The 121,360-nt window shown below is 40.9% G+C and overlaps 3 protein-coding genes and 1 long non-coding RNA gene across 5 annotated transcripts; 3 read left to right on the forward strand and 1 right to left on the reverse strand.

Annotated features, from left to right (window-relative positions):
• Nucleotides 1-3,234: 3,234 nt before the first annotated feature.
• On the forward strand, nucleotides 3,235-32,909 carry SNCG (synuclein gamma). Of its 2 annotated transcripts, none has more exons than XM_089510610.1 (5): nucleotides 3,235-3,549; nucleotides 16,076-16,117; nucleotides 18,222-18,349; nucleotides 29,753-29,971; nucleotides 32,472-32,909. In XM_089510610.1, exons 1-5 carry the CDS (start codon nucleotides 3,429-3,431, stop codon nucleotides 32,490-32,492), a joined length of 531 nt encoding a protein of 176 aa, XP_089366736.1. In that variant the 5' UTR covers nucleotides 3,235-3,428; the 3' UTR covers nucleotides 32,493-32,909. The 2 variants fall into 2 exon arrangements, with proteins under 2 accessions (XP_089366736.1, XP_089366737.1); XM_089510611.1 differs by having other exon boundaries at nucleotides 3,239-3,549; nucleotides 29,753-29,845.
• An 8,359-nt stretch (nucleotides 32,910-41,268) lies between these two features.
• On the forward strand, nucleotides 41,269-48,897 carry ADIRF (adipogenesis regulatory factor). Its single transcript, XM_089507900.1, has 3 exons — nucleotides 41,269-41,587; nucleotides 45,263-45,325; nucleotides 47,887-48,897. The coding sequence occupies exons 1-3, from the start codon at nucleotides 41,527-41,529 to the stop codon at nucleotides 47,991-47,993; spliced, it is 231 nt and encodes a 76-aa protein (XP_089364026.1). The 5' UTR covers nucleotides 41,269-41,526; the 3' UTR covers nucleotides 47,994-48,897.
• Nucleotides 48,898-62,198: 13,301 nt separating this feature from the next.
• On the forward strand, nucleotides 62,199-64,415 carry LOC149318868 (uncharacterized). Its single transcript, XR_016280109.1, has 3 exons — nucleotides 62,199-62,424; nucleotides 63,792-63,854; nucleotides 64,155-64,415. It is a non-coding gene; the product is annotated as an uncharacterized LOC149318868 (long non-coding RNA).
• A 935-nt stretch (nucleotides 64,416-65,350) lies between these two features.
• Nucleotides 65,351-100,871, reverse strand: LOC149318869 (glutamate dehydrogenase 1, mitochondrial). The gene is made up of 13 exons (XM_089510613.1): nucleotides 100,354-100,871; nucleotides 82,887-82,967; nucleotides 81,584-81,639; nucleotides 79,879-79,942; nucleotides 78,174-78,268; nucleotides 74,506-74,685; nucleotides 73,905-74,042; nucleotides 72,725-72,862; nucleotides 72,539-72,619; nucleotides 71,618-71,741; nucleotides 70,712-70,803; nucleotides 70,131-70,193; nucleotides 65,351-66,719 (listed from the first exon to the last, which is right to left on the reverse strand). Exons 1-13 carry the CDS (start codon nucleotides 100,793-100,795, stop codon nucleotides 66,600-66,602), a joined length of 1,674 nt encoding a protein of 557 aa, XP_089366739.1. The 5' UTR covers nucleotides 100,796-100,871; the 3' UTR covers nucleotides 65,351-66,599.
• Between the last annotated feature and the right edge of the window lie 20,489 nt (nucleotides 100,872-121,360).

The raw sequence follows: 121,360 nt of genomic DNA on the forward strand, positions 1-121,360 counted from the left end.
AGTCGTTTGCTATATCTTTCCAGAAATCCAAATGAAAAATGATACACGGGTACAGATAATCCTTTCTTCAGGCTAAAATGTTCTGAGGTTCCAGCTCCTCCCTGCTGCTTTTATGAAGGGGCTGTGGAGGATAACATATTAATGGCTGATGGAGTGTTAACAGTGATGGATAACTCTCTGCTCCCTCCTTCGCTTATGACCTTAAGCAGGTTTGAAAGCAAAGGGAATTCTGCTGAGAGGCTTAGTTTGAAAGGAACTGGACTTTTTGCATAACTTAAGCCAATTCTTACACTTGGTTATGCTTATTTAAATAACAGTGATCTTTGCTTATGCATTAAGTATGTGCTCCCTCATGTACATACCCCAATGTTCATACTACTGTATATGCATACTATAATTTATGAAATGGCACTTCACACAGAGACCCTATTTGTGTGATTTTTTTTCTATTTAAAAGGTGGGAAATTTCTCCTAATTTGACTTTCACTTATACCCCTACATGTGTAGACTATCTACTTCATATATTATATAATGTTGGTGTCTCCAAGTGTGAATATTCATCACCATCATAGATTGGATGTAACATGTTTAAAAGAACAATGTTACCTGTACATTATGGGGAGGATGGGGGCATAAAAGTGTTTTTTCCTTGTGTGGCATTAGTAGGAGTGTGTGTGTGTGTCAGGAGTAACTTGTAATATTATTAGTAACAAAAATGGTATTTTATCTCTCGGTATTAGAAGCCAATGTAGCATAGTGGTTTGACTATGACTCTGGAGACTAGGGTTTGAATCTATGCTAGGCCATGGAGAACCACTGGGTGGCCTTGGGCAAGTTACACACTCTGCCTCAGAAAACCTTGTGATAAATTTGCCTTATGGACACCATAAGTTGCAAACAACTTGAAGGCACACAACAACAAACAACAACATACTCTGTTTCTGGACTCCAGGAGATTTGTCCTCTTTGATAAGCACTGTATTGAGTAAATAAAATATTGATCAGCTCTGTGACTAAAGCTGCCAGCAACCAGTTTATTGCTATTGACTAGATCTTAATTCACATAAAAGGGATTTTCCTATTCTTACATCCTGTTCTCTTAACCTCTGTTGGCATCTCAGAAAAGTAATTTGAGCTTTTCAGCATGATGTGCTATAGTGCGCAATTCTCACAGGTGTAGCTCTGACATCAACATTCGGGCTTACAGACAAAGTGATAGTTTGTGGATTCATGTCTGATGGCCAGTCCTAAATTCTTGCTATTAATGTAATGTCCAGAATCACAGGATGGTGGGTCTGTGGTGGTATGGCTGCTCCTCCTGCCATGTTGGACTTGTGTGCTACATCACTGTCTTCTCTGAACACAAACTATGTAGATATGGAAGGACAAATAGGCCCCTCCAGATATTTTTTGTGCTGCAGCTCCCATCATTCCTCACCATTAGTTCTTCTGTGTGGGATTCAGTCACTCATACTCATGCATGCATACTCTACTCTCTCTTAAATGTTGGAAAAGGTCCTTTTTTTCTGAGTACAACTTCCAGAATCGTCCAGGCAGCATGGTCCAGTGGCCACGCTTGCTGAGGAATTTTGGCAGTTGTACTCTGTCATCTCAGGAAATGCTTTGTTGAAATCACATATGGGGCACCAGAGCTCTCTGACAGAAAGAGATAAACATCTCACAAAACTACAAATCCCAGAATTCCATAGTATTGAGCCAGGGCAATTAAAATGGTGTCAAGCTGCTTTATTTTTCCAGTGCAGACAAGGCCTGATTCTTCCAAAAGATTAAGCTCTCTTGCTTTCCATCTTAAGCCTGCATTTCTAGATACAGTCACCTCTCCAAGTCCGCAGACTTAAAATCAGTGAAATTGACTATCCTGGAGGGGTGACCCACCATTGAGGTGAATGGGGTGCATTCCTGCAGTGTGCATTCTATGCTCACATGCAGGAGCATTCTCCATTCATTTCAATAGGGCTTGATTATCTACAAGTCTCCTAACTTGCAGAGGGGGGTCCAGAACAGATCCTCCGTGAGTTAGAAGGGGCAACTATATACCCTCCCCAAGCATCACTTCCCATTGAACTCAATGGAGGAGACATGGATAAGATATAAGCTGTTTCAAACTCATCCCTCTAGCCAATGGATAACCATTCCCCATTCATGTGGATGGTGGGAGATGTAGTCCAACACATTGGGAGAGCACTTGGTTATTAAAGGATATTCTACATGATGTGACAGAGGCAAAGCTATCTTATGCCTTGGTTAAGAGCAGTATTTGATTAATTTTTTAACTGAGAAGGGATGCAGACCTGTGTGGAATCTTATTCAGCGATCTGGAAGTTTTCCAAAGAAATCTCAGATAGGGTGGTCTTCGCACAGTGTATATTTTCACTGCAGACTGCATTGCCACAGGATGTTGTTATTATGGCTGCCCACACGACTTTGAAGGGGAATTGGATAAATTCATGGTAGGAAAGAGTCACCATGAGGGACTCAAACAGCAAGAACAGAGAAGCTAACTAAACATTGGGAAGAACTTCCTGAACAGGAGGGGGGGGCAGTTTGACAGTAGAATGAGACTACCTTGGATTTTCTCTGGGGATGGAGAGTGGTAGGGCCTCCTTCTTTGGTGGTTGATTGGCCATCTGTCAGGGTTGCTTTGATTGTGTATTCCTGCATGGCAGGGGGTTGGACGGGATGCCCTTGGGATCTCTTCCAACTCTATGATTCTGTGGGAAAGCTCTCCTCGTGCATGTGGGCCAGTGCGACTCCAAATTGGCACTAAGGCCCATCCTGCCCTTTAAAGGGGTTTTACTAAGCCATAACTCAAATTAAAATGTGACTGAATTATGAGATTATTTGCCATGTTCTGAACTCTCCCTGTCCCCCTGTTTGCTGCTCCTAACCACAGCTTAGGAATTTTTTGGTTTAATAAAAAAATATATAGTTCTGCGGATCAGGGCTACTAGATAGAGTCTCCTTCTCCTGTTGAAAACATCCACTGAGTGTCCTTAAGGAAGCATTGCAGCAGATCTTTCAGAGGCTTTGATCTAGATGTTTTCCAAAAAGCCTCTCACTTACCTGGGCATCCTCCTCCCCCCCTCTTTCCTTCTGTATTCCTCTAAAACCTTACCAGGCAAATCCATATCATTAATATTTCAGCCCTGGGCCCTGGCTGGCATTGGCTAGGCTGCAACGTAGCTCATCGATAAGAGCTGGCAAGGAGGGGGAATAGCCCACCAGAACCCTGCTTGCTTCTGGCAGAGGAAGGAGAGCTGGAGAGACGTCAGTGACAGAAAGTGAGCAGAGAAGGACTCTGCAGAGACCTGAGCCAGCCAGCTAGAGAGCATCTCTCTCTTTCTGAGAAGCCAGCTTGCTTGCCACACAGAATACTCCCCTGCAGGTACCACAAGAGCAAAGCCAGCATGGATGTCTTTAAGAAAGGCTTTTCCATCGCCAAAGAAGGTGTGGTGGCTGCTGCAGAAAAGACCAAGCAGGGAGTGACTGAAGCTGCGGAGAAGACCAAGGAAGGGGTGATGTATGTAGGTAGGTAAGAGAGCTCTCTTCCAAGGGGACATTGACAACTGCAGTACGCTGCTTTTAGCAAACCAATCCATGTTTGCTCTGTGACCTTGGGAGAAGGAGGTTCCTTTTCCATGTCAGAGGCATACACTTTGGAAAGGGACAAGTAAGGCTCTGGTCTGCCGTGTATGACAACTGGTTAAACTTTTTAAAAAAAGAAACAAAGAAAAGGAAGTGGTAATTCAGAAACAAAGTGCAAGATCTGATGTTGATTGTTTCTGTTCTTCCTTTCCCCTATTTTCCCCTCTCCTGTATCCATGCTTCATGATCCATGTATCAAAAGCCTAAAATACATTGCATTTATAGTTCCCGTGTCATATGAACTTCCCTGGGAATACGTCCCATTGAAGTTGGCAGAGCTTTTCTGAATAGACATCTATTACATCTCCTGCCCCGATCTCAAAGTTTGGGATGAGCTTTGCCCAATATTTCAGCTAGAGGGGGAGGAATAGAAAAAACATGCGGAAATTTGGGTGTTTCAAGGCTCATGACTGATAAAGTAATAATAATAATCTTCCCTTTCCCATCATATCGGCCCTCCCAAAGATCTTCAGTAAGAAAAAAAAAATCCAAAGATTGGGGTGTCAAATGTTCCTCTGAGTGTTGTTGTTGTTGTTTTTAAAAAAGCTTTTAAGTCTTTTCCCTTCTGTTGCTCATTACTCCTCTGCAAAAGCAGCAAAGGAGAGAACACTCCCTGACATGCATAACATCTTCATTGGATGACAACCAAGTATTGGATTCTATTTTAAGAAATGCTTAACGGAGTTCAGTTGTTGCTCCTTCCGAGAACACAGTTGAATCGGTTTCTATTTGCCATGCTCGAAAAATAGGGTAAATGCCCTTGAAGCTGAATATCAGACAGGGAAGCTATTATAAACATTACCACAATCTGAGACTAAAAGAATTGTATTTTATTTTATATTTTTAGTTGTTTACTAACTCTGTAGTTCCAACAGGGTTTATTTCATATAATACATGTTGGGGATGAGGCTGCTGGAAGGAGGGCTTGCAGTGGAGAAACAGTGAGTGATGAAAGGATTAAGCATCCCAAGCAATATTTCTCTATTCTGTAAACATAGTGTTGGTACTCTCTGGTTGTCATATCATAATCCATTCTTAAATGTGAGTTGAAGAAAAGAGGGAAATGGTGCAGTGGTGTCATCATCAATGGTAAATCAAAGGTACAACCATGGTGTGGTTGAACTTGAAACCAATGCCTTAGTACATCCCTTCTTAGTAGTGTGGTACCAGGTTGAAGTGTTTATCACATTGGCAGAAACTGCTTGCTTTTTTTACATCTGAAATTTTGCATCTCTGCCTACTTGCATCATTACAGATGGACTGAATCAATCAAGAGCCCTGAGTCTGCAAGATCTGAGCAGAGCTGTCATTCATAATAACAGTAACAACTAGCTTGCAATCCCTAATCTGAATGTGACCTTTTGCATTTAACCTGTACAGCAAAGTTGATATGCTGATTTGGGTGGTGTATTGTCAAGGCGGGGGGTTGTTTCTGTGTTTAATTTTGAAATAAACAATTGGAACTTTTCAGAAGAAAAATATGAGAAAGAGGAAGAAAAGTTTGAAGGGCTAGAAGAGATGCTGAAACTATGCTCGGATGTTTCAATAAAATCACTGCTGCTGTTATCATATGGGAGGTTATCAGACATTTTCCATTCACTCCTTTTTTATCCCCTGAACAGTAAGGCGTTTTTCTGATTATAGACACTAGAGGATGAATTTGTGTTCTTCCTGCTCAGCAATGGTGATTATGTCCCTCTAAATAAGATATAGCATTGAACCAGTAGCAGAGCATCTCTCCCCATGATTTGGCTGAAATGAATACAGGTAGAAAGATGTGGTTTCTGTGAGCATTTGTGCTGCAGGGCTCACCGTAGATTGTCTGTATCACTTTTCTGCTTAGCTGTGTGTTCACCTTTGGGTCACCATAAGTTGGAAATGATTTGAAGGCACTCAAGCGACAACAAATGTGTCTGGAAATGTTAACCCATATTCCTGTTCCTTCGTATATCTGTATGGCTGAAGGGTTCCTGCATCATTAATAAGTGCATAAAAGAAAGTGATGGTGGTGGTTTTTCAAAGCAGGGGCTCACTTCAGTTTTGCATAACAAGCTCCACTTACCAAAATCATCATATCTGCAGAACTCCCAAAAGCAAAGGCATCTTGACTGCCCCTTCTGCATTCCTCCATCCAACCTGTATGACTAAGACTCATTGCTTCCCACACCCCTGGCCCTTATATACTGCCCCTCCCAATCAGCCATTTGAAGCAAAGGCTTCAGCGTGTCTCACAGGAGGCTCAGCCCTTCCCATCAGTATCATTATGCAATAATAACAATGTTATGCATTCAGATCATGGACACCTTTTAGGGAAAGCCAGAGGAGCCTTGAGTTGTGTGCCACTAGCCACAAGGGTGATTGCTCTTAGCTCATTAAATCTCCCACTCGTGAAGGAGCCATGGTGCCCATAGGGTTTCTTGAGTAGTATCCTGCTGCTCAGTGAGTATACTGTGTAGTTCATAAGAAAAGGCAGACATGACAGGGCCATGGGGAACAGAGTGCATCTTCTAGTTTGGTGGTGTTTAATTGACCATATATCGTGACATGGATATGGTATGCTAACTCTACTATCCGGTTTACTGACTCTACATATATTGAGTGACCACTGTTTGCAATAAAATGGGTCCACATATTAGCTATGTGAGTTGATACCACAGATCCCTTTGGATACCCACCAACATTTCACAGGTGGAAAACTGGGGCATGTAGGAGTGTGGTTAAGATGGCAAACTGAGGAAGAACACACAAGGTAGGAGTAGCTGCAGTAGTTTGCTCTTGCCTGAGCCAACTGGGAAGGACACACTTCTGTGCTCTCCTCTCCCTCCTGCCGAGTTAATGGAACTCAAACCACATTTGCACTCAGAACTCAGTTTGCACCAATTTGAAGTGAGCTGATGACAAAGGGGGAAACTAGGAGGAATGAGAAACTGGAACATTTTAAAAGCATCTGAAAAAAATGGGACATCAGAGGCTTAACTGAGAATGTCCTTGTCACACTGGGACATTTGCAGGTATGCCTTTGTGTAAGAAAAAGTGTGATTATCTTGTCTAGATAATATTACTACATTTTTTTCAAGTTAGGGGATACAGACACTTCAGAAATAATATTGCTTCTTTCCAATAAAATAATGACTAAAAAAAAGATTTGAAGGTCAGCGAGGGCAAAAAACCCACACTCCCTGTCTCACACATATACACACACAGAGAGAAAGCAACCCCTGTTTAGACACTGTTATTCTGAGAGAAAAACAAATGGCAGCCATGGGATGAGTTGCAGCTGCCCTGAAGAAGCTCTTAAATCTCATTACACCGAGAGTTTTTCCTTTCCTCATAGCAAACTGGTCCTTTACCTAGAGTTATTTCAGACTTGGCACTCAATTATGCAACTAATTAGCAGCCCAATGTATCACTGCACTGATGGGATTTCTTGAATATCTCCCCAATGTTTTCCCCTTTGACTGTGAACAAGTTCAAGCTGCAGTACATTGATGAGTCACTGCAGAACTAGAGAGCGGCTGCTAGTTTGGTGAGGGCTACTGCAGGACAGTAGCAATCCTACATATCCAATTCAAGGGTGGTTAGGCTTCAGACGCCATCATATCAACATCGCTTTACCAGAATCTTTTTAAAAAGTACCTAACAGTGCCGAGTGCAAAAAGCACACATTTAAAATGAAAGAACAGGGTGCCTCTGAGCACATTCTGAATCCATTTTCAGTACCTGAGCTGACCTTTTACATTCTCGTAACCTTCCTTTGTTGTAATAGTCACATTTAGCTGGCAAAGTCCTTTTATTGTAGGAGTCAAAACCCTTTACCAGTCCATGACAAATTATTTGGAGTACCTTTTGCTCAGTCATGATCTAACTGGCACATTCTGATCCTAGAACACATGTTAAGCATGACAAGGTTTTTTCCCCTCCCTTACATGATTAGCATCAGTTTGACTGCACTGCAGCTCACATTTTGGTGTATGCTGCTGTTTCAGAGGCTGTGGCCCTTTTGTTGAGTCACTCAGGTAGACCTTTCCCACCAAATGATGTGTGATAACAAGTGGATAACTAGGGCTGCATCTACACTGCAGAACTAATGCTGTATGACACTGCTTTTACTGCCATGGCTCAACGTTGTGGAATTCCAGGATCTGTAGTTTTATGAGATATTTAGCTGCCTCTGTCAGAGAGCGCTGGTGCCACAACAAGATACAAATCCCAGGATTGCATAGGATGGTGCCCCAATACTTGAAGTGGTGTCAAACTGCATTAATCTTGCAGTGTGGCAGCAGCCTAGAAAGCAAGCAAGGACTTACAGCAATTTTCAGCAGGAAGAGTCCAGGAGCCCTTTGACACTACACAATTTTAGCATTATGATTCTACTTTAAATGTCATTGTTGCATCCTATGCAGTCCTAGGCTTTTATAGTTTGGTGTAGAGAAGCTTTCTGCCTGAGAATTCTAAGTACATCTGGATAAACTACACATCCCAGGATTGTATAGGATGTTGCCACAGCAACTAAAGTGGAAGCAGTGCTACAATTATGTGGTGTGAAAGGTAGTCAATATCTCCAATCAAAGCACAATGATGTTACTGCCATCATGAGACTTAATTAACTATCAGTGACAAATTAAGGAAGCAGTACTCCTAGTGGGTGCACAAAGGAACAAGACATGAAACCAATATGTGGTTTTACAGCAATTAAGAAGAACAGATCAAAAAAGCATAATGTGCACCATTGTCATATGATCTGCTGCATAGCACTCAAGAGCTGTCTTGCAAGTTCAGATCTTGGCACAGATTAGCTTTGGTGCAAATCAAGAGGGTGGCCATTCATACCTTGCTAAAAAAGGGAAGTGCATAACCCTCAAAGAGGATGAAAGGAACAGTGCCCTGTATACAGTTTGCATGTGGTGATTTATATGTTTATAAGACACAGGTTTAGAAACAATGGCTGCAGTTTTAAGGGAAATGCAGTACATTTCACCAGAGAAGGGAAGACTGTGACCAGATGACCTGTGTGCCAGCTACTCAGTTGGCTATCCTAGAACTTGCTATTGATAATCAGTTTTAAGGTCCCTGCTCTCCCATCTTATGAGTTTTTCTCTTTCAATTGGGCTTTGATTGGCTAGCCTTTTGGGAATGACCACCACAACATAGAAATATTACGTCTTTGGACTACAGTTCTAAGACTCCCCCAACTTTGAAGATGCAGTTTGAAGAAATAATGTTTCTGTCATGTGATGCCTACAAACAGAAGTCTGTTTCCCAATAACCTTTCAAACAAATGGAAATCAGGGAGTTAACCAGTGATTAACCCATGCAAACTGCACAATTGCAATTAAAAATTTTCACACTCATTTTGCTTAAAGAGCCATTATCCCAGGAAGAACCAGGCAATGAATAGCAACAAATCATTCATGGGATTTCCCAGTGAATGATTTGTTGTTGTTTATTGCCAGTTTATTCCCGGGTTGTGGTTGTACAAGTGGTTAAGATGCTGACTCCGTTGATTGCAAGATCGGCAGGTTGGCAGTTCAGGCCCAGGTGCCACATGATTGGGTGAGCTCCCACCACTAGTCCCAGCTTCTACCAACCTATAAGTTCAAAAGCATGCAAATACAAGTAGGTAAATAGGCACCACTCCGATGGGAAGGTAAACAGTGTTCTGTGCAATCATGCTGGCCACATGAACACAGAGTAGTCTCTGACAACGTTGACTCTTTGGCTTAGTAACGGAGATGAACACTGCCTCCTGAGGTCAGACTTGAAACCTTGTAAATGGGAAATACCTTTACCTAATTACACTTTAATGTCGATGTTATGTGAAAATCTTAATCACGATTGTGTGATTTACACTGGTTAATAGTTGGTTAAACTCCCGATTTTCCCCGTGTGATAAAGTTCAATGTTCTTCCTGCCAGAGGTTTAATCCTCTCTCTTCTGCCTGTCCTCTTCCCTATTTTGTCTACCTTGCTAGAGAGCAGAACTGATTGCTTGCAGATGATTCCTACCCTCCTTCCCTCACTCTGACCATTTTTGCTTTTTTTTCCTGTGCTTTTTGCCCTCCATACTCCCTGTTTCCCAGGAAAGGAAGTCAAGAACTGAACACAGCCCATGGACTGCAGTTCACCCATAGTTTTGTTGTTAATTGCTATCAAGTCAGCTTTGTCCTATGGCAACTCTATGAAAGAGAGATCTCCAAGACATCCTATCGTCAATAGCCCTGTTCAGGTCCTGAATATTCAGGGCTATGGCTTCCTTGATTGAGTCTATCCACCAGTAATATGGTCTTCCTTTTATCCTTCTGCCTCTTACTTTACCAAGCATTATAGTAATGAATCATGGCAAGTCATGACATGCCCAAAGTATGACAGTCTCATTTTTTTCACCTTGGTTTCTAGGGTAGTACAGGCTTGATTTGCATTTATTTGTCCTCTTGGCCACATGGTACAGTACTTGCAGAACACTCTTCCAGCACCACGTTTCAAATGACCTGATTCTTTTCTTGTAAGCTTTCTTCCCTGTCTGGTTTTCACAGCCATACATACTGTAGAAATTGGAATTGCAATGGCATGGATAATCCTGACTTTGGCATTCAATTATATATCTTTACACTTTAGGATCTTATCTAGTTCCTTCATAGTTGTCATCAGTACTTTAAGATCTTACCTCCAAAAGCCTACAGGTTCAAAAATGGCACAGGACGTGTGGCCTTTGGCTGTGGCTGCATTTCACCACCCAGCATCCTTTGTCTGTGGCTGTGCTGGCTAGGGCTGTGTGGCTGATGGAAACAGAAGTATGAACACACCTGAAGGACCACATAATCCCTAGCATTGGTTTGAAGAGGTAAAGTGGCCTCTTCAAACCAATGTGAGGTATCACTGAAGTGGTGTTTACTTGACCAGATGGTGACAGCAAGCAGTAGCAATGAGCACCAGGTAGCTTGGGGCTGCCATTTAAATGTCCCATTGTCAGGTCCAGACTACCTGTTTGGCAGAATGAAGGATGTCCTTCAGCAGCAGAGTATGAGGGGTGGTGGAAAGGTAATGCCCAGGCAGTTTCCCAAGCCATGGCTGACTCTGGGGAAGGAACCCCAAATATTGAGTGGGGGGAGCTGACTCTGTGGAAACAGGTGTCAACCACTCCTTTCAACTTGTGTCCACAAAGCACATTGTTCTCAAAGTGAGACTGTGGGTCACAGGTGGGTGCCAATATGTTGGAGTAGGACTGATAGGAACAACAGCAACTCAGTCTGGTGCCTCTCCAAAGTGATACTGCTTTGGGGGCATACTGGTGACATTAACCTGGCACATTGTTCACAGACCCACATGTCTAGTGCAGTAGCCCTTAGGGTAGGGGTCAGGTTGCAGCACAGGACTAAAGTCTGCTTGCTGCTTGAAGACTCTTCTGCAGATGCATAAGTAGCTACACTGATTCATGTGTGGTATTTTCCATTCCCACCCAGAATTTGATTTCCCAGTGGAAAAGGTACAAGCAAAGAAGAAAAGAGACGAGTGTGCTTTTCAATTGACAATAGAGATGGGGATGGGTTGAACTTGTGACCTTATACAGCCCTACTGACTACAGGCAGGAAGGTTGATTTGCTACGATCCACTCTGTTAGCAACAGCTGTCCTTTGCTGGCAGAGCTCTGTGTTGCCAGATCCAATTTCATGCCAGGCACAAGAGAAGCATAAAGTCTGACTCACTGGGTGTGGTCTCTAAAGAACATAGAAGAGAGCAGACACGCTTGGAATCGCATTACCAGAACCGCCTTCTCCTAGTTTTGCTTCTGCTGTTCTTTGGATGTGTTGAGCCTTTTAATGCAGACATTAATTGCAGGGGCCTATTCTTTACTATCAGAGCCAGCATGGTGTTGTGGTTTGAACGTTGGACTACACCTCTGGAGACTAGGATTTGGATTCCTTCTCTGCCATAGAAATCCATTGGGTGATCATGAGCAATCCACACACTCTCACCCTCAAAGGAAGACAAAGGCAAACCCCCTCTGAACAAAACTTGCCAAGAAAACCCCATGATATGGTTGCTGTAAATGGAAAATTACTTGAAAGCACACAAAAGCAATTCTTTACTCGATTTCAGTTAAATTTAATGGGATGATGTCTGTAAAGCTTCTGTATTTTTTTCCCTCCCTGCTTCTCTGTCTTTAACACCATTAGGTTGCCAGCTTTTTTCCTAACAGGACTCCTGTACATTTAAACACATATTATCATAAAAAGCTCCATTTGTAAGTGTTTTTCTCACAGTCCATCTGAGAGAAAACAAATCTTATTGTAGATTTAATGCTTTCCTAAATCATTTGCAACTGTATGCTGAGAGTTGGTATAAATGTAAAGAGCATGGTAAAAGTTTCTTATAACCCAGTGTTCAGCCAATACTTGTGTCTCCAGATTAGAGAGAAGCCTGCTAGAGTAACCTCAAGAAGATTTTTCTCTTTTAGCACATCTGAAAACATGTTACCAAACGTACACAATAAACCCTTTAAATGCACAGGAAAAGAAAAAAAAAGCTTCATCTGTTACAGGTTTGTTAAAAGAAGGCAGCAACAGAAAACAGCTTGTAATCCCCACAGCAGCCAGCAGAAGCTATCCCCAGTTGTGCTATTGTTTTCTGGAAAAGCATCTACAGTCACCCCTCCAAGTCCACAGACTTGAGATTCACGGACTTGAAAATCCACAGAGGCGTGACCACCATTAACCTTAATGGGGCGCACGCCTGTGGTGCACCCCCTTCATGCATGCGCCCCATTCAAGCCTATGGGGTTTGAATATGCACAAGATTTGGAACTCGCAGGGGGTCCGGAACGGATCTCCTGCTGGTTCCAAGAGGAGCAGGGCCAGTATCAAAGGATGGACACCCTATTTGTATTTTAAGAAGCTGCAACAGTTTAGAACAAATTAATTATGCCTCTCATCCTCCCTCATGCATTTCCTAAGACATGACATCAAATAATAATGCATGCAAATTACCTTGGTTGGCTCTTTAGTGCAGCTGCCACCTTTTTCACTGGCCCAATTCCTGACACACTAAAATTATTTAGCAGGGGATAGGTTTTTGCTGGCATGGTTTAAGAAAATTATCCCATGCTCAATTTCTGTCTAATGCCATGTGCTCGATTGCAGGGTTTCCCTGCCCTTCTGGTTAAAGTACAGGGAAATGGTGGGGACCATTTAGCAAAAGGCAAGCGTCATACAAAAGCAGAAACTATTTATAAAAAGGACCCTCGTTGGTTGCATAAACAGGTATAAGGAACTGAAGAACAGGTTTCTGTTTACACAGTAAGGCCTTCTGTTATTTTGGAGAATAACAGGAATGTGATTTAAGGCAAGCTGAATAATAGGGTATGACAGTTAATTACAGGCATTATATATCAGACTTCTGACTTAACTTGTATACTTAAGCAATGACTTTCTGCGTGGTTTGAACATGTGTGGTTGGTTCATGCATTGTTACAGGCATAGTAAAATGATCACTGTGGGCCTGAACAGACAGGCCAAAATAAAGCTGCTTCGGTCACTTTGGAGGTATGCTGTTTAAATAATGCATGAGTCCTAAGAGGTCAGAAGCCACGCCAAAGCCATGCTCCAGTCCTAAGGACTGCAGCATAGCTTTGGCACAGCTTCAGGCCTTTTAAGATGCATATGTCATTTAAACAGCATACCTCCAAAGTGACCCGAAGCAGCTTTATTTTGGCCTCTCTGTTTGTCTCCATACTTTTAAGCACTGTGAAATCCAGAGTCCTCCAGATGGTTTGGGGTGCATCTGCACTGTAGAAATAATGCAGTTTGACATCACTTGCAGTGCTGTAGCACCAGCCTATGGAATCTTGCAATTTATAGTTTTACAAAGTCTTTAAGCCTTCTCTGCCAAAGAATGCTGGTGTCTCACAAAATTACAAATCCCAGTATTCTGTAGGACAGAGCCATGGCAATTAAAGTGATTATCAAGCTGCATTATTTCTACAGTGTTGATGCACTCTCAGACTGCACAGATCATCAGTCTCAGGCCAATGGAGAAGGTCTGCACTGCACAAAACTCTGCTTATCTGCCCATGGTGTTAGTCAAGGATTTAATGTCCCGTGGTGGCAGCAGACTGTGTGTATGTGGTGTGCATGTCTCAGTTAGCCTGTGTTGACCTTTAAAACCTTCAAACAGAATCAAGTGATGTATTCTGCTTCACAATTCTCTTTTCAAGCAATCCAGCAAGACAAGCATAGACTTGATTGGGCTCTTTGTTATGCCTGCAGTTATTTTCTTTTACTTTCAGGTCTATAATAAGCAATGGGTGTGGAGTGTGTGATTCATTCTTCCTCTACAAACATATGACAATTTTTTTGGCAGTAGGGAGTTAAGGGTGAAATTCTGCTGAAAAATGGCTGGACATGAGATTTGGGACAGGTGCCTGAGAAGCAAAGAGTAAAGTCCTTTTATACATACCTACATTCAGTTGTTACCGTATATACTCAACTATAAGTCAACCTCATGTATAAGTCAAGGGTAGATTTGGGGGCCAAAATGATGGATTTTGATATGACCCATGGATAAGTCGTGGGTAAAACTTAGGGGCATGTAACAAAGGATGTAAAGAACAAAGCAAAGGAAAACCATGCCAAAGAACTATTCCAACAGGCATAACTGTTTGTGCTTATACGAAAGGTTGAATGCATGAGAGAGCAGAGCAAGGTTAATTCTTGCCTTTCACATGGCTCCTTCTTGCCTTGCCTGGTTCCTTTTCTAAAAAATAAGAGTTAAAGTACAGTACTTACATTTACGCATGGATGAGTTGACTCAGATTTTTTGGGGTCAATTTTTTAACCTAAATTTCTAGACTTATACATGAATATATATAGTATTTTTTAAACAAAAATTTAAAACAATCAGTATACCTTTTGCTTAAGTTATCTGTGGCTGGTGACACTGGCACTCCTGGGTGGAATACCTATGAGCCATTTACCAAGCAGCTGATATATATATGAAAAAAACCACCTGATAGGCCCCACTTTTAATCACACATTTAAATGAGAGTCAATCAAAATGTATAACATGCTTGTATACTGACCAAATCCATGGTGGAAAACCTCACCATTTGGCATGTTGCTCATCTCAAATAGCACATGGTGTAGAAGGTGTAAGCAGTATTGTTAACACAGAGAACTGGGATGAAACAAATTATCTTCTCTCCAGAGGAAAACAAATGCAAGAATTTAATAGTAAGAAAACCTTGCATGAGAAGCTACATGCCACTAGTGATGTTGTTTCCAGTGAAAGATTTATATACTATTAAATTATAGTATTCATTTTATTTTGGGCTTTATTTGTTGCATCACAGTTCTGTGTTAGGTTGGTTACTTTGTCTTAGTTTCTGTAGTGTGGCATGGCATTTTTCTTTTCTTGTATTTTAAAGGGCTGCTCTGTCACTTTTACAAAGTTTTAATTTGTGTATACATTTCAGCACTCTACCCATTTCAAAAGTGCACACACTCAAGACTTTATCACACCACTTTCGGTGTCCGACTTACCTCTTCTGAATTGGGCTCAAATTCAGAAGTTACGCTGATTGTATCACACAGACATTTCCCTCAAAATGGCTTCCTGTTTCCTCCAGTATTGAATTTGGGCCCCATAAGTCACTTCAGTGGCCATTTTTTCCAAATTGGAAGCTTCAGAATTGGAAAAATGGCTACCAAAGTGACTTACAGGGCTCAGATTCAACACTAGAGGCAATGGGAAGCTGTTTTGACGAAAATGTCAGTGCAATAAAATCAGCGTAACTTCCGAATTTGAGCTCAATTCGGAAGAGGTAAGTTGGGCTCTGGAGGTGGTGTGATAAAGTCCTTAGACACACATGCACACCCTATTTGTATGGCAGATCAGTTACATGTCTGATACAATGATTATTTTTTTAAAAACTGTTTAAAATATTTACATACCATCCTTTATTAACATCATTCTATGGCAATATTCAACTATTATGTTGCAATATAAATACAAAAATCCACAGCAAAAAAACAAGCCTCACCGTCTAAGTATGCAACTCAGCATATACACCATCAAACAGGTAGCTATTAACATAACTGCTGAGATCATGTTCTTTTTTTCTTCTATTGTCTTAGAGAAGGGAAACAATATAATCTAAAAAGCTATTCTGATATGTATGTTTTTGCATCTGTGTCTCTCTCCTTCTGTGTTTGATTTCGTCTTTGAATGGACTCTCAAACATGCCACTTGACTGAAGTGCCATCTTGTCATGGATTGAGGAAATATTTTTCTTGGTGACTCATCTCTGCTACAAGGTCATGGTACAGAGAATGTAAATTGATGGGAGGATGTTTTAAAAAGCAACAGTCAAGGATCTATGAAAAGAAGGCTGATAGACTTTTTCTTTCTTTTTACAGGGGCCAAAACCAAAGAGGGTGTAGTGCAGAGTGTCACTTCAGGTAAGAGAAGAATGAATTCTTGCACTGTGTATTAGTGAGTAAGTTCAACAGTATGCCTTGGGTTCACTTCCACAAGTAATAGCAGGTTCATCTTTCTCTGCCTGTAACAATATTAGTTTCTCTATGGCCCCATTCACACTAGCGTTTTTGTGCCGAGTAGATCCAGGGAGATTCGATGATGCAATACCGAATCAAAGTTCCCACTATGTTTACCCCGATCGAATCTCTCTGTGGCAATTTAACCCTGATGAAGTTCACATTACCATTTGTATTGCTTTAAAATAGTGCTGCCATTTTGCTCATTCTTGGGGTTTTTTACACTGTCATTCAAATGATGCACATCTATGTCACACTGTCTGACCAAACTCCCACCCCCACCCCCCATCAGCCTTGGAGGATGGCAATGGCAAGGCCCTCAGAACAACCCTTAGCAAAAAATACCTGGGATAGGTTAGCCTTGAGGAGAGTCACTCTCTCAGCCATATAATAATATAATATCTCAGCAATATAATATGTGTGCAAGAGTTTTAGTTTGCACCAACTTGTGTCTGTTGTGGTTTTATTTCTTGGGAAAGAAGAAGAAAACGACCCCTAACCCACAGCCCCAATGATAGTTTCTTTGCTCCTCCAATCCTTGTGTGGCCCAAACCATACTGTAACAGTTGCCATTTTTTTCCATTTTCCATCCTGCTCACTTGGGCTTTGTTCCCACTACGTTTAAATTGGGATCAGGATCCGGGTTACACAGGCATGGTTCCCATTGAATCTGATTTTAGAAATCGATTCAGAAAGGGGGGCATGCTTTTTTACCATTTTTGCCCATTTAACCCACGTCAAAAAGAGGCTGGGAAAACGGAGTGTTTTGCGGGCTGAATCGATTTATTTAGCAGTAAATCGATTCAGCCCAAGTGGGAACCAGGTGGATTTGAATTGGATTCAAATCTACCCTGGTTCCCACTGGCAGCCCAGCCTGGGGGGGGGGGGGGGCAGCTGGAATGGCGTGGCCTCTCCTGGCCCCAAAATCCCCAGCCCACCTTCCTTACCGGCTTCTTTGGCCGCTGACTGGCTTCCCTGCACCTTTTTTAAAATTTCCTGCAGCCAGGGAGGCTGAAAGGAGGTTGCAGAGAAGCCAGAAGCCTTGCATCCTCCTTCTCGGCTTTCTCCTGGCTTCTCTGTGAACTCCTTCCGGCCTCCCCAGCAGCGGGAAATTTTAAAAAAGGTGCAGGGAACCTGGTCAGCAGCCAAAGAAGCCGGTAAAGAGATGGGGCAATCGAGCTGCCCCCCGCCACTTGCCGATTCCTGAACCAATTCCTGAAACCAGCGCAAACATAATGGGAACTAGGTTTTTTCAGAACTGGTTTCAGGAATCGGTTTCAGGAATCGGTTCAGGAAATCGATTTTCCGGTAAGTGGGAATGGGGCCTCAGTCACTTTTGGAGTGGATTATTTTGCTGTTTTGGAATGTGCTCCACACAAAACAGCATCTGCTGCTCTAAAGCCTGGTAACCCTACCCCCCCCCCCCCAGCTTTCTAGATCTCTTGTGCCATTGAAAAACATACATCCACCCATTGACACACTAAATATTCCTAGGTAAAAATAATGTAATGCTGCTTTCTGCACCATAGCATCTGCCCCCTAATCTGGCCACCTCACTCTGCCTAATGGCCCTTCCTTGGAGACTGGAGTTCAAATTCTGTTTCAGCCATGAAAACCCACTGGGTGGCCTTGGGCAAGTCAGACTCTCTCAGCCTGAGAAGAACTTTCTGAACAATTCATGCCCCCCCTTCCCGCCATGATAGAATCACTTTAACATCACCATTAGTAAGAAATTATTCTTACCTCAACGAACACAACAATGAACATGCAAACATTTCTTGCCAGTTCAGGTGTATGGTGGTGGTGGTGGTGAGGGAGTGGATTACATAATTAAATGTTGCATCCATTTTTTTAAAGTCTGTGCACATGGATATCTGGTATGTCAGGAGGAAAAGTTATTTCTTGGCTTTATCCACACTATAATTTTGTGTGTACAGAACTCTATATAAGAAAAGCTTTCATCGTATGAGTCTTCACCTTCAGTTTATTTACTTAACTTTCTTTACAGTTGCTGAAAAGACCAAAGAACAGGCCAACCTTGTGGGTGAAAGTGTAGTGGCCAGTGTGAACACGGTGGCAAAACAGACTGTAGAAGGAGCAGAGACCATAGTAACCACAACTGGGGTTGTAAAACCGGTAAGTATGATCCTTCAATGATGCCGAATGTTTAGGCCAGTAAGGTACTTTAATAGAGCAAGCGTAGTGTGGTGGTTTGAGGTTTGGATTATGACTTTGGAGATCAGGGTTTGATTCCCTGCTTGGCCATGGAAACCGATTGGTAACCTTGGGTGAGTCACGCACACTCAGCACTAGAAAACCCCATGATAGTTTCGCCAGAGTCACCATACTTCAGGAATGGCTTGAAAGCACACTTCAACAAGCACATTATCTCCAAAACTATGTTAAAGTAGGTTGAACAACGTGACCCTCTATTCTCACCCATACACCTTAGTGCCTATGTGAGGGGGAGATATTTGCAGGGGGAAATTAGCAGACAGACTAGATGCTTAACACACATATCATTCAGTTTCTCCCACTAGGATGTTCTTGCACACATATCCATCAGGTCAACTTGGGTGCTTCTCATATGCGTTTACTGATCTCACTAGTGAGCTCCTAATAACTTTGCAGAGACTCCAACTCTCAGGAGTCCACACACACACACACACACACACACACACACCAGCAGCAGCAGCAGCAGCTTGAAAGTTCCACTGTCATAGCTCAGCTGTAGGGGACAAGTCACAACTCAGGTTGACATTTGGATATTTACAACTGTTGTGACGCTGCTTAATCTTTTCACCAATAAATTCCTTGTTGGTACGCCTGCAAGGGAAGTCAGCTCAAATCAAATAAAAGTTCAGAAAAATGTTCACAGAGTAGGTTAAAGACCTCCATTTTCACCCCACACATCTTAAGGGAAATGGTGTTTCTGGTTCTGTCACACTTTGGCCCGTTACAGATGGGCCTAATAGTAAGGACTGGGTCCATACTAGGGTTAGAAAGGGGCATCACTTCTTGACGCCCCTCACCCTAGTATGGACCCAGTCTGTACAAAATGGCGGCACCCTATGCACATGGGCACCGCCATTACAATGTCACGAACGTGCCGCCTCCAAACGAGGCAGCGCGGACGTAACGTCATTGCGCCGTGCAAGGGCGCATAGAGCGCCCTTTCTGCGGCACGAAAAGGAGCTCCGAAACAGAGCTCCTTTTGCGGTTTGCATCGCTGGCACAGCCTTTAGATGGCTGTGCCAGCAACGCAGAGAAGAAAGGGGCCAAGCGGCCCCTTTCTCCTCCTCCCCGCCACCGTCGGGTGTCCTTGGGGCTTGAAGCCCCAAGGACACCCCTTTCCAGGCCACAGGGAAGCGGCCTTTTGCCGCTTCCCCGCAGTCTGGAAAGCGGCGGATTGGGGCCTCGGAGACTGCCGTTCTGGCAGCTGAGGCCCCGATACAGCGGGGAAAGGGGCAGGTGCAGGCCGCCCCAAACGGGTGGTCTGTAACTCACCTCAATTTACTAAATGTATAGAATATCTTCCCCATGCATGAAACATTTATGTTCTTATAGAAACATTACACCTGTTCTTTACCTCCTGAATCCCCTTAATATGGAAAGAAGATTACCTGCACATGGTTATGTAATAGTTGCTGTTTGTATTAGATTTTCATTAAGAACATAGCACACATACAGTTGCACTTGTACTGCTGTTCCAGATTTTCTTCTCTTGCCAAGGTGTGTTTGTAGTTGAGTCACTGAAGAAGCCCATATAAAACATTATTCTATCCTAGAATGGTCTTTCACATATATGTAACCAGAAATGTTTTCATCTGACCAGTTAAGAATGTCAGTCCTTTATGAATGAGCAAATCTGCCAGTTTCACTTTCTCTCATATTCAGATTTTCTGGGTTTTGATTATTTTTAGCTGAAAATGAACTGAAACTAAAGTCCAGAACAAGCAGCAAACTAGACATATGTGGTTGATGTCGAGTATAGAACACCTGCATTCCTTCTCTACATTTCTCCAGAAATGTTGAACTACAAACAACATATAATGTGATAGAGAAATGTAAGAATATAAGGAAATTCTGAGCACCTAGCACTTTATTTTACTAGATATCACCTCAAAGACACAAGGTGCTGCCATACTGAAGAATTAATGATACAGCTTTAAGTATCATGGCTCCATCCTATGGAATCCTGGGATTTGTAGTATGTTGTGGCACCAAAGCACTCTGACAGAGAAAGCCAAGTATCTCACAAAAATACAAATCCTAGAATTCCATTGCATTGAGCCATGGCAGTTAAACCAGTGTCAAACTGCATTAATTCTGTAGGGTAGATGCAGCCACAGAGAGAAGACTCAGAGGTGCTGCCCTGGGGCAGCATTGTTTCCCTAGTAACATCTAATAATAATAATAATAATAATAATAATAATAATATTTATTTATACCCCGCTCCTCAGCCAAGGCTATTACAATGATATCCAAAATCCACAAAACAGTGACACATTTATCTGGCCAAACAAAATGCACAAAATACATGATGCAAGTTCCACTGTTTTCTTGATCAGGCAAAGGAGTTTAAAAAATCATACAAGAGGGGGGAAATGCTGATGTTAGTTACAGGCCTGGATTTTCTCAAGGTGTTTTTGTTGTTGTGTTGTTCTGTGGAGGGATATCTATGCAAGAAGGCCCCTCCTCCTTCTGGCCCTGTGGCAGTGGGAACAAAGCATTCCAACATCCAAGAGATAAAATCTGAATTACATTAGTAATAGAACAAGGTACTTCTTCTGAGATGCAAGACATCTCTGTCCTTTGCAAGGTCAGAGCCCTCTTTGTTAGGCAGAGAACACTGAAGCTCTCAAAATAAGTCTCCATACTTTTGCATTAGGAAAATTTTAGGTGCCAAATTAGCTGTTACTAGAAGCAGCAAATAATATCTGTTCTGAAGAAACTGACCCAAAACAGTCCATGAGGCATATAGAGCTTCGTCCTTCAACAGATAGACATGGATGTGGGGAGGTGGCTCATCTGCTGTAACTGGCTAATGGTAGAAGATAATGATAGGCTGGCCCTGTATGAACATAAATTGGGTGTCAATGGTCAAAAGATCTCTCTCTCCTTCCACCTTCAAGACTCCAAATACTGTTACATTGATATGATAGTACCCATAGTACCTACATGTCCTTTTTTCAAAAAAACAGACCATATGTTGGGCAAGGGTGGGTGCATGTGCATCAAAACAACATATTTTATTTTCCACTCTTGACGGAGTGCACTTCAGTGTTAAACAAGCCGACTTCAATGTTTTTGACTCAGAATAGAGATCAACTTTTCCATCTAGATGACACAGCACAAAGCTTGCTGCATTGCAGGCATTGACCACGTCACCTCCAGCTAATGCCCGCTAAATTTGTAAATGAGCCACAGACCTTAGATAAATTATCCAGGCAGCTAATGCTTTGCCTTGTTTTGTCATCTCCCTTCAGTTTCACTCAGATTTATTAAGGACCATGTTAAAGACCAGGACATCTCAGAAATGAAATATAAAGACACCATAGATGATTCATGTGCCATGAAATGCAATAAAATAATCAATAAGGTAGATTTGCTGTGTACCGGCCATCAGATAAAATTGGCTCAGATTTTTCTTGCAGCCAGAATATATGAAACTGCAACTCTGGTAATCCCCAAATCATTATGTCTTTGAGGATATAGGGATTGGTTCATAGTGGACTTGAGACCAACAAACAATGGCCCTAAACAGACATCACATCCACATAAGGAGAACAGCATAAGAGACAAAATGGCAAATCCTCCCAGTTTGTGAACCACAAATAAACAATGTTCAGAGGCTATTTCTTTTAAAACCACCGACAAACCATCTTCAAGCTGAATTCCCTTATTACTTATCTGGGAGTAAGCTCCACAGAACTCAGTGGTGCTTAATTCTGAGTAGACATGTGTTGAACTAGGACTCTAGGAGACCAGATTTTAAATTCCCACTCATCCTTGGAAACCCACTTGGGCAAGTCACACTCTCTCACCCTCAGATGTAAGGAATGCCAAACCTCATCTGAAGAAATCTTGCCAAGAAAATCTATGATGATAAATCAGGATTGACTTAAAGACACAAAACAGTTAAGAATTGCATGGTTAGTCTATTATTTTCCTATTCATGATTTGCCCAATTGCCAGTTTCACTGTGGTATATTGTAAGAGCTGTTCAGCAGTGGAACACACTCCCTCGGAGTGTGGCAGAGTGTCCTTCTTTAGAGGTCTTTAAACAGAGACTGGGTGACCATCTGTCGGAGATGCTTTGACTGTATTCCTTCATGGCAAGGGGATGGACTGGATGGTCCTTGTGGTCTCTTCCAATTCTGTGATTATGTGTGGATGTGTGGTGGGTGGATGTGTTTTAAAGTAAGCACTGATTATTTTCTAGGGGATCTAGTGGCTTAGCAGTTAAGACACTGACTCTGACAGTTGCAAGGTCAGCAGATTGGGAGTTCAAGACCCAAGTGCCATGTGATGGAGTGAGCTCCCATCCTTAGTCCCAGCTTCTGTCAAACTAGCAGTTCAAAAGCATGTAAAAGTGCAAGTAAATAAATAGGCACCACTTTTATGAAAAGATAACAGTATTCTATCCAGTCATGCTGGCTACATGACTACAGAGTTATCTTTGGACAACACTGGCTCTTTGGCTTAATAACAGAGATAAGCACCACCCCCTATAGTCGGATATGACTAGACAATCTTCTCAAAGGGGAAATCTTTACCTTTACTATTATCTTTACTGCTTATTTCCAGCAACTTTGGATGTCCTTAACACAGAGGTGGTAATCTGCAGCCCTCTAGAGGTTGCTGGACTGCACCACCCAACAGCTCATGCTAGCATTGCTAATGGTGAAGAATACTGGGAGCTGCATTACAGCAGCATCTGGAGGGCCTCATGATTTTCATCCCTGTTTGAACCAGTATTGCCATCCAGTATATCAATAAATTGTATGCAGTATATTGATACTGTACATATGGGTGGAGCTTGGGGAAAGGGTTTGAACAACAGCTCTCTGAATCTCCCAGTGAACATAGCTGCAAGTAACTTAGAATCATAGAATAATAGAGTTGGAAGAGACCACATCCAGTCCAACCCCCTGCCATGCAGGAAATCTCAATCAGCTTCTCCAACTTCTCTGTTAACTTCTTTATTAAAGGGATCTATTCAACTGGTGTTACTTAGCAGACAGAACATATATTATTCTACGTTTTATAAAACCTGTTATTTGCACTGGTACCTGGTGGCTTCCAGGTAACTAGGACACTGAATCTGATCTAAGCTTTAAATGGAACTTTACAAAGGTTCTGAGCCTTATCCCTAAAATAGGACAGCTAAGGATAGTCCAAATTCAGAGCTGAGAACTGCAGCATATACAGCAGGTAGAGTAAACTCTTCAGCAGTATAACAGTGTGACGTGTTAAAGTGCATTTGACGATGCAAGAACAAATGGAAAGCTCACCGTTTAATACAGACATAAGGTCTGCTGCCCTACCGTGTCCAGAATGTGTGTTTCTTGACAGGCCAGATTTGTCAGGGGGGAGGGGGAATCAACCAGAGAGAAAATTTAATCCAGGCTGACACTTCTTCATCCTGCAATTGTGTTGGCGCCTGCCATTCCGATTCAGAAAGAGAAGTTCTCAAGATGCTCGTTTCCTGCCTGTTTCAAAATAGATTGGTGAGTCAGAAACATGAAGTCATACATTTTAAGACACATGAGAAACAAACAGAAACAGATTATGAAGCTCACCACCCATAATCAGATACAAGCGTATAGGTTTCCTGAAGGCCAAACCAGACACACAGACATTTGCTTAAATCTTAAGCCTGTACATAGATCTGAGCATTTTTCCTCTGACAAGTGTACCTCTAATATCAGAATTTGTTTGGGGAAATGCTGCAAAAAAAGCTATAGACCACACAACAGCTCTTAACAAATATAACACAGAGACATATATTTTTTGGGGGGGATCATTGACAAGGCTGAGATGGGAAGGTTGTTTGCTCACACTTCCCCTACATGTTTCATGTGGATCCTCTCCCTCATTTTGAGGGAGCAACATAGGCTCAGAGTTTGAAGAAGTTACTATTCAGACTACAACTACCAGAATCTCCTCTCCGCATGGTCACTAACATTTGTAGTCCAAAGAAGTGATACCTCCAACTTTGCTGCAAACTTAGATGTACATAACTCACCCATGAGTCAAGTTTTTCTTATGGATCATCGATCTTACTTTGAAAAGCTTTAATCTGCATCCATATTCAGATTCTCTGAACATTCAAATTTGGAATTTGAAATAAATTTCTCTTAGAAACATCTATGACATTTTTCTCAGTGCACATGTTTTATTTTAAGACCCCCCCAATATTTTGAGTTATTGCTTCTTAGTAAGGTAGTTAATTCAACTTCATATTATTACCAACATGCACCCAAAAAACCCTCACCAAATGTATGCACAAAAATGGAAAATTCAAGAGGTATCACTTTGATCCTTGGGAGAGGCGGGAAATATAAATAAACTCTATTATTATTATTATTATTATTAAGACCCACCCGAGAATGAAGAATGGTTAATTAAATTAGCTGACATGATGGAGATGGACAGACTCACATATTGGCTCAAAAACAGATCCACAGAGAAAGTAGATAGAGATTGGAAACCAGTTTCACTATTTTGGAAGGGAAAATGACCAAGCTTAAGAGAAATTATTTGAAGAAAGATCAACATAAATGTTAAAGATATTTGACTATAAAGAATTCATATTACTCCATATAAACGTAGGTGATAAAGAGAGAGAAACCAACAAAACAGGGTAAGAACAAAGGTGAAAGTCATTAAAATAGAAAGAACAACAACATAATTGGTATAACATTTGGAAGGATTAGAGAAATACTTCCAAGACTAGATGGAAGTTGATATAAGCAACTCTTAACAAATATAACATACAGAGATATGTTGAGGGAAGGACAATCATTGACAATGGATTAAGAAGTAATTTTTTATACTTTCCCTCCTTGTTATTTAATGTTTGTTAATTTTTTTGGTATGTGTTTTGTTTTGTTGTACACACACACACACACACACACACACACACACACACCTGTTTGTGTTAATAAAAGTTATATACAAAAAAAATCTCGCCAAAAACCATTCAAGAATTTAACCCACAAATGTGTAAGGTGGAATATATGATACATGTGCAGTATTGGGTTACAGCTCTAAGTGTGGGCAAAGCTGTTACTGATGGCCTTTACTAAACGCAGAGTCATAACAATTGCCAGTAATGTTGTCATTTTATAGAAAGAACATGAAGTACAGGGGAGGAAATGGAGTGATAGTATTTCCTGATAATTTCATTTTTCATTTTTAAAAAGTGAGCTTTTAGCCCTTATGACTGCATTTGTGGTCTTTAAAATATATAGAATCCCATGGGGCAAAAGTCTATCCAAATATGATTTTCAGTGGTCACTCTGACTTTCCCTATGATTGTCAGAGGGAGAATAGATAGGAACATATATGCGCAAATATAGGAGAGTTGGTCCATTTTATAGGACATGTACACTTGCACACAGATGCATAAACATATTTTGTGTGAGTGTGTGTGTAGTTGATAAATATAACTGTAAATAACACAATACATATTGCTCCAGTGTTGGGCTTACCTACAAGCTAAATAAGCTACAGCCTGGGCTTTGAATTATGAGGCATCTTTTTAAATATTTGTTTAAAAAAATGTGAAGACATCAGTGAATAATGCTTCTGGGGATCCTAAATTTGACATTGCTTGGAAGCTCAGCATGTCTGAATCTGGATCTACACTGCCCTGTTACAGGGGAAACTGGCGATGGAACAGAGGACAAGGTGGAAATATTGGGAAATAGCTGCAAGCGAGGAAGAAGGAAACAGACACAATAGAAACATGTTTCCCTTATGAGTCAGGGATTTATATTCAAAACAATAAACATAGTGACTGACTGGTAGCTCAGGAAAAGGGAAATTTGGTGGACAAGAATACAACCATGTTTGCACACTCAAAACTGAAGCACAAGCCAGAATGGAGTTTGTTGTCAAAAATCCATCCATTTCCAAAATGTACAATGCAGTCCAGAGAGAAAAGGGGGAAATGGCACAGAAATTGTTTTTTTAAAAATGCATAAAAGAAGTGTACATTAAAAAAGGAATGTTTTTGAAAAATGCACAGAACTCTTTATTCATTGGACAGTTGCTTATGCATCGTATTTTTAACACACACACACACATATGTTCATGGATATTACAGGTTTCCCCTGTTACAGGGGAAACTAGTGATGGAGCAAAGGACAAGGTGAAAATATTGGGAAATAACTGCAGGGGAGGATGAAGGAAATAGATGTGTATTTGTATGCGAAAATATGATGGAATTGGGACAGAACAGATTTATCATTGCAGAACTGAAGACCTGAGCAAATTTGATAGAACTGCCAGTTCTTAGATGGATATATCTCTAGACATGATCAGCTTTTATGGCCAAAGCAAAGAGGGCATTTCACCCCCTATTTTAGCATAATTTCCCTACCAGCACCACCTGGATCACAGACCACTCTTCTTTATAGAGGTTATAGATACGGTGGATCCTAAAGCACTTTTAAAAAAAATAACATTGACAATTTGCAAATCAACATTCCCCCACTTCTTCCAGTAACAATTCATTCCCAATTAGCTCTTAGTACAATACAGTTCGTATTGTGTATGCAGAAACAAGTTTCCATTAAATTTTGTGTGACTTACTCTCAAGTCCCCCTGGAGCTTTGTACCATTAGGGTAAGTTTATACTTCCCATATATTCAGTTTGCAGAGTCCTTCTACAATACTTTAGAACACTGTGGTTATATTATGACCTGTTTTTGACCAAACTGAAGAAAGTGTCTATTGTTAAAAACCAACTTGTTCCTGTGCACATTAAAACTATTAATATGTGTCCAATTAGGAAAAAAGGAACGGGTGCCAAGCATGCTGCTGCCGTCCCAGAATGTTCTCCCATAATTGGTTCAAAGCCATCTTGATTTTCTTTTAAGGTTGCCAACTGACCATAGCCTGACCCCTAAAATGGCCTAGCCTACTGTTGAACCATTAACAGCAGATACTGAGGAATCAGATGGCAGAGCTCTTCACTTTGTTGACAGTGTCTGCAAACCAAGCTGGCTTGAAAAGTGGACAACCATCTTTTCTTTTTGTCACAGGGACATTGTACAAATTTGAACTGGCTTCCATAATAATACTGTTAATAAGCAGGAGTGGAATGATGGGAATGAAAGTTGGGTAGCCTTTAGAGATCTGGATCTACTGAAAATGTATCTTCAGCTCCCCTGCACCTCCACACACTCATATAGTTGGCTCTCCACATCCATGGATTCTTTATCCATGGATTCAAGCATCCACAGCTTGAAAATATTCAAAAAATATGTACATTTCTAAAAGCAAACCATTTTACTATCCATTGTATTTAATGGGACTTGTGCAGCCACAGATTTTGTTATGCACAGCAGATCCTGAAAGTAAACCCCAGTGGATTACCAAGGGGCCACATCAAAAACTATACATCAAAAATTAAAAATATAGGAAGATCGGGTATATCTTTCATGTAGAGACTAACTACAGAAGCCCATAAACATGCAGCATCCCTTCTCAGCTATTTGTACTGAGAGGTTTCCTGTCTCTTACCCTAAAGCTAGGATATAACCACCATGGCTACTAGCTCTGGGCTTTTCTAATCTAATCTCACCTAGTGTCCATCAGTGGTCCCTAGGGTTGATATCACCCGGTGCGGTAACTCATGGTGTCATCCTCCTCATTGACCTCCTCCCATTTCACACCATACTGAATCCTTAGTACTGCTTTTTTGCACTAAGGTTACTTGTACATTGTAATTCCCATATAGCACTGAATGTAATGCTAATAGTTGTGACATAAACAACTAGCAAAACTAAAATGATACCTTCAAATTACAATATGCACAACCTAAATGTATTTACATATACATAGTGAAGATTTGGTTAAAATGTGATGTTTTTAAATAAAATTTGAAAAGATTTTTTTAAAAAAATCAAAATTGGAAATTTGAAATCTTAAAAAATTCTGGGGCCTCTCCTTTCTCCTCCTCCTGCACCTTCACCGCCCTCTCACTATCTCTTAAATAATGTTAAAGGGAAGCAGATGAATGCCAAAGCCCATTTCTGCCAAAAGGTAGGTGCTTGAGGAGCAGTGGTGTCATCTACCTTTAAGATGTCATTTGGTGCGGTCTTGCACCCCTTAGTGACACCACTGATGTCCATCACTACATCTTGGGGTAGCCAATTCCACATTTTTATGACACACTATGTAAAGTACTTCCTCTTATCTGTTTTTAATCTCCTATCTTTGAGCTCCAGTCAGTAGTCATCATGAGCTCTTGCCTATAGTACAAGAGCAAACAACTTCAATAGCTTGAGGGGCTGCTCCATCCCCAGAACTCCAGAAAGTTTCCTCAGCTGACTTCCTTTTCACACATCCATGCCTTCCACACTCACAAACATTTTTTGCCATTTTGGTGTGTTTGTGCCTTCAAGTTGTCAATCCATTTATGGTGACCCCATAGGGTTTTCTTAGGGATGGAATACTCAGAGATATTTCCTTCCTCTCAAATATAGCCTACAGCACTTGATATTCCTTGGCAGTCCCCCATCCAAGTACTAACCAGGTCTCCTTCTGCTTAGCTACCAAGATCAGGCTGAATCTCATACATTCAGGGTTTTTATCATTTTTGTTACTCCTTGCAAAATGACCTTCTGTTTTGGGGGGCCTTTTTTCATGCCAAATGCTAGAATGTAGCATTGTAGAAAGAGAAAAACATCACAGTCTGCATTTTTTCCCATATCATGCCTCATTATGTTGTTGCTCCAAACCCCACAGATTAACCCCTTTCTTCTAACTTCTACCATATATAATCGACTATAAGTCTACCTCATGTATAAGTCACGGGCAAGTTTTGGAGCCAAAATTATGGATTTTGACATGACCTGTGTATAGGTCAAGTGTAAAATTTGGAGGCTCCTTCAGTGTGTGTAGTCGAGAGGCAAGCGAGAAGCAGCGATCAATAGGAGGCTTCAGTGTTTCAGCCTTCACTCCAGAGACAGTGAAGCATGAAGGTGAGAGAGGGACTGTTAAACAAGCAGCAATCAATCAATCACCAAGGATTCTATCTGCTTGGCCCAAGACAGAAAGAAACTGCATGGGGAAATCTGAAAGACCTGCTATCACATTAACATACTGACCCATAAATAAGTCAACCTAGGATTTGGAGGTCAATTTTTGGGCATACATTTTTAGACTTATAGACAAGTATATACAGTAACTTTTCTTTTTCAAGGATTTGCTCTAGTCACCTTGAACATCTGGGAGCCTCTAAGATAGATCTCTAGTATGCTTCACTCCTGTAAGGGCTTGCTTTCTGTATATGTTCTGCAGGAGGATTTACAGCACCCAGAGCAGCCTGAAGAGCCACCAGCTGCTGCCCCAGAAGAAGATGTCCCAGTGGAAGCCTCAGAAACCAGTCCAGAGGTAAAGCACAGTCACAGCCCAGCTAATCCCAGAATCCTTGGCTGGTCTGGGGTTTTTCTCGCCATCTATTGTTCTTTCCTTACTTTCTCTGTGCTGAGCTGGTTTCCATTTCTTTTCTGCATACAGGTGATTTCAGATCTTTTCTCTGCTTTTCTCTATGCCAAAATGCTATCATTTTATTTTTCTAGCTGCCCATTTTCACTCTGCATTTATCTAGGAACAGATAGTCATATATAAGCGAGTAAAAAATAGATTGAGAGTTTTGCTTCCCATGGTATACATATACTCTTTTCTCCCATCTCTGGGTTAAGTAAGTTTTACAGGTTTTTGAAATGGCAAAAAAGCCCTGCAAAAATTGTTTATTACAGGCAAAACTGGGAGAAATATTTGGCATACAATATTCATCTCCGAAACACAAACTAGCACCTTTTGTGTCTGAGTGTCAGTCATCAGGTTTTAGTGAACTCGTACTTACTGGAATATGTTTTATGATTTGTGAGTTGACTTTATATGGAATATTTTTCTAGACATAAACCTCATAATAAAGCATAACGTGTATATATGGGTACATTAACAAGAATCATATTGGTGCATTAAATCTGTTTTGCTTGCAATTGCTTTCTTCCCAGGATCATGCAGGGGCAGTAGGGAAGGCAGACAAACTTGCCATTGTCAAGAAACATAGTGGCAGGCTCTGAGCAGCCAGTTTTTCCAGGGCTTGGCTTCCAAGTGGGTCCTTGGAGCTAAGATGTTCTGGGAAGATTGGCTTGGAAAATCATCTGCCCTATGGCACAGGTCATTTTCCAAGCCACCCACCCATGCTAAAACAACCAAGCTTAAAAGTCCCACCCAATAGCCAGGCAAATTGATATACAGTATCAGCTGCTTAGAAAGGGCAGTCATCATCTCCTAATAATATCAGTGGCAAATTTGGTGTAATCTTTTGTCTTACTTCCTTTGAGGCACCGTGCCCAGGGATTTTCTTTTCATTGTACCACTGAGGACTGGCATAGTTCACCAACCGAATTCTAGTCTTAAATTTCAATGGTGATCATTTTGATATGTATTAATTTTATTATGTTTACTGTTTTGTTATTTTTACCATTTTAAAGCTTTAAACTTCAGTTATTTCAGAGAATAAATACAGAGCTGGTGTAGCTGGACAGCATGTTAAACCAGGAAACTGGGAAACTCTGGCCTATCAATTAGGAGCAGCATCCTGGTAAATGCTGCCCAATGACTCCTGCTAATGGTTTGTTTATCTCTCAATAAAGATGTAATAATCCATTTTTAGGTTTCCTTATCTGATTTGCTGGGAGAGAAACAGAGAGGGGAAGCTGCCCATGTTTGGGTACCACACTAAACAAAACATAGAGCTAGCTTTTGTTATTTGTTTAGCAGCTCTTAAACAACAAGCCAGGAATAATTCAATTGTATCTCTTAATTTATTAAGCTCCATTTTTAAAATACCAGAACAGATGCCAAAAGAAAGACATTTCCTGGAAGAAACGTCGATGATTTACATTTACAATTCAGTGCATTTTAGTTTAAAATATGACATAAGTTAGCTAGATTCTCTAGATTCAAACATTTTCCAGATGAAGAAGAACTAAAGCTGACAGGTCAAGATTAGAGGAATTGTCTTAATTTAACAGCAAAAGTGAAAATCCTAAGGAAAACTAGCCAATTCTGAAACTTTCCTACCATGGATGAAACAAAGATTTCAATGCAACCTTCAGAAGTTGGGGTATAGTTACAAGAAGGCATTGCCTCTGGATAAGAATTATTCCCTACTAAATAAAAAATTCCTTCAGCCCCCAAATTTGTAGCATTTCAGTAACTTAAAACTTCAGTTGAATGTTTAGAAATAAAGTTAGGCATTCACAGAAAAAGGGCAGGAAACAGGAGTTCTGGGTGTGAACAATTTTCAGTGTCTCACTCTTCAATGCCAGAAATTTGGAGATGGAAGCAAAAATTCATTGGGGGCACATTTCTTATTCAGAGGAGCGATATCCTCATCAATCCTCCTCTTGTTCTGTAGCTGTATTCCTATTCAGCACTTTCTGGGGCTGGTATATACAGTATGTTACTTCTAGCAGTATAGAAGCCTCTCTGATGTGGTTGCACCCACATTTCTGCTGATACTGTTTTAAGGAACTAGACTAGGATATTCTCAGAGCCATTCCAAATTTTCATTCTTCTGCAAAATAAATGTGTAGCTATTTCTCACCACTGCAGGAAATCCATGAGTTTTTTTCCTCCCAACCTCACTTATATTAGCATATAAGTTAGGGAGCATGCAACTAGAGAATCATTGCCATTTAAAATTTACAACACAGCTAAGATGAGCATGAAAATAACCACTTACAGTACTTGCATGTTCTTTATTATCAATATGCATGATTCCTGGAGAGAAGTGTCATTTAACACACTCATATATGCTTCTTATGGCCTGACTGCTTATTAAATTGAGACTCAGGGCCGTCAAAGGTCCCTTACAACTTTCTCAGCCTCTTCTGAAAATTTCAGCATGAATATGGAGAGCCTACTTATCCCTTGTTCTGGAGCTCCTTTTGTGGGACAAACAGGGAAGATTAACCTGTTCTCTTGTCTTTCTTCTTCCCAGGGTGAAAATGAAGGAAATTAACCCTCCTCGGGTCTTCTAGTATGAAAAAATTGGGAATCCAGGAGTAAATACAGAAATGTTAGCTGACACCAGAGCAGGGAAATCACTCATACCTTAGGCTAACCTCATTCAGCACTACAGTCTTTCACTTGCCTCATCCTAACATACCATAAGTGTCTGGCAGACTCTTGATCATATGTTTTAGGACAACTGTATGCAGCACAACTTGTGTCTCCCTTATGGTCTCCTTTGTGGCTTCCTTCTTTGCCCATCTTCAAGCCTTCAGAAGTGTGTGGCCTGATGGCTGTGTGATAGCATTAGCACAGTGTTGGTTGGAATGGCTGTTAATGTGTTTTTGCCCATTAGTGTCAGCACTTGAAATTGCTAGAAAAGGTGGACATATTTTTATTTCTAAAGAGACAAAATAAAACAACTTGTTTCAACTAATCCACTGTGTCCACGTTGTGTTTTTAAGGTCTGCGTTATATGTGACAGTGACTCATCAGTGTCTTCAAATATATGTGTGGGACCAACCTCACCTGGGGTGTTTATCACAGCTTAGAAAATGTGCTTTTTTATACTATAGAGACCCTAGAATCTGCTAGCCATCATGGTTTCAACTCTGGCAATTGCAGTTCCCTTCCCCTTCCCCACAAATGTATTTTCTAGGCTCTGGTGTTTTTCTTTTAATGACATTCACGTCTGGCTTGGGAGTCTATGTGACTGGAAATAGAACATATGACACTTCCCTATCATACTCTCCAACATTTTGCAGATGAAAACTGGGGCACATGTGGCCAAGCAACATCAGTCTGTGGTCAAGACAGCAAAAGTTATTAATGAGTAGGAATACACAAGCTAGGAGAGGTTGTACCAGTTTGCTTTTCCCTGAGCCTACAGAGAAGGGTAAGCTTCCACTTCCTCTCCTCTCTTTTCCCTCTGCTGAATTAATTGAACACAAACTACTTTTTCACTTTGAATTCAGTTCACATCAGTTGAAGTAAGCTAAGGACAAAGGGGGAAACTAGGAGAAGAGAAAAGCTGGATCATTTTAAAAGTAGCTGAAAAGTGGGACAATAGGGAATTAATTCCAACTGTCCTTGCCAAATCATTACAGTTGGAGGGTAAAACCATGTAAACCAGCTATCTATTTAGTCTATTCTGATTGGCCACAACATTTTGTGATTTCCAGCAAAGAAAAATCCATCTCTTCATTCTCTTTCAACCAGAGATGCCACTGATTGAACTTTAGTCCTTCTGCATGCACAACATGGGCTCCCACAAAACAACATTTTCCAAGAAGATTAAGGAGATTATCACACAACCATTTCTGCCTGAGCCAAATGGGATCAGGACGGAACAGGGAAGAACGGGTGATATCGCACACAAAATTGCTGCCGCCCAACCATCGCCCGTCCCACAGTGATGCTTCTCCCGGCAATTTTGGTGGTATAATCTCCTGAATTAACATTGAATACAAACTATAAAAACTTTGGGCAGGATTTGACATGAATGTTTTCCATTTGTAAAATCAGAAAGAAGACAACACCTTACTGGAGCTTCTTCCATGCCATTAAAATCTCCTCCTTGGGGATATCTTTCCAGAGCAAGTTTCAGGTGGTGGGATGGGTAGAGGAGGGAACAATTCTGCAGTTAAAAAAATCAGTTTTCAAAAAAGGAATTTAGGAAGGTATCATATCAAATCATATTTCAAAGCTGCTTGGTCAAGGTAGTCTTATATATTTTTTGTCATTCTTGTTCTCTTACTGTTGCTTAAAAAAAAAAAAACAGCCACCACCATCTAAACCAGGGGTGGGAATCACATATGTTTCTAGACTTTGTTGAAGCACAAGTCCCAGAATTCCTCACTATTGGCTATGCTGCATATGAATGCTTCCACTTTCAGATCAACAGCACCCTTGATTGGGAACTTTTTTTGAAAGATAGAAGATTCAATTCATTGGTTTTGCAACTACTTGCCTCACTGAGCTGCTGTTGGCCCAGTTGCCTGGCTTGCTGCTCGAGTAGTTGCAAGTAGTTGCAAAATCAATTAATCGCATCTTCTATCAATTTCTAAAAAACCATGCACCCATATATCACACCACAAACACAAAGGCAGCATTGGGGGGGAGGGTTAATGATAGATCTACCAAAAACTGAGGAGGGATGGTAAACATCCCTCTGCCATTTGTCCCTCCCCTCCAGAAAGATGCAATTGAGATCCATCATTTCCCAAAGAACTGGTGTCAGGAAAGACCAGGTTTTTTGCATTTGCCTCACTTCATCGCAACTGAAACCAATTACAGTATGATTGGAACCAGTTTCAAATCGGAACAATGGTCATATAAACCGATCAGCAGTTCGCTTTAAATCATAGTCGGAGCACAGCTTTGGAGACTCTGTTCTCTCCTCCTTTCTTCCCAAACCTTTTAGTGTAAAATTTACAGATGCATTGAATTAAATATTTAATTTACTTTAAAAAAAACTGTTCTATTTTGAATTATTTCCTTATAAAATGTTAAAAAAATGAACATACATGAATGTGTGGATGAAAATGCACACACTAAATAAAATATTTTTATTAATATACTACATTGAGTGTATGAGGGGTCCGTGACATCTGCAAGTTGATGTAAAGGGGGGGGGGGGGGCAAGGCTAAAAAGTACTGTCTTAGAGTACTCATGCAAGAGCTAGTAGGCTGCCACAGTTCAATTCTGATTAAAAGATAAATTTGGACATTTAAAAATTGAAACCTAGAAGGTGAACAGAATCATTACAGTGAGTGCTGCACTTGGAAGGAATTGTGGGTTTCATGTGCTTGAACCAGATGCAAACTTGCAGAAGGAGGAGTGCATTTGCAGAAAAAAGAAACTCTGAGTGATAATAAGTCAGCTGGTGAGTGAGGTGTTCTCATATTTTAGTAGTCCTCAAGTGTCTAGTGGAGGGATTTCCAGTAGCCTTCAGCAGTACATAGAACAGGGACGTAGCCGGGGGGGGGGGGGCGGTCTTGGAGTCCGGACCCCCCCTTCCATTAGAAAAATTAATGGTGTGTGCTGCTGCGCCGCCGCCGCACTCAAGCCCCATTATAATGGTGGCACTTAGTCTGGACCCCCCCTTCCTAAAATCCTAGCTACGTCCCTGCATAGAACCAGGAGAGGCAACCTGGTGCCCTACAGTTATGTTGAACTACAGCCTCAGCCAATGGTTGGGGTAGTGGATATTGTGGTTCAAAGCATCTGGAAGCCATTGGGTTGTCTTATCCTTACACAGAGTGCAAAATCCATACACCAGACTAGTCCATAACAGGTATAAATGTAGCATTCTGTCCTTCTCTTTCTAGCCCTAAATAAACAGAAACTTTTTCTTGGTAGACATTTCTGTTTGGTTTTTTTGTTTTTGTTTTTTGGAGGAAAGGGAAACGAAACCAGAAAACCAGCATAGATCTTTCAATGGTATTCACTTTTGATCCACTTAAAGCTGATTTGATGTGATTTGTATAGCAGCCTTCAAGTTAAAATAAAGGATTAAAATAAAACTAACAATCCAGAGCATGATGAGCAGAGTAGAATGAATCATACATTTCTCTCCCTTATATAACTTTAAAACAAACCTCCTGTTTTTAAATACACTTTCAGCTAGCTGTGTGTGCATGGTATATAACAATTAATCAAGAATTTATTATGGTTGTAAACCAGCATAAAAAAGAGAAAAAAGATTTTGCCATGAACTACATACAATCAAGTAGCATCAAATACAAATAAAAACACAATATAGTAACTACATAGAATTCACAAGTAAGTCACAACATTCTACCTAAAGCCAAAGTTTGTATATGATCCCATCAGCTTCACGTGGCTCACATGGCTATCTGGATACTTCGAAGAAAGATCTTTATTTACATTATCCACAGCTAATCTATCATCTGTCTGTGGGTCTGTCTATCACAAAAGCAGCATTGTGGGGCAAAGCAGACCAGCACAATATGATGGCTTTGGAGCGGTATGAGTGCATGGCATTAAAATGACTCATGCCCTAATACCACCCAAAGTTGGTATCATGCTGCCTGCCTGACCACCTGGTGGCCAGCATTGTGGGTGCTCCAGCAACACGGCATTTATATACTGCACACTGCAGGAGTGCTGAAAAGCCACGGTGACAGCGACTTTCTACTACTTCTGTTTGAGCCAGCACATAGCTGGATTGGGGGTTTGGCATGCGGCTGCCATGGCCCCAATCCGACGTTCAAAGGGGCAGCTTCAGTGCCGTGTGTGTCAGCCATAAACACTAATTGTGGGAAGTACTAAAGCACTAATTGTGTGGAGTTTAATGTGGAAAGGTGGAATATAAATGTAACAAGGAAATATGGAGACTGTGTGGCAACATAGAGGAAGACACCCTTCAAATTTTCTTGTCAAGGTTTGCAGATTTAGGGCCCGTACAGACAGGCCAAAATAATGCTGCTTTGGGTCACTTTGGAGGTATGTTGTTTAAATGACACGTGCATCTTAAGAGGACAAAAGCTGCATCAAAGCTGCGCTCCAGTCCTTAGGACTGGAGCGTTGCTTTAGCGTGGCTTCTGGCCTCTTAAGACACAGGCATCATTTAAACAGCATGCCTCCAAAGTGACCCAAAGCAGCTCCATTTTGTCCTGTCTGTACGGGCTCTTAGTTTCCTATATGCTGCCCTAGCATCTTTCCCTATGAGAATGACATCCACAGAACACATTATAGAGTCTGGAACACCATTTCAGTGCAAATCCAAGATTTTTGTGTGCAAAACCTACATTACTGTTTCATCATTTTGTGTCCCAAAAGTTATGTTTGTGGTTACAAGCTGCACTACCTGACATCAAAACTGATGTACATCCCTAATCCAGTCCCTAATTTATTTTGCAAATTTGGGACTTCCATGCCCAAAGTCAGCCTAGAACGGAGGTGGGCAAATGTGCTCCTCCAAGGTTGGGGAAAGAAAATAAAATCTAGGAGGAACAGGTTCTATTTTTGCCACATTTTCAAGCCCCCTCGGCTATAAATCCAGGAGAGGCTTTTTTACAAATAGGAAGCGAACAAGAAGTGACTGGACTTCTTCCAGTCACTTCTTATAGTTAAAAAGACAACTCTCCTGAATATTAAAAATGCCTTGATCTCTGCTAGAGTGTGTTTGAGGGCATGCGTTTAGTGGCAAAGAGGTTGCAATGGAGGTGTCATGGAAGCAGGCACTGGCCTTCAAGCTCTAGCCTCTCACAGTTGTCCACCTCCGACCTAGAATCACCCACCATAGAATGAAGTCCTTTTGTCTCTGTTGGTTGTGTTGGTTAAAACAGTGGATGAATCCACATCTTATACCTTCTGAGAGGTTAATGTGTTGCTTTGTGGGTATTATTTTTTTCAAAATTCCTCCCCCATTAACAGCTGGACTGTACTTGATGTTTGTTTGCCACCTTCAGGTGACTGTTTGCTCTCTTTGCTTTTTAAAAATCCAAGTCAAGTGACAAGCGATATTAATGGCCTGGCCATCATAGCATTAAATTGTGAGCAAAGCATGCCTCATTTACTAAAATACACTCGTTCAGCACTACGATGGCTAGAGTCAATAACACTACTGTCAGAAGACTGAGCAAGTATTTACATTGACTTGGACGAACCGCACATGACTGAATTAGAACCTGAACATAAATATCCAGTCACCATCATACCAGAAGTGGGAAAGTCCAGGGACACTATAAAAAGTGATACACACTGAGCACATTTCTCTCCTGATTGTCATACATGCATTTCTAATAAACTTTTTACACATTGGTCTAAATTCATCTTCCTAAACTACTTTTCTCCATATGAGTTGGACTACAGCTACCATTTTCTTCACATAGCATGATTATTGGTGTATGCTAATGAAAGAATGGGAGCCCAACACATCTGAACAGCACCATGTTGAATAACTTTTTAAGCTCAAGAAAACAGGTGTATTATTTTAGAGAGGTGAGGCAGGGGGGATACACTGTGTTGTGGGTTTTCCTCCCTGTCATACCCTTCTGGAGAAGTCTGGGGTATTTTCAACTAATGTAGTCTGTCATTTGGTTAACTTTTATTCTATTTTATTCAAGCATACATTTTAAAAAGAAACATTTTATACACACTCACCTTAACTTGCTACTGGAGATTTGCAGGGGTAAGTTCTCCAACAGTCCTCTTTTCATTATCAAAATAAAGCTGTGTTGGAGGGGCATCAGAATTGCTCATCTATCAAGGAGACTGCCTGTTGCGTCTCTACTTCCAAACACAGATTTGACCGTGGAAGTGGTATGCTCACTAATACAGTGAAATACAAGGCATAAGATACTTGATGCTCTTTCATACACTGTGAGTGAATTGTTCTGGGTTTTCCCTCACAAGGTCAACCTTCATTTCGCTGATGTTTGTCTGACTGCAGTACTAAAAGCCAGGGATAGCCAATGCATAGGGGTTAGGAGAGTTAGAGTGGGACACTCTGAATCTGAGCAGGACCAGCAGTATAAAGACAAAACAGGACCTACTGCTGGTGTTTTTGATGTCACAGAAACAAAAACCAGGCACTTTCTTTTATAAGAGTTCCAACATGCCTTGTTTTAAGTGAAAGGGGACATGGTTTTACAATTGAATTCAGCAGTGGGTTGCAAATTTCTGAGGGACCTCAACATCAGCATGAGACATGTGGGCTGCATGTTGCTAATGCCACTGTAGGCACTTAGCTGGGAGTAAACACTGTGAAACACAATAGGACGTGCTTCTGAGTAGACATATATAGCACTGCATTTTCCATGCAAAACCCTTCTCACTTCTTTTGTCCCAAATATGAATGTCCCCAAACTGTAAAGGTGTTAATACACCAGAATTTGCTGGGGAAGTTAAGAATGTTTCTAACTTTTAACATGCATGACTGCTCTCATCTTTTGCCCAAAAGAATACCACTGACCTTACCATTTTATACAGGAGATTATCAGATGGGGGAGAAAACTGGGAGTAAAAGGCATATTCCTTTTGCAAGGAATTGCAAGATCATGCTGAAGATTTTTAGACAACATTTCAGACACAGGACTTATCCTGTGAAGATTCAAGAATGCTCCAGCAGCAAACCATTCATGGGGAAGTCCCAGGAATGGTTTAGTTGCAGGAACATTGCTGGATCTTCACGGGATAAGTCCTGGATGAGCACAATGTGTCTGAAAATCTTCAGCATGATCTTGCAATTATGCTGTGAATATTCCTTTTACTCCCTCCCATCTGATACTCTCCATAGTCTCCTTGAAAGAAATGGATCCATGAAAAAGCATTAACTTTTTAAAAAAACTTTGGTTTCACATATCAGCCTATGACCTTACCTGACCTCACTGGTTTAATGGCTTTGCTTATTGGAAGCTCTCATATAATGGAAGCAAGCTCTATTTACCAAGCACTTTGTGTCTTTTCTAATTGAGATAAAGCAGGCCCACAGTAATGTTAGCTGCTCACTGTTCACATCCGCAGGGGCTTCCCTCACCTCTACCCAAAGAGGAAACACTGTATCACCATGGAATTAGCAGAGGAGAGAATGGATGTTGGGTAATCTTGCATAATCTAGGGATGACACAGGACTTGAAAGCAAGATAACAATCACCATTTTGATAATTATTGAAACAACAAATAAAAGGCTAGAATCCTATAACATTTATCAATAAGCCCCATTGAACTCAGTGGGGCTTACTTCTGAATGTTTATGTGTATGTGTGTGTAGGATTCTGCTGTAAGTAATAGGATTTTATCATTTCTTAACAGAACCAGTGTGATGTAGTAGTGTGTTGGATTAAGGCTCCAGAGACCACAGTTTGAATCTCACATGGAAACCCACTGTGTGATCTTGGACATGTTCCAACTTCCAGGTTTAGAGGAAGGCAATGGCAAACCTCATCTGAAGAAATCTTGCCAAGAAACCCCTGTGATAAGGTCTTTGCTTTTTAACATATTATTTATATGGCAGAAGGGGCTTTTAATGTGGCTGTATTTTTTACTGTATTTTAATTGTGTATTATATGGTTTTAACTTTATGTTCTTTAACCAAACTGTTGTTTAATTTTTTTTTAAAAAAATGTAAAGTACTTTTGAAATGTTACCGCTTTTTTTTAAGCTGCCTTGGATCCTGTACAAAGAGAAAAGAGGGGGGTCACCATAAATCAGAATGGACTTGAGAGCACATAAGCAAGAACCACTGCTGTCCAACAATGTCTGCAGGACCACCCTTTCCTCACCCCTGGCCTATAGATGCTCATTATCATAAAATAAAATAAATCCAAACATCCTAGTCAGTGACTAGAATAGCCCCCTGGTTGTTGTTGCAACTCCAGCAAATCCACATTGTTGTCTATGCTGGCCAGGGTTGATGACATTTGCAGTCCAACAATATCGAGAAGGCTGCATAATTCCAACCCTAGGACTAGAATGTTGGGTTATTTTCTTGTTGAGTTTTGAGTTGTCAATTGCTTTTGGTACATTGTGTGGGAACATTGCATACACAGTGAAGTGATAGTGTTGATGAACCTAGTAAGTATCCTAACAGAGCACAGAGCCTGCATATTTTGATGATGCAGTTTGAGGGCCTGATCTAGTGTGCTTCGACATGCTGATGGATCAGAATGGATTTTTTAAAAAATCTCTAAAACAAAACAAAAACAGGTTCATATATATATAACCAAAGGTGCATTTTGTTGCCCCAGGCTGGCATGCAAGGTGTTTGCTCAGTTATTTTCCATTCAAAAATTATCCAGAAATAATTTGATGTAGTGCCAGTGATGTAGAAAGGACATACTAACTGAAATACACCCTCTATCTGAGAAAGGTAAAAAATTGAAATGTCAGTGCACAAGCTTCAAATTCTGCCCATTAAGCTCCAAAAGTAAGCCATCTAGGTACTCCACCCATTGAAAATATTTGCCAGGTGTGCATCGGGAAAGGCCCTTGGCACATGTATAAAATCTAGCACAGAATGTGTAGAGAGTGCCCACTGACTTGACTGGCGTAAGGACCGAAGCTGTTGGAAGCAACCATGTCTAGCAAGGACGTTCAAGGCTTTGCTCAGCAAGCACAGCGCACAGTGCAGGATGCTGGTAAGAAACATTTCAGATATTTTCTCCTTTTGGTTTCACATTAAAAGTCCAGTTAAGAGTTTGTTTCTCAGGGCTTGTTGATACATTCATGAGTATCAGGCTTTTCTTGCTTTGTATCAGCTGAAGCTGCATAGGGTAGTTTTGTGAAATGGAATGTATACCTAAGAATATGAATTAGCCAAAGACATTATGCCATCGAGTCAAAGGACAGAATAGATCCCACCATTCCAGATTGCCTGCCTGCTGGACTAGCAGTTGATTCTTACTTTGATGTTGGCTGTAGCACAGGATCCTTCAGCACAACTGAGGGTAACACAGTAGCTGAAGGCCTGCAGAACAGATTATCTGGCACATATACTTCATCTTCTAATAATTTGGCACTGCTCTATAGTCTTTATCTGCCATCTGAGGCACCTCCTTCATTCATCTTAATGACAGAGTTCATCCCACAGATATATCCTGCAAGCTGAAAGTGAGCATGTCAGATGAAGACTATGTAGAGAACTCTCTCACAATGAGATTTTTATATACCAGGAGCCTTGGAAAAAAGAGTGGGAGAAATACAAGGATCGAAACTATCTCCCCATGCCAAGCCTACTGCATTCAGTTTATCCAAAGACAGTGTTGCTAGTATATATCAGTATAGAAAGGGATCTTGCAGCTTTCTTGAGACTGAATCGTCATCTACACTGCAGAAATAATGCAGTTTGACACCACTTTAACTGCCATGACTCACTGCTATGGTTTGTTGTTTTCTGGGGTACCAGAACTTCTAACAAAGAAGGCTAAATATCTAACAAAACGACAAATTCTAAAATTCTCTAGCATTAAGCCATGGCAGTTGAAGTGGTGTCAAACTGCATTATTTCTACAGTGCAGACAAGTCCTGGGAGAAAGAGTTTGCAGCAGTTTGTGTGTGAAAGAGTGTGTGTGCGTTGTGTATCTTCAGGTTGTTTCTGACTTATGCCTATCCTTAGGCAAGTCTATTATGGGGTTTTCTTGCAAGATTTGTCCAGAGGAGGTTTGCAATTGCCTTCCACTTAAGGCTGAGAGCATATTGCCTGCCCAAGATCACCCAGTGGGTTTCATCACTGAGTGGGGAATTGACAGCCTGGTCTCCAGGGTGACTGTCCAACACTCAAATCATTATGCCGTGCTGGCTCTCAGTCTGATGAAGCAGACTGAGGGGCTATACAGATGGGCGGCATGTTTGGAGGGAGCAAAAAGAAGCTGCCCCAAGCAGCTCCCTGGAAGCGGTTTCCTAAGCACTGCAGGGCGACGTTATGAGGCTCTTTCCATGCTGTGCTGTTTGGGCACTGCTCCAGAAGTGCATCATCATGGCATATGCTATTAGAAAGGTGCACGCTAAAATGGTGCCCAGGCGCTGGTGTAAGGGCTTTGAGCATGCAGATGTGCACAGGCCAGCACAAACTGCCGGTCTGTATAGCCCTTGAGTCCACAGTGTACACAGAGTCCCTGAGTCCATACTGACTTCACTGCCATAGAATGTGATGATGGACAACAGCTGAGATGGCTTTGAAAGGACTTCAGATGCATTCATAGATGACTGGGATTTCATTATTTAAAAGTAGAGTTGAGGGCCATCATGAGTAGAGGTAGCTTGCCACTGAATACCAGTTGCTGGGAAGCAACAGTGAAAGAGGACTGTTGTACTCATATCTTGCCCACCAATTTCTCAAGAGTCAGCTGGTTGGCCAGGATGGGACAGAATGCTGGACTAGATAGGCATTTGGTTATTAAGCTTTCCTCCTGTTTTTCTGGCAATCAAAGCAACTCGATTGCCAAGTGAAGATCCCGCCACCTATCTTGAGTGGTCTTGAGTTGGAATGGTCAAGATATAACAACAAAGGTTAGAAATGTCTTTTTTTTTTTCAGGACCACAGCTCCAAGAATTCCCTAGCCCTCACAACCAGTGGTCATGCTGGCTGGAGGGTCTGAGAGTTGTAGTCCTTTCCCAAGCCTTAAGAAGGCATTTATGTGGCCTATGGAGAAACAATATGGTTTCCTTTCCAGGAGCATGTTGAACTACCTCTTTTTCCAATCTGGCTCAAGCCCTCCCTCACTCTTATTTGGAACAGAGGCTGTCATGTAATCTGAATCCAAGAAACACTAGAATGCTCCAGGATTGTTTTCAGATGCTTAATAATGTGTCATGTGGAGAGTCTGTTTCAGTGTTACCATGTATTCATTAGGGCAGTGGGACGAAATAGCCATTGCTGTTGCTGGCTTAGATAGATCATGCTCTTTTCTGTAGAGAGGTTTAATCGAGAGTGGTCAGCGTGTGGCTGCTGAAATGCTGTAGTCAGTCCTTGCCAAACTAGCCACTGGTGGGGAATCTGGGGGGGGGGGGTAGTCTAGCAACATGGAAGACTACCCTTCAGTCTAGTGGCTCCGATGTCAGTGTGGGAATAAATCCACGTTTGGGTTTAGACTAAATTTTAAAGCAACTGAACTGATTTTGAGGATAGGGTTCAAAACCTTGGGAAATGGTTTTAAACTTCAGATTAAATTCAAAGTGGATTCACCACCCTGATGACCTCAGAGCCACCACCTACTACTGACAAACCATTTGCCTACCCTGGATTTTAATGATACTCTTTTGTGCTCACCCTAGTGCTCAAAAAGTCACTGCCTTTCCACCAGAAAAAGAGGGAGGGGGACATCTATCTTGAAAAACATTTCAATTCATATCCTTAAATGCCTCATCTATCTGTTAGGTTACCAAAACTCAGTCAGGTGCTATGATAAGAAAGATGCTATTTTTCATATTGTATGGACATACTCAGCACTCTCTCAAAGAACATCTTGTTAGTGTCAGTTGATGTGTGGCTGATAACATTATCATTTCAAACTACAATTTCCCCAGGTACTTTAAAATAATGGCCTGAGCATGTGACTCTACAATCTGATCATGACACTGCTCTGAATGATAGTGTGCCGTGGAGTTTATTGAGCCTTCTGGTGTCCCTGGTCACAGATAGCAGCCTGGATGCATCATGGGATTGAGATAACAAAGGGGTTTTCAGGTACTCATCAGCTCAGTTGAATACAAGGGACAGAGTGGAACCTCAATTGCTTTCTTATTCCAGATTAAATATACAGGACCCACTTCGTTGTGATCTGGCAGGGGAACCTTACATTTCCCCCCTGCAGTCAATCCTCCCCTTTAAATTCACTTCTCCTAATCTAGGAGAAGTGCACACTGTCTCTGGTATTACTGAGCTAAAAAGAGGGTGAACTTCCATTGACATAAATGGAAAGCTTTTTCTTGTATAGTCCACACATGGAGAGCAGTCAAACTCAGCCTGGACATGCATGTTTACTGTGGATTAAGAAAGAAAATTGGGCCCACATGCCCACTATGTATTTTAAGTAACATGCAGTTCAGCCAAGAAGTACCTGACAATCCTTTTGCTTTCCCAGCCTGAGTCCCATGCATTCAGTCAGCACAACCAGATGGTTCACCTAGCAAACCATCATTGACCACTGATGGATGATGTGATCAGCATAGTTACACTTGTTTTAAGCTTATCTGAGTCAGTTTGTACAGGCCTGATCTACTGTTTTCATATTACTTACATTGTCATACTGTATTTCTGATTTTCTGTGCCCATGTCTTAAGACTAACAAACCTTGTCTTTTTCCTGATTTCAGCAACCAACCTGGGAAAGGCTACCCAGCAAGGTGTGAACCAAGTTGCGGAGGCAGGTCAGAAAGGTATGAGAGAAATAAGATAAGGTTCACAGTAGACATGTGTAGTGAACAAGGCATGCTGTTTAAGTTCAATTAGGCAGAAATCAATCTCTGGTTGCCTCCCTGCCATTGCCTCCTCCAGATGTGTTGATCTACAAGCCCCATCATCTCCAACTAGTAACCTTTTTTTTAGAGGTTGTAGTCCAACACATCAGGTGGGTACTGGGTTGGGGAAAGCAAATCTAACAAAACAGTCTCTGCCTGTTTGATTTGTAATGTTTGCCCGTTGCTTGGTGTAGAAGAGATACTTGGGCAAGTCATGCCTCATGGGGAGAGCACATGAAAAATCTCAGATGGAGAATAAGACTGGCTGACAGCTGTGCCAGAAACCCCAGAGATACAGGAGATTATCACATGGGGAAAAGGACATGCTTCTCCCATCCTTGCCCTATCTTTATTATGTGACCACATGAAGAACTTTCATATGGTGTTGTGCTTATCTGGTCATTATCCCAACATTGAAGTGCAATTGACTGCAATTGCACAAAAAACCTTCTGGCGACATTATGCCGATCTCGTCATTGTCCCATCAGTGAGGTGGAATTGTCCCATTATCATAAATACTAATGACAGGATAATTCCACTTTGCTGACAGGATAACCACTGGATAAGCACGATGTGTATGATGTTCTTTCACGCGATTGTGATAAGAATGGGATAAGGACAAGAGAGTGATCTGGTTTGCTCCCATCCCCAAACCGTCCCCCGTCTGATAATCTCCACAGTCCCAATCAGACAGCTGGTCTAGATAGACCAATGAACTGGCTTAGCATGACAGCCTAGTGTATATTCTTGAACTGGTACAAATCAGAAAATGAGCAGCAGTCAAAAACCAAACAATCAAAATGCTATAAAGGAACACAACAGCAAAACATGGGAACTACATTGCAGAATTAAAAAATCATGATACACAATCCCCAGGCCACAAAAATACTGGCAGAACACTGACAAAACCCAAAATTACATATACAGATATGGAAAAGAGAAATATCCAAACAATACCAAAATATGTTCAGTATGTGGGATACATCATGCTGCCATGCTAAACTAACAAACTGTACTCAAAATCGATGATGTAGGCAGAGTAAACAGGACTTTTAGATAGTTTGTCTGTGTTCTGTCAGTGTTTTTTGTATTTATTTAGGGTTTCCAGGCTCTGAGCTTGAGCTATGACTCTACTCAGCAGCAACATTTTCCCCAGCAAAACTGAGCAACAAGAGACAGCTTTCCAGGGTTCTTATGCATAGCAGAATCTTCCTATGTTCCAGAGTTCCTTTATTCTTTTTTAGAACAATGTTGCTTAGGAAGACAACTAACAAAAAAAACCCTATGGTTAGGTTTTTTTGTGTGTGTGGTCATGATTACACTCAAAAGAAATGTAGCTGGCTGTCTTGGTAGGAACAGAAGAGAGGGCCTTCTTGGTGGCTTCTCTCTGGCTTTGGAACACCATCCTAGGGAGGCTAAGATGACTCCGTCATTGTTGTCCTTCTGTTGATGTTGCATGCCTTCAAGTCATTTCTGACTTATGGTGACCCTAAGGCAAACCTGTAATGGGTCTTTCTTGGCAGGAATTGTTCAGAAGAGGTCTGCCATTACCTTCCCCTGAGGCTGAGAAAGTGTGGGTTGCCCAAGATCACCCAGTGGGTTTCATGGCCAAGCTGGGAATCTGGTCACCAGAGTTGTAGTTCAGCTCTCAAACCATTACGCCATGCTGGCTCCCTATGTTTTGCCCATGTCCTTCCATAGGCAAGTTGAAACTATTCTGATCCAAAATGGTTTAATGAAATGATTGCAAGGGGTTTTAATAGTGTAAAAGTTTACTGGTTTTCATTTTTGATCTTTTTTAATGGATTTATTTTAAATGGTTTTAATTTTATAGATAGTTTAATTTCATTTTAATAATAACTTTCTGTATGTTTTCTGTATGTTTTTGAATGCTATTTTCTCTTGATATTTGTAAGCTTCCTTGAGTCCTAGTTTTGGGAGAAAGACAAAATAAGAGTTAATTGATGAAGACGACAATGATGATGATCCTGAGAAGAGGGATAAGGCCTAGGGAAATCCCAGATGCACTCACTCCTGCCTTGAAAGGACAGTGCAATCCTTAGCTATCTACACTGCAGAATTAATGCAGTTTGACAGCATTTTATTTGCCATGGCTCAATGCTATGGAATTCTGGAATTTATTGTTTTGTGAAATATTTAGCTTCTCTGTCAGAGATCCCTTGTGCTACAACAAACTACAAATCCCAGGATTCCATTGGATGGAGCTGTGACAGTTACAGCAGTATCAATCTACGTTAACTCTGCAGTGTGGCAGCAGCCTGAGTGGAAAGTAGTCATGGCAGGATACTAGGAACCAATATAGCCTGTAAAAATTGCAAGCTCTAACTTTTGTGGGATCTGATAGAGATATCATGTGGTAGATGTATATAGCATTAAACGATGGTCCTGAAGGAAACTAGCAATAAGTAACAGAATTTTGAGCAACATTGCATTATAATAATCTGCCTTGCCTTTTACAGTTGTAGACCAGACCTGCAAGATGGTTCAAGATGGTGTTGATAAAGCTACTGGACAAGCAGCAAATGCAGTATCTGGCCTTGAGAAAAAAATTGGACTGAAAAAATGAGGATGACTAACCCAATAGCTAGAGCCGAGGAAGATATCTGAGCAAACTCACATTTTCCTCTTCGATTTTTATCATAATTATTATCTTTTACATGGAATATATTCTTCTTCTATGTTCATTTTGTCAATGGGTATTTTGAAAAGAAAAGAAAAAGAGCTGCAAGCAACCATCAGAAGATAAAGCTCCTTAAAATTTGGACAACCTACCAAACATATGAGGGACCCTTTGTACTCGCAAATATGGTGGAGCTTTCCGAATTATCATCTCATTTGTGTAACAATAATGGCTGCAGAAACATGTCCGTCGCCTTTCGTAAAAATTATTTTATCATCCTCCCCACCTTCTTCTTTATCTGTTTATGTACAGATGAGACATCACCTTAAAGCAGAGGTGGGAATCATGTGGCCTTCCAGACGGATGTTGTTGGATGACAAGTCCCAGCATGACCTCATCACTGCATGTACTGTCTAAGGCTACTGGGACTTGCAGTCCAACAATATCTGGAGGGTGGCATGATGACATTAGAGTCAGCCAATGGAGAAACTACAGCCATTTCCCAAAATTCTCCTATGCTAATGTGCCAATCTTTGAGATTTGAACAATTATATTGATGGTGCCAGGCTGCCCTCTTTGCGTGCAACTTCCACATGTTGTTAAATCCCAATGGCTTTAGAGGTTTGTGTTTTGTTTGTGAGCAGATGGTTTTCTTTTGTTGACTGTCTGGAAATTAATGTTAAATCTGCAGGGATTTAATGCTGCTGCAATTGGAATGATTCCCAATTGTGACCATTTCAAAACGGCAGAAGTTGTTGGAAGCATGCAGCATGCCAGGGCCGCTCTGTATTGTTATCTGTCTCCTATCGAAATAGTTTCAACCAACAAAGAAACCACAGCACTAGCCCAGATGCATAATTGTTAATGCAGAAATACTATGGGCTGTGATAGCTTGCATATCTTTCTGTTTCTCATTTGAATATCTTTCTGTTTCTCATTTGAATATAATTAAATAAAAGATACATGGAAATTGAAAATGTTCGAGTGGCTGCAAATGCTGTTTTTAATGACATTCTTTCCTATTCCATCAGACATTTAGAAATTGACTGTGGGAAGCTTTTAATGGGGTGTTGTTTTGTTGACTTTTTATATCCTGCTCTTTAATGAATTTTAGAAGGTTTTCGTTTTATATATATATTTAAAACCACACACACACACACACACACACACACACACACACATATATATATATATGCGCACACACCCTCCATAAATATATCTTATTGTTATGTGCCTTCAATTTGTTTCTGACTAATTGTGACCCTTCAGAGATACTATCACACACACACACACACACACACACACACACACATATTGCAAGACTGGTGCAGAGTGGGTTTTCCTTTTCATCTCTCTGAGGGTGAGAGAGTGTGGCTAGCCTAGAGTTATCCAGTGGGTTTCCATGACTGAGCAGGGATTCAAATGCTGATCTCTCTGAGTTCTAGTCCAACACTCATTACACCATGCTATCTCTCTCTCTCTCTCTCTATCTATCTATCTATCTCATTAAATACATTCTTAAAACCAATACAGATTAAAAACAAAAGTACCACATAGAGAGAGAGAGAGAGAGAGAGCTCTTGCATTTGAGTGTGTGAATGTGTATCCGTATTTTTGTATGGCTTTAATCTGTACTTAGTAATTTATAAACCAGCTTGAGTCCCAAGACTTGTTAAATATGAATGAAACTGCCGGAGCCACCCTGCCCCTATTTGCACTACTTTTATTGTAGAGCAGGGCTGGGGAACTTCATGTCCTGGGACCAAACCCATCTGTCCTACCCTGCACTACACAACCAGTCTGCTTTCCTCATGACACACTCACTTGTTTTCCTAATTTCTGTATGGGTCCTCACCTCATTGTAAAAATTTAAAACACTTGTCTTAAGGCTTCATGGCAAGCAGCACGAGCTTTAAACTAAAATATGCTGATATTTTCAGTGCCAGCCTTTTGCATTTTGCCTCACTCACTAATAGAGCAGAGCCACTGAGAACTTATCTGAAATTCAATTGGGTCTTGTTTAAGGAGAGAAATCCAAACACAAGAGGCAGCAAAGGCAGTTCTATCCATGGAAGCAGGAGATAATTTCGGACAGGTAATGGAGAGCCACAGTTATAAACTTATTATCCATTTATACCGTTCAGAGTTGCGTTGGAACAGCAATCCTCTGGGTAACGTTCAAAATGAAACCAGTTTAATATCAAAATTCTAATAAAATAACCAATAAAACAGCAAATAAAACTTTAAAAGAACTTAACTAACAGTCTCCTGCAGTTTCTCTTTCCAGCCACAGAGTGGAGTGCAAGAATATTCGATTCTCACTAAAATCTTTGTAACATTTTTGGTCCTCCAAAACAGGAGAAGAAGTTGCAATTCTATACATGTTCATGAGAGGCATTGCAAAAAAGGATAGTTCTATTATTACAATGCATATCCTAAAAGGGGGCTGTAGTCACAATTGCTGCTTCTTATAGCCACACTCTTCCTCCTGGTACCAAAGCAGCTACAAAGCAGCCCCCCACAAGCCCAGAATTGGCCCTGGGATTAGGATATCCACACATACACATATATACCACAAAACAGAGGAAATGATTGACCAGAAAAGAGGACGAACGAGGCCAGGTTTTTACATGTATTTCCACCACTTAATTGAGATGAACAGATGCACATGTACAAGGAATTGCTCTAATTTAAAGAAAAATGCAAGACATCTCCCCATGATGAGGATGAAACTTCATGATGAGGTGACCTGTTTGATTTTCCAGTCTACTATCCAGGTGCTGATTGTGGATGGGCAACTTGCAAGACCTGAACTCTTTTTATAAACCAAATCTGGTCTAGACAGCCATGCAAATATACTATCAGCCTTTCCTCACCCCAGTTCTGCCATGTTATGGTTGTTCTGAAACGGCATTTTGCAAGGAGATAACTTGGTACCTCTTTCCACAACATCCCCTAAGGTTCTAGTGTCTCGCCAGCACTTATCACCTTGCGGATTCCAGCCTCTATGCCCTAATTTACAAGCCCTACACCATTTTGTAAAACAAGCCATGCAGGCTCTTGTTCAACATATTTCTAGACCATTACTGAAGTTCATCCTCCCCTACATTTGATACAAATGCATATGGATGTGTGCAGTGCCTGTATGTACATTGCAAGGGGATGATTATCTTGAGCATATGCAGCATGGAGATGACTATCATTCTCCACAATTTCAAAATAAAAAATTCAAAACTTTTAAAAGGTGTTTATGTGTGTTTTCTAAGGGTGAATACTGCTTGGGCAAAATATTCCTTGTTCTTTTCTATCACTGTACCTCATTGGTTCCATCTAAAGGGTTGGATATGCCCAATAGACACATGTGTATGCATGTGCCTTCAAGATTCCTGTCAAATTTCATAGTGTTTTTTAAGGCAAAGAATACTCACAGTACTCAGAATATGCAGTTCCTTCCTCTGAAATATATCCTATAGCACCTGGTATTCATTGGCAGTCTCCCATCCAAGTACTAACTACAGCTGACCTTACTTAGCTTCCAAGGATCTGGTGCATTTAGACTATTTAGATCCTACACTTAGATGCAAGGAAATGTCTTGTTATAAATATTTTCAAGCATATGAATATTTCTATAATATTTTCAAGTTAAATGTTTACCATTTAACTTCATTTTCTCCCCATGGTAAGGTGCTTACAGGCTGAGTCTGGTCTCTCTGGAACAGCAAGACCCAACACCTCTTCCCTGCCATCTCGGCAATTGGGCCCTGCGTGTGTTTTCAGCCTAAACTAGATGTCAACAACTAGGGACCTTTTACACCACACAGTTATAGCACTATGATTCCACTTTACCTGCCATGCCTCCATGGCACCAGAGGAGCTCTCTGGTCAAGAATTCTAAAAGCTCCTCCTGTAAAGAGCAAACCTAGGATTCCAGATAGGGTTGCCATAATTGTCCACTTTTACCAGGGACAAAATGTGGAACAAATTCAAGACCAAACTGTAGGACAACTGCAGGACAAAACTCAGCCCAAAATGTAGGACATTGAAGAAAAATGGTGGACCTTAAATGTCCTACATTTTGAGCTGAGTTTTGTCCTGCAGTTGCCCTACAGTTTGGTCTTGAATTTGTCCTACATTTTGTCCCTGGTAAAAGTGGACAATTATGGCAGCCCTAATTCCAGAGGATGTTGCCATGTCAATTAAAGTGGAGTCATAATGCTATAATTGTATGAAAGGGTCCTAGGATGCCTGATTAATCTGGCAAACCCAGTAAGCTAACAGTAAGAAGGGCATGGATGAGCAGCACCCAGGGATGGCGTACGTCCTTTTGAGTTGAATTGAAAAAGAAGATGCTCGCTCCACCCCCATCCCCTATCTAAGTACAAAAAACAACTGGACTGCTGTTGAATCTGACTTAAACACTGATAATGGAGCAGCTTCTTCCATTGCATCCAACAGACTTACTTAAGGCCAGGGGTGCAAGACAGACTGCAAAGCTCCATCCCCTGGCATCTGCCTCAGGCAGCTAATGGGAACGTTGGTCATGAAAGTGTTTGTGATAAGGAACCTTGGCAACAGGACTATGTTAAGCCCAGATGGCTTTCATTTGTCACTACTCACTTCTTAGTCAAAGTAATCTGGGGGTGGCAGTGGTATTATCAGTTCCTATGTGTTCAGATTTACTTTAAATATTCCCCCAGCAATCTGTTCCCCAGCCTTTTAAGAGAAGCTGTTGAATAAAAACCCCTTCACCATATCTGGCAAAGAGATATCCATTGGTTTTCTACGTTGTTTGGGATTTTCCATTCATTTTCTATATAAATGAAGTATAAGTATTTAAAAGCCCAGTTTGGATTGCTTATTTGGTTTTGGTAGTGGAGTCTCCTTCCTTGGAGGTCTTTAAGCAGAGGCTGGATGGCCATCTGTTGGGGATGCTTTGATTGAGAGTTCCTGCATGGCAGGGGGTTGGACTGGATGGCCCTTGCGATCTCTTCCAACTCTATGATTCTATGATTCTATGGTCTTTGCCACAGACTTGATGCCCATTTGATTGTCTGGTTTTTGTTTTGTTTTTTCAGAGTTTTTTTCCTCATTTTATTCAGGGCTTCTTCTGTCCAGTAGGAATGGAAATACTTGCTCTGCACGATATCCTTGCCTCGTAACTTTGCACATCTGCTTTTAGCCTGTCCAGCAAGATAGTCTGTGGCCCAAAACACACTGACGAAATAATCCAGTTTGCGACCGTTTTAATTGCCCTGGCCCAGTGCTAGGGCATCCTGGGAATTGTAGTTTTGTGAGACATTCGGCCTTCTTGTCAGAGAGGTCTAGTGCCACAGTAAAGTACAGTTCCCAGAATTCCCTAGCACCGAGCCAGGGCCGTTAAAGCAGTCTCACTGAATTATTTCTGCATTGTATTTTGGACCTAAAAGCAAATGGGAGTTTTGATTGGAAGAGATGCAAGACAAACTGGAGATACAGGATGAGGACTACCAGAATCCTTTGTGGCTAACATAATATGTCCAAATTCCAGAGAAAAGAAGATGGCACCAATAGAAGCTTTCCTTCTGAGGTTGATAGCTTGGGAGAGAGAAGAAATTCATTTGGTTTTCCTTTTAATATCTAACTTATACTTACAACCAACATACAATCCAAAGTGTAATTATTCATTTAAGATTTACACTTTTCCAAAATTTTCCAATGCAGTTCTTTGGTCAAAAATGTGTGCACAGTGTGTTCCAGATTAGTATATTAGGAGAAAGTGCACATAAAAATGTTTATATTCATATATATATATATATATTTAAAAAGTTAAAATGTATTCCTTTGGGAAAACCACTTGCAAGAATTTGCATATTATGCAAAATTGTATAGAAAAATGCATTCATCAGGTGCAACATGCCCAAAAATGCATATATTTTTCAGGTGAAGATACAAACAATTTTATCAAAGTTTGGGACAAACCAAATTTAAGATTCAAAACCTAAGAGAATGAAACCGAAATGGACATATTTGTCCCATTCCTACTGAGAGCAGCTTCAGAGATGGAAATGACTGTTTTATTATTATTATGCTCATACTGCATGGGGTTAGCTGCGTCATTTTTTACATTAATTATTACACTTAAATATTATTTTATTTTTATTTTTAAAAGAGGAGACAAATTAGCTTTTTGTGGGTTTTTCGGGCTCTGAGGCCGTGTTCTAGAAGAGTTTATTCCTGGACACAAATTCCTTACATGAAATTATTGCAATGTGTTGCTTGTCTCTGAGCAATGGGTCCAGATGCTGGCATATTAAAACTAGTACAAACTATTGAAGCAGACCTCTTGGAGCGGATTAACATTACAGGACCCCGTGTCCCACTTCCTCTTGACAGCATCCTAACCCAGACTAATTTCCTCCCAGCAGATTTTTCTCAGACTCAATTTGGGTCAGTCCTTGTCTGCTTTTGTGCAGAAGAAGAAACACTGGCAGGAGACCCTCTTTTCATTACTGTGGCAAGCACACTAAGTTCAAAGAAACTAGGCTTGGCAACAGTCTTTTAAACTATTGAAGGCCCTGTCACACACCAAATCTGGCAACAATATTTCATCTCCCAGCATCAATAGTGACCTATTACTCTTCTTACCTGTTGAATGTTTCTAGCCTGTTATAGCTGCTATATTCCTCTCCACAATATGCAAATATTGATGCATTGACTTTCATTTGATGCCTGCATAACATGACAGAGGCTTACTATAAATCTTCCTTCCTTCCTTCCTTCCTTCCTTCCTTCCTTCCTTCCTTCCTTTTTCCTCACCCCCCCCCCCTTTTGACAATTTGCAAGTTTGGTTTAAATTCGAATGTACTTTAAATCACGTTTAACTCCCATTTTCCCACAGGATCTCCCTTAATGTGATAAAGGCCTGAGTGTGTATTCCTTAAATATATGTTTACTGTGCCTTGCTGCAAACTGGGCTGGCATTAACCCTTCTGAATAGGTATTAAACTACCTATTCTAGACAGTTGTTTATTTTCAGTTCACAGCACTGGTTTCATTGCCTAACACTGACGCCTCCAATTTCAGGATGCAAACTCTGTCAATGTAGGCAAGACAGCAACTGTGGGGGGCTACATTTATTCCAGATGTTTTCAGAGCAACTGAATGCTGTGATTTAAGGCTTCCCAATATTTAAGAAGTTTCACTGAAAGCAAAAGGGAGCTGAAGCTATGCTCACTTCCTCTTCCAAATCTGCCAGCAGTCCTACACAAAGTTACCCTCTGGCCTCTGGTAAACTTGGATTAACTCAAATCTGAGTAGTAATTACTTATGGGTAGGTATATCTAGGAATTACTATTAAGGCTTGAGTTCAACAAGTTTACTACCAGGTAACTGGATTTGGGAGAGTAGCTTTAGAGCTTCAGAGTGTGTCCAGAGAGCCAGTGTGATTGAGTGGGCTGGTTTGAGTGTTGGACTAGGATACTGGGAGACCAGGGTCCGAATCCTCATTCAGCTATAGCAGTGATGGTGAACCTTTTACAGACCGAGTGCCCAAACTGCAACCCAGACCCCTCTTATTTATTGCAAAGTGCCACATCCCTCTGGCTTTCTAGTAAGAAACTCTGTGCTAGGGCGACAGCATGTGTGCCCACAGAGAGGGCTCTGAGTGCCACCTCTGGCACGCGTGCCATAGGTTCGCCATCACTGAGCTATAGAGACCTACTGGGAGATTTTTGGCAAGTGACACTCTCTCAGGATCAGAGGAAGGCAAGGACAAATCCTGTCAGAACAATTTCTGCCAAGAAAAGTCCATGCTGGTTTGCTGTAGGATTACCATAAGTCAGAAAATGACTTAAAGTCACACAAAAACATAGCAACAAAGTTATGTCTAGGCTTGAACAGTAAATGTAGGTTAAACGTTGCAGACCATCCAAAATTTCAAGGGTGGAAACTGAAACATAAGTGGTCAAGAAACATCAACATGTTCTTAAGATTGTGAAGGGAAGAACACACAAGCTGGGCGAGGCTGCAGCACTTTGATTTCACCTAAGTCTACAAATTTTCCACTTAAGAAAACATGCAGGGACAGTTGTGTTAGCCATTTAGGATTTTTGTTCAAATTTTCAATTTGTTTAACATGTTTTAATGATATTTGTACCCTGAGATCTTCCCATATAGAATGGGTATAACTATTTCAACAACAACAACAATAACAACCATTTCTCCTCCTCTTCTCTCTGGTGTGTTGACTGCAAACTATTTTTGAACTCTGAACTCAATCTGGAGCAACGGAAGTCAGCTGGGGACAAGGGGGAAAAGTGGGCGATAAGAAGTGAGACACTGGGACATTTTAAAAGCAGCTGTAAAAGTGGGATAACAGAGGAGTTTATCACACGGGATGAATGTCTCTTTATTTCGATTGAAAAGAAAGTGGGGCCAGAATGCATTCACGTGAATTCGCTAGTTCAGCGAATTTACGTGAATTCAAATTGCGTTAGAACTGACTTCCCATTGCCCAGAAATAGCTTGCCATTGCCCGAAATTGCATGAGATAGTCTATCATGCAATAACACGAAACCCCATGATTGCATTTGGACTGACTTCCCATTGCCCAAAATTGTGTGTGGTAGTCTATCACGCAATAACGTTAAACCTCATGGTTGCGTTCGGATTGCCATTGGATTATACTTCTAATTTCCCTTGTCTGATAACATCCAGAGAATTAGGTGGGACTGTCCCTGCCAAACCAGGACAATTTGGGTATATGATGTTGCCTTGTAGGATACAGGGTATCTCTACTCCCTTCCCCTTTTAAAATGTATTTATGAACTATGCAGTTTGCCTCAGGACATTTTACTAATAACTAGTTGGATTCTATCTTAGAAAGCAAGGAACTGGAACGAGTGAGAGGTTATCTTGCTCATCAAGCTGCTAAGAGTATGAAAAAGACAGTCTGTTGTGGAAAAGATGTGGTATGTTGTCCATCTGGTTAGTACACATACCACACATAACTGTAAAGTGTACTTTTTGACATCTACCTGCATGAAAAACCCTAGCTGCAGAAGAATGAAGGTGGTGCACTCAGAGAGCAAAATGTTTAATGTGCTTGAGATTTCTAGCCTTTATCTAATCCAAAAGATTCCACAAAAGAATAAAGTGATTAAAACAAACAAGCAAGAAAAGGCATGTGACGAAACATGTTTGTAGAACTCACCTAATGTGAAACAAGAAGCCTGGTTAATTTTCATTTACTTATTTTGGTGATACATACCTGTTTTTTCTCCTTGTTCTTTTCTGTGCTTGCTCACATTCTTCACTTTTCTTTTTCTTTCTCTCCCCCCACCCCACCAAGTGAAAGGGATAATGTCCATCGAAATAAAGGAAGGAAAATGGCAGTGGTACAGATCTGAGGTGTGTTGCACCATTGAAGACCAATAGATTAAGATATAAATCTTCCATGCTGGAACTATTTGTTTGGCTTAAGCCCAGTCATTGAGCACCAATCTGCTCAAAAAACAAGAACTGATGGAAGAGGAAGGAAGATGTTCACAATCATGAAGCGCTTTCCACCTCATTCTGTACACGGGAATGGCTATAACTATTGTGTTAGGAAAGCAGGATCTGGAAAAGGGTGCCACATCCGAATATCTGCTTGTTTCTGTCAGCTGTGTTTCCTATTGGCCACAAACCAATGGAGGGTTGAGTGCATAGATTTCAATGGGCTGTCCTCATCCTAAGTAGTAGTCTTTGGATCTTAGTGCTATTACAGCTTGGGATTTATAAAGGTTAAGAGTCAAGCTAACTCAAGCTTATAAGTCTTCTTGGAAGGGAAGGGTGGGGAAGAGAGGTTCAGGAGAGGAAGTGCAGAGATGAAGATCTGTTGCAAGGAAGGCATTCAGAAGTTAGTACGTGCACTAATTGTCAGCAAGATGTTTGGGAAGGTTGATGCTAACATTAACACAAACACAATTAGGCACTTAGTATGTCTAGGTTTCATTTTGTCTTCTTGGGAAATAGGTGATGAACTGGGTGTTACAGAGGTTCCTAATGATATTCTGTCCCTTGACAAAGCCCTTTGAAGGAATTTAGAATCAGGACACAGGTCTACAGAGGAAAAAAGGGACTGATCTCTTCACAGGCAACCTGACAGATTCCTTTCCAATGGACTACTGAGGGGAAAGCTATACTGAGTGGTCACTCTTCCAACCGTAAACTTCATTTGACTGAATTTCCGCTTAAGCCTGTGTAAGCATACAACAAAAGAAAAGGCTTGCAGAGTGGATAACAGTGGATACACTGATTAGTAGCAAGAACTAACAGCTCATACCGATATCACACTAGTTACTGAATTTGCTTCCCTGGGATATAGTCATCATATACCCCACTTTGTTAGCATGTCTGAGTGAACATTTTAAATAAAAAGTCAGAGAGATAGCCTAATTCTAAGTTGAAAAGGTAACCAGTCATGCCTCCCCTTGCCTCTTGTTACCTAGGTCCCTTTCACATGCCAAAATTATAGCAATATAATTACACCTTAGGCCTTATTGCATGAGGCCCCTCTCCCACTACAATTGCATTGTCTGTAAAAATGCAATGCAATTGAGATTGTTGTCTTACCTTGTGCAGCTTTGAACCCATTTCAGGATTACAACGTCCATTAGTGCCCAAACCTTATCACACAGAGACTACCTACCCAGTACCTCCTCCAATATTAGCCCTTTCTCTTTTCACTTGTATAACAATGAAATGTGATAGGGACCATAAGGGCCTACATGGGCTGAGGTGGGGATCCTCTCTCCATTCATCCCTTACCACCTTCAATCATCTCTCTCTGCTTTTGATTCATCCAGATCATCCCCCTTTCCTCAATGGCTATGGCAGCAATGGCTGGGAGGTGGTAACAAGGGCAGCTGGGCCTCCTTCTTCTTCCTTCCCTGGGATGAGCTGGGCAAGTCATTGTTTCTGACAAATGATGGGGACAGGAGAGGGGAAGGAGGGAGGGAGGGGAGAAGAAGAAAAAAAGATTTGAGGGCCTTGATGAAGACCTTGGTGCGGCCCAGTTGGTACTAGTTAGGGTCCATGTTGACCAATTTCATCAGGTGAACCACTGCTTGCTTCTCGTCCCCACGCCAAGACAGCCATGTTTCTCAGGTCAGTATGGCATACCGATGGAGGAATTTTTTTGAAGATTTACCAGTAAGTATACCCGGCTCTTCACACCCAGATGTTCTCCTGAAGGCCTAAGTCAATCAAAAGCCCACTGGGGGTCCTCCTCTGAGGAATCTCCCCTAGCTCCCCTTCTCCTCCCCATGTTTTGCAGTCATGGCATTGTGGAAGGAAGGAAGAAAAGTGTATAATACCCTACACAAAACACACACCGTTTCATGAAATTGCACTCTACCACCCTTTGGGGGTACAGACATTATCTCTACACAAAAAGGGAGAAGTAGAATGTCAAAGCCAAGAACCCCTGCATTATTTCTTGTGTGTCTTTTCCACCCCAATTTTAAAGCAGCACAGGTTTGGATGTGTGTACGTGTGTGAGAGAGAGTGAGATGTTACCAGGCCATGATGTTGAATGGTTGTTGCAACAGTGACTTCAGAAAGGGGCTGGATCTCCCACCCAAAGCACATGCCCCCTGACCATTCACTGATTACTGACAATTGGCATAACAGCACAACTGAAGTTTTGCACTGGAAATCATAGCATGACGGAAGTGGGAAAGAAGCTCAATAATGGATTTTTTTGTGTTAGCAAAAAGGATTGTTTTTTAAAATGGTCACCTACCAGACAACAACAGAATGCAATGACATCATGTGGTAAGAACTGACAGAAGGTGCTATTATTCAGATGCAATAGCAAATTATCTGCCTTATGTGATGAAACCCTTTAACTGTAAGGGCAACATCCCATGGAATCCTGGAATCCCATGGAGTGGTGTTTGGAATTCTCAGCCAGCAATCTCCAGTGCCTCACCAAACTACAAACCCCAGAATTCCATAGGATACAGCCATGACAATTAAAGTGAAATCATAGTGCTATAATTATGGAACGTGAAAGGTCTCTAAGCCAACATGATGTCTGTCCTTCAAGAGAGGATCCAGCAACCCTAGAATATGTCAGCTTAAATCAGAAAGGAGTCTGGTATAAGACAGAGTAGATAAAGAATGGTCTAGAGACCTCACAATCTGTCTTTCTCATACACACCCAGCCATCTTCAGTGCAGAATGAATAGCATCTTTATCATCTCCAGTGTATTGGAGGAAACTACAATTAGTAAGGAAAGAATCTCTCTAGAAGATAGATCAGATCTTTTAGAAAAGATGGTAAGCATAAAACCTCTATTTACTGCTGTGGGAAGAGGAAACCTTGGCAGAATTTCTATTCATGTTGACCCTGGATTACCAGAACCAGGACTTTATGAAGACTGTCTATTGGAGACCCTGCATTTGCCAGTTTGTGGTGGCTTTAAGCTTGGTACAATGCTAAATAAGTACAGCAGTTTAAGTTACTTAGCTCAGTATAGGAACAATCAGGAGCTGTGAGGGTGCAGAAATCCCAGGAACGGACAAAGAATGAAGATCAGTGTGAGAGTCTAAACCAGAAAAGACACAAATCAAGAACACTGGAGTCTGTGGCTTTTTATACTATTTGTACAAGCTGGGCTTGGGTATATTTTCCTTACAATTGGTTGAACAACAGGGGCAACAATAAGGGGACTACTGATGGCCAGCATTAGTAGGGTGGTTTTCTCTGCAGCAAATCTGATCAAGAGATCAGGTTGAATGCCATGGTTGGCTGTAGGTTACCCGGTTGGCTGGGTGTCCTCACACCTATGGTCTGATACATGATCTTTCTTCAGAACTATGGGAAACATCTTACTTATAGATCTGGCTGTTTAGAAATATATTTTTTGCTTCTTGTTCTGTTTACATGATCAGCTGCTGTGCTGATTCATGATGCAGGTGCTTGTTCCATTTCATTTTGCCTAGGCTCTTGGTGGTGGCATCTCTGCTAGTCCTCCATGCTCCATCACATGGGACAATATGTGAGCCTCAAAAGTCTACATGCTTGCAAACACATGACAATATACTTGCAAATACACAAAACTAGGGCATGATATTGCACGAGCCATTGTGGATGCTGTAGCCTGCCAACATTACAAATAGTCTTAAAGTGGTCATTGTTCAGCAAAAGAATTTCAAAGGGAGACTAGAAAGCAAAGAAGGCTGGTTTACAGTTCATTAAAAGACTCAGCTCTATTATCTGTGGTTTGATTCAAGTTAAAAGGGTTTTTTTCTCCATCACAGAACATGTTAATTGACTTACTAATGCCAGAATATTTGCGTTATCGCCAACATAAGACACAATGCATTTGATTAAGTGGACTCAAAGCCTGTGCCAGAGTAAAATGGTTAGGTCTTTGAAGTGCCACAAGGCTCATTGTTCTTGACCTTTTTAGTAAGTATTGCCTGCCCATATCAAACTCTCTTCACTTAAGTGTCCCTCTATAGCAGCGTAGCTGTGGGAGGTTCAGTACACCATGTTAACCGAATGGAATTTGTTCCAGTTTGGAAATGCACATTTCATCAATACTATAATGTGTCTAAGCACATCTTTGTTGTTGTCCTGCACCTTCAAGTAATTTCTGATATATGACTAGCCTAAGGCAAACTTACCATATGTTCTTGGCAAGATTTATTCAAAGGAAATTTGCCATTGGCTTTCTCTCAGGCTGAGAAATGTGTGTATCAGGGACTCAGTAGATGTCAAATTAGCTGCCTTCTGTTTGCATTTCCAGGGATACAGCTAAAAGCAAGTGCACCAAGCCTTTCCCCTCCCTTCCCCTTGGACTTGGTCATTCAGCTTGGTCTCCAGCTCTGCAGCCAGAATTTTACGTTTAAGCCCTAAGAAGATGAGCGATTAGTAATTCTTTATATTGCAATGTCACACCATTATGCCATTGTAGCCGCTGGCTCTTCCAACAGCCAACATGATGGAAATGTTTCATAACAGCAATGGAAGCCACAGCTACACAACAGCTCTTTATTTTGCCATTATGGAAAACTACTTCAGAACTTTTTGTTTTTAAAAGCCAAACCACACCCTTTCCCCTCAGGTGAGGAATACAGTCATTCCAAACATCCCTCGACTGTCTTTCAAGTTCAGAGAAAGTCGCAAAATAAAGTGCGGGTGCTGAAGGGCTTTTCTGGGTGGAAGGAGTTGCCCACTCTATAAAAGCCAACACATTTGGGAGCAGGGGAACAGAGCTGGACTCCATTTAGGAAACGATCAACTGACCAGGAGGGTGGAAGAACATCCACACAGCAGGAAACATGTTCAAAATAGATCTTGCAGAACAAGCGACAAAGCTGGCAGGGAACACTGTACAGGATAAAGGTAAAGCACATTTGGTCTTCTGTCTTTTTCTGATCTTTAAGAACAGCAGCATCACTAGTCTATATATTGGCCTGTTACAGACTGCCAAAATAAAGCTGCTTCGGGTCTCTTTGGAGGTATGCTGTTTAAATGATGCATGCATCCGAAGAATCCGGAAGCTGCACCAAAGCTGCACTCCAGTGCTTAGGAATGGAGTGTGGCTTTGGCGCAACCTCCGGACTCTTAGGACCCGTGCATCGTTTAAATAGCATACCTCCAAAGAGACCCAAAGCAGCTTTATTTTGGCAGTGTGTAACAGACCATTGAGTCTTTTCAGTGCCAGGATCTACTCATACTATACCCATCATAGGGCTTGGTGGGACTGCTAACTTTTTAAACCCGCTTTGGTAGCTGCCTTTTAATAGAAGCTTGCTGTTACTCAGGAGCCTATTATAATTGTCTCTGTGCTACAATGAACAGTTTTGCTTGAAGAAAAACAGTATTCAGTGGCAGAGCACCAGCTTTGCAAGTGGAAGAAGGTCTTGCATCCAATCCCCGGTGTCTCCAGTTAGAGATCAAGCAGGCAGTGAAGTGGCCTTTTTTTTTTTAATGGTTTTAAATTGGATTGTTTGGTTTCTTTAACTTCTGCATTATATATTGTTTTCATTAGATTTCATTTTAACTTACATTGTAAAGCACTTCAGACCCCGTATTGGGAGAAAGGTGGAATGTACATAAATAAAATAAAATACATAAATAAATAAATCGCCACTGACTGGAACCCAGGAGCAGAGCTATCTAAAAGTGTAAGCAACCTGGAGTAGATGTGGTGCTGGCCAGCTATTTGTTAGCTCTACAAGGAACCATGCACTTTACGTCAGAGGATTTTGGTTGGAGCTGCAGCTTGTTAAGACTCTTAGGAAGGACTATGGCAAGAAATACTGCTTATATAATCCTTGTTCTGTATGGATATTCCAATTGCTGTTCTTGTTCTGAATTTAATGTTACTTTAGCAATTATCTTTGGTTGGTTGCTTTTGAAGCTTCTCACAATTCTGGACTATAAATATTCTCAACAAGTAAATAGGTATTTTCAGTAAAGAGTAAAAACAAGATCAAATTATGCAAGAATGAAATTGTAGAATCCTATCAAAATGTAAAACATTTGTACAAATTTGCTCAATTTACAACAGCAATACTTCCTTCACGAATCAAACCATGCAACAAAAATGCCTGTATGACTTATATACAGAATTTTTTTATAGTTATACATATGTTTACTTGTTACCTTTCCAAACACACTTTTAAAGAAAGTGCTATAGAGCATTGCTGAACAGAACTGTATGATTTTTATTTGATTGTTCTTCTGTTTTGTTTTTGTAACTGCAGTTGATTCAGCAGGTCAGGGTATGCAGCAAGTAGCAAGCCAGGTGACAGAAGCTGGTCAGAAAGGTAAAAAAGCATTTTTCTAATAACCCAGGGAATTCTCAGACGTTGCAGCATCTAAGTTACAATAAATATAGGAAACATGGTGCACTTCTTTCCATTCAGGTTGTTTTCCCATTAGAACTGAAAAAGCCACTTGTTTCTCCAAACAATAAAACAAAGATCCACTAGATATAAGGCAGAAAAAGAACTGCGCATTGGCAGTATTTGTACTTTTCCATTTTGTTATGGAGTCCCCAAAGAATCAAACCAATGCAGAGACAGGTTATTGTACTAACTACTAAATACTTTCTTTTTGTTTTAAAGTGGTTGATGAAGTCTGCAGAGGGGCACAAGATGCTGGAGAAAAGGCTACACAATGTGTAACAAACCAGATGAATACCTTCGGTAAAAGCTTTGGTCAGAGTGAAGAAAAGAAGAATGTTTCAATCTAAACCCTTTTCTGATTTTTTCTGTACATTTAAGAGATATAATACAATGCTCAAGATCTTCAATTCACTGGAAATTCTTTTCAGTTGTTTCACATATAATATAGTCTTTGCATCTTTATGAAAATTAAAGCTATGAATCCCATGTTCATTTTGTTGTATTATTTAAAACTAGAAAAACCTCAGTTTAAGACTAACTGCATCAAGAGGATCACATGAGGCTGGCTTCACATAGATCCCTAGCAGTTAAGGCATTGTGCAGGCACACATACAACTTTCGACTGTATAGGCAAGTCACACATGTACACAGGCCATAACAAATAAAAAATGTGACTTCACACAATTGTGAAAGCAGATGTGCAAATGCTCATGTCACAGACAACATTCTATATGCATGGTGGCACTTCTTCATCCAAGTGTGAAAAGCCTGTGTGAAAGCCTCAGAAGACTTCATTTCATGACAATGTGGGAATATTTCCATATTTAGAGAACAACTTTCAGTTTCTACTCCAGTTCCTTGAACTACAGGTTTAATGGTATCAGACAACTATGGAATTGAGAGAATATGCAGTGGTTTTCAGCAGAAAAGGGACAAGAAGTAAAACAATGAGCAGGGGGGAAAGGCAAGGAAGAAACCCAACATTTATCAAAAGGGAGAGTTTGAAGACTGAAGAAAGCATTCCTAAATGCATATTCCCCAGGTGGTAACTAATCCACCAAACTATGATTTGCATATTTTATAAAGCCAGCATAGATCAAATACTGTAAAAAAAAACCTTCATACCCCACCTCCTAGTTGAGATGGAATCATATCACGCACCATACAACTAACAGAAAATACTTCCAACAGATCACTCTGGGGACATTCTATCTTTTAAAATCAGCCTCGGGATGAGGATCCTGTTATGATTTCTGCAAATCCAGTATTAATATGGCAGACGGATGAAAATGTCACAGCTTATACAGACTGAAAATGAGTTTGAGGAGTTCTCACCTTAACTACACTCTACTTGGCCTGACCTTTCTATTCTCTTCCTTGTTGTTGTGGAAAGTTATGAAAAATACAAACCAACATACTTTTGGAAAGTCAACTTTTAATAATTGCTTTTGTCATATTATGTCATGAGTTACAAAGTAGCTAGAAAAAAAGCATGATTTTTAGGAGGGCTTGGGTTTGTTTTAAAAAACATTCATATTCATTACATAAATATATCTGGCACTTTATAGGACTCTTCTGGACAAAAGTTTGTGTCAAAAAAAACCTCTAAGTGTGATCCAATGCTGCTTCAAGGCTTTCTTTATTATATAGTTTATGCTCAGAAGGATGCAGAAAGTCAATGTGTTTAAGACCCTATATTGTTTATAGCAGAAGCCTGCCTTCTTGTTGCCAATTATTTCTCCTTGAATTGTTCCTCAAGGCAATAGCTAATGCTAAAAGCACCACAGAAATTAAAACGCAAATGAGACAAGTTAGAGAAGAATAATAAAAGTTCTTTGGACTACTTAACATTATGCTCAAGTATGGGGTCATTCTCTGGAAAAAACAACAACCATGCAAGTAAAATGAATATTCAGGGATGATAATAAGCAAAAGACGTCATTTCCATTGGATGTCTGTACAACAATGATACTGCTTCAGCTTATAAAAATACTAACTCCTGGAACCCATCTTTCTATGGGAACACTGTAGTAAAATTGAGATTGAGTACATGATTTAAAGGCAGCCTTGTAACAGGAGCACAGATTATAAAAAGAAACACACATTGCCTAACGTGAACCAGGCTAATGGTTCTGTTAAGTGTAAAAATGAGAATCCTATTAAAGTTATTCCCTGCAGGAGGCCCATTCTGTCTTTGATAATGCCACTGCATTGAACATCCAAGGCCTTAATCAAAAGTGCCAGAGCTGAGAGTTACATTTTCTGAAACCAAAGTGCATGAAGAGTTAAGCTATTTGCTCCAACAGTACACAGTATGTGTGATATGAAGCTTTTCTAGGTTGCTAATTGTGGCCAAGACCACAGGTTCATACAATAAAAAGGTACCTTTCTAAATTTCAAGGTGAAAAAAACTAAGACCCCCCCGCCCCACCAAGTGCAGATGAACTGGTTATCTTAGATATCTGTTGGCATGAAGCCCTAAATCCATGGATTTTTTTCTTTATTACAAAAAAGGACTAACTTTAACTGTAGTTAACTGAAAATTATATACACTATAGTTAAGTGAGAAAAAATGAGAGGGATTTCTGTGGCTATATGTAAACTTGTAAGAAGCTTTCTGAAGAGGGTACACGAGAGGGTGTCAGACGAAGGCAGGCTATCCATTTATGTGAAGGTCAGTCCAGCTTCATTGTACACCTTGAAAACCTTCTCAATTGCATTGACGTAGGCAGCTGTTCTCAGATCTAGACCTAGATTGTACTTCATGGCAGTACGCATGATTTGCTAAAGAACACAAACATATCATAAAGTCAGTAACAATAATATTTATGAAGTAAGATATCAAATAACCCCCTATTAAATACACACAAAATATCAGAATGAACTTGGCTTGGGAAAGTCATTTAATGACTAATGTGATGCTCCCAAGATAGCTTCACTTTGCATTTATCTTCTAAATGGCTTGAGGTAATCAATACAGAGGTAAACAATACACTTATATATTATTTGTTAAGATCAGTTCCAGAACTAAACATCTTAACTTTGGGGTACTCAGATTTCATTGAAGAGGCTGGCACACTGGAGAACATACCATAAATGTCCATTCTAGCCAAGGAGAAGGAGCCATCACCAGAGAGCATGTGTTGTTTTTGAAAAGCATTTCCTACTGGATCCCTAGCTACACCCCAAGCCAGGAAAAAAGGAAGAGAGAAAAGATCCCCTGAAAAAGGAAACATGGTCTTGCCACCAGATGGCTCCTCCTCTTTGGCTAGAATGGACCTTCACTGTAAGTACTGCAATGTGCCATTCTCAACCAGTGGAGAAGGAGCCACCCATGAATGAGAATTACCTTAATGTATATACACTGGGAGGGATGGTGGCAAGAAAACAAATTATTCTGATAGAACCTGTTGGAGCATCCATCTATCCAAAGGATGCTCTAGTGGAGGCAAATTTGTCCAGCCTATAATGTTTTATAGAAATTAATAGAGAAACCCAAGTTGCAGCTCTGCAAATTTCCTCCAGGGGAGCATTCGTTGAGAAAGCTACTGGACACTGACCTAATAGTGTGTGTTGCCACATTTTGTGTTTTAGGCAGACCCAGAGATTCATAGGCCAGTGAGGTGAACAAAAAAGAGACAAAAAGTGTTCCCAATCTTCTAATGGGGACTGGTTTGCCCAATGCAGAACTTCAGAGCCCCTCTAACATCCTGTCTGCCCCACTGTTTTTCTAAAGGGTGGATGGGATGAGGGTAGAAAGATAGTAAAACAATGAGCTGTGTGTGGTGAAAAGGAGAATTTATTTTAGATAGGAAACTGGAATCCAGCCAAAGAGAGACTGAGTGTCAAATTTACAGTGAGAGGGGTCTAATGAAAGGACTGCCAGCTCTGAGACCCTCCTGGCTGAGGTAATTGCCTCAAGGAATAATACTTTTATGGATAGAATTTGAAGTGCAACTGTCTTTAGAGGTTCAACAGTGGCCTAGAAAGAGCTTTTAAAAACTTGTGGAGATCCCAAGATGGGAAGCAATGGGCTTCTGGTGAATTGAACAGCGAGAGACACATGTACGCTCCTGCCCCCCCCCCCCCCCGCAAACCTCTTCAAGTGAGGAGGAGAAAAGTAAGTTGCTTTGCCAGCTGATAAAATTGATGCCAAAGCTGTAGTTTGTTGTTGTAAGATATTGTGTTTCAAGCCCAGATAGGGGCCTGCTTGGAGGAAGTCTTAAATCTCATTCACCCTGCTGTGTTTAGAAGAGATTAATTTTCTCTCAAACAATCTCAGAACAGCTTTCTGGGTAGTCTTATACATCCTGAGGATGGAAGCCAAGAGCACATTTGCCACCTTCTCAGAATAACCTCCTCTCAAACAAGACCTCTATTCAGTTGCCAGGCACCTAGATGCAGCCAAGCTGGGCCTGGGTGTAGAATGGGGCCCTGACCGAGGCATTTGGATCTCCCAGGTTAAACAATCCTGATGTATTCACACTTTACTGTGAGTTTCTGAAATGGTCAGAGGAGCCACTGCAAAGGGCAACAGTGAAACATTGCTCAAGTGGAGAGGTGAATGCAGGAAATCATCGGGACTAACAGATGTCACTATCTTCTTTTTCACAGAGGAGAGCCTCCTTTTTTATTTTTGCTATTCTCTCTAGAGAACAGCAACCCTTTTTGGTGTCTATTAGGGCACCTAAGTGTACTATCCTCTGAGTTGGGGAGAGGTGACTTTTCTGTTTCTTGATCATGAAATCATAACCTTGGAGAACTGACATAGTAGTAAGAGCTTGTCAGACCCCTGGAAGGGAGATTTCAGAAGGATGTCACCCAGGTATGGGAAGATACCTCAGGTGGGCCACAGGGGCAACTATCACTTTAGTGAAAACCTAAATAGGCCAAGGTAGGTTTTTGAACTGAAAGCGGGCTTTGATATAACAACAAAAAAGTGTAGAAGTATCAAAGACTACTGAGAGAAGGTAACCCCCTGAGAAAAATGTGTTTTTGGATTATCTAAAGGCTTTCCATCCAGAAAGTCCTGCATTTTACAAGCTTGATGAAAAACATGAGGTCTACAATCAGGTGAATTCCACCCTCCACACTCTGACATTTCTTGGCCACCATGAAGAGGATTGAGTATACACACTTCATTTGTAGGGACCAGTTCTCTAGCTCCCAGCTCTAAAAAATGAACAATGGCTTGATGCTTTGCCAACTGGGACACCAAAGTGAGTTCAGCAGCCTCAGCTTCCTCGAGGTCAGAAGCAGAACTGACCTCTGCTTCCTTCTGGTAATTCAACCACTCTATCTGCAGTGGTAGTTCCAGAGGAGGCAGACACTGCAGTAGGTTTGTAAGTAAGTACACTTCTTTAAAGCTCCCACGGGGTGGTTAAGAGTGCTTGCACATCACAGAAAATCCTGAGGTGTTTGACTGAAGTATTCTTAGGTCTTAGCTTTCCCTATTTCCGACTGTAGAAAAAGCTGCAGTGTATAATAAGAGGGAAAATATGAAAAAGGGGGGGGGGGGTAAATAGTGGTGGTAAAGGGGTGTTTTTTGTTAAAGAGGTAAAACAGGAGAAAATACAGAGGGGTGAAGAAAAAATATAGCTTAGAGAAAGACAGGGGAGCAAGCACATGACATTTTCTGGGTGAGGCAAGGAAAAGAACTGGGGAGGAACTAAGGATCTGACAGGAAACTTTTCTAAAACAACACATGATCCCTTGCTTCTCCTTTCATGGGATGGTTCCTCCTCTGCCGACTGAGAATGAGAAATCTGCAACACATAACTAATGACAGAGCAATCACCAGTGAATTGGCATTCCAGATAGCCATACTATCAGATGGTGGAAAGGAAGAGCCTCATTTTCTTCTGCTTGAGTTTGATAGTCCAATCATATGCATATTTACACAGCGTTCCACAGTCTGTTCAATAGGGCTGTCTCCACTGATTAACCATGTCAGCAGACAGAACATCCTCTCACTACCAGTTGAATTTACAGAAGGTTTTTACTGTTCTTCAGAGGAACAAGACTAATGCTCATTCCTACAGTCTGCTCTATTTATAGATCAGTGATAAGTCAAGAATGCTAAAATAATTCAAACATGAAACTGTAGTGGAGAGGACACAAGTCAAGCACTATCATAGGAGCCCCTGGTTCAGTTGAGGTTGGGACTTTACTACTTCATCTTAGTGCAGTACATACCCTAGCAGAACGCTCCATGGTGTAGGCCAAGCCAGAATGTACAATGTCTTTTTCAGATGCACCCTGTATTGAAAAGAATTGCCATTATCAGTCACTCGTTTAAATCACAGTCTCACTTTTGTATTTTAATGTAATGGTTTAACAGACCAAAATCCTATATTACTTTAATATCACTCATATTCTGACTAGAAAGGGCAACTGCAATTAATAAGCAAATTGGATCCACATCAACATAAGTATATTCAGCAACTGTATATATTTAGTAAGAAAAACAGTATCTTCTCCTAACATTAATACTGGATATAAATAGCTCAAACAATACCAGCTCAGAAAACTATAATGTCCAATATACACTATTTAGATTGCAATTATATTGCGTTTCTACATTTCCGCTCTAAGGTTAGAACTCTCAACTATGGTTATCTCCTGGTATTATAAATAAAGAACTACCTTTTGTTTAAACTTACAATGATCAAATTGCTTCTACAAACTAGTATTGTTTGTCTGCTGTAATCACTGACCAGAACTGCTGTTTTTTTTTAAGGGATGCTCACAGGCAAAATCTAGCAATTACTACTTACAGATATCCTATCCTGGAATTCTGCAGTAGGCACAACTGGAATACTTCCACCATGCTTCCCAAATTTTCTTTCCAAACTTTCCTGGACCGACACTGAGAAGAAGAGGAAAACAGTTAGTTAAATTCATTTACTATAGTATCAGATTCGATCTGGTTAATTTACCTAGGGAGCCAGATTGAAATAGTGAATAATTTTAAAGTCCTATTGACTTCAGTATATCTACTTTAAAAAAGAGTAAGTGAGAATCAATTCCTTGAGTACAACATTTCTGACATTTACAACCCAGTCTATCTTTGTTTATTTACACGTTAACCCCACTGTGTTCAACTTATCTTATCCCTTAATAGGTATGTAAAGGACTGCAGCATTATTAGGTTAAGAAGGAAGATTTCATCCCATACTCAAGAATGTTTTTTTAAAAAGTCTAATGATGAATTATGTTTTTGAACTATGCTTAATTTACTCTGCTGCCATTAAGACTCAAACTGTAACTGAACTTTGAAGCAACTTAAGGGATGATAGCTGGGATATGTTTAAGTCACATGACCTCTTCTTTAAATCTGTGTCAAGGCTTAACAGAGAATACATCTACCATCTACTTTCAATCTGACTTTGCTTTTTAGTACTGTCAGTTAATACATACATAAATTTCCTACTACAGAATAAAAAGTTTCATTCTTGTAAGTTCAAAGTTTGTATTTCTAAGAGTTTTGAACAATATATTTTTTCTAGGTATTCGACTACACTGTACAAGAATTAGAACTTCTTCCTAACAGATTAGAAGCCATTTGAGAAACCTAGAAGTCTTAATGATTTATGTTAGATTGTTTAGTTTAGAAATATGACTTAGTTAAATGTAATTCCTTACTAAATATGTGTAAAATCTACATAACTTGTTAAACTTACTTAGCAAGTGATAGTTAGAGTCCCTTTCATACTTAAAGGTCAAGCGACCATAGCTGACATGGTTCAGGTTCTTCAACCATTCAAAATAAGACACAGTCACACCACCAGCATTTAAATAAAGATCCTGAAGAAGACAAGATAGAATGGCATTAAGAAATATAAAAAACATAATAGATAAATTACTTCAGCTTCAAAACGGGGGGGGGGGGGGGGGGACTAAATAGGAAAAGCAGATTTTACAGGCAGAAGAGAAATTACTGACATTATTTAGAAATCTAGAAATATATAGTATTTATAAAATACTAACAAATTCATTTTGTGAAAGCTATTGCAACAAGTAAATGTTAAGGCAGCACTGAGGTATATCATGCTTTGTTATTAGCGCAGCTAAGATACAGCATATAATGATTTTTGTAGCTATCTCAGCATACGTTTGACAAGTAAGTAGAGCAGGCTAAAGGAACTTATGGAACAGACAGACTGAATAGGGACCAAAGATAAAGAAGTAGCAGACATTGGTGGAGAAATCATCATTATGTCTTGCTCACTAAGCTAGAGAACTAATCATCGGCCCCAACATCTTAGGCTGGAGTAGGTAACATTGAGGCTTCCATATTTTTGGACTGTAACTGTCATCAGCCAAGCCATGCAGGGGCATGCAGAGCAGAATGTCCCATTTAGATTAACGGGCGTGTGCCCGCGGCGTGCGCGCACTGCCACCGCATGCACGAGCCACATTACTTTCAATGAGGCTTGAGCATACGCGGGGGTTTTTATGCGGGGGTGGGCAGGTCCACATTTTATGGGCCAGAGTTCTCCATGTACCATTCTAGTGAGGTTTCTCTTACCTAGATAACTGGACAACCAATATCCAAACAGAATACTTTTATAAGCTTAACAGTGAATGGTTGAAAGCCTTACCGGAATAACCATGATATTCCGTTCTAAGAAGATTTTATCTGCTTCTGGAGTTGTGGGTCCATTAGCACCTTCTGCAATTATCTGGAAAAATTAGATTATTATAATTTAGTATGGAAAACTTACATTAATATGGCATTATCAAAAGAGAGAATTCACAAATTTTTCTTTCCCAATGGTTCTTCTTACCTTTGCTTTGACCTTATGGGCATTGGCTTTTGTTAACTGCTTTTCACTGGCAGCTGGGATAAGGATGTCACAGTCTGCTTCCAGGATGTGGCAGTCCAGAGGTTGTGCCTTCGGGTAGGTGAGAATTGACCCATGTTGCTGTTTGTGCACAAGAAAGAGGAAATACTGTTTTTCAGTGCATTTTTCTAGAATACAAGTTTCAAGTCACATGCTCTTATATGACATTTTTTTTGAATAACATTTATGAAACTGCAATTACTGCAATATTTTTACCAATATATGTCTCTAAGAGGAATCTGCAATACAATGTGGCAGTGCAGACTACTTCTCTTCAGGTTTCTGTTCAGCCTGTCATCTATTCTTCAGCCTGCCATCTATTCTTCTAGGATACAGTACTTTATTCCTCTTTCTCCCCAATGTTTCATTCTTATCCTAAAGGCACGTAGCACTCTGTTTTCACTGAGTATACTCACCTCCACTTAGGATTTGGGGGGGGGGGGGTTTCCTCTCCATCTCAGTTTTTTAAAAACACCAACAATTCTACAACTTCTGAAGCTGGGGGTTCCCTCTGTGGTTACTGTGTATATTCAGTCCTTGTTGTTAATGATACTGTCCCCTTTATATTTTTTAAAGAGATCTGCAAGCCTTAGATTTTCCTCAAAACCTACTAATTCCTTCCTCACTATGAATGGGCTATTTTGGGAACAAAAAGATCTATACTATAAGAATGAGGTCAATAAACACTATTAAAATTCTACTGGTATGCTATGAATCCCACATTCTCTGAGTTGTGCTCATGTTTCTTCCTTATCTTTTTTAACAGCACTGGGAAGCAACATACATTAAGGCTAAACATAATCTTTTTTATAGGAAGTATTCTTACACTGCTACTCAATATACTGGATACCTTCAAGCTCCTAACCTATTTGAGAAAGGTACTCCTCATGTATAAACAGTTGTCTCTACGGTGTCTCTCTTCTCAGTAAACCAAATGCAAGAAAACTTATCCTGAACTGTTCTTTCCAACAGAAAATCATTTTTTTTCCATTTTCAGCTGATCTGATCACAATAGTTGCCAAAATGGCCAATGTAATGTTTTCCCTATTGTCAAGAGGTCTTATTTTTACTGTGAAACTTTGCAATGAAATGAGTTTAACAGAAGATAAATATTTTTTCATACTAATTTGTAGTCTTCCAGCTCTTTGGGGTCAAGTCCATCAGGATTCCAGATAGCACCATCCTTTTCACCAATGGCAACACATTTTGCACCATACCGATGAAGGTATCTCATAGAATGAAGACCTACATTGCCAAATCCCTGTTGAGAGAGGAAAATTAATTCAATGTACTATTGTTTCAGCAGAACAGTCTATACATACTGTTTTAATGGCATTATAATGGTATCAGCAAATTCAAAGGAAATGAGTATAAAAACCCCTCTTATTGGTGAACAGAGATAGGCTCTATCCATATTTTGTAACTATTTTCCTGCTTTGGGGGGCCAATGTTTACTTTTTAAGTTTGACTGCTGACTGGGCTTGTTGGCCATTATGCACATAACACCCACTAGTAACGCCCACTAACTGAAGGTTATATTAGAAATGAAAGCGTTATATTTATACTTTGGTCCTCTGCAGTGTAATTCAATAATATACTAGGAAACCCCTAAAATGCCTGGCAGAGATTTTGAAAAACTAGGGCCAAGCCACAGCATAGTTTACCAAATCAGAGCTGCATTTCCAACTTTCCTATCCCATGTGATTCCCCTTATAATACAGTACCTGGATTGCAAATGTCTTATCCCCAAATCCTGGAGTCATTCCCAAGAGGCTCATATATGATGCTTCATTAATGAAGTTCTCAATTCCATGGAAGACCCCACGGCCTGTAGCAGAGATACGACCGTGTATACCACCCTGGCTGATTGGCTTTCCTGTGACACAGGCATGGGCATTAATATCCTGTAAGATAATCATAAACACCATGTTAGATTATTTTCTACATGAAGAAAAGATATGAATTTTAACAGGTTAATGATTTCTCATAATGGGCTGGATTTAAGATTTCCGTCCTGTAAATGAAAGGGTTATGTTCACATAAGGTGTCTCTGTCTGATTTTTTAGACATTCTCTCTTCTCTTCAAACCACATCTACTTACATTTACTTAAGTCTCTAAAGGCACTGTGTAGTTTTAGGGAAATGTGATGGGGAGGGAGTCTATGTCCCAAGTCTAGATCCTAATGAATGAATTTTAACTGCAACTAGAATTAAGACATCTAGTTTCTGCCACAATACCACATGTACATCTACTAATTTATAGGAATTAGTATGACACAGAACATTAGAAGGACCTGCCTTTTAAACTATAAGTCACATGGTAGGATTAACAGAAACACTTATATAACTGTTAGGCAAGATATTGAATTACCTTAATTTCAACACCATCTTTAAAACTTTTTAATTTAATTTTATGTCAGTGTACATTCCTACTTAGGGTGAAATCAGTTTACAACACATTTTCCTGATAAGTGATTTTCAAGAATGCATACACAGAAGCGTTGAATGATTCAAAAATGCCATTTCCTCCCAATGATGATCATGTCAGATGCAAACCTAGCTGGCATGAATTTTTATATGTACAGTATGTGCATTAGAGCTTCAAGTTGGAAATACTTTTGTACACAGAACTAATTAGCACACTTTAGGATACACAGAACGAATTAACACATTTTATGAATGCTGATCTGTGGCTTAGACTTTTGATTTGCATTTTTTTCTAACAGTAGTTATTATATCACATTTCATTTTTTTAAAATCTCAAAAGTAGTTTATAATAAAAAACCTCAAAGCAATCAATTTCTAAAAATAATAGAACAATAAAAACAATAGAATAACTCATTTAAAACAACAGGGCATTGCCAAAGTTAGCAATCAGTTCTTGTGTTACCTTAGAAATACAGCTGCCATTAATATAACTTAAGCTGCATGGTTCATGTTCACAATTCTATATTGCTCCAATAGTATTTCAAATACAAAAGTCACATGTAAACATTCCCCATACAGTAATGTACAATTGTTCCCTAGAAGCAAATATATAGGAGCTGAATGCAATGTGCAATGTGGAATTTACAATTACAATAGAATACCCCACCCACATTTCATTTAATGATTTATTGTATTACACAGTGTGTTAGCTTAAATTTGCTAGCTACTCTAACTTTAGTTATAAATAAGCTTATGAGAATTTAAGGAATCCCAATTAGCTGTGCTTAATATATTATCCACTTTAGATAGACGCTTTGGGCTTTGCATTAGCCCATAAGAAGATTTGAAGTCTTTATAGACAGGCAGTTTACAACTAAAGCTGTTTAATCACTTTCAAAATGATCTGGCAACAGGAATGTGAAACTAATGCAATTATTTACAAACAATTAGTATAACCCTTCAATTTGCTAGACGTTCAGGTCAAAATCCTGACCTGTTAATTGAAAGGCTACAATTCTAGTTACATTTCTTCCACTCAATTGTTTTATCTTCTGTTCTTCAGCTTCTGCAAAAGTACTCTTTGAACGAGCTAAAGCATGTTTCACTGAAAGTAAATCAAGTCCATCTACAGGACTATATAAATAAACCATAACAACAACAACTACTACACACATACTCAGAAACATGGAACTACTGCCAAAAACAAACATTTTGTATTATGTTCTCTATCTCCTCTATAACATATGTGTATATATACTCATGCAGAAGTCTATAAACATTAAAGCCAAGCTGATTTATCCATGGGTCAAAGTAAATACTTTTTTTAAAAAAGGAACCATCCCCTGGTGAAAAGCAAGCATGTAACCTGTCTGAAAAGCACTAACTCTCCACTACTCTCTCATGCATCCAGCTTTTAGGGTGAGCACAAACAGTTACGCCTGCTGGAATTTTGTAAATTCTTTGGCATTTTTCTTTACTTCATTCTTTAGATGTTATATGCCCTTAAGTTTTACCCTCAACTGATCCACAAATCATATGAAAACCCATAATTTTGCCCCCAAAACCTGAGCTTGTATATACCGTAGTTCAACATGTGGCCAGCAAGGTTGGACAGATGTGGAGCATTCTGAAGTTCTTTTGAACTTCGGAATTCCTTTTATTCTACAACTGCCCTTAAACTTTATTTTTAGGAGTCTTTTAAACTGCTCTTGCTCCACCATATTCTTGGAACAACATCTGACTCACAGCTTAAAACTATTTGTTTTACTGATGACTCATCTATAACTAGGTTTATACACACTGATCGTTTATGTTTTCTCATCTCATCTCTCTTTCTCTGTCTCTCTCACACACACTGGGATTAGGACAAATAGGATACAGCTACAAATCTGCTGCACTGCATTGTGGCAAAATGTATTTGGCATACTTGTGCCCTTACAGCTCCAGATTTACTTGAAAACAAGACACTGCCTGGCCCAACTAGAGTGCCACAAACAGATTTTTTTTTAACCAAAAAAGAAGCTATTCATTTTAATTATAACAGGCTTTCACAGAATAGTGGAGACCCAATGAGGATGTTGTTGAGGAAACTGTTTCCATAGTCACTCCTGAATAAGCAAAATGTTGAGAGAAATCTAGCCAAAGGAGCTGTGGAATTATTCAACAACTTTCTCATGCATGAATAATGAAGAGCTCTCATAGGCAAGCCTGCTGAATGCTGAATAACAAGCTGCCCACTGTTGTGGGAAACCCTGACAGGGAGTTTCAACTTGCTATGTCAAGAAGTGTAGTCCTTCTATGGCCTGTTTTTTAGATATGAGCAAGTGTTAAATAGAAATTAGCAATAAAAACAAGTCTCATGCTATTTTTTTTTCTCTTCAAAGATACAGATCTAACAACAATTATGCTACAACAAACTACATCTATGAATAGCTTTCTGTTCAATCAAACCAACAGTCTTTTTGAACAGTCTGTTTCTTTCAACTGGCAGCAGCTAGCCAAGGTTTCTTTCCATCACTGCCTAAATTTCCTGCAGAAATCTTAGCTACCTATGTGCATGGAACTCTGTTCCCAGCTACCATTTCTGAATACCTCTGAAATAATCAAAAACTTTGGCACTAAAAAAAAACAACCCACCCCACAAATATGATATGCCCAATCCTACAGAATGTTAGGTTTTTCCAAACTCCCCCGCCCCCCAATAGTTTGGACAGCCCAGAAACAGGCTTGAAAATGTTGCCACTCAATGGTGGGGTTGAACTGTGAACTGTCTCCACTTTGTATTTCAGAAAAAACCCTCACAAACCATACTACATTCTGCAATCAATAGGCTTGCAGAAGTGGAGGGGGAAGCCATTATTATGTGTTCATGTTGTTTTGAGCTGAAACCAGCACAGTGGTGCTATATGATAACGTGCTAGCCAATTTTGCCTAAGTCAAGCATAGTCATTCACTCAGAACTTACATAGTGTCCAATGGTATTGGCATAGGTGTCTGCAATCCATGACATCTCCCTTTCACCTGTGCTCATATCAGGAGCAGGCACATCAACACCAGGCCCTGTTGCAAGATTGAGATCATTAACACAATTTGCATACCAGTACTGGGATTACTGACACAGTTGCCAAAACAGAGTCATAAAAAAGTTGAGTGTTCAAACACTATAGCAACTCTTTTAAATGAATTTCTACCATAACAGTTAGCTCTCTACAAACCATTAAGATTTCTTACAATGTTGACAAAAAGCTTACAAAAGCAATTTTAAAAAAGCAGCAATTCAAGCATTAGTGCACACTGTAAGTGGCATTATAAAAGCTGAAAAGCACAGTGTCAGATAGCAGCACCCACTGTGTATTCTGAAGCAGTATTACAAAGCCTTGTGTTTTTTGGTTTGCGATGAGGTGGAGTTTCAATTTCCTTCCTCAACTTCCTTTGATACAGGCAGAGTTTACAGTAGGATGAAAAGCTAACAGGGTAGGAAGACTGCAAACTGAGCAATTTAGAAGAGCTGCATTAAGTTTACACAACTATTAGCTATTTAGTAACAATGCTGTAGTCTCAATATAGGCACATTAACAAATCAAACACAGTGTTTCGAATTCTTAGCAAGGGAAGCAAAATCTGTCATAAATACAGAAGAGATTAGATTAAAACAAAGTGACCCTGGTCTGGATCCTAAATCAATCTAAGGAAATTTTAGACTCCATGGAGAGGTGTTGGGAGGGACTCAAGTAACTGCACAGGGATGGGATGGAAAGCTTTTCTTCTTAACTATCATAGGATCTGAGCCTTTATGTATAGTTATAGAGACAGGGTTAGAACAGAAAGACATTTACTTAAGACTTAAATTTAAACAACCAAAACTGACAGCTGAACACAAATAAAAGATGGCACTCACTGTGTATAATCAAACTATGGACTGACTGTTATCAGAGATTAAACCGTTTTAAAATATTTGTGTGTGCAGCACACTCTGCTCAGAATCAAAGAGTTACTTTAGGCATGCCTATGACCTTACATTTGCCTAGAATTTGATACTTTTCTCTGCCTCCTGCCTAGGGATGAGGAGTAGGAGTATGGACTAAGAGGTTTTCACAAGAGTAGGAATAAGGAGTAACAAAATATATAAGTACTTATCTAATTCAGCAGGACCAAGTCTTAAGTTCTCACATAAAATGCTTCACTTTTTAAAACAAGAGTTAATCATTCTCTTTCTCAGGAAGTTGGGGAACTTGCTAAATTAAAATCCACTATGCAATTAATATGGGGGAACAGACAGTATTGGGTATGTTGCGTGAGAATTTAGGCAACCCTCTGTTCAGTAATGAAGCTGAGAGTATGGGAAGTGGTAATTGGCAAGTTGCACACTCAATTCTCAATGAGATAGAAAACTATGTCTAGACTGTACTACTCCGGACTATAATAGGAATTCATATGATTAGATGTTCCTTCATATACAATTATTCATCAAGTAAAGCAGCTCAAAGAGAAAGCCATATCTCCTCTCTTCAACATATTTCTTTATGGGGAGAATAGTTACACTATCCTACTTGAATAACCTGGGGCATGCCAAGTGACTCCTTTTACTTTTATGGAGGAATGAAAGCAAAGACTATAGCTAGATCACCTTTCTCACAGAAATATGTGCAGTAACTGCCACCATTACATACCAATAAAGCCTTTCTTTGCTAGTTCTATAGTAAACCGTCTTGTAATTTTTTCCAATTCATTATCCTGTAACAATAATAAAAACACATTTTAAATCCAGTTTATAAAACAGCAATCACTGTTACATCTGTTAAAATGTTACCAAGTTAAGGTATGTACAACATGTTTCCATTCCATTTGCTTTTCTAGCCTTAGTCACATTGCGACAACTCAGCTTGTGAAAGAGTATCAGCCCCACTGCTCTGCTTGCTTCAGATGCACCATGGAAATGGAATGCAACTCTAGGGACCAGCCCTTCTGCCTGTTCTGCTGTTTGGCTGTTTTGGGAAGAGTTGGGGCTAGTTTTCATGCTTCTAAAGTGTCATAAGCACCTTGGAACTGCAGCACAATTGTAGGAATCATAGAATCGTAGAGTTGGAAGAGACCACAAGGGCCATCCAGTCCAACCCCATTCTGCCATGCAGGAAATCACAATCAAAGCATCCTGACAGATGGCCATCCAGCCTCTGTTTGAAGACCTCTAAGGAAGGAGACTCCACTACACTCCAAGAGAGTTCCACTGTCGAACAACCCTTACTGTCAGGAAGTTCCTCCTATGATTACTTGCTGCAACTTTAAAGTTTGGAGTGGTAAGGGGAGCTGATTAAACCCAATTTTGTAATGTGTTTGAAGAACAGCACACTATCAGATGAAGCATCCCACCAATTTGGGCAAAGAATCTTTGGTGAATCTTTAAAGTCTAGCTGGCTATTAAGCTCAGACAAGATTGGTGAGCCCCCAGGCACTCTTACATGAAACACAGGAGGCTCTGAACTATCTTTTTGCCTCAGAATGTTTCAATATATTGCTCTTGATTAGTCCCTCCATATCAAGAATATGTACAGTAAAGGCATATCAAGAATGTATATCCATATCAAGAATGTATTATTGTTGTTTTGTGCCTTCAAGTTGTTTCTGACTTATGGCAACATTAAGGCAAGGGTTTTCTTGGCAAGAAGGATTTTTTTTTAAATAGAGCCTGTACTGCAACCACTCACTCACAAACCAGAAGATTGCCAGTTTAACCCAGGGGCTCAAGCTCAACTCAGGTTTGCATCCTTCCAAAGTCACTAACATAAATACCCAGCTTGTTGGGGGCAATTAGTTTACACTTCATAAACCGCTTAGGGAGTGGTTAAGTGCACTGATAAGTGGTATAGAAATGTACTTGCGATTTTCTAGTCCCTCCCTCTGAAGCTAAATGAGCGTGTCTTGCCCAAAGTTACCCAGTGGGTTTCCATGGCTGAGCAGGGATTTCAAACCTGGTCTACACAGTCATACCCCTGAAACAGATAGGCCAAAAGTGCCGGTTCTGGGTCATGTTGGGGATGTGGCATTTACACGCCACACGCCCCGAATGCGGCCAGAAGCTGCACCACACCCACCTCTTTTCACAAGAACCAGGCCAAAAAGGAACAGTAAAATACCCCTCTTTTTGCCGGCCCGGTTCAAAACCATGGCAGCGGCCCAGATCAGGGCTGGGCATATGTGTTTGCCACTTCCCAGCCAGTCTGCTTGACCCCATAGTTCAATACTCAACTCACTAAACCACATTGGCCTTGTCAAGAATGTATACTGTACAGTAAAAACATGAGGACCCACTACTACTCAAATTAGACAACCTAAACATGCTGGGTGAAAGCATATTTCTATGTTGTGTGGACTTACTGTATAATTTCTAGGATTGATCTTAACACCAGCCTTTGCACCACCAAACGGCACATCTGAAAAGAAAATATTGTGTTTATGTTAAAACAATTGATAATGGTGCAGAGTAAGAGTAACGGAAAGTGAACAAACATACCATAGAAATAAAAATCATTTTGCACTTGCTCTGCTTCCAGCATCCCAGTGGGGAGGAAAGCTATCATCGGCATTACCATATTGACCTATAAATAAGTTGACCCAGGATTTTGGGATCAATTTCTGGGCATAAATTTCTTGACTCATAAACGAGTATATACAGTAGTCTCTACTGTCATCCCAGGAAACTAATTCAGTGCTAACTTTGAATTTCTTTTAATACTAAGCAAAAAACAAATCAAGCAGAACTGAAAGAAAAATATGTAATTCTGCAACTGATGTCATCCCTCACAACTGGCTATGCCAAATAGAGCTGACATGAACTGCAATCCAGCACTTGACAAAACTACATGTTCCATACTTCTATTTTAAACCTTTGAAAGCCTACACACACACATATACACACACACTCCTCCCTCCATATCCGAGGGGGTTAGAGGAATGAGACCCATGCAAATATGGAAAGATCACCAATAACTCGACTTCCAACTTAAAAGCCAGTTAAAGGGAAGGGTAAGCAGGGGAAGAGGAGCAGCAGTGTGTGCTCCTTTTTTCCACACCCTCTTGTCCCTTTAATTGGCTCCCTGCCTCTTCTTGCCAATCCTTTCCCTGGGCAGCCCAAGGAGAGGATTGGGGAGGAGAAGGGAAGAGGTGCCTTGCCCCCTTCAAGACTCATCTCCTCTCCAATCCTTTCCCTGGGCAGCCCAAAGAAAGGATAGGGGAGAAGAAGGCAAGAGGTGCCTTGGCTGCTCTAAGACCTTTGCCTCCCATGCTTTCTTTGTGCAGCCCAAGGAGAGGATTGGGAGGAGAAGGCAAGAGGTGCCTTAGCCCCTCCAAGATCCTTTGCCTCCCTGATTCTTTCCCTGGGCAGCCCAAAGAGAGGATGCAAGGTACCTCCTGCCTTTACCTCCCCAATCTCTCTCTGGGCTGCCCAAGGAAAGATCTGACAGGGAAAGGGAGGAGGAATGGCCATATTAGTGGCCTTGACCTTGTGACTAATTGAAACCATGAGTCTCAAGGGCGTGAATATGGTCTCAAGGGCACGACTGTATGTGTATATATGCAAACTTTTAAGATTTAAAATGATCTTATGAATTAACTTAAGATTCTTATTTAGCATCAACAAAGAATGAGGGATTAGATATGCACCTTGACAAGCATTACTTACCAACCACTGCACATTTGTATGTCATTAGAGAAGCCAGAGCTTTCACTTCATCAACACTCACTTCTGTACTGTAACGAATGCCTGTTAAGAGAAACAGGAACTACATTAGCCCCAATATATTTTATATCCTTTCACATGAGAAGCAGAAATAAGCCACAAAGATGGAAGTCAATCTTGTTATTTTTGCAGGAAGCACTCCAAAAGAAACTCTTTGGGAAAAGCTCCATGTCACCAATTTTGTACAGTTCTCTGGAGACAAGACAAAGAGATCCTAAATCTGCATGCAACACAGTAATCCGGGGATTCAATAGCTCGCCTAGATTTAGAAGGGGGAATTCAATACCCTCCTAGATTAAAGCAATTAATACGTATGGCAAGAAGCTTACTGACACAATTAGCTATGGGCATTTGTGTAAGCAGCACTGCAGTTCTGGCATCTATTTTGTAATGTTTTAGAAACAATAACTCTTGCTTTATGCACTGGTGCACCCATGTCTCCACACTGGCTATTAGTGGGTAGTTTGAAAGTTACAAGCATAATATGGGACATAACAACACAAGTGGTTGGCAGTACTCATTTGTAATGTCCAAAGCCACAATGAATAATTTCTGCTCCAAAATATGTTTGTGTGTATTCAAGAATTTGGTCAATTTATGGCAACTCCATGCACTTCTAAAATGCTTGAGCATAAAGAATTCTCTCTTCCATCCCTTGATTATATGGAGCAGAACTGAATGGCTATTATAGAAGTGGGAAGATTTTCATTTAAAAAAGAACCATTAATTACTTCTTAATGTCCAGGGTGTCCAGATCACTCCACAAACAATTAAGAAGTACTATTTTAGCTGAAGTAATCCACTCAAATCTCACAGCTATTCTTGGAAGACTACGGAAATTGGAGGGGGGAAGGTATTGTAGAAAAACAAGTTTCTAATACTATACAATTATGATCTCTTGGCACCAAATTAGGAGGTGTTGCTAACACCCCAGAAGACAGGATCAGAATTCAAAATGATCATAACAGATTAGAGAACTGGGGTAAAACTTAAGAGAAGTAATAGTGCCACTCTGTTCTGCTTTGGTCAGACCTCACTTGGCATACTGTGTCCCATGTTTAAATATTTGAAGTTATGTCATTTTGAGGATGGAGCAAGCTTATTTCCTGCTGCTCCATAGACTAGGACACCGAGCAATGGATTCAAACAAAAGGAAAAGAGATCCCATCTCAATATTAGGAAGAACTTCCTGACAGAGCTGTTCAACAGTGGGACACACTCCTTCAGAGTGCAGTGGAGTCCCCTTCTCTGGAAAGCTTTAAATAGAGGCTGGATGGACATCTGTTGGGAATACATGGCAGGGGGTTGTGCTGATGGCCCTTGGGGTCTCTTCCAGCTCTATGATTCTAACTACATCTGGATTTAAGATGAAATTTGGTCATAAGGTTTTCCTTTCATCATTGCATCCTGAAAATGAACTATATGGTGAACTATTACAAATTAAAAATATTGTTATCTCAACATGGCTCTCTCAAGGAACATAAGAGCAGCTCTGCTGCATCAGATAAAAGGTTGTTTTGGTGCATCTTATTTTCCATAGTGAACAACGAGATGTCCACAGGAAGCGCACAATCAGCAGACAAGGGCTGTTGCTTTCCAGGCCCATCATGTTTCACCTCCTAGAGGTAAGACAATCATGACTTGCATTCACAAGTAGACTTATCTTCCATGAATTTCTTAGTCTCCTTTTAAAGCAGGGATGGACAAAGTGTGGTCTTCAGGCTTGCAATGCCCCCCTAGGCCTCTATCCCTCTAGATTCATGAACCACATTTTTAGCCAAAAATGGTGAACTGCCTCTATTGGAATCTTTCTTCAGGAGCAATTCATCTTTTCAGTTACACTAACATGCCTCTGTATTATTTTAGCCTTTACAATCCCTCCACCCAACAATACAACCAGACCATTATTTAATTGGCGGGGGGGGGGAGTATTTTTTGAAAGCTGATGGGTTTCTCAAGGGGTTCTCAAGGCAGAGAATTGGTTTGTTGTAGTTCATATCCCATTTAAAGTCATCTGACTTGGTGGCCACCAAACCAAATCCCATGAAAGTGAATTCTATAGCTTTACTAATAGATTGTGTCAACTACATAGCACTTTTGTCTGTCCTGAATTTCTTACCCTGGAGCTTCATTGAATGTATCTAAGTTCTACTACTACAACACTGAAAATTTTCTATAGATACTTCCTCTAGAATCACAGAAGCATAGAATCATAAGAGTTTGAAGAAACTTCTCATTTCTGTTCTACAGGGTTGGTGATTTTCCCTTTTATGGTTTGAAACTGAAGATGCCACTAGAAAATATAAATGTAGGAGCATGATGGGGTAAGCTAGTAGTATGGAATGAGAACTACCCATTCTGTAGTTCTGTGTACCTCTTACATTCTGAACAGAAGCATTCCACTGCCAACTTTGGCATCATGTGCTCAAAGAGCAGTTTCTGAGTTAGCATTCCCCTTTATTTGTCTAGAGAAACTAATTGCTTATATAGATAAACCACTTTTTAGTGTGGTTTAGTGAGGTTTTAGCATTGTACAACAAATATGGAGATAGGGTTCAAATCTCCACTCGGCCCTGGAAATCCACCGAATAACCTTGGACACGCCACACACTCTCAGCCTCTCACGAAGGCAAACCCCCTCTGAACAAACCCTGCCAAGAAAACCCTAACAGAGGGTCATCAAGTCAGAAATTACTTGAAGGAACAGAACCACCACAAATCATTTTTTAAAGTGTCAGAGATTTAGAATGTACAAGTGCAGACTGAAAACTCTTTTCTAGAGGTAGCCAATGTTTACCATCTCAGCCCTTCCAAAGCACAAGAAACTGAGCCATGCTTTCTGTGTGCCAGCTTATTTATGAGGACCCAATCATCAACCACTAATCAAGGCAATAGGCTCAATAATTGTCATTTATTACTGTAAGTTACATGTTTGCTGAGCTAGATTCAAAAGGCTGGATTTTGTTTGTTTTGAGAAAGAGATGCATTCATTCCTTCATGCTGAAAACTCATGAAAGCAGAAAAACAATGTAAGCAAACTACAGATGGCCCTCTATATCCACAGATTCTTCATCCACGGATTGAACAAGCCGTGACTATAAAATATTTTTTAAAAATATAAATTCCAAAAGTAATCTCAGTTTTGTCATTTTGTACAAGGGGCACTATTTTACTAAGCCATTGTATATAATGAGCATCTATGGTTTTCGGTATCCACAGGGGGGTCTGGAACCAAACCCCAACTGACATCAATGGCCCACTGTAGTCACAATCAGCATCCACTGTTCACCAGTCACGCTAGACAAGATGCACAGATTTATCTCACTATAGTGAAAAAAAGACTTGACTCATCCATGCAACAAAATGAATCAGAATGTTTCTCATACAGCCATGTTTTCAGCCATTTTTTTTTCTTTTTCCAGTTTGACTGAAGCCAAGAATAATGGAGAAAAGAACTGTGAAACTAATCAGCAAGTCAAAGGAAGCAGGAAAGACTTCAGAGGGGGGGGGGGAATCTACAGAATCAGTTTTGGTTGTTGTTAACTGCCCTTGAATTAATCCTGACCCATGGTAACCCTGTAGATGAGACATCTCCAAGACCCCCTGTCCTTCACTGCTCTGCTTAGTTCCTGCAAACTCATACCTGTGATCTCCCTAACAGAGAGGCCTCCATTAACAGAGTCCATCCATCTAGATGCAGCCTTCCTCTCTTTCTGCTTCCCTCTACCTTTCTTAGCATTATTGTTTTTTTTCCAATGAGTCCTCCTCATACCTTAATAATAATAATAATAAAATATTTATTTGTATCCTGCCTCTCCTTATTGGAAGATTACTTCATAATTCCTAGTTTGCTAATTAGGGATGACTATTTCTACCATTCCTTGAACCTTCTGTAAGCAATCTCAGTATTGTACAAAGTCAATGGAGTGGGGAGGGATGGTTGTAATAAATAATATACTGCTGAAATTGTGACACCTCTTTGTGGGAGGAAGTAGCTACATATACATCTCCCCCTTACATTTAATTGGCTAGAAGACCAGATGTATGAATATTAGTAACTAGATGCATGAATATGAGTATCTTATCCCTTTGCTGTGCTTGAAGAAGAGCACGAGAAAAAACTGCTTCAGGCCTTTTCACAAAGTTCACTGATGTTTTATGTTTTGAAACAAGCACACTAACATAACTACCCACCATTTTATGAAGCTGAAGCAAGTAACTCCACTGGAGAAGCACTGAAAAAAGATCTCTATGGAAATTACATGGTAAACACTTCCTCTTCAGAAGTATACAGTACTGCTATGATACTCTTTAAAACCCTTAGGACAAAAGATGTTTTTCTGTTAGGGAAATCTCAAATTACAGAATGACTCATAGCCCGGCAAAATACGTTCCACTGGAAGCAGCTCAGAATCTTGTTTGTTAAGCTGAGGTTTTTTTGCTGGCACACCCAAAGTTAACTGAAGAGACCTCATGATTTATTAACAAGTAATTCACCTTCCTCTGCGATACAGCATTAGTGGAAGCTACTTTGTAAACATAAACAAACTGATGAGGAATATACTGTAACTTCTCTTTGTGAGAAAACAGCCAATGGTCAAACTAAATGCTTTTTATTTATTGATCGACCCAGTTTCATATATTCAAAATTCCATCCAGTTATTTCAACATATTCAGTTATTTCAACAATAATATGACAACAACATATTGCGTCACTACAGTTCCCAAGTTCCTCTGGTTTGGAGCACCTTCTATCACTTACTTTGTCTTGTTTTAACTGCTTTCCTCAACATATCTCTAATGAGCTTCTTGAGCTGATGCTTTAACATTTTCCCCTTAACTGTATCTACATTGCACCAATGTAACTACTCAATATCTGTTCAGTAACTACGGTCAAAATTCAGCTGGCAAATGTCAATGATGAAAAACTCGGCTAGCTACTACAGTAAATAGCTCAAGAAGCTCACTACTCTGTTCAAAAGTGAAGGCAGACAGCATATATTTATCCTATCATTTTAAGCATTTACTGTATATACTCAACTGTAAGTTGAAAAATGTATGCCCAAAATTAACCCTAAAATCCTGTATTGACTTATATATGCATCAGTGCAGCAATACTGCTTAGAAAGGTCCTGATAAAAGCTCTGCCCCACTCTCCGTGCCTTGGCAATGATTTCTATAAGAGCTGCTGAGGCAGGAGTGTGTATCTGTGCATGTGAGAAAGACGTGGTTCCCTTCTCAATCAGATGTTAAAACTTTCCCTTCCTATCCTCCTCTGGATCTGCCCTGACCACCAAACAACCCACTTTCTTTCTCTTCCCAATCAGATGTTAAAACTTTCTCCTCCAACACTAGAGAAGTGGTGTTTGGTGGCCAGGAGAAGGAAGAAGGGAAGTGGTGTTTTCCTTTTGTTTTGTCCTTTACATCTTTGTTACATGCTTCTAAACTTTACCCTCGACTTATCCATGGGTCATATCTAAATTTATGATTTTGGTCCTAAGACTTTCCCTCCACTTATACACGTGGTTGACTTGTACACAAGTATGTTCAGTATTCAAATCTCTCCCCCCCCCCCCAATTTTCTCAGCTAATTATAATATACCTCACTGGATTTTTTAATTTAGCATTAGCCTAGTTTGTTCAATCACCTTCATTTCATTTTTCCTTCTGTAGTACTGCACTGATATCTGGGTGCCTCATTGAAGAATAATTTAGGCATGTTGAAACAGGTTCACAAAAGGCCAACAAGGATGATAAGAGGTATGGAGAACAAAACATAGGAGGAAAGGCTAAAGGAGCTGGGCATTTTTAGCTTGGTGAAGAGAAGATTGAGGTGTGACATGATTGCACTCTTTAAACACTTCAAGGGTTGTCACAGAATGGAGGGATAGGCCTGTTCCCTGCTGTTCCAGAAAGTAGGATCACATCTAATAGCTTGACATTACAAGAGAGTAGATTTTGATTGATCAGAAGGTACTTTTTGACAATACGAGTGGTTTGGCAAGGGAATAAATTGCCTAGAGAAGTAGTAAGATCTCTGGACTTCTTCTAAAAGAGGCTGGACAGCTACTTTCTGGGGCTGCTTTAGCTGAAGACTGTGCATCAAACAGTGGATTGGACTCGATGGTTCCCGAGATGCCTTCCAACTCTATGATTCTTTGTATATGTGTCTCCAAAATGCCTGGCAACCCCATTCTATATTTTTGCCAGATGTTGACCATGGACACGGCCTGGAGGATCTCCAAATGCCCAGAGACATTTTCCCCCCCAGACACGGGTAAGTGAAACCACAGTTACCAATCCCACTGTTGTATTTATGGACAGTTTTTTCCACCGGTATGCAAACGCTGAAAGAGACAGACAGAAAGGAAAGGGGCTTCTTAATTTCTTCCTCTCAGGCTGTTCTGTTCCCCTGTAAAATAATTACAGGAATATTATTTATAGCAGAAAGCTAGCCTATGGGGGAAATGTTACAGAAACTCCAGTCTTCCCCTTTGTTCAGATATCTCAGTACTGCTCCCTGTAAAAATGCAACCCATTCCCAAGGAGAATCTCAATCCTAAGGAGACTTCCATATGCAGTTTGGTCTCAATAGTATGAAAAAGAAAAGAAATAATTATGAGAGGGTGCTGAAAAATTCTCAGTCTGACCCACTTCCCAAAATCAGAGTGTAATTTTGCCAATATAACTTGAAATAGTGTTGTTTTGGATTCTAAGTTGCCAATTTGCAGGATCATAGCTCTAATGTCTGATTTTCTCAGATCGATGACAGAACCATGTCCAAAAAAAGTATGGAATTTTCAAGTGCTGAACTCCAGGCTGACATGAAGTTCCTATTCCTGTAGAAGAAAATCCCCAAGGAAATCCATGAGTGTATGATGCAAACACTGAGTGAGAAGTATCCATCATACTCAACTGTGACAAAGTGGTGTGCCAATTTTCAGCATGGAGATTTTGAAACAGAAGATGCAGCAGAGTCTGGGAGGCATTCAACAGTGTCAGTTCCTGAAATTGTTGAGCGTATTTGTGCAGATCAGTGAATCACAGCTAAAACAGTTGATGAAACACTAGAGATATCCCAGGAATGCATTGGGGCTTGTAATCCATAAGCACTACTTGGCTATGCAGAAGGTGTCAGCCAAGTGGGTGCTGAAATATTATGTGAGGTCGACTTATACACAAGTATATATGGTAACGCTGTTACTGATTTTCCAATTCCTACCTCTGTGACATTTTCCAAAATACACATTCAATTTAAAAATGACATTTCTCTGTGTTTGATATGTACAGTAAAATTATACAAATCATTTGCAAAAAAAAAAACCTGTTCTAAATGTCACATGTGAAAATATTACTGAACTAAATTTTTGATCTTCCTAGAGTGCACCAAGTTAGCACTGAGGAAAGCTACCTTAACATTGTCTACTTTGTGATTGGGCGGGCTATAAATAAATCATTATTATTATTATTATTATTATTATTACTTAACACAACAATATTTGCAATGCAATACTTTTAGTAATGAAATGTTTATTGAAAATGAGAGTTCTGCTAACAATTATTATTACTATTAACCTTTATTTATAAAGTGCTGTAAATTTACACAGCACTATAAAACCTGAACATATAAATAAGCTTTTCCCTACTGGCAATGGAAGAGTAAGGTTAAGGGGCACGCAGGGCAATCTGATCTGTTGGGGTTTGCCAGTGAGTTTGCACCAAACTCCATGGCAAATGGTAGGTAATTTTGTGTTAAGGCCCCTTTGACCCAGGATTGGTCCAGATTCACTGGATCTGTGTTTGGTCTGCCAGATCCTGACCCAATCCAGCCCAGGGCTAGGTGACCTTGGTTAAGTCACATTCTCTTAGCCTCAGAGGAAGGCAAGCGCCCTCTGAAAAATATCTTGCCAAGAAACCCTGTCATAAGTTCACCTTTGGGTTGCCATAAGCTGGAAATGATTTGAAAGCACAGAACAATAATTTACAAGTATCTTTTGTCTAGGCACAGCATTTAAAAAAAAATTCACTTGAGTGAAAGAACAGCTTTTAATATTTTACTTTCTTAGCAATAATTCAAAAGATAATTGTGATGTTAAATTATGGAACTGACTGTTGAATAGTTTATGTTATGCTCCATAGGTGCACTCAGTTAAAAAGCACTCTTTTTATAGTGGCTGCAATGTGAAGCTTATTAGAAGTCATTGCAATATGCAAGTTTGAGATGGTATACAATGCCTATTATTGCTGGAGGAGATTTCCTGTTTGAACCAAGTCTCCAGACTATCTACTCTCACTAATAATGGGAATAGGTCAGATTTGTGAATTATTATCAGACTGATTTTCTTTTCAGGTTCTATACCTAAAACTTCCCGTATAGTTTTGCTAAGAGAAGGCAGGCAGCTTTCACCAAAGTTTGCTGTACACTGCTAAGTCCTATTTCCTGTACTCTATTTGGATACATTTAGTTCTCTAGGCAGCTGTCCATATGATGAACAAGAGCAGCTGTGGTTTCCTGTAAAGCACCGCCTCTGAGCACACAATCAAGTAGGCAGAATGGAAACTTGGAGAAACATTTTTTATCAGTTATAAACTGTTGCCCAGCTCCAAAGAATGCCTCAACTGCCAAGAATTACATTAAAATGGATTCCTTCTTTATCTGTCTCTCTGTAGAGAGCTTATAATCTCACTGTCCAACCTTACAGCCTTTTAATTACTGCATTTTGAAAACAGGCAAAGCCAATCAATCAGGTCGAAATACTCAACATCTTCATTATGGAGTAAATCTCACTCAGGTCTATGGGAATCGTAAAATGCTTACTACCAGCAGGGTAACTTAAAAGCAGAAATGCAAAGTATCACATTATTTGCTAAAATAATGAAGAGCATGTGGCCAACAACTCTTGAAGAAAACCAGAAACAGGATACTTTTATATAAGCCTGTAGTCATTTCCATCAGTTCAAACTATGAAGGAAGCACATTATTCTGTTTAGCAAAACTCACCAAGAAAAACCCCCAGCTATTAATAGTTTATCAAAACAATTCGAGACTGAGCAAGCAGTCAAATCCATTTTTATCTATAATAACAGGTTTCTTCAGTACTTCATATTCTGCAGTTCTTCAGGCTCAAATATTGGAGTTTGAGAAGGTCAGAGAAGAGCTATAGACAGAAACAAAGGTAGAAGCTTCATAGGTTGGAAAATTCTTTGGGGAATGTTTGAACATTGTATGTCTGATTTGCTACTTTGTATGGCTGTGTGTATGAGTATATGTTATTTTGTTTTGTATGTGTGTTTAATGAATATGTTTTTAATTTAATAAAATTTATTTTTTAAAAAAATTGTATCTAAAAGCCAAAACCCAGGTTCTAAATAGGAATGGATGAAATCAGTCATGCTTGATTTTTTTTATTGCTAAAATTTGATCCATCCCAATTCAGTGTAAGGTTTTTTTTTTAATTACTATAAAATAGGTTTCTATTTTTCATGCATATTTTTCAAAATATCTCTGTACATGCTTCAGATGTATGCATCTGTGACACTTTCAAATACAGACATCTGCGCAAATTACTCATTTTTCATTGAATGATCTGTGCATACACACAGAGACATACATGGTTTCAAGCGCCTACATTTTTGAACACACTTTTCAGAAGTATACCTTTTCCAAATTCTATAGAAAACTTTGGGAAAGTGTTATTGTTGTGTGCCTTCAAGTCATTTACTAAGGCAAAACTCTCATGAGGTTGTCTTAGAAATATTTGTTCAGATAAGATTTGCCATTGCCTAAATCCTAACATTTTATTGTATTCCAGTTTCTGTTCGGGTTCAAAACGGACAAATTTGGTTAGGCAACACTGAAATAGTTCTGAAAGATTAAATATGGTAGGAAGCGCTATTCGCTGGATCTAATCATTGTCTGCTACTGATAGAGGTCATATACGGAATATATCAAGAGTTTTGCTTTACTATTTATGTTGACCGTTTTGGGTATGCAGTCCACAATACCACTTTTTTTTTGCACAAGCCACTGACAACACTTCAGCCACTATTCAGATATTTAGCTCCCTCATTTGCACTACACAGACACTATATCTGTTGCAGATTTGTGAGGACTAAGTATTTTATTTAAAGAGTTCTGAAAAGCCTGAAAGCACTACAAGAATATTCACTATTATGAGAGCCACTGCCCCATAATAAATCGCATGGCTTGCATGTAGATGGTTGCAGTTTCCATACCATTACATCTATAATTAAAGATCCTCAGGAATAAGGGTATAAAAAAATTAACATGCACAGCAGTCTAAATTATTTGGAAATTTTGACAAGCCATAGTTATTGAGAGGTGACAGAAATATTTAACATATGTCTTGAACAGACTGACAATTTAATGCATGTGAGCCTTTAAAAAACTCCGCTTCTTTGACCCTTTGACTTTAATCTCCAGAGAATTTAACACTGATCCTGATAAACAGCAGGTCTTATCTTTCAGCTTAGTAGTTGTTCCATCCTAGATTAATCATTTCTTTCAGCTATGCAGAATGCAAACAAGAAAAGCCAAATTTACTTTGCTATCTGTGCATTTACTGTGCATTTACTTAAAGCACCAATGTTTACCTTACCCTATGTACCCCCAAGGTTTATGGCATATTTTAGAAACTAATTATCATAAGCTGACCAAAACACTGCATTTCTTTTACACCAGACACGGTGCTCCTCAGACTACAAATTCAATCATTCCTAGCCAGCATGACCAATGGTTACTATTTGAGTGTAGTGATAGGAGCAAGCCTACAAATCTGGTGGACACTAAGCAGGGACTGGCTGCTATAGAAGAAACCAGGCAAGGGAAGCCCTTTATCAATAAGCCCATTATCAAAAGATTATCAAGTATCAATATGTGGGGGGGGGGGGGGCATGTGTGTCTTCAACTCACCTGCAGGTCTTCATAGAGTTTTCATAGGGTGAATTTCATAGGGCTTTCTTTGGCAAGTAGTATTTAGAGGTGCACATTATTAAACAATTAAAAATGTGAGCATCTCCCTCTGCAAAAAGAAATGTCATGAAAGCATTTGCTGGTAACATAGTAGGTCTTGGGAAAGTTTCAAAAACAGTCTGTGATAAGTGAATAGGTTAGCTGTTCAAAGCTGCTTCAAACTCCACTGAAGGCACTTTTTGGTAAGTTTTGGGATTCCAGCTTTAACCTTTGTTGTAAAAGATTTCTGTGGTGGAAGCATAACCAACCCTTTTGACAATAATGTCAAAAGTCTGAAGTGTAGCATGTTACAAGCACCCACCGCCTTGAGTTGGGCTTCTACAGTGGGCCCTTGTTATCTGCTGGCGTTTGGTTCCAGGACCCTCTGTGGATAACAAAATCTGTGGATGCTCAAGACCTATTAAATACGAAAGATTTATACGATCTGAAGAGAAACCAGAGTATTAAATACAATGGGATAGCAAAATGATGTCCCTTATGTAAAATGGAAAATCAAGGTTTGATATTTGGAATTTATAATTTTTTAAAAAAGATTTTCAAGCCATGGATGCTTGAATCCGTGGATTAAAAAATCCATGGATAAGGAGGGCTGATTGTACTCTATTGAGCTAGAAAGAACAACACTGCAGACAGGAGCAGAAGTATCTCAGTATGTCATTGCCAGACCCGCAGAACTTCCTATTACATTCCAGAGATGTGACAAATTTCCATTCCTTGTTCTTCTTTTGGCATCCACACATGAAATAAATGGTGGCAATGGAATGCCTAGTAGACAGATTTATGTGAAACCTAAAATATGCCATCAGTTTCAACTGTAAGAGCAAATGAAGTGTTGGGATGGAAATGAATGTGGTGTGTTGGCCACTCTCCTTAAGTATAAACTAGACCAGTTTAACGGCCAGTGTTGCGATCAAAAGTCCTGCATGTAAGCTTCCAGTTGATCACAATGCTAACTGAGCAAGGTGTTCTCATGCAAACAAGAATATGAATCTGATGTGGATTCATATCCTTGAGAAACAGCATGCAGCAAGAGTAATTAAAACCCCCAACAATTGTTTCAAAGGAAAATCTATACTAGATAAACTCTTTCAGTACTTAACTGTTTATCATTGCTACTGTTCCTACACAGAAAATGCTGAGCAAACAACAACTCAAAACTGAAAAGAAAACTGAGCCCTGAAAATATCCGGGGAAGGAAATAAATCTGAGGATAAAGCAAATTGCTAAATCGTTGCAGTCATCCTACAGGGAGTCCTGGGTCCTGGAGGCATCCTTGAGGGTGTTTCTATGCAGTTGGACACCACTTTAAGTGCTGTAGCTCCATCCTATGGAATCCTGGGATTTATATTTTTGCAAGGTCTTTAGACTGCTCTACCAAAGAGTGCTAGAACCCCACAAAACTACACTACAGTGGACCCTTGTTATACGCTGGGGTTTGGTTCCAAGATCTCCCGTGTTGTATAACAAAATCCATGGATGCTCAAGTCCCTTTAAATATAATGACATAGTAAAATGGTGTCCCTTATAAAAAATGGAAAATCAAGGTTTGATATTTGAAATTTAAACTTTTTTTGAACATTTTCAACCCATAGATGCTTGAATCCATGTATAAAAAATCCATGTATAAGAAGGGCCAACTGTACAAATCTCAGGATTCTGTCAGGTGGAGCCATGGGAGTGTAGATGAGTTCATTAAGCAATACCATTTTCACTTTCTATGTAAGACTGCTCATGGGTTCCTTTTTAATGGACCTAGATTAACCCCTGCTAGTCTGGGAATGAATAAGCTATGAAAACCAATACTGCAAAACCGCTGTGTCAGCAAAACACAAAAATAAGTCAACCTCCTCTGAACAAATCTTGCCAAGAAAACCCCATGACAGGGTCGACATAAGTGGAAACGACTTGGAGGCACACAACCACCAACCATACTGCCAAACTGCAAGCACAAAGCAACACTGTCTTGTGCACTTCTGAGGTAGTTATCTTCATCAAAGTATCAGTTCACAAAAGAATAAATCAGTTCTCAGTCCAATACAGCCCAATTATTTGGTTCAGTACCCTAACCATGTAGCACCTACTTATTCTAAAGACTTTGAGCAAAATATGGCACGAAGGTGAGTTGAACAGACAGACAATGTTCCATTTGACTCCCTAAATTTGCCAACAGATTTATGTACTACACTCTTCAGTGGGAGATACAGTCTGAGCATCTCGCAAAATACACAAATTCTGCATAATCTTCCATTCATATTAATCAGTGTCACTGAATACATTTCCCTGGATAATACTTCTCTGGATAACATCACCACATAAAGAACACATTTCTGCAGATAACACTGCTTGTATCTCCAGCTTTAAAGTATAACTTTGGGGTGCTCTTCAGTATATCACACTCAATCACCCCTGAAGACAAAGCAACACCCCCTCCGCTAAAAACCCCCCGACAATAACACAAACCGGTGTCTTGGAGAAACATAGTCCCAACAATTAACTAGTTTCAGTCATTCCCGTTTTCTTCAAATGTGTTAGAACTTTTTATACACCAAGACATGCCAAGCACAACCATGATCCCGTTTCTACAACGCAACTCAAATATACAAGAACTCTGTGTGGGCTGCAGAACTGTCAAACATACGGCCCGAACAGACAGGCCAAAATAAAGCTGCTTCTGGTCACTTTGAAGATATGCTGCTTAAAAGACACACGCATCTTAAGAGGCCAGAAGCTGCGGCAAAGCTGCACTCCTGTCCTTAGGATGGGAGCATAGCTTTGGCGCGGCTTCTGGCCTCTTAGGACACATGCATCATTTAAACAGCATACCTCCAAAGTGACCCGAAGCAGCTTTATTTTGGCCTGTCTGTTCAGGCCCATAGTTAAGAGGAAAAGAAGTGGAGAAACAAACCTCTTTCAGAGAATAAGAAGAATGTGTGCACTGTATGATTCTCAGGTGCACCTTACCAATATCTCTGCAATCTTATCAGCAGGAACAGGCAATATCTTGGAAGAGGTATTTTTATACTTCCTACAACTATTGCAAAATTTACTCTCAGGCAGGAATTGAGTGTCTAATTTATTTCATTGAATTACAGTGTATGATGGCACAACAATGCACACTTCTTTTTAAAAAGCACACCTGGGAGTATCACACTTCTCCATTCCCTTCGCATGAATTTCTTCCTAAGTAGTATGTGGAAGAATAGTCTCTAGAAAACTGGCTGGAAATGTGACACAACTATTGTGACTTATTTCAGAACGAACGGGCATTACATTGCAATTCATAGAGTTACACAGAAAATTACAGAGGCAGTGTTTAATTTGATTATAAGAGCCAGCACTATCTATCTCTCTGCTGAGTACCTGCACTTCAGTGTGAACTGAACAGCAGGGAGGGCATATAATGCTAAATAATCCCCACCAGATTACTTAACACATTTTTTATTTGGATAAAGAGCATTTCTTTATCTCTTCCCAAAAGGATTAAGCACTGCCTTCTATGATAAGGCAGGGCACATCTCACAAACAATTTCTTGCATTTCACAAACCCTGAAAGTGTATTAACTTCTGACGTCGTAAGAGAAAGGTGCAGGAGTAAGCAAATCTTAAGAAGTTGTTCCTAAAAAATGCTAGTCCTCTCTTGTACACTGGAGCTTTGCCTACAAAAGAGATACACATTCTCCCAGAAACAATTCTATAGCTCCTTTCACGATACAGATGGCTTGAAACTGACTGTACAAACACAAGACAAGAACTTCACAGAGTTTATGTAAAGAGGAAGCTAGAAAATGGACTCAATAAATGCAGAAATGTGACAGAAAATAACTTCATCCTGTTGCTACAGATATAGCTAACAGTGAAACCTTCAGTGAACAATGTAGGCACTGGATTGCTGCAAAAAAACTAGTTTTATATGAGGCCGACACTAATCGTTGTTTTCAGCAGAATTTAGTATTAGTCTACTGTGAATGCTCTGCCAACAGTTCAGACTGACGTCTGTCTCAGTTCAATCCAGTCTGAAAACAATGTTCAGTATGTAACCAGCTGAAACGTATATCATTGTGTTTGCATATCAACTTCTAAATATCAAAGCCAACAACTTACAATGAAATGTGTCTATCCTGTGCTAGGTAAAAAGTTACAGTATATATCTGCTGTTGACCAACGTCAAAAATAATCCAGTTTGAGACTGCTTTAACTTCCCTGCCTCAGTGCTAGGGAATGCTGGAAACTAGTTTATTGTGGCTCCAGAGCTCTCTTGACAGAAAAGGCTAAGTGTCTCACAAAACTACAGTTCCCAGAATTCCCTAGCACTGAGCCAGGGCAGTTGAAGCCGCCTCAAAGTGAGTCATTTCTGCAGTGTGTTTTGGACCTTTGCAAAGAGTGAAGGCGAACCTAGATCAGCAGAACCACCTGGGGTTTTACCCTGGAGCATGTGCAAATGTGGTGCTGCATGAGCAGGAAGAGATGGATCTGTTTCACAGGCTGGGATGGATGGTGACTCACTACCTAACTAGTAAACAGATCTGTCAATATGTTTTTTTACAATTGCCTTGAACATCTGCCTGAAAGAAGCAGAAGCTTTACAGGGAAGCTGTTCTTGTCACATTTATCAGGGCGCTCCATCAGTTAAGTGAAAGTTCACGCATGCATTTTGCAGCACCTGATGCAAACCCTTAGTCTTTCCAGATATGAAGGAGAAACTCTTACATGAGAAAGTGACAAAACTTTCGCCTAATGGGCAAGAGAGCACTGGTCCGGATCTAAGAGACAATAAACTCACTGAGCAATCTTGAGCCAACTGTTCCCTCAGCCCAAAACTACTTCATTCTCCTTTTCTGAGGCTACAAATGTGGGGAACCCCCTTCGCCCAGACACTGCTGGAGAGGCTGAGCAGACGTAATAAACAGTGTTGCACCATTTCAGTAACGGTTTCCCAGTGAGTCATCTCCCACAAAGAGCAGCAATGAAGCCCTGACTTCAACTCAAACCACTATGAAAGGCTCCCAGTGTGTGAACGGTGTGGACAGTGTATACTACACAGCTGCTGAAGCTACTGGTGGGGAAAACGCCAGGGAGGCAAATCTAACAAAGGCCCCATACAGACAGGCCAAAATAAAGCTGCTTTGGGCCACTTTGGAGGTATGCTGTTTAAATGATGCATGCGTCCTAAGAGTCTGGAAGCCATGCCAAAGCTATGCTCTAGTCCTTAGGACTGGATCGTTGTTTTTGCGCGGCTTCCGGACTCTTGGTTCACATGTATCATTTAAATAGCGTCCCTCCAAACTGACGTGAAGCAGCTTTATTTTGGCCTGTCTGTATGAGGCCAAAGAGTCAAAGGGGCACCTTAAAGAGCAAGGGCCTAACCCTATGCCTGATTTCCCCAGCCCCAAACAGCGAGACTTAGGAGGGGGGAAAGTAGCTATAGGACTGCAATGCAGCAGGCTTTGGACGTGGTTTATCTTTTCCCAAACAGCCGACATGGTACTTCTTTCAGGCACCCTGTGATGACTTTCAATTAGGCGCTTAAGGAGGGTTGGTGCCAACCCACCACAACTGAAGTCCGTTTGTGAGAAGGTTAGCAAATAGCTGGGCTCCACATTAACAATGCTATGGGACTCTGGGAACTGTTTGTGTTAATGCTAAGGGCTAGATGGATGTGAGAATAGAGGGGAGCGGTGCTTCCAGGACAGATTGCGCTCTTGCCTTTCGCCAGGGGATGGCCCCTTTTTAATATTACTATTGGGCTTTAAAGTACAGTACTTACATTGATCCACTGATAGATCGACTCAGGGGATTTTTTTGAGGGGGGTCAGTTTTTTGACTATGATGTCTAGACTTATACAGGAGGGCCCAGACAGGCAGGGCAAAATAAAGCTGCATTGGAGGTACGCCGTTTGAATGAGACACGCGTCCTAAGAGGCCAAGAGGGCTGGAGCAGGGCTTTGGAGCGGCTTCTGGCCTCTTAGGGAGCATGCAGCATTGAAAGAACGTAGCTCCAAAGTGAATCCTAGAATCGTAGAGTTGGAAGAGAGACCGCAAGGGCCCTGATCCATCCCAACCCCCTTTTTCTGCCATGCAGGAACTCCCAATCAAAGCATCCCCATTGACAGACGGCCACCCAGCCTCTGTTTGAAGACCTCCAAGGGAGGAGACTCCATTACACTCCATTGAGGGAGTGTGTTCCACTGTCGAACAGCCCTCACTGTCAAGCAAGTATATATGGTCTGTATGCAAACCATGGTTAGAGTCTCTGTCTGACTCAGTGCTATGGAATTCTGGGAGTTGGAGTTTGTTGTGGGGTCCCCAGCAAACTCCAGCTCCCAGAATTCCATAGCACTGAGTCAGACAGAGTGGAAGCGCTACCGAAGCGGGTTATCCCTGCAACGTGGCCGCATCCTTAGCCGCCGTGTCTCTGACCTCCCTTGCAGGGGGTGCGGTGCTGGCTGTGCTGAGCCCGGTACCCCTCGACGACCTCCCACTCCCCGTCGTCCCTCTTGATGGGGAAGGAGACGCTGAGGACGTGGTTGCAGGGCTTGATGATGCGGAGGATGCCCCGGACGCGGTGGCGCTTCTCCTCGGGGCTCTCCCGGGTCCGCAGCCCTTCCACCAGCTTGTCCTCCACGATGCCGGCGCCGCGGTCGAAGAAGCCCTCCACCATCTTGAAGAAGTTGGGGTCGTCGGCGTCGGCGTCCTTAGACTGCGACGCCTGGCTGTAGCGGCGGCGGCGGGGGCTGGAAGCGCCCAGGACATGGCCGCTTCCGCCGGCGACGGCGGCGTTCCCCGAGAGCAGTGCGCAAGGTTCGGCAGCGGAGGCGGCGGCGCGCGCGGGCGCGAGAAGCTCCCCTAAATAACGGTACATCGCGTCGGCGGCTCACGGCAACAACTGCTGCTCCCCCGCACGCGCGCCGCTCTGAGGGTAAAGCGCTGAAGGGCGTCGACGAGGGAGGGAGGGAGGGAGGGGAAAAAGGGGTGGGAAATACCACTGCGATTAAAAGGGGGGGAGGGAATTGGACACCCCGCTCGCCCAATGGGACTCCACCACGGACACTCTCGCAACCCCCCCCGCCGCCACCTCTGCCTTTAAATGGGTCCCTCCTCGGCCCAGGAGGCCGGCGGTGGGCGGGGCCAAGGTTGGAAACGCCCCTCCTGTCCACATCCTCATTGCTCCTTTGCGCAGGCGCAGCTCCTTTTTTGCCTCTCTCTCCACTCTCCCCCTCCCCTCGGGCACTCCTTTTCAGAAGGACGCCTCGAAGAAACACTCCTATCTACCGCCTCATCTTCCTCGATTGCGCATGCGCAGCTCCTCCCCTTTTTTTACTCTGGAATCTCCTCACTCCACTCTCCCCTCCCTTCCTCTCGGGCACTCCTTTTACTGAAGGACGCATGCGCGCTCCTCGAGGAAGCGGTTGGAAACACCTCCCCCTACTTCTTCTTCCATTGCGCATGCGCAGCTCCTCTCTCTCTCTTTCTCTCTCTCTCTCTCTCTCTTTGGAACCTCCGTACTCTACTCTCCCCTCCCCTCGGGCAGCCCTTTTTTCCCCAAAGGACGCATGCGCGCTCTTCGAAGACGCGATTGGGAACACCCCTCTCCTCCTCCATTGCGCAGGCGCAGCTCCTTTTCTTTTTTTTCTCCCCACTCTGGAATCTCCTCCTCTCCCTTCTTCTCGGACCCTCCTTTTTCGAAGGACGCATGCGCGCCCCGGTTTGAGGCAAGGAGGTCCCTGATTGGGCCGCGGGTAGCCCCGCCCACCACCGGCGCGCGAACAAGGGAATGGTTCCTTTTTACAAAATGGCGGTGAGTGCTAATGTCAGTTGCTGGGAGTCATAGAGTTGGAAGAGAGACTGCAAGGGCCATCCAACCCCATTCTGCCATGCAGGAACTCCCAATCAAAGCATCCCCATTGACAGATGGCCATCCAGCCTCTGCTTAAAGGCCTCCAAGGAAGGAGACTCCACTACTCTCCACTGAGGAAGTGTGTTCCACTGTCAAACAGCCCTCACTGTCAGGAAATTCCTCCTAATGTTGAAGTGGAAGCTCTTTCCCTGTAGCTTCCAAGGGAGGCTTCCCCTGTGTCAGGGACCTTGAGCTGTGATCTGGGGATAAGGGCAGCTCAGCTCTTCATTAAAGGAGGTCCAGCATGGAGTGTTGGACTGCTGCGACTCGAGACCAGGGTTGGAGCATCTGCTCAGCCATGAAACTGAGGGCGACCTTGGGCAAGTCACGCTCCCTCAGCCTCGGGAGGAAGGCAGTGGATAACCTCCTTTGAACAAACCATGTCAAGAAAACACTATAATAGGTTTGCCTGATACGCTCATCCCTCCATATTTGCGGATTTGATATTTGCGGGTTTGATTAATATATTCTCTCTAGGAATATCTAGGTCCTCCAGTGAAACTCTATGGTCAACTTTAACTAAAAGTTGCACTGAAAGACACACTAGAGATTCCTAGAGAGAATAACCTACTAGGCATTTGCAGGTCCGACATTGCAGTTCTATGGTCAGTGTACGTTGGACATTGACCACAGAGTTGCCCTGGAGGACCTAGAGATTCCTAGAGAGGCGTCCTCTCAGGTAAAAACGTGGTGTTTTTGTTATTTGCAGGTTTTCCATATTCGTGGGGGTCCTGTGCCCCTAACCCTAGCGGATATGGAGGGACAAGTGTAGTACTCTCTGTGAGTCGGGAAAGACTCGAAGGCACACAACACACGCAAGTCTTTAAAAAGCTGTATGTGAGTTGCTTGCCTTCAGAACGTTTCCGACTTACGTCAGCCCTAAGGTGAACCTGTCATGGGGTTTCCTTGGCATGTTTCTTCAGAGTGGGTTTGCCGTCTCCATCCTCTGAGGCTGAGACAGTGTGACCCACCCAAGGTCACCCCATGGGTTTACATGGCCAAAGCAAGAATTGAATCCTGGTCTCCAAAATCATAGTCCAGCACTCAAACTGCTACATCATGCTACCTACTTTTCCAAAACCTTAACATGGTAATACAGTAATGGACTTTATTATTTATTACCATAGTAGGACTGATGGCATTTTTAGATATTAATATGTATTATTATCTTATTTCAGAACTCCTCCTGTTCATTCTGTTGAGAGGAATCTCTGACAAATGTTCCCAGGCACCTTGTCTGGTGGCTCCAAGGCCTAAGGCCATTGGTAGAGTTTGATCTGGGAAGGCATTGCTGCCTTGAGGGACACCATGGTGCATCCGCTGAGTGATAATCCCTTCATTAGGATCCAAGTAGTGTCATATTCACTTTGCCTAGATCTGACCACAGCCACAGATATGTTCCCTTGTGCTCAGGTTTCCACACAGCCAGGTCCTCTGAGATATGTATTACTGAGGGAGGAATGTGAAGGAGAGACATTCCACTTCTTTTCTGTTGTTGTAGTCTTGCCTAAATATTAACTTCATCACACGGTGTATGTTCACGTGTGGGTGTTCCTGTGTTCCATATGTTTTTGTTCACTTGTTTCACAAAAGGCTTCTCCTGAGCATATATTCGTCCAGGGAATCCCCAGAACATGGTGGAATAGCTCTCATAGTCCATAGAAGGCATTTTGGGGGGAGAATAAGTGTTCTGTGATCAAACTGGGGTTTGCTGGCATACCATAGGTGAACTGTTAACAATTCCCAGGGCTTTTTGAAGTGGGCTGGGAGAAAAAAATTCAAGCTTAACATGTTCTTTGAATTTCCTGAGGTGCCTATGTAGTTGTATGGTAAAATAGAAGAATCCAGTTCGTTTGTGCACTTAGGGGCAAAGCAGACCACCCCTGACAAGGCCAGATTGGACCTGTGGCAACTGCACGCCACAACCCCAATCCACCCTTTTGCACGAGCAAAAAGCCGGCTTTTTCACCCCACCACAACAGTAAGCTGGCTTTAAGGCGCTCCGGCGGCATGCGGCATATAAATGCTGCACCGCCAGAGTGCATAGAAGCTGGCCTCCATGTAAATGGATGGGCAGCTTGAAGCCAGCTTCCAGGCATCTTGAGGCTGTGCGTCATCTGCATGCCATGCCCCAAGGCTGGCTGGAAGCTGGCTTTTTATGTCGGTATGTACTGCAGTGGGAAATCTTAACCTCTCACCCGAAGTGTCATTCAGATCCATGGTATTAACTATGCAAGACTAGAATGCATCCTGGTTTTGGTATGATTCCTTCGTTATGCATGTGTTAGAGAAATAACTTTGAGAAGCATGTTGGCCACGGCTAAAAAAATCTACTTATACTGGAACTTATCTTTCATTGAAACCTGTGGCTCTCAGCCTTTTGCCCTCCAGATGTTTAGATTTCAGTTTCCCAAAGCCCTGGTAGCATGGTCAGTGTTCAGAGCTTGAAGCTGAAGTCCAAAATAGCTGGAAGGCCAAAGGTAGAGAATAATTGATTTAGAGTAGGTATGGGCAAAGTGCAGGGCCCTGCCAATGCCTTTTTTTTTGAGGGGGGGGGTCATTTGGTCACTTTGGGTTTTTTTAAAAAGACGTCTAGATCTAAAATGGCCTAGGGAGGACCTACAATAATGACCAAAAATGCCCCCTACATGCCCTAAAAGGTGTTGGGGGCATTAGGCACCAATTTTGGGGGGTTTGTGGTAGCGTATGGTCCCCCAAGGTCTGGGATGCTAACGCAGCTCTCCCCAGCCTCCCACTGTTGTGCTCCCCAGTTTTGACTTTTAACAGTATAAATATCATTATGTTGATTGGCACATAGTTCAGTTCTTGCAAGCCCCAAACAGAATAGTCAGTGGTGAAGGATAAAAGGACTTACAGTCCAGAAACGTCTAGCATATGATTATGTGGTGTATATGATCATCTAACCTTGTCCATATGAACATCAGTACTTCTGAAGACCAAGTAGTGTATGTGTAAGCAGTGCAGTGCTTTATGAAACACCTTATTCCTCACATTCACAGACTTCATTCTGTTTATCTCATAATATTGGTCTCTGCAATTTGTTCCTGACCGTTTGTAACACTGTCCTTGCATATTAATTTATGTCATCTGTGGGTGTATTAGCCAGCAAAAACTGCTTGCTGCCAGCTGTGGACTTTGATGGTCACTTATGGAACAGTGGACTTTGCAAAAACGCTTTTCCTTGCAGTGCTTGGTATCAGGCGTTTAGACACTGCAAATTAAAGTTTGCAAGAGTAGGAATATATGCTTGGATCAGAAAAGTACACATCAAGTTAGTGTATGATTTTGTAAGGGGAAATGTCTAAATCTTGTATAAAGAACAGAGTTATACTTTTACCCAGAGGAAATACTAAAATGTACAGTTGGCTCTCCGTCTTCGCTGTGGATCTGTTCTGGACCCCAGACCCCCACTAAAATGGAGGCTCACGCTTATTCAAGCCCCATAGGCTTGAATGGAGTGTGCTCTCATGTATGCACGCCATTGCAAATAGAATTTGCCCCTCCCTGTGTATTCAAGGATGCAGATCTCAGATCCGCGCATTAGGAAGGGCGACTGTATTATACTTGAAAATACTTGAGATACAGATTCAGTATTTAACTATGAAGTTCTTGTTAACTCTAGCATGTTTGTTATGTCATCACGTTTTGCTCCGAAAGTAAGACTAGTTGTTTCTTGTTGGAAATGGTTTCATGTTCATTTCTTAGGAAACCTGTATTAGGAGTTTATCACACTGGGGTTGATTTTGGCATTACAGGGAAATTAAAGCGCATTTAAAGGCATCCCACAAATGAAGCAGAAATGGTGAGTAATTGCGCGAATGATTATCACATGCAGTTGCGCTAATAAAGTCATATCAGAAATGCATTGTTGCTGAAATCCCGAAAGTAAAAAGATGTGCATTAATGCTTCTTTGTGGCCACTTTAACGGCGAGTTTTGTGCTGCGGCATGTGAAATAGTTATGCGTAATTACGTGATTATTCTGGGATATTCACAGGATAAATTCCCGATCTCCTTTGTGTGATAAACTCCTTAGTGGCTATAGTGGGCTTTGTCTTATTGGGTTTTTAAAAACTATTATACCACAGAAATAAATGAGAAGCAAACAAGAGAAATATAAAACCAACAATTAATTGTACAGAAAGCCAACTATGCAAAATAAAAATTGCCAACATGTATTCTTTATTGTAAATAGTAACTTATGCTTGATCAGTTTGCCATTATATGAGGAAAGGCCTCAATGGGTACTTGTTTGTGCATCACTGCTTCATATATAAGATGTAAATATTGTGCAGAAGTCAGATATTTTAGCTTCACATTTAACTTCTTGTGATTTGTTTTAGTCACGTTCAGTCTTGCTGTGTCATGAAAATGGTTTGTAAACCCATCAGAAATCATGGCTACAAGGGCATGTTTTGGATACTTATATCTGTACTTGTGTGGATGCCACTACGGTGCTAAATTGTGGTCATAGCAAAGATGAAAAAGGTCATGGCATTTGTGCATGAGAAATGGAGGATGTAGTTGACGCTGTTGTGTGAAGTATTGCTTTAAAATTACTTTTTATGTTTGGATTGCATCTAGATCAGGGGTAGGCAACCTGCGGCCCGCGGGCCGGATGCGGCCCGGCAAGGCCTTGGGACCGGCCCCAGCCCAGTCCTGCCACCGATTGCCGCCGGGGCCTTTGGGGGGTGATTGTCTATAGAAGCCTCAGAAACATGCATTTATCTTAACATTTTTTTAAAAATCAGCAAATTTTTTCACGTGTCCTCCATTTTTTATTTTAAAAGTGCCCTCCATTTGAAAATTTTGTCCTACATTGTCCCAGTTTATTTATTTATTTAATTTTTTTAAAAATTGTTTAATTATTTATTTTTTTGCTTCGGCCCCCCAGTTGTCTGAAGGACAGCTACCCGGCCCCCGGCTCAAAAGGGTTGCCTACCCCTGATCTAGATCTACATTCTGAATCTCAAGGTACATTGGCTTTAAATAAAGGCCTACATGCTAGGTTGCTCAGAAGGAAGGGAGTGTTGGAGCACGCTGTGCAGTTTGGCACAAGTGAACCTGAAATCTTCTCATTGCTAGATAATAGTGTATGGGTGTAAGAAGGAAATGCTTGGTTTGGCTACAGTGCTTCAGGAATGTACAGAAATGAAGTTAAAAATAAAATATGTACAGTATTTTCCTCACTGTTAGCAACTGGCAGGAACACTGTGCTCTTGGGATTAGAGAACCAGGCCTGTTACAGACAGCCAAAATAAAGCTGCTTCGAGTCACAGTGGAGGTATGGCGTTTCAATGATGCATGCGTCCTAAGAGTCCAGAAGTCGCACCAAAGCCATGCTCCAGCCCTAAGGACTGGAGCGTGGCTTTGGTGTGGCTTCTGGACTCTTAGGACGCATGCATCATTGAAACACCATACCTCCACTGTGACTCGAAGCAGCTTTATTTTGGCTGTCTGTAACAGGCCAAAGTTACCAGATAGATTGGCACCAAACCTTATTGGGAACCAGGAATCATCTGATTCTGTTGTTTATTTGTGTTGCGCTTGTCAGAGCTCAGTCCTTGCCTATGTACAGTAATGTATTTCAGAAATACTGAATGGAAGGGTGTCTTATCTGTCTGTGCTCCAAACTCGTTTGATAGCTTCAAGTACTATCGTTACCTCGCATCCTGAATCCTAGGCTGCATCCACGCTGCAGAAATAAGTTCGACATAACTTTAACTGCCATGGCTCAGTTCTGTGGAATTCTGGGATTTGTAGTTTTGTGAGATAGTTAGCCTTCTCTGACAGAGAACTCTGGTGTCACAACAAACTGCGAACTACAGGATCGTCTTCTCCCATCCACCATGTATGCTCAGGTCCTCTGGAAAATGCTTGCTCCAACCATCGAGGACTGGACTGGCAATAGTTTCCAAGAGGACCTTTTCGTCTGCTGGTCCCATAGTTGAATGATTTACCGGAAGAGATACAGCCGCTGAAAATGCTGACTGCATTTAAAATAACATTAAAAACACATCTCTTCCGGCAGGCCTAAACAGTCAGTTTTAAAATGTGACTTTTTAATCTGTATATGAACTTTTATGAGTGTACAGTGGGCCCTTCCCTTACGCCAGGGAGCCATTCTGGATCCCACCGCATAAGAGGAATTCCGCGTATGCTCATGCCCCATTGAAAACAGGCGCACACACCATATGTTTCCCAGCGGACAAGGTGAGATCCTCCTGAGAATTGGGTTGCTCCTCCCATGAACTCCTAGAAGGGAGGAAACAGCGTAAGAGGAATTCCACGTATGCTCATGCCCCATTGAAAACAGGCACACACACCGTATGTTTTATTGACTCATGGCTCCAGCGTAAGCTTGAACAAGTTTAGACTCTCTAAAACAGGGATGGACAGCTGTGGACTGTCCAAGGGGGCACGCACCTGATATTCCAGTCTTCTGTACCCCTGTGGAACATATCCCAAAATGTTGGCATTAATCAAAGTGGCATGCTGGTCAGTTCTTCTTACAGCTTTGGATAATATGGGATCTTTCCAGGTGTAGGGAAGAAACCAAAATTATAGGAAGAACTGCATCTTCTGGGGAGGCTATTATTTCATTTTGAGCACAAAAATATACAGTATATTTAAATGATGCAAGGTGTTGGGGGTCCTTCAAGGTACCACAGAAGCCTCCCCCCACGTGTACAAATCCATCTCCTCCTTTAGAAATTCCGGATAAATATTTAATCAAGATTTTGGGATATTATTTCCAGCAGCTTTTCTTCAGGTTGGGCCCCAGAGCCAAAGCAGAATAATATCTATCAACCAAGATATTTTTTTTAAGTTGTTTACTAGTTTGTTGGTACAGCTGGCTGTTGTATGGATGACTGCTAAGCTTCATAAGCTCCTAGAATTCATTTTGTTTCATCTGTAATTCCATCTGTAATACTATCTAGTCTGCTTAGTGTTCTTATCACGAAGTATGCTGATGACGTATGGCTTTTTCCCTCCTGCATTTTCTATCTTCCTTTCTTTGTGGTACTTTTGGATGCTTAATAATGGGTCATATAACATGAACTACAAATTAAACATTTACCTTTATATTGTTTTTGGTATAAGGGAATAAGTACCGTAGATACTCTGTTTCCCAGCGGAGAAGGTGAGATCTTCCTTAGAGTTAGCTAATGGGAGGAGTAACCTGACTCTGAGGAGGATCTCACCTTCTCTGATGGAAATGTAGGTATTTCAAGGCACAGGAAAGTGGGGGAAGAGAAGGAACAGGTGTGCGCCTGTTCCTAGTCTTCTCCCTTCCTCCTGTGTCTCCATGTCCCCTCGGAAATGGCTTCACGTTCTGGAGAAGGCATGTGTGCCATTGCTTCAGGTGTATGCTGCTCTTCTTTAAGTAAAAGGTGAACAATCCAGACAGTCTGAGGAGAAACCAGAGTTGTTTCTTTTCAGCACATTCAACATCAGAAAACCTTCTAAAGTTTGGGAAACCCTGCAGATATAAGGGGTGGCTGAACCAGTAAGGCCACAACTAGCTGGTTGTATATGAAGACCTAAGGTACGCTCCCCTTTGAGTTGTACCTTATGATAGGACCAGCCCAAAGGGGGATGTTTTAGTGAAGTGACTGACAGATATAGTCTTATGAAGTTTTGTTCACCCCCTTTTAAATATATGATTAGTTCAGTTTGCCATGCTTCACAGCATTATGATATTGAAGTTCCTATGATTGGCATGTATAGGTTTTCTTAGTGGAATGTGTGGGGCTTGGTTCTCATACTGAGTGAGCTTAACATCTCTCCCTGCAACATTCTCAGAGAAATGAATGAAGTTGTGTATAGATTTAAAATGTTCAACTTATTGAAGGCTACTCTGACCTTCAAAAGAGGACACATTGGCTACAGTGTTTTCCTATGTTGTTTTTTTCTGTAGCGTTGAGAAAGTACCATAGTGGACTTCAGTGCAAATATAATTTAAAGGCCAAAATGTGAATTGGCATTTTGAAGGTTTGCAAGTTCTGAAAATCCAGTCTAACTGTGTTTATTCATGCCCATGACCAAGTATGAGACTTGCTTGTTTAAAACCCACGAGATAATGCCAATGTAGCTATTCAAACTCTCTTTGTAAGAGTAGCAGTTACCACATTTTTATCATCAGCCTGTAAATTTGCTGAAATCACTTTCTGATAGGCATATGCTTTTTATCAGTTTGTATGTAGAAAAAGTAAAGAACAGTAAACTGGCTTCTTTGCCAAGCTTATATAAGGCTGTAACAAGTAACATGTGCTAGTGCCTACTACGTATGGCAGGTTTCTCAGAAAACTACAATTTCCTTTTATATATATATATATATAGAGAGAGAGAGAGAGAGAGAGAGAGAGAGAGAGAGCTGTCACTGGGCACTCTTAGCCTAAGTTGGCAACAAGTGGCAATACTTTACCATTGTCTGCTAGTTCTAGTGGAACGGAGTTGGAAAGGATTAAACTTTGAAGAGACTGTGAAATTCAACCAGCATTCATAGTTTTTGTGGGTTTTTCCGGCTGTGTGGCCGTGTTCTGGAAGAGTGTATTCCTGACGTTCTGTCAGCATCTGTGGCTGGTATCTTCAGAGAATGCTGGCATGGAAGTGAGTGGGGTATATATACCGTGTGACACTTGGTTGAGAGGAAGTACAATAAAAACACTGGTAGACTGGGCGAAAAGGATCTGTGAACCCTACTTCCTTGAAAATGAATTGAAGCACCTAGACTGGGCTCTACAGGCTGATGGTTACTCCACCACAGACATCAGAAAGGCTGTCAGACCCAGAAAAACCCATAGGAGTGAAGACAACCAGCCACCCAAAGAGAATGTATTTTTTCCATACATCAAAGGAGTCACAGACAGAGTAGGGAAACTGATGAGGAAACACAACCTCCAACTGATCTATAAACCAACCAAGAAAGTCCAGCAAATGCTGCACTTAGCGAAGGACATGAGAGACCCTCTCATGGCCACAGAAGTTTACCGCATATAGGGTTGCCAAAACCCGGTGGGAGGCGTGACTCCCCCGCTTTCTAGGGGGTGTTCCCAGTCCTGTCACGCCCTCGGGTGGCTGCCCGGCTCCTGGCCCTGCTGCATCTCTATATTGTGATGAGCGCAACAGCCAGGGCTGGAGCTGGCAGGGGAGGGCTCTGCTGTTCTGCCTTGCCCCTATTAGCCAGCCCTCCCAAGGAGCAGGCTTAGTCAGGGCAACAAGGCACCAGGAGGAGGAGCAGGGCCAGGCAGGTCGGCAGCAGCTGTGGCCCCCGCCCATCCAGGCAGGCTGCTGGGAGAGGGGAGGAAAGGGCCCTGGCTTCTGGGGCAGCCCGGCCTGGGTAAGGAAAGGGCCCTTTCCTGGAACCCCTGCCCCCAGCCCTCCTCCTCCTGCTCTTGCAAGGAAGGGGCTCTAAAACGCTGGGAAAGCTGCCTCACTAAAGGGGAGGGCCGCCTCAAGGACCCAGCCATTGGAGAGGAAGAGGAGGAAGAGCCTCGGCAAGGCTCAGAAGAGGAGGAAGGGGCTGGCACCCAGGAGAGGCAACTCCCTTATTTAAGTCTCTTCTAAGCCCCCCTCTAACCCCTCTCTATCTTACTTCTCATTATCTAACCCTAACCCCCCTAGGTACCCCATCAACCCCCCCTTCTATAGCCCCCCTTCTCAAACCCCCTTATTTAACCCCCCCTTCTATCTAACCCTATATATATATTTAAAAAACCATCAATTTTTGTGTCACCCATTTTTAATAAAAGTGTCCTACATTTGAAAATGTTGTCCTACATTTGTCCCGGTTTGGAGGTCCTGACTTATGGCAACCCTAACCGCATACCATGCAGCTGCGGACAAATTTACATAGGGACAACCAAATGCAGTGTTCAGACATGAATCAAGGAACACAATAGACACTGCAGACTGGGTCAGCCCGAAGGATCAGCAGCAGAACACGTTACAAATTATCCTGGGCATAAAATGCTGTTTGAAAACACTGAAATTCTGGACCATGCCAATAACTATAAGTTCAGAATGCACAATGGGAATCCACAAACACCTAGACACCTTCAACAAGAAAGAAGAAACCCTTAAAGTAAACAAAGTTTTGCTACCAGTCTTGAAAAACACCAAATTCAAGACCCAGCAAATGCAAATGAAAACCACCCAGGGTCAAGGGTTTTCCCAGCAGACAATGGGTCACTAATTAAATAGACACCCTGAGGCCTTGGCATTCAACAATAGAACAATACACAGATTAACATGTAAATCACTTCCTCTCAACCAAGGGCCACACAGTATATATACCCCATTCACTTCCATGCCAGCATTCTCTGAAGATGCCAGCCACAGCTGCTGGCAAAATGTCAGGAATAAAGTCTTCAAGATCACGGCCCATAACCCGAAAAAGCCACAAAAAATTTGAAGAGATTACAGTGTTCCTGCCACGAGGGAGCCACACAGGGCGCAAGGGGTGGCACATCCCATTTAGATTAATGGGGTGCGTGCCTGAGGTGTGCGCGCACTGCCCCCCCACCACCACATGCACGAGCCCCATTACTTTCAATGAGACTTGAGCATATGTGGTTTTTTTACATGGGGGGAGTCCAGAATGGATCCCCTGCGTAAAAAAAAAGGTGCACTGTATTTACTGCATGAAAAAAACCCATGGAAGTCAGCAGGAAATATTTTTTCCTAGTCAAAAGCTGTGAAACAGCTTTTGGAGAATCAGTTAATAGGGCAATTGCCCTGTGATATGATCAGGACCATTACCTTACAGGCTTAACTGTTAGGTCATTGTGAGTACTTCAATGGTCCTCCAAGTAAACAGAGTACAGCTTAAGTATGTGGTTATTCCCTCCTCACTAAGGAAGACAAATTAGTGAAGAATTTTGAAGGATGTCTGGCATGCACATGGAAGCAAATATTTCTGCATCTTGGAAATAGCATGGCTAATTTTAACATGAGACTGGATCAGGGACTACCCCAGGTTTAGCTTTTTAGAACATGAAAGACATAAATAGCACCAAAAAAAGGTCTGAGGGAGAAGGCTTAAGACATGCATACCTTTTTTCTACCTTTTCAGAAGCTAAACTGATCAATATTGTTCTTGCTGACTGAAACTATTTTACGTGGCTTTTGAGACAGAAGCCACGTGGCAACCCAAAGTACTTGTAGACTGGATGCCTTGCTGTATGAAATGGACAATCAGCAAAACGGCTTATTTAAATGGTGAACATTTTGTTGAAGCTCTTAACAGCATTCCAATAATAAGTAAGTAGGTACTCAAGTTCTCTGTTTTGTTTCTACTGAAAATTGATTTTTGAAAAAAGCTTTACCAGATTGTTCTTGTGGATTAGCTTAATATGATGGCCATAAGCAACTACTGAGTGGTACTCCTCTTCCTGAATAATTAGCCAGAGGCTGTGTTCCCCATGCTGCCAAGTTTAGCTGGTGATTGGCTAGTATAAAAAGCTGTACTTACAAAAATAAAGCTTGCAACAGCATAAAGTATTTTAACATTTTAATGGTTTGAGTTGTACAGTTTCCTCGATTTTTAAAATGAAATTGTACCTTGCTTTGGGTCCCTTCTAAGCAGAAAGTAAAGCTCTAGAGTAGATAAATATGGGCCCGTACAAACAGGCCAAAATAAAGCTGCTTCGGGTCACTTTGGAGGTATTCTGTTTAAATGATGCATGTGTCCTAAGAGGCCTGAAGCCATGCCAATGCCACGCTCCAATCCTAAGGACTGGACCACAGCTTCTAGCCTCTTAGGACGAATGCATCATTTAAACAGCATACCTCCAAAGTGATCCAAAGCAGCTTTATTTTGGCCTGTCTGTATGGGCCCATGATACCCAAGGATACTCACTCCTTAGAAGTGAGACCCTTTGTGTTGAGTGGGATTTACCATCAGGTTAATGTGCATGTTTGCAGAATGCTTTGTTAAGATTAGCTGCTTATCAAGTTACCAGTGTTTTAAGATTGTTCATATATCATGCACACTTATCTCAAATCTCAATGTGGCCGAGTATTTAAAACTATTATTATTTAAAACTAACATGATAGAGTAATATTCTGCATGGGTGTTTTAAATGGATTTCCCTGGTCATCAGTTAACTATAGTAAATAGAAATGACACATTGGCTCATCTTAAGGAAAGCTCTCGGCTAACACAGTAAGCCCCGGTTAGATACTTTGGTTTACATTCCTTCTGAGTACTTTCCAATTAGCATCTCCTTGAACTTTGGATGTTGTATTACTCAGATATAAGTACCTGAACACCTATAATGTTAGTTCCAGCCCACTATTGTGAAGTCAGTGATACCCAGATACAAATATCTGAGATTATTGACTTCACAGCAGTGGGTTGGAAGTAGATTCAGTAATACTTCAGAGTAGATCCCAGTGAAATTAATGGGGTTCAGTTAGTCCTGGCTGGTTTAAGTCCTGTTGATTTTCATGGGTCTGCTGTAAGGATGACCGTCCACACCAGATTCAACTTCAGTTTGCTTTTAAACTTCTTTTTATTTTGCAATTTTTTGGTAGTACTTGGCATATTATCACATTTTTCTTTCTCCTTGCATTTTTTCTCTATATTAACTCAAAATCTGTATTTGGAGTCTTTTGAAGCATTCATATTTTCAAGCCTTGAAACCATGTCTCATGACTTGTAGTACAGTACTTCATCTAGTTCTGGGGAGTACTATCAGTATGAAATGCATCTGCTTTTAGTATTGCATAGCTTTTTAAATGTAAATATTGAACAGTTGAAGCCATCCTGCAGCTTGCAGTCCCATTGTATGCTGTGTGCAAAAGAGGGGATGACAACATAAAAGATGGGCCATGGTCCGACACCATGAGCCTGCTGCCTCCAACATGAAATCAGATACCTGCATCAGGTGAAAGGTGTGACCTGCATGTAACCCCAACCTTTTTTTAAATGTTTTTCTTCTCAAAGATGCCTAGATCCCACAAAAACTTAATTTTGTCAGGGAAACCCCTCACCCTCAAATAGTCATGTGGATCAGTGCTTTGCCTTCACATTGTCACAAACTTTCCAAATCAGACGACCAACACTGGTCATGAAACCAGAAGTAGACTGTTTTTAGCCAGAAATGTCCAATGTGGATAATTGTACGTTTGCAAGGGTGAAAATTGTCCTTTGCATCCAGTGCCGTTGCCCACTCCAGGTATACACGATTGTTGAAAACAAGTGAAGTAATAAGATGCAGCAGAGGTTAAAGATAGTGAGGCCTTCTACCTCCTGTTGGAATTCCAATAAAGAGGCTGAGCAAATAAAGTTAGATTGCAATGTTGCAAGATATTTCAGGATAGTCCTTACCTCAGGGAACATTTCACCCAGTTCCTTATTCTTGGACCTCATTCCAGATAATGATATTAGAACCACTGTATTTTTCTACAAAAACAATGTCCTCTCATGTGTCAATAAACAGTAAATGTATTTAAACAAGGAATACATGCCTGCAGTTTGAGTACTTGCAGGTTGTGCATAGATATGGACATCTAAACATTGCATGCATGCTGCTTAAAATCCCTTGAATTTGTTTTCTGTCATATCGACAAGCCTTTTTTCATTTTTTTTTAATTGGCAAAGACTACCAAGGGACCAAAACAACCAAGCCCACCTCCACCGCCTCAATCTAAGGGGCTTCCCACAAAGACAACTAGTTCCTTTTTTGTCCACTGCTGCTGCAGCAGCATCATTAGGAACCATGTTGTTCAAATTAGTCAGTCTTCACTGGACAATTCTGGTCTAATTCAGTTTTGGCTTCAACGGTTGGTGCTTGTGTTCAAAGCTATGCTCGCCCTTCATGCTATTTCTTCCACTGGCATCTTTCACCTTTTCAACTTTCTCTCATTAGTGAATCTCTTTTCAAAAACTAAGGCCCCAGACAGACAGGCCAAAATAAAGCTTCTTCGGGTCACTTTGGAGGTATGCTGTTTCAATGATGCATGCGTCCTAAGAGTCCGGAAGCTGCGCCAAAGCTGCGCTCCACTCCTTAGGGCTGGATTGTAGCTTTGGCGTGGCTTCCGGACTCTTAGGATGCACGCATCATTGAAATAGCATACCTCCAAAGTGTCCCGAAGAAGCTTTATTTTGGCCTGTCTGTATGGGGCCTAAAACAGAATGTCTTATAGGCCAGAAGAAAACTTGTAAAAAATATAACTTTATGGGGTTTATCTACACTGCAGAAATAATACAGTTTGACACCACTTTAACTGCCCTAGCTGCACCCTACAGAATCCCACAATTTGTAGTTTTGTGAAGCAACCACACTTTTTGGCAGCATACACTAAATACCTTGTAAAACTACAAATCCCTGGATTTCGTAGGATGGAGCTACAGCACTTAAAGTGGTGTCAAACTGCATTATTTCTACAATGTAGCAAAAACATTGTGTACACAGTCACTGCTATGTCTCTCCTTTGCTCAGAATGTATGTCTCTCTGTGCACATTCTTGGACATTGCTGTGTAAACCTTGAAAGATTTCTTAAGTTGTGTTGATGGCTCAGAACCGTTTTAATTGCAGCACCGCAAGCTATTTGTACAGAATCCTCACTGTTGTGAAGCTTTACACTCGAAGCATATTAACAGACTGTTCTCTCTTTGGAGAGAAGTTTAAAAGTGTGAATAAATCTTGTTTGCCCAGTTCAGCTGCCACAATTGTTGTTTTTTCCCTAGTCCTGTTAAAGAAAAGAGAATACTTTTCGAGGTCAAAGACAACTTTTAAACAAATAAGACACTCTGAGTGTTTTTGAGTCATTCACACAAGGCTTATTAATATACAATATTAACACTAAAATAGTAAGATAACAGAATCTATTTTCCCATTAACTGGCACTGTTTTAAAAATTAAAACTTTTGAGCAACAAGATTCAGCAGTTAATGATGCTTAATGCATCTTAATGTAAAGGTGTATTTTTAATCACAGGGTTTTTTTTAAAATTAGAAGTGTTATAAACTATTTTACTCATCTTCAAAATTAAGTGCTGTGCCATTTGATAGCAATTCAAGTTTTAGTTCTCTTGGTCCGTTCTGTGGTCTTTATAGTATTGGCCACGATATATTTCTGTACTACCATATTAGGAAAGTGTGTGCAACAGTTCTTTCCTGCAAGTAGATCTCAGAAGGGGACTTAGGTACTTCCATTTGCTTCTTTGGTCTAGAGCACAGGTGACCAACTGGAAAACTGGAAGGGTCATATTATCCCCCCTTTGTATGCCACTCTTTGTCCACACTGCATCTATAGGGCCCCACAGATTCCAACCTTGTTTCCTACACACTTTAATGTCTACATGAAGGATGAGCTGCTGGCAGAATAGGAGGCCACTTTTCTGGCTGGCCAAATGCTGAGGACCACACTTTTTTGTTTTCTTTGGGAGAAGTCAAGGTTTCTTAAAGCTATATATGTGTAAAATCTAGTAAAAACAGGATTCAAACTGATGCACAAGGACTATTTCAGAAACACAGCTGATGTGCATGCATATAATGCTATGGTAAAATAGTAAAATCAAGATATTTGCTCTCCTTTAGTGGTGCTTCACCATCATCTACCTGAAATGAGCCACCTTGTACCGCCTAATGAACCTGTAATGGAAAAAAAAGTATTTGAAGAGGCCAATGGAGGGGCAGGGTTGACCTTTATCTGCTGATTGTTTCCAAATAACACTTTATTTGAATATAAGTCTGAGTACAATCAGATCCATCTTACGGGTGGAGAGGTTATCCTTCATGAAATCTTTAGTTAGCTGTGCATTTAATTTTCAAATTAGTTACAGTTTAACAGGGAGCTCTTGACACTGTACTGTTGATGCTACAGGAACTGTAAATATTCCTGATAGTTCTATTTACATTTTAGACTAGACATTCCACATCATAGTCTTCCAGGAAGCACAAAATTGCTTCTTATCGACCAGTTTCTGTGAATCCTTAATGCACCTTTACAGAAAGCCAAGGTAGAAAATGTAATAGTTGGTGACTTTTACTAGATACCTTTAATCTATATCTTGAGAAAGAGTCCAGTTGCACTATTAGCCACTACACTACTCATAGTTGTTGTCTGCTGTAGCTCGTTGAGTGCCGTCTGAACTGGGTGTTTCGTCTTCTGGCACTAGCTCCTGTTTCATTTTAGATTGTCTCATCAAGGGGATTTTGTGTTGAAAAACATTCAAAAGGAGTACCGTGCCTCCTGCACACGGCTAACATGTTAGCTATGGTGCCACTGCCATTATCTTTGAGGGATGATCCACCAGTGTAACACCATCACCCCACTGCTGCTGCTGCCCAGTAGGGCATTTAGTGTGATTTCCCAGCAAAAGCCTGTCTGAAATGGGAGACCCTACCAGAAGCACTGCTACTGTCAGCATAGTCTCTTACCTCACAGAAGCATGCTATCCCACCACCATAGAAAGGTTTGGTGGGGGATAGTAATTACCCAAGTGCAAAATTGCAGAAACATAAATTGTGTTTTACTGCTTGAGATGTACTGTATACAATATCAGCAGCAGTATGGTCCCAATGATGGTTGTGAGCAGGTGACTAGAATTATAAAGTTGTAGTAGCCACTCATTTGCTATGTATTAAAATCATATTATTTGGTTATAGTGCTTGTACAAGCCTTTTTTCCCCCACTATCATGTGTCTGAATATTGTGATGGGAGCCGTTATGACAATCAGTTGCAGCTCATAGCAAAACTCAAAACCTGCTGATGCAGTTAAGTCACCTGATAGATCATTGACCCATCTGTAAGACTCTGACCACTTCACAGATAAAAAGCTAATGTCCCATTGGCTCCCCATAGTAGAACATATTGGGAAATAGTGTAATAATAGTGTAATAATTAACAAAGCTAATGGAAATGTGTCTTTGGAGTTCCAACCTGCGTATCTCAGTTGTAGGTTTTATCTTCAGTAGTGTTAACTCTTTTTAAAAATAAAAAGGAAAAAATGTAACATAGGATCAAAAGAAACTTTTAAAACTGATTTCTATACATCATTACAAAACTACAGACTAGTAGACATTTATTTAAGGCCTGTAGCCATAGCATTTTTAGTTTTAAATTCCAAAATTTTAAAAGCAAACAAAAAACCAGAATAAATAAAAATCTGCTTCTGTGTCTGAAAAGCATAATGCAGATATCATGTCTCTCTTGCATTTTGATTTGGAGGCTACATTTGTATGGACTCTGTGCCAAAAAGTCAACTTAGACTCTTCGTTGTAGTTCTTTGGATTGATTTCAGTTGATTTAACCTGAGGGTGTGGGCAAGGTCACTACAAATCTGCTGTCCTTGCCCTTCTTGGGTTATAGTAGTGAAGTGATTAAGATTGATGACTGCTTTGTAGGTCTAATTTGGACATAATACCAAATCACATTTGTGTGTGTGTGTGTGTGTGTGTGTGTGTGTAAACATATAAATTCATTTAAACATTTCTGTCCCACCCTCTGTAATGATATCTCAGAATGGCATGCAGTTAAAACAATATAAATAGTTTAAAACGATTCCAGGTAAAACAAAAATAATTTAAATAGGATAAAAACATTTTTAAATGACTGGGTTAAACTAGTAAAGAGGGGGACTAAAACAGTGAGTCATATGCCTGTGCATTTTAAGAAGTAATAAGATTAGATGCCTAAAACTTGAATAAAATAATAATAATTTGGCCCCAAGCAGGCCTTCCTAAACAGGGAGCACTCTCCCATGTTAACTAAATATGTGATAACTAAAAATGTGATATGATAGCTAAGTGAAAACATTTTACTTCCTTCTTCCCTCCCCTCTGTGAGAACTGTTTTTTAATGAAACCTGAGGTTCTGGTTATTTTGTCAGGTCGAGCACAAGTGTGCTTTCCTTATTTAGATGATTTTCTCTTCTGAATTTTGTGTGCGTGGGGTACTTTTCTCATAAAATGCACCAGTTCAAGAAGGATGAAACCTCTCTCAATGCACTGCCTCACACTGTTGGTAGTGTTGTGTCTCTTCCATTCAGGAACAAAAGAAACTGAAGAATTGAGGAACTACTAAAATACTTATAGTGGTATTTAACCTTGGTGCTAACATGTAACAGTTGTATAAAAGGGAGGCAGATATCATTGTGTTCAGGAACACCCTAAGGTTTGTAGTCATAAAAAATAATTTGTAGCTGAAGAAGGTAAGGGACATGGGGAAGAATAGAAAAGAATATTCTGAACGATGGCTGGCTGACTGACTGGATTGAGCATACACTCTATAGCATTTTGTCATAGGCCCTGCTTGTAATTGCTAGCTTTTCTTTACTTGTAGCTTGAGGAACTCTTGATCCTTCTGCAGATATTGTTCATGTTTCGGTTACACTGAGTTTTAGATGGGTGTTTGTGTGATCTGAATAGCTGTGTGTGTGTGAGATCTGAATAGCATGCTAGACTGAAGGTATGACTACCTTGTCCTTTTTTAAGCAGAAACAATCAACTTGTCCATACAAGTTGAAATTTCCAGTTTGGTTAGGGATGATCTTCTTAAGTTGCATTGTTGATGTGTGCCTTCAAGTCATTTGTGACCTCTGGCAACTCTAAGGTGAGCCTATCGTGGGGGATTTGGGGGCTGAGAGTATTTGGGTTTCCATGGCCAAGCAGGGAAACAAACCCTGATCTCTAGTTTCAAATACTGTGTACAGTGTTCGCAGATAGATATTGGTATCCCCTTCTTTTTAATTCCTTATCTTGGGCTATGATGCCTGTAGTCATATTTCAGTTTGGGAGTGGAAACTTTGAAATTTATGGTGATTTTAATGCTGGGGGAGAGGCTCAAACCACTACATCACACTGGCTCTTAGCATTACATATTACCATTATCTGTGTGTTCTTCAAACAACTGTTCAGTGTTAGATTTTTCCATAGTTTCACTGCTGTAAAATTGATTATCTTGAATACTTCTGTCATTACAATGTTTTGATACACAGTGGGCCTTCCATATCAACAGAGATTCAGTTCTGGGGGGCCCAGCTAATGCCAAAAAGGTGGATGATCATGCCGCATATAATTAAATGGTGGCAATGTAAACACAGACGCTTCAGCATGTGTATGTTTATGTTGCCTCCATTGAATAATATGGTGTGTGCTGATCTGCAGGTGATCAGAATAGCAGATCACAAGCCACAAATACAGAGGGCCCACTGTATTATATGAACAGCATGTAATGCACAATTCAAACAATGTGTACAGATCTGCAGACAGATTTTGTATCCCCTTTCATTCCTTATAGTTGGGATCAATATGATTCCCGTAAGTTTATTCCAAAAACCTTGTTTCAGTTGGCAGTGGTAACTTTGAGATTATGGTATTCTTAATGCTGAGGAAGATAGAGTATCACCTGTTGCTCTCCAATAACCTTGCTGAATTGCTGTGAAGTTGTGACGGCAGAATTGTGCCTTCACCAACAATAGATAATATTTTATATAAGATTATAAATATATTCAGTCCAATGTTGGCTTAGATGTGAGTGCCAGTGTGACTGCCA

This window comes from Sceloporus occidentalis, unplaced genomic scaffold (genome assembly GCF_023333645.1).
Source record: "Sceloporus occidentalis isolate IW3139 unplaced genomic scaffold, rSceOcc1.0.p SCAF_2, whole genome shotgun sequence".
Lineage (NCBI taxonomy): Eukaryota > Metazoa > Chordata > Lepidosauria > Squamata > Phrynosomatidae > Sceloporus > Sceloporus occidentalis.

What these genes read in the sequence shown, in the direction of transcription:
- SNCG (XM_089510610.1), top strand. Translation starts at nt 3,429, where the DNA reads ATGGATGTCTTTAAGAAAGGCTTTTCCATCGCCAAAGAAGGTGTGGTG. An exon ending in CAACTGGGGTTGTAAAACCG is followed by an intron (nt 18,350 to 29,752) that starts GTAAGTATGATC and finishes TATGTTCTGCAG; the next exon opens with GAGGATTTACAGCACCCAGA. An exon ending in CATTTCTTTTCTGCATACAG is followed by an intron (nt 29,972 to 32,471) that starts GTGATTTCAGAT and finishes TCTTCTTCCCAG; the next exon opens with GGTGAAAATGAAGGAAATTA.
- ADIRF (XM_089507900.1), top strand. Translation starts at nt 41,527, where the DNA reads ATGTCTAGCAAGGACGTTCAAGGCTTTGCTCAGCAAGCACAGCGCACA. An exon ending in GCGCACAGTGCAGGATGCTG is followed by an intron (nt 41,588 to 45,262) that starts GTAAGAAACATT and finishes TCCTGATTTCAG; the next exon opens with CAACCAACCTGGGAAAGGCT. An exon ending in TGCGGAGGCAGGTCAGAAAG is followed by an intron (nt 45,326 to 47,886) that starts GTATGAGAGAAA and finishes TGCCTTTTACAG; the next exon opens with TTGTAGACCAGACCTGCAAG.
- LOC149318869 (XM_089510613.1), bottom strand. Translation starts at nt 100,795, where the DNA reads ATGTACCGTTATTTAGGGGAGCTTCTCGCGCCCGCGCGCGCCGCCGCC. An exon ending in AGCAAAGAAAGGCTTTATTG is followed by an intron (nt 78,269 to 79,878) that starts GTATGTAATGGT and finishes ATCTTGCAACAG; the next exon opens with GGCCTGGTGTTGATGTGCCT. An exon ending in CCCATAAGGTCAAAGCAAAG is followed by an intron (nt 72,620 to 72,724) that starts GTAAGAAGAACC and finishes TAATTTTTCCAG; the next exon opens with ATAATTGCAGAAGGTGCTAA.